The sequence below is a fragment of the Sciurus vulgaris genome, assembly GCF_902686455.1.
Source record: "Sciurus vulgaris genome assembly, chromosome: 1".
In the NCBI taxonomy this organism is placed as follows: domain Eukaryota; kingdom Metazoa; phylum Chordata; class Mammalia; order Rodentia; family Sciuridae; genus Sciurus; species Sciurus vulgaris.
In genome coordinates, this window is record NC_136461.1 from 17388798 (window position 1) to 17512245 (window position 123448).

The window sequence follows — 123448 nt, forward strand, 5'->3', positions numbered from 1 at the left end:
GGCTGGACCCTCGCCCACGCTCTTGCTGGCATCTGCAGGCACATCGCCAGCGTGGCCTCGGTCCTTGAATCGACCTTCCCAGCAACAACCAGCGCATCTCAGCCAGCCGACTCTGTGTCTCCCCCTCCTCTCCCCAGCCACCACTCCCAAAGCCCAAATCTAGTCCAAGCTGTTCAGTCGCCACATGAAAATTGTCACTGGCCCTGCCCAGCGACCAGGACCACAGGGCCCAGGCCGTCATCTTTGCTCTCCCAGCATCGGTTCCTGTTCCATCTAAACTCCAAATCGCTCTACTCCTGGGAAACCACCTCGGCCGCCCTTCCTTTGGTGCCTGTGATTTGGTTGGGGCTTAGGCAGAGGGATAGCCATGTGACACAGACCTGGCCAATCAGAGCACTCCATTCCACTCCCGCCTCCTCCTCACAGCGATTGGGTGGCCTAAACCAGCCCCAGTGGGGTTGCATTCTAGAACCCGTGGAGAAAGGAATCCCCCCCAGGCACTGAGCCTGGAGCTGCCTGCCCCTGGAAAGGGCCTGCTCAGGGTAGCGCCAACTCAGGGAGGAGTTCAGAGATGGCAAGACCAAGTCCTGATGGCATCGTTTGCTCCCCTGGATCCACCCATACCTGAAGCAGATGTACTGAAATTTTCTGTTTCCTGAGTTGACAAATTTCCATTCCATCTAAGCCTCTTGGAATTGGGTTTTCTGTCTCTTGTAACTCAGGGACTCTGACTAATACCAAGGCCCTCTCTGTGCTGGCCTTGAACCACATGTGGAACTCCCCATTGTCCTGAAGACCCAATGCCCTCTGACCCCTTCCTTGCCTTGCTCCTCCTGGTCGGGCAGCAGTCTGGGGTGCGTGCACTTTTCCCCTTTTGTACTTCCTCAGTTCTCCCCTCCCTCCTCCTTGTTATGGGGCCAAGGATGGAGCCCCCGGCCTCCCGCGTGCCAGGCAAGTGCTCAGCTACTGAGCCACATCCCTGGTCGGTTCAGCTCTTAAAGGTCCAGTTCAAATGCCAGTTCTTCCGTGGTGCCACCTCCTAGCCAGGGAGGACTGGCCTTTGGCTCCTGGGGACACCCCCGCAGTGGTTGGTTTGCACACCTGTCTCCCAGGGGCTGGTCGAGCGTCTTGTTGGATTTCTGCTGGGATTCCTCTTTCTTTTCTCAGTGCCTAGCCTGGAGCTCAGCAGCTGCTCAGGAAACTGCCTGTCCAACGCCATGCAACCCACGTTACCGTGCAGCTGGGTGGGCCCTGGCTGGCGCTGTGGGGATGAGGCGCTCACTATGGAACTGTGACGGGCACTGTGCCCCCCGGTCCCATCCCAGGCCCTGCTGTTTCCTCAAGCTGCAACGTCAGTGTCTCTTCAATCGGACAATCCGCTCATCCATCCAGAACGCGGGGTCCTGGGCACGTGTGGAGAGGCGGCTGTGCAGCTGGCAGGCTTGAGTTCAAGTCCACTCCTCCCGTGGTACTAGTGCCACGTGGGGCAAGTCACATAGCTTCCTTGAACTTGAACTTCCTTGAGTGTCCCTACATGGCAAACACTCGGTGCTCATTATGTGCGGCACTGCCAGGTCTTTCATCCACCCTAGGAGGTGTGGGGACCACTGTTGTCCTCGAGCTAGCGACAGGGAAACAGGGCGGGGACCTGAAGCGCGACCCCAGGTCACGCCAGGAGGACAGCCTGGCTCCCGTCCATGCCCTCCCACTCTCCTGTCCTGCCTCGCAGATATTCTAGAACCTTCTTCCAAGGGTGCTCCTCAAGGTCGCCCTTCAGCTCCTGCCGTGGTCCGGGTTCAGACGACACCCCGTCCTCACTGCTCAGGCTTCCCAGGCCTGGCTGGGGGAGGGGCCGAGCTCCTGGCACGGTGTCCACCTGGCTCTGGCGGCTTGGCACAGGGACTCTGCTCACCACGCTCGTCTGTCCAGTCAGCCGTTCCACGACTTCTCCATTCTGCACACGCACACCCCAGAAGGGACGGGTGCGCTTGGGTCAGACCGGCTGGGGTTAGAGGTGTGACTTCAGGCCAGTTACTTCACCTCTCTGTGCACGTGGAGACTGTGAGAAAAGAGTAATAAGAGAGCCCATGCCTGGCACGGGGACGGTGGTCCCCAAGTTCAGCATGCGGCATGATTCTCAAGGGCGAGACCCAGGCGAATCCGCCCCCCAGGTCTTGCGTTTGTTCAGTGAGGAGACTGTAAGTGCCACTTGCTAACAGACTCCCAGGCTCCGCCCGTCCTACTGAGTAGGTTCCCCGCATGCCCTTCCTCCAGGACAGCTGCTGTCCCTCCTCTTCCCGCCTGTCCACAGCACCTGGTCTGGGCCTGGCAAACCACGGCCCGGTACACACTCAGGGCGCTCGACAGGCGCTCACCGGGTGCTCGTTAGGCCGGCTGCTCTTCCAACGCTCTTTGGATACGAGGCCTGTGCTGCTGGGGCCCTTGCTGGGCACGCTCCTGATGCCCACCTTCCTTACAGACCGGCATTTGAGGCACAGCATTACAGGCGTGCGCCTGGGATCCCACGCCAGGCTCCAGGGCTCCCGCTGACCTCCTCTGACCCTGGCTTCTCGGTCCAGGACTTGGACGGCCCGTCCTCCGACACCCTCCGCGTCTCCCCAGATGGGCTTCCCCCATCCTCCTGGCAGAGGCAGGGCTGGCAGTGGGTCGTGGGGAGCCGAGCAACGGGCCCGGCCTCCCAGGGATAGCTTGCCAACACCTGCCACTCCAAGTCCCCAAGTGGCCTGGGTGCAGCTCACATCCTGTGTTCTTCCGGAGCTGGAGCCTGAGAAGGGAACAGGAAGAGGTCAGGAGGCCCGGCTCAAGGCTGACTCACCAAGGGGGCGAGGGCTGCAGGAAGGGCGAGAGGTGCTGGGAATGCCCCCTCCCTTCCTCGGACACTCGCTGGCTTCTGCCTGGGCCCTCCTGGCCCCGCGCCCCAGGATGCTCACAGACATGGCTTGAAACCCCGGGTGGAGCTGGCCTCCAGGATGGAGAGGGGCTTTGTGCAGCCAGATACAAGGACGGCTTCAGTGGCTGGGGAAGACCCTCCCTCCCCTCCTCCCTCCCTCCCCTCCTCTACCCTCTTCCCTTCCCCCCTTCTCCTGGCTGGAGGGCCGGGTGTCGGGAGGGAGGACTCCAAGTCAGGAAGCAATGCCCAGTGAGAGGCTTGAGGCCCAAGTCCAAGTACCCCCAGGAAGCTGGCCCCAGAGAAATTTCTGGACCAGAGGTGTTTGCTGGATGTTCAACAAGGACATTTAATGTTTGCATTTTACTTGTTTAGCAGTGACTCCCTCCAGGGTCACCACAACCTTCCAGACCCTCTGCCAGACCTCACCGTGACAGTGGTCAATTGAGGGGGTCTGGAGGATGGGACCGTGTCCTAGGAGAATACCCACCTGGACTGGCTTAAGCATTAAGGGAACTAATTATTTTACCACCAGCAAGTCTTAGGCATCCCTCCTTTGGGAATTATGGATTCAGTGGTTCAGTGAGGCACAAGGACTCAGGAACTTCCTGTCACCTACTCCACCTCCCTCCACGTTGGCTTCTACCCAAGGATATACTCTTGGTGACAAAATGGCCGTCAGCACCTGGGGGACTGGAAAAGGGATCAGCCCTAAGTCGGACACTCAGGACCCTTTTTCCAGACTGATTGGGTGAGCTGTGTCGCGGTCATCCCTGGACAACGACGTGGATTGGCTTAGACTCCTCTGGATACAGCCTGACGCTGAGAGGGGCTGACCTCTCCCAGAAGCGGAGGTGGCGGGGGGGGGGGGGGGGGGGTTCCGTTGGGAAGCCCTAGGGGGACTGTGGATGCAACTTGAAAGAACTACTACCCCTGTCTGCTGGGATTTGAGCTGGCAGGATCCCGAGTCACACAAGTAAGTTCCACACAAGGAGCCACCCAGTGTCCAGCGGTGCCGGATCCAGAGGAGGAAGCGGTGTATTTGGACTGAGGGCGGAGGTGTGTTTGTGGGAGATCCCTGGAGATTTTGTCTCTGAATCTTGAAATATGAGAACAATTTCTTCAGCCAAAGAAGCCTGGGAAGAGGGTCAGAGGGTGCAGGCCTGAGCAGAGATCTGTGGGCTTCATGGGGCAAGGCAGCTGGGTGGGAGCAGCATGGGACCAGAGCCTACCCTACCCCACACTTCCACAGGCGGGCTGGAGGACAGATGTCACTGAGCCCTTACAAGTGTGAAGCTTCAGGACGACTCTATCTCCCAGGAAAGTACTGTAACTAACCCACTTTACTGATGAGACACAGAGAGGTAAAGTCACTTGCCCCAGGTCACACAGCTGACAAGGGCAGAACAGGACCAGGAGTCCAGGCTGCTGACTATGAAGGCCAGGCTCTCAACCTGCCCTCTACGGCCCTCGCCAAGCCCCTGCCATGAGTCACTGCAGCTGGTGATGGCCGCAGCAGGGGGACCCACATCTGGCAGACAAAGAGGGGAAACTGGGTTTGTCCCTGGTGAGTAGGGACACCGTGCTTGCAGCCTGGTCCCTTCTTGGGCCTGGGAACTGGAGAAGTGGACAAGCCGTGGGCACCGAGGACCTCAGAGCCGGGAGAACTTTGAGGTCATAATAGTTCTCATTATTTCAAATATCACGCCACGGGGAGGGGACACAGGGATCGAAGTGCGGAACACAGAGCTGCTTTCCACCATGTCATTCAAAGATCACTGGATTCTCTTATCAAAGCAGAAGTCACGGGTCGAGAGTGCACGGTGGCTGCCTTCTCAGTTTAATTTTTGTCCTGCTTCCTCTGCGACACAGTCTCCCGGACGCATTTTACTTTTTAATGGACTCCACCCTCAAAGAAGGAACAATACCGGTCATTATTAAAACCCCTCCGAACGCATCTGCATAAAGCCATGCATAGATGCATAGAGTGGTTTTGGAAGGTGACCCAGGAAAATGGCTGAAGCGTGGTGGCCCCGGGGGGAGGGGGTGAAGGTCAGGGAAGTGGACAGGACCGCCCTGTGCTACAGGCTCTGCGGATTGCCTGAAGTATTTATTTGTTTATCTCACTATATGCTTGCATAACCTCTTTCAAATAATCTTTTTTTTCTAGATGTTGATAGACCTTTATTTTATTCATTTACTTATATGTGGTGCTGAGAATCTAACCTAGTGCCTCACACATGCTAGGCAAGTGTTATACCACTGAGCCACAACCCCAGCCCCAGGATCTTTTTTAAGTCAAGAAAATAACCAGACTGGAGCCTGAAGCTCCCGCCGGACCCCCCACCTCGTCATCCTTGGGATCTGTCTCTGGGGTCCTTTCTCTTTAAGTGACACCCCTTTTGGAGAGAGTCGGCTCCGCCTGGAAAGGCTGAGCCAAGGCCGGCGCACCCTGGGCCGAAGCCGCTGTTCCCATAGAAGTGGGCGCCAGGCAGCCCAGGGAGCTAAACCGGGCAGGTGGCCCTCTGGTTCCACGTGGCAGCCCCTGGCCTGCAGAGTGGCCAAGTCTCCGCCCCCTCGTCACTTTCCACTGGCTCCGCACTGCACCTCTGCCACAAGGAGGGCGTTCACACTTCTTTTGTTTTCTTTTTAAAATAATTTTTTAGTCTTAAGAGCGGCGGGGAATGGGTCCTAGCTCCTGGTGAAGCGCTTGCCTAGCTGGCTCGGGACCTGGTCTGATCCCCAGCACGGGGGTGGGGGTGGGGGTGGGGGTGGGGAGTTAAGAGAGGGGACGTTGCTTAGGGCAGCCCAGGCTCTCCTGGCTCCCTGGCCTCGGGTCCATGACCTTGGAGCCGCAGGGCCGCCCTTGCCCTCGGGGTCCACCTCCCTGCCCTCGGGTCTTTGCACAAGCTCTTCCCAGACTCCTCTTGTCCTCCATCTGCCCAGCTCCCATCTGCTCATCAGGCAAACCTCCTCACAGAGAGGCCCCAGGAGGCGTCCTGCTCAGTCCTGCTGGGGTCCCTACCGAAAGGACCGTGCAAGTCCAGCTTCCTTACCGCAGAAGTCTGTCACTTTCTTTTCTTTCTTTTTTTTTTTTTTGGCAGTACTGGGGATTGAGTCCAAGGTGCTTTTCCACTGAGCTACATCCCTAACCCTTTTTATTTTGAGACAGGGTCTTGCTAGTTGCTGAGGTTGGCCTCAAACTTGGGATCCTCCTGCCTCCTGAACCGCTGGGTTTACAGGTGGGCACCACCATGCCCAGCCAGCTCTGCCCCTTTTATGCTTACTGCAGAACTCTGGGCTACCTAACTTCTCTGTGCCTCAGTTTCCTCACCGCACTTGGCTCACTGAGTCGTAATGGTTACATGGCGACATAGAGAAGACGCCCAAGTCGCGGCTGGTACATAGCAAGGCCAGGGACGCTCTGGGTTCTTATCACACAGCGGGTGGTGGCAGGCTCAGGGCCTGGTACATATTAGGCTCTCAGCAAATTATTATCATCGCTTTCCGCTGTCCTGTGGATGGAACCCAGGCCTCATGCCTACAGGCAAGCGCCCTACAGCCCCCGCCCTGAGAGTCTCGCTAAGTGAATGAAACCGTAAATTTAAATTGAGAGGGCAGGGCCCGGGTTAGTAGTAATAATAACCAGCATTTTTGAGTAGGTACTGTGCATGGGGCAACCTTTTTGTGTGTGTTGAGGGGGGAGTACTGGTGATTGAACCCAGGGGAACTCAACCCCTGAGCCACATCCCCAGTCCTATTTTCTATTTATTTAGAGACAGGGTCTCACTGAGTTGCGTAGAGCCTCCCTTTTGCTGAGGCTGGCTTTGAACTCAATATCCTCCTGCCTCAGCCTCCCAAACTGCTGGAATTACAGACCTGCGCCACCGCACCCGGCACGTGCCGGCTCTTTACGTGGGGCATCCCATTCTGTAGCTTTGCTGAGCCTGTGGGGCAGTGTGTTACCCGCAGAGGAGGAAACTGAGGCTGTGGAGGTGAAGGGGCTGCTGGGGTCTCTGGCACTTGACCTTGCTAGCAACACCTGTCTAGGCAGCCTGCATTAGAGCTGAGTCACACATTGCCCCTTCAAAAGCCTCAGTCGTTTATACCACAGATGTTACAGAACGCTTGATGCCTGGCCAGTCTCAGACGCCCCTGGCTGTGCGCCAGTTGATGGGAGCTGGGCCTGGACCCAGGGCTCTGAAGAGGGAGAAATTCTGTAGGCATTTTGGAAAGGATGTTGTCACAGCAGAGCCCAGGGGCTCGGGATCCCTTGGAAAGGCGCAGGGTGTGGGCCTGTGCCTCCTGGTGTCTCCTCCCTCCCTTCCTTCCTTTTTCTTTTCTTTATTATTATTATTATTATTATTATTATTATTATTATTATTATTATTATTTTGTACTGGGGATTGAACTCAGGGCCACTTAACCCTGAGCCACATCCCCAGCCCTCTTTTGCATTTTATTTAGACACAGGGTCTCACTGAGTTGCTCAGGGCCTTGCTAAGTTGCTGAGGCTGGCTTTGAACTCAACAGGTGTGTGCCACCAGGTCTGGCTGTGCTTCTTGTTTCTGAGCTGGCCTGCCTGAGAGACCCTGATCCCTGATGGCCAGGAAGAGCCATGTCCCCGGGGAGGATGATGGAAGGGGCAGGAGTCCCCTCCTGGCTCTCAGCAGGAGGGAGAGGAGAGGAAGGAAGTCAGATCCCAAGCTCTGCCCCTCACTCCAAGGAAGGGCCGGGCAATGCCCCGGCTGAGTCGGGAATCAGCTTCCCCTTCTTTGGCACTTCTCCGATGTTTATTTAACTTGAAATAATGTCAAACTAACAGGAAAGTTGCAAGAATAATACAAAGAACTCGTAAATAGCCTTTACCTAGTTCACCATTTTATTTTGCGTTCTGCTATGTTTCTTTTCCCTCTAAATGTGGAAGATTTGGGCAAAGCGATGCCGAGGATATAGATGGAGCGACGTACACATATAATTGTTTTTTCCAAGACATCGAGAATGGACTGCAGGCATCGTGCTTTGTGTTCCTCTGTGCTGGGGTTGAACCCCAGACTTCACACATGAGCTGCACCCCAAACCCCTCCTGTGCTTTACCCCTTAACGCTTCAACATATATTTTCAAGCAACCAGGATGCCCTCTTACATGATCAGAATACCGATGTTGGATTCAAAAAACTTAACATTGATCTGATGCTTTAATCTACTCCTCATAAATTCTGCCAATCAGCAATTTTCCTTTTGCTGTTTTTTTTTTTTTTTTGTGGTAGCAGGGATTGAATCCAGGGGCACTCTACCACTGAGCTTCATCCCCAGCTCTTTCTATTTTATTTTGATACAGGGTCTTGCTAAGTCACTGGCCTTGAACTTGCGATCTTCCCGCCTCAGGCCTCCCAAGTAGCTGGGCTTTCAGGTGTGGTCACTGTCCCTGGTTTAGCAATGTATTATTATGGGATTCTTTCTCCCCGGTACAGGATCCAGTCTGCTAGTTGCACTGCATCTAATTATTATGCCTTTTTACTCCAGTCTGGAACAGGAACTCTGTCTTGTGTGACACTGAACTTTAGAATACAGACCAGTTCTTTTATACTCTCTTACTTGATTAGGGTGTGCCTGGCGTCTCCTCATGATCAGATGCAGCTAGGCACCCTCAGCTGGAATATCACAAAAGTGGCATTGTGTTCCTCCCAGGGCATTGCTGCCAGGGCCGCCTGTGTCTGTCTGCCGGGCAGGGTGATGTCAGTTTTGATCACCTGGTTAGAGTGGTCTGTTTTTCCCACTAAGTTACCATTTCCCTGCCAGCCAAGTACAGAGCAGTCTGCAGGGACTCCTTCAGGTCCTGTAGATATCCTGTTCCTGCTGATCCTTGCAGTGTTTATTTCCGAGCAGCAGGAATTGGTGCTCTGTCCCCTGGTCACTTTCTTTGTCCTTGTCATCCTTCCCCACTGTGGGGACTGAAATGGGCCTCTCTTAGCGGGATCCATCAGCCTCATGCTATTGAGAGGCCACTGATGTTAGCCAAAGATAGGGGTTGGACCTACTCTGCTCCTCAGGGGCCTTAGGGGGTGAGCCCAGGGTCTCTGGTCCCTGCACTGGTAGAGTGGACCCAGCAGCTGACCAGTATGGGCAGGTTCAGAGGAACAAAGAACTCCTTCTAGAACCTCACCTAAAAACTAAGAGGCCAACCAGGGGGTGCAGCTCGGTGGCAGACACTGGCCTACCCCCGGCTCTGGATTCCACCCCCAGCACTGCGAAAAATAAAACAAACAAGTTAAGAAAACAAAAACAAAACCCGCAAACCAAACTACAAACAAAAAGCTAAGAGGCTAACCAGACCCAGAAAGGCGGTAAGTGAGGGGTTCCACCCTCAAGTCCCAGCCACGACTGTGATCAGCTCCAACAAGACTGTTGTCCTCCTGTCCCTGGCTGTTCCCACCTGGGGCGCCGTCAGACACAGCGGCACACAGCGTTCTGCACCGAGACCGAGACCGGCGCCCTGGTCCCAACGCAGGCGATGTCATGGGAAGCGTGGCTCCGGAGGAGATCAGCGGCAGTCTCAGGCGGGAAGCAGACCAACAAGCACCTCGAGCTAGAGCCCCACCCCCACCCCGTGTCACACCAGCCACCAGCAGGAGAGGGGTGGACCGCCCCGGGTGTGGGATGCAGCTGGAGAAACATCAGATGCGCTGCAATTCCCGGGCCCGAGTTGCAGGGTCCCTCCTGGCGGCTGAGGCTCTGCAGCTCCGAGCTGGGAGCGCGGTTTATTCTTCTGAAGCGTGAAGGGCACTTGTCAGCTTTGAAAAATACATTGCCTGTTGAATTTCAAATAGCTTCACACGCTACCTAGCTGTGATCTAAAGGGTTCAGAACTCCAAGTGCCAAATAAGTGAACTGGGAGCGTCCAAGGATGGAGCTGTTCTCATTCAAACCAAATCTTATGGCTGGAGAGGACGGTCAGATTTTGCTCTGACTTTGTAGGGCAGCAGCCGGGTGCTGGCGTCCCCTGGCATTCTCCTGGGGCTGTGGCTGGCTGCTCCTACACCCTCAGGCAGTAGGACATGGGCACTGCATCCAAACCAGGGCCACCGACTCTGTGGTGAGAACTGTCTCTCTAGGTTAGGGTCATATTCGTGTTCTGAGCTGAGAGGACAAGCAGCCAGGCAGGAATCTGGGGAAAGAATGCTGGACACAGGACACTGCTCACATGGTGGCTAAGGGCGATGGGTGGGGGGCAGGACTACAAAGTGCACCATCTGGACACAGAGCAGACTTGGGTTCAAGTCCCACCCCTGCTTCTTACTTACCAGCTATTTCACTTGGCAAGCAATTTAGCCTCAATCTCTGCCTCTGCAGCGTGGGGGCTATAGTGACCTTGGGGATGATATGGAATGAGACGGCACACCCAATGCCTACGACAGGCACTTGTTTGTTTTTTTGTACTGAGGATTGAGCCCAGGGGTGCTCTACCACGGAGCCACATCCTCAGCCCTTTTTATTTATTTTTTTTGAAACAGGATCTTGTTAAGTTGCTCAGGCTGGCCTCCAACTTGAGATCCTCCTGCTTTGGCCTCCTGAGTTGCTGGAGCAACAGGCACATGTTAAGTGTTCCGAACACCTCTAGTAATAGCATATGTGCTAATAACAACAACAGTCTGGATGATGATTCTGATCCTTCAGGTTGCTGTCAGGCTTAACTAGGAAGTTGGAGCTGGGGCAGGGGTCCTATGGAGCAGGGGGCAGCTCTGTGCTGAGGTCCCTGGACACAGAGTGTTTGTCGAGCACCTGACTCTATCAGTGCCTATCCCTGTCAGTAGCTCCATCCTCCGCAGATTTCAACATTCTTACTATTATTTTTTGAGGTGCTAGGGACTGGACCCACGCTAGGCAAGCGCTCTACCACTGAGCTACATTCTCAGCCCTTTCTATTTTGAGACAGGGTCTTACCAAATATCCCAGGCTAATCCCAAATTTGCTATCCTCCTCCCTCAGCCTCCCAAGTAGCTGGGGTTACAGGCGTGCACCACCGTGCCCAGCTCAGCATCATCTTTTTTTTTTTTTTTTCTCTGTATTGGGGATTGAACCAACCCGGGGCACTTCACCACTGAGCCACATCTCCAGAACTTGTTATTTTTAAATTTTGAGTCCGGGTTTCTCTAAGTTGCTGAGGGCCTCCCTAAGTTGCTGAGGTTTTGGCCTCAAACTTGTGATCCTCCTGCCTCAGCCTCCTGAGTTGCTGGGATTACAGGTGTGCACCACTGTGCCCAGGAGGGATTATAATTTTTAACAACTATAGAATATTCCAATGAAAGGGTGGACCATACGTTGCTAGGGACACAAAATGGTGTATTAGAATAAGAATAGGCTTTGAAGATAGACACAGTCAATCATTTAGTCAGGTTATTTATTTATTTATTTTTGCTACTGGGGATTAACCCCAGGGCCTGGTGCATGCTACACCAACACTGAGCTGCATCCCCGGCTTCGGCCACATTTTCTGATCACCAACTTTGGGCCAGGTGGGCAGCTATGTGCTGGCCACACAGGTGAAGAAGATAAAAGTGGGCCTGGCTTTCTAGAGTCATGCCTGGAAGGCAGGTAATCAAGAACTAGACCCGAGTTTAAGTCCCTGGTTGTGTGATTTAAAACATCACCTATCTTTCTTGGGCCATACTTTCTTCACATATGGAAGGTCAATGCCAAGTGTTGTAAGCACAGTGTATAGCCAACAAACATCAGTTTTCTCTTCCAAGCTTTGCTAGTTTACTTAGTCAATTTTCTGTTGCTCTAATTAAATGCCCGAGTAGTCAAGTTATAAAGAATGAAGGTTTATTTAGCTCATGGATCTGGAGACTGGAAGGTCTGAGGTTGAGTTGCATCTGGTGATGGCCTTCTTGCTGGTGGGGACTCTGCAGAGTCCCAAGGTGGCAAAGGGCCTCATGTGGCAAGAGGGGTTTGCAAGAGACAGAACCGAACTGGCTTTGATGACAGACCCAGCTCAAGATGACTTATTAATCCATTAATTCATGAATGGATCAAATCATTCCCAAGGGCAGAGTTCTTATGACTAATCACCTCTTAAAGGTTCCACCTCATCCTACCTCCTAATTCCTGACAATGGGGATTAAATTTCACCGGGTTTGGGTGGGGACCTTCAAACCACAGCCACAGTTTTAAATAATTTTTTCATATTCTTTTGCCTTTATGGTCATTATAGCCCTGAATATCTCCCTAAATGTCATCGTTTTCTTCTTTTAGGGCACAGAGTGATTGATTCCTCATGGGGTGAGGTATTTGCTTCAGTTAAATAAGTTTCTCAAACCTGCTGCTCCTCAGTGATCACTGGTAACGGTGGTGGAAACAGCCACTGAACTGTTGGCCGGAGGTCTCAACAAACAAGCCACAAAACTCTGCAGGCCTCGGTCCCTCTTGAGCGTCTGTGCTGTTGGGCTGACTCACCCGGGGAACACCTGCCTGGGTGTCTTCGCCCTCGCTGTTCCTGGGTCCAGAGCACTATCTATTTATCTGGATATCATCCCCAGCTCCTTCAGGGCTTGACTGGAACATCATCGTCACTGTATCAGAGATGCCCTTCCTACTTGTCCCAAGGTCCCCTCCAGCTCCTGCTCCATTCTCCTTCACGGCTGCTCTGTTATGGGGTGCAACTTAAGAACAGACTGATCACCACTGAGAAGTCCAAACTGTAGAGTCTTTTTTAAGCCAGTCGCTGACTGTCTCACACAATGCCCCAAAAAATGGCTATTGGGAGAACAGCCCCGACCACAGGGTTGTAAGGGTTCTTATACCAAAAATCACATCAATCATAAGTGTCTGTTGCTATGATTCGAAATTACACATTAACATCATGAGATCATCAACAGAGGGGGAAGTGGGTCACCTAGGTACAAACTAAAGAATGATTACTAATAACCATACAATCACATTCACATGGTACATTGGTTAGGAGCAATAGAGATCAAAAGAGAGCCATTTTTCATTACATACAAATTATCATTTTATATTGTTAAACATGTCACACCAAATAACTGATGATGGGGACAGAGGCGGGGTGTTCCCATGGGAGAAGCTTATTTCCTGCATAACATGGAGTCTAAGAGCAAAATGGAGTCTCTCTGGCCTATAACATTCTTATGGAGCCAGATCTGTCAGCCCATCACATAACCTCCTGGCTCAGACATATTTGTTATTATACTTTTTCTCAAATATAACTCAATCTTTGTGAGAGCCAAGATGCTGTCTATGTTGGGCCTGGGACATTGCCTGGCACATAGTAGGCTCTCAATAAAATTTTGCAGCATCAGTGACTAGAGAATGGATAAGACCACTCAGAATACTTACCATATTTGCTGGTCTCTAGAGAAGGCAAAAAGCTCTTCTAATTAAGGGAGAGTAATAACATTTGGAAACTTTATACAGTGCCTTATTTGGGTGGTAGACCATCCAGGATCTTGGCTGGGGTGCCTGCGGGTGGGGACCGGGCTGGGGGAGGAAGTATTTCCTCTCTGCCAAGTTGCAGCAAGAGGCTAATGGCCTCCCTGGGAATCCAATCCAATTAAGAGCCTGGCTTCAAGTCAACTCGGGTTCCCTTCCTGGCTGGAGCAGCTTCCCAGTGACAAAATGAAACCTGTAACTTCCCTAAGATGAGACAGTCTCCCAGGGAGCAGGGCCAACGGGGGCCCAGGGTAGGGTTTCTGCTTCCAGGGGTATGGATCGGCCTGGCTCCCAGAAGCTTTTAATGCTGGGAGAGAAGGGGGAGGGGCGGGCACTTGGTACAGAAGTTGGATCGTGGCGCTGCCCAAGAGAAGAGTGGGCAGGAAGCGGTGGAAAGGAGTCCCAGGCAGAGTGAGGAGACTGTCCTGGTCTTCTTTCTGCTTCTGTCCTGCAGGCAAGGAAACCAGATGGGGTGGGAAGGACGAGCCAGCCTGACTCACACGGCTCCCTAGGGCTGAACTGAACACAGGTTGGGTTAACTGCCCTGGAAAGCCTTTCAGCTCTTTCCCCTTTTCCCTCCCCTTTCCTCTCTCTCTCTCTTTTGTGCTAGCAAAAAAAACAAAAAACAAAAAAAACAAACAAAAAAAACCACCCAGGGCCCTGTGCATGCTAGGCACGCTCCATCCCTCTATCACCTCTAAATAAAATATTAAAAGGGTTGGGGATGCGACTCAGTGGTTAAGCACCCCAGGGTTAAGCGCCCTGCACCTCTTTTCTTTTTCAAACCCATTTTTGGACAGGTGTAACACACACATGTGACTACAGTTACAGAGCCTAATAGTATATAGGTAAAGAGATGCACACCTCTGCCCAGGGACCTAGCTCCCCTCTCTGGGTAAGTACTGTTACCCATTTCATTTCCTCTCCAGAGAGAAATGGGTGTTTAACATAGTTATTCCAAGATGATCTATACATATGTAAGTGTGATCATTATCACATCAAATTTTAGATAAGCAAAAAAAAAAAAAAAAGACCAAATATAATGATTTTGAATTTCCCTGTCCAAGAATAGAATATGCCTTTACCTATTAAGATACCTTCAAAGATTTTGTGCGTGTGTGCTCACGCCTGTAATCCCAGCAGCTTGGGAGGCTGAGGCAGGAGATCGCCAGTTCAAAACCAACTTTAGCAACTTAGCGAGGCATTGAGTAACTCAGTGAGACCCTGTCTCTAAATAAAATATAAAAAGAGCTGGGGATATGGCTCAGTGGTTAAGTGTCCCTGGGTTCAATCCCCAGTATCAAAACCCAAAAATCTCCAAATTGTTATAAAGTTTTTTTTCCCCCCCAAATGGAACATACACGTATTAAGATATTTTCATATTTCTTAGATATTTCTATATTCTTGATTATTTTTAGTTAATGAGACCTTTTCTCCCGTTATAATCCTAACTGATGAGACCTTTGTTTTGACTGGTGGGGTTTCGCAGTACTGGAGAATCTGAGCTACATGTACCCCCAGAACTTTAGGTTTTTATTTTGCGGTAGGACCATGGTGGGTTACTAAGGCTGGCCCCCAACTTGAGTTCCTCCTACCTTGGCTTCCTGAGTCCCCAGGATCATAGTTGTGTGCCACCATGCTGGCTTCATAGGGTTTTGTCCGTGGAAAAGAACTGGTTTTAGAAAACAGTAACTTTGTATCTAGTCACTTCCACGTATCTTCTTATCGTTGGTACTAGATTTCCATTTTTTTTCCTCCTGCAGGGGTGGGGTCGGGGAGCTAAAGTGAAGCCGAGGGGCGACCTGTGCCTGTGGAGGGCCCCTCCGGACCGTGTGCCCTCCCCTCCCCTCCCTGCCTCAACAGGAACTTCTGGTGGACACATTAGTACCCCTCTTGATGGAAGAAGAAAACAAGGTGAAAGGATTTGCCTAAGCTAGTCAACGGCAGAGTTGGAATTTGAACTGGGGCATTTTATGCAAAAATCTTCTGACCTCAACATCCTGAGGCAAGAGAGCTGGAGTTGGGGAGGGGCCGTGCAGAAAGTGACGCTTTCTGAGTGACTGCACTAGTCCCCAAACTTTGTGTACTTCCTTTTTCTTTTGGTGCCAGGAATTAAACCCAAGGCCTCGCACGTGGGAGGCAACTACTCTATTCCTGAGTTCCATCCTGAATCTTTAAAAAATTTTATTTTGAGACAGGGTCCCACTAAGTTGCTCAAGCTGACCTGGAACTTAAGATCCTTTTCTGTCTCCCAAGTAGCTGGAATTATAGGTGTGTAGCATCGTGCTTGGTTTATGTACCGTCTTTTTTTTTTTTCTTTTTTTTTTTTTGGTATAAGGGATTGAACCCTGGGGTGCTTAACCACTGAGTCGCATCCCCAGCCCTTTTAATATTTTATTTAGAGTCAGGGTCTTGCTGAGTTGCTTAGGGCCTCCCTAAATTGCTGAGAGTGGCCTTGGACTTGAGATCCTCCTGATTCAGCCTCCTGAGCCATTGGGATTATGGGCGTGCTCCACCACGCCTGCCTGAACCATCTTTTTTAAAGCTTGTAAGAACTCTGAGGCCAGTATTACGAGCAAATAGCTGGCCAAGAGACGGGTGATGAGGACATAGAGATTTGGGTTTAATTATAGGTTCTGCCACTTACCAGCTGTGTGACCCTAGGCAAAACACTTAACTCCTCTGAACCTCGGTTTCCTCTACTCTACCCTTGTTATAAATGGCACCCAGATGGTCTTTCCCTCAATGAAATCTAAGCTGCAGGGGCTGCTGGCCAGGAAGAACATGTCCATCCTTAGAACCACTGGCATTGTACATCTGGAGCTGAGGAAAGCAGAACTGAAATGTGTCTCCAGTGCTTGTGTTTGTTCAGTGACTCTCATCTTCCAGGGGAGCCCAGATCTACAGGGAAGCTGGACAGGTTGATGCTTCTGCAAATATCACATTCAGGTTAAGCTTTAGCCAAACTTACGGGTAAGTCACAAATGACAGAATTTTATAGGACCTAATTCTGTCCTAAGGACACTGTTGGAATTGGAAGCCAAGCTGATGCCATCACTAAAGATCAACTGAGCCCCTATTATGTGATCAGGGTAGCAAGGGAAGCAACAATCTGAACCCTGGGAGATGGGAGGCTCAAAGGCAGGGCTTGAAATTTATTTATTTACGCCATCAATCAGTCTGATTAGATTGAGTTGCCATGATGTGCCAGGCACTGGGTTAAGCTTAGGAGAGCAGAAATAATAACTGATGTTTACTGAACACTTACTATACACCAGGCACTGTGTGTGTATGTACCTTACATTTTAAATTTGTTTAGTCTCTAATAGTCTTATGAGGTGGGTGTCATAGTTATCATCTTAGATGAGGAAATGGAGGTATAGAGAGGGTCACTAGCTCAAAATTTCACAAATGGGAAATGAAAAAGAATTGTAAACTCTTTTGTGTGTGCATGGTATTGGGAATCAACCATAGGGCCTGTGCATATTCACCAAGGGCTCTACCACTGAGCTACATCCCTGCCCTGGAAGTGAAATCTTTTGTCTAAGTAAATATATATATATATATATATATATATATATATATCACAAGGTTCTTGCCCTCCAAGGATATCACAGTACATCAAAAGAAGACATTGAAATGAACAGTAATAACAGCTAACATTTATTAAATACTTATTACTAAGTGCTTTATATGGGTTATCTCAGTTGATCCTCTCAATGACTCTAAAAGTTAGGTTGTGATATAGTCCCTGTTGTGATGAGGAACATGTGGGTCAAGTGCCTTGTCCCAGCTGGGAGTGGACTGTCTGCTAGGGAATTGCAACATCAGCGGTACCTCCCTGACCAGGTGACCCAGAATCCAGCCGGGTGCTACCGGGTGCAGAGGAAGGAGATCATTGCTCTCTGCGTGGTGCAAGAAGCTTCTCAGAGCAGCGGGTATTTGAGTTGGACCGTGAAGGACGTGGAGGGGCCTCACTTTCTCCACACCCACGTGGTACACAGTATAGTGAGGAGGGGTGTAGGCTCCATACGGTGTGGGTTAGAATCCCAGCTCCGCCTGTTCCCAGCTGAACCACTGTGGTAAGTTGTTCTCTGACCCTAAGTTTCCTTATTTGTAAAATGGGAACAATGGACACTCTGCTTGTGAAACACCATGATGAATAAACATAAGAGGATGAGAGAGCATCCAGCTAGGTGTCCGCCAGGCCTCGGGGGAGCTCAGGGACTGGGGCACAGATGGGTGTAGTACCAGCAACTGGTACCCATATGCAGTTCCTTGGGCCAGGCCTCATGGCAAGCTCTGGACACGGGTGGGTTGATCAATGATCCTATTAAATAGGTACTAATTTCAAACCAACTTTACAGATGAGAAACTGAAGCTCCAAAGATTAAATAAGTTGTCCCAAGGACTGGAACCCAGGCAGTCTGACCCAAGAGTCCATGGGCAGAGTACCTCACTTTTCTGCTGCAATTGCAGAAAGTAGGATTGGTACAGTCAGTGGGCAGGGCCATAGTCAGAGGAGAGAACAGGGAGGGGTGTCAGAACAGGAGGCTGATTGGAGGGGCCCTCTTGTCCTTTGGAAAACCTGGTCCCTTGTGAAGTGCTAATCATGGAGAAACACAACCTGTAATCCAGCTACCTGGGAGGCTGAGGCAGGAGGATTCCAAGTTCGAGGCCAGTCTGGGTAACTGAGTGAGACCCTGGCTCAAAAATAAATAAAAAAGGGCTGGGGATGTAGCTTAGCAGTAGACACTTGCCTGGCTCGTGAGAGGTCCTGGGCTCAATTGTCGTGACCACAAATAAGAACAAAACACCAACCACCCTGGCTTCCCAGGCCAAGGGAGCAGGACTGTCCAGGGGGACATGAAACCATAGCCTCAACTTGACACAGTCGTTCATTTCCTAGATTTGTATTGATGAGCTGTTCCGCGAGCCAGGAACATAGAACATAATCCAACAAAAGTCTCTGACCTAAAGGAGTTTACATTTGTGTGTGTGTGTGTGTGTGTGTGTGTGTGAGAGAGAGAGAGAAAGAGAGAGAGAGAGATGGATAAGAACAGACATGTAAGCAAAATATATATTAGACGATGTAAGTGTTAAGGAAAGAAGGAAAAGGGGAGGGAGGAGTAAGATAGAGCAGTTTGCAATGTCAGGTGGTATCTGGGAAGATCACTCCGAAAAAGGTGGTATTTGAGTGAAGGCCTGAAGGAGCCCAGGGAGAGCAAGTGCAAAGGCCCCAGGCAGCAGCATGCTTGGAGTGTTCAAGGAACAGCAAAACGGCAGGTGTGGCTGGCGTGGAGGGCAAAGGGGAGAGCAGTAGAGATGAGGTCAGAGGGACGTGTGGGGAGGAGAAAGCCTCTCCACCCATCTTCGAAATTTTTGTGTGTTATAAAAACAAACAGAGGCATAGGATGCAAACTAGGCTTGCATTTCAAATGCTAGAGGGAGATGTGAATGCCATGTTCTGGGAGCCTCCATGCATAAACATCCTTTCCACTCCTCCCCAGACCAGCTTCCCCGTTCATCTGAGACACATGGGGGTGGAAATTGGAAGCCAAGTTGTGAGCGTGATCAGTTTTCTAATAGGCTCTGAGTCTGAGTCTCTGCTCCTCCAGGTAGGCCTGGGTCATCTCCCCATCCCCAGGCTGAGAGGCCAGTGTGGGGCCTGCAGACAGGCAGGTGGCTAATCACTGACCCAAGTGGCATGTGACAAACCCTAAGGCACAGCTCAAGTTTTCCTTTGCCTCTGGACCAGCTGGGCCCTTCTTTGAGGTTCCAGTGGAATCCTTCCTTTTAGGTTTGGGTGGACTTTGAACGGATTCCTCCTTTGGTTCCTTTACAGGCAGAGCTGAAGGGAAAGGCTGGAAGGAACCTTTTTTTTTTTTGGCGGTACCGGGGATCGAACTCAGGGTCCTGTGCTTGCAAGGCAAGCACTCTACCAGCTGAGCTAACTCCCCAGCCCTGCAGGGAACCTTAATTCAGCTCAGGATTCCATGAAAAATTAACACTAAGTTCAGTTCAGAGTCCAGCAGTCACTTCGGTTTGTTTTTCAAGTCCAGATTTAAGGGGTGGCCCCCTGGCATTTATTACTTTTTGACAAACAAGTTGATCACAGAGAGAGTTGAATATGATGCCACCCTAGCCCACAGGGAAGAACAGGGACAGCACAAGGACCAGTGCAGGTAACAGCCAGCTCTGACAGCACAGGACACATGGGAAGATGAGTCCCAGTGAGTAACTCACCCTACCATCTACTGGATGATGAAAACAAACATAGGGATTTTAATGACATTTCTGTATCAAGATGTGAATGTAAATAGTTGAATTCTAGAGGTATTTTTCCAATTACCTGGATATATTATCCCTTTAACAAAGTCCTTTAAGAATATCTGAACGACTCTCTTTGGACTGGCAGAGGGGAAAGTTGAAGGTTTCACTGTATTTTCATGCATATATTCAATTTGCTCAAACACTCTAATATGTGCGGTGCCCTCAGAATGTGGAGAGCCCCCACCCCGTGTTTGGCCCTTCTGGAACTCACTGATCAACCTCACCTGGGATGTCGGGTAGAAGAGTTGTGAGTCAAGCTTTACGGAAAGTCAGAAGAGGCCACAAGTTTCCAGAGGAGATGACATTTGCCCCAGGGGTTAATAGCAGCAAACCAAGGCCAAGTGCCTATCACGTGCCTGTTTCAAAGAATTCTGGCCCTTGCCCTCAAGGCCTTAAGAACCAGTGCAGTTTTTCCAGTTTGAAGACCCCCCTCTTCAGAATTGTTGTAGTACTTATAAAAATGTGACTTTCTCTCTTCTCCAGAGAATCTGAGAATCAGATAAAGCAGGGCTGAGTGTAGTACCCAGGTGATTCTGATGTACACTCAAGTTTGCCAGGTGAATGTGGGAAAGACATCGGGCTGGCTGCGGGTGAAGGGGAGTCCTGGCAGCCTTCAGGACTGAGGCCGCAGTTCGACTGTAAGCTCTAGGAGGAGAGGGGTCCTGTTCCATTGTCTGTCGCCCCCTCAGAGCCTGGAACACACTAGGGCTTCATGACACCTGTGACTACGCTGATTTCCAATACGGCGATCGGAGAGTCAAAAAGGAAAAAAGAAGTCAGAAGAAGAAAAAGGTATTTCTAAGGAGAGAAAAACTCGGAAAAGTTTTCGTGGAAAAGGCAGCTCCACCTAACACTGGGAGTTGGGGAGGTGGCCGCTCCGGGAAAGGGCGATGAGTAGTGGAGTGCAGCGGGGGAGAGGCCGGCAGGCGCCTCCTCGCTTCCCCAGGCTGGCCGAGGCATGAGGTCACCTGGAACCGCACCAGCAGCAGCTGCCCAGGACGCGCTGGCGCTGCGGAGGGAGGTGGTGTCAGGCTCCGGGCTCGGGGGGAATTTCCCTCCCGCCCCTCAGGAGGCGCGGCTTGAAGGCCCGCCCACCACCCGCCCCAGCCGCGCTTAGTACCGCCTCACCAAGGCCACACCCCGGGCCTAGGCCACGCCCCTTAGCAACCTCCGGGCGCCCGAGTGGTCGCTTCGTCTCAGCTCGGATGAGGCCACGCCCCGCGAGCTCCGGCCACCCCATTTCCCCTGGAGAGTCCCGCGGCGCCGGGCCTTGGCTCCGCCCCAGCCCGAGGCCCCGCCCCCGGCGCCCCGCCCCGCTGTTTGAAGCTGCTAGGGCAGCGGCCGCCTCAGAGTCGCGCGCGGGGCGTGGGGCGGTGCTGAGGAGCTGAGGCCACGGCCAGCTCGACGCCGGGACTGTCCTGCGAGCGCAGCGCGGCGGAGCCGGCAGCTAGAGTACCCGGAGCAGGAGCAGCAGCCGCGCCGCCGTTCGCGGAGCCCAACCGAGCCGGCCATGGCGTTGTCGATGCCGCTGAACGGGCTGAAGGAGGAGGACAAAGAGCCCCTCATCGAGCTCTTCGTGAAGGTGAGCGCTCCCCGCCGTCCCGCCCCCGGCCGAGGCCGCGCCGCGCGCCCCGCGCCCTCGCCCATTGTCTCGGCCGCCGCGCCTTCCCGCCTCCGAGGGCCGTCGGGGCGCCGGCGCCGGGGCCGAGCGGAGCGGAGCGGCCCCGCGGCCGCGCGGGCCTCGGGGCGGGCGTGCGCCCGGCCGCCGCCCACCCGGCCTCGCCCCGCGCGCCCCGCGCCGCGCGCCCGCCTGCAGCCCCCTGGGCGGTGGAACTTCCCGGCGCTAGTCTGGGAAGAGCCCTTGCGCGCAGCTGGTAGGAAACTGAAACTTCAGCCTGCGGTGCGATCTTAAAAAAACCGTGCGGGACCCGAGAAGACCGAGGGTCCCAGCGTGGCTTTCCTGCCCGGCTGTTTTACACCAGCTGTTTTTCTCGTTTCTGCGGCGCCGAGGGTTCCGTATGATGCAACGTGTTGGCTGCGCCCCTCGGGGTGGCCGCCTGGGAGAGTGTTGTGCCCTTTTGTGTTGGAAGAAAAATTGAGGAAAGAGCCCACAACTTCCCTGGGGGGCTTCAAAGGCTTGATCCCCCCAGCTCCGTCTTGCCTCTCCAGCTTTTATACCCTGGAAATACCATTTTTACTGACAAATACTATCCGTGCCTCTTTTCTTCCTTTGTTAGTGTTTTTCAGTTTAGCCAAGGGGAGAGTAGAAGTTACACACATCTGTATCCAGCTGCTTTTTCGAAAAGTCCTTTAAAATCTTTGAGATCCCTCAGCCACTTAAGAAGCCAGCCTCGCTTAGAGCTAGGCAACTTGCTAGAAAGTTAGCAGGAATCTGGAACTATTCCGTTCCTTTTTTTCCTGAGTTGTTTTAAAGAAAGGAAGACAGTGAAGTGTGGCTTAAGAGATGGAGAGAAGAAATGTTCTAATAGTGTGCAAAGCAACGTTTGCTTTAGGATTTTCTTTCAATTATTGGTCTTAGAAATGTTTTGGGCCCTGGAACTGAAAGAGCATCTGGGCATAGAACTCCCAGAATATCAGTCTCTGTTGCTTTGAGTGGCAGACAGTACTTTGAGGTGCAGAGAATGTAGGAAGAAGGCCGAAGTAAAGGAAGAGAAGGGAGTGGAAAGCAGCCCTGAGAAGGGAAAAGGGAAGGTCAGAGGTCGATTCAATTTTTTTTTTTCAACACTGGAATATTTTTCAATTTTTTTTTTAGCAGAGCTAGGAATAGGAAGGAATTTTGATAAACTCAAAGAGTGTATCTGTTTATAATGGTGAAAACCACGATACTTGGTGAAACTTTAGAAGCATTGTTAAATTTAGAATTGTATAAGGATACTATCAGTTGTAGCTTGTGTTCAGTATTGTACTAGTGATCCTAGCCAATACAATAAGCCAAGAAAAATTAAGTATAGGAGTTAGGGGATGGAGGTGTAACTCAGTGGTAGAACACTCGCGTAGCATGCTAGAGCAATGCGGAAAGCAAAACAACCAAAAAATTAGGAAGAGACCAATGGTTAATACTCTGCTTACTGCTGATTTAATCCTTCAGTTAGAAGGAGATGGGTGTGGTATACTGTTTCCCAAACTTAGATCACTTGCATGCCCCCTCCCGGTTTTCCATATTTATTTTGTGAACCACCTGAAGTCATCCTGCTAATTTATCATAAGTCTGTCTCACTGGGTTTGGAGGCAGAGAACCAGGATTCAAGATGTAGTTCTGTGCTCCTTGGCTAGATTACCTTGGGCAATTTGTTTTCCCTCACCAAACTTATTTCTGTTTGTAAAATGAGAAGTGAAATGTTTTTTGCTGGCCTGTGATAGGCCAACTTTGCACTGATACAGACCTGGTTAGTTGTTTGGAAGGAAGAAAGGAAAAAAAAAAGATAAGTAACATGGTTAAGTTACTCTCAATTTCTTTCTTTTTTTTTTTTTTTTTTTTTTTTTTTTTTTTTTGCGGTGCTGGGGATTGAACCCAGGGACTTGTGCTTGCAACTCTACTGACTGAGCTATCCCCCCAGCCTTACTCTCAATTTCTTAAGACCTATGAGTGGGAAATGCAAATGAGGGAAAATACCCTAATAAATATAGTTGTTTTTGAAAGCAACAAGACAGAGCCTGTGATTGTCCAGAGTGGTGTATTAAATAAACAGTGTTGGTTATTCTGCCAAGAAGAATCCAGTTAGTAATAGAAAAAAAGCACACAAAATTACATGCCTGAGGCACGAGACTATTTGACTCTGTATTTCTGCCTAAAGCATGTAGTATGTGAAATAATTAGAAATCTGATGGTGAGTGGTGTTATGGAGAATTGAGTCTACCTGTCTAGAGCTCAGCTTTATGTGTAAGAAAAATAGCCTAGGTCCTTAAATGGTGTGAGTGGACTCAGCTACCTTTCCTTCTTCATGAATATTATTTTTGGAGTTGTTTGCCCGTGAGCCCAGTAACTTTCTATCATAGAATAGCATTCTATATATATATATATATATATATATATATATATATATATATATATCTTAACACCTAAAGGGTAGGAACCCTCCCAATAGTTTAACTTAAAGAAAAATTGCTTTTTACCTATTTATTTTTGAAGCAGAGATCTCTTTGAGGCCCAAGCTGACCTTCACTCCGGGGCTTACACAATCCTTAGCCTTCTGAGCTTCTGGGACTACAGGCATGCAGCTCAACCCTCCCCATAGCAAGAGGGGCTTACCCATGGCAGTCATCCTCAATAGTGCAGATGTGCTCTCTGCCATTTCAATTGGGAACCACTGTCCAATAAGGTAAAGTTCAGACCCTTTAGAAGGGCATAAAGCTCTTTATAATCTGACTACTCTGGGTTTCTAATCCAGTTTGTCCACTTACTAATCTTGTGTCCCAAGACACATTACTTCAGTGTCTCTGTGCCATATCCCAACAGTTGGGATATTAATAGACCAACCTCAGGGAACAAATTAATACATGTAGTATGCAGTAATCTTAGAACAGTGTCTAGTGCACAGTAAGCAAGTACCAGCTTACCATTTTGTATGTTAATATTGCAGCAGATCTCCCCTACATGAATCTTCTTGAGTGTAGGGTCTGTGTATTGTTGAGAGTGGCTAGGACTGAAGAGAGTACCAAATGTTTGAAAGATTGCTCTCTCCTTTCAGAGTATTTCATTGTCAATGTATATGTTTATCAGTCTTTGGAACTGGAAACCATTTACTTAGATCCTGGTGTTCTGAGTCACAAACCGTGGAATTTATACTTCATGTACCATTATAAATTGAGACAGTCACTGTCTACAGTAGTCAGTAAGCTCCTGGGTTTGGGGTGGTGGTTGTAAGCGTCAATCTGGTATAGGGTGGCATAACATGTGAGAATAACTTCTTTTAAGGTATTTGGAAGGGATTTCTAATGTGCCTGGACCCAAGAGCCAAGACCGCTTTGCTTGAACCTGACTTCTTGTAATATGTCTGACAAGTTTCTTAAGCTCTCAGTGCTTAAAATTCCTTACTATTTTTTGGGGGGGCGGGGGGCGGAGTTGGGGACAGTGCAGGGATTGAACCCCGGGTGCTTAACCTTTGAGCCACAGCCCCAGCTGTTTTTAAAATTTGTTTATTTTTTATTTTGAGACGGAGTCTCACTAGGTTGCTGAGGCTGGCTTTAAATTTGCAATCCTCCTGCTTTAGCCTCCTGTCTCTGGATTACAGGCATGTGCCATCATGCCCGTCTACCTTAATTTTAATATTAGGATAATAGTAATCATATCAATTTTATAGGGTTGCTGAAGGATTAAATGGTAGTCTGTGTGGATTAATTAAAGTATTCTAAACTGATGTAATAAGTAATACTTTTTCTTTTCCCCAAACAATGGTTGAAATCAAGTGGTAGTTTCTTTTATTCTCAAGTAGCAGTCTGGGAGGGTATTCTAGATGTTGGAGTGGCTTTATTACTCTGAATCACTTAGGAACCAAGTCCTTGTCCCCCCCAGATTGTCCTCTTCTGACTTGTCAAAACTGGTGACTAAAGCCCTAGTTACTGCCAGTGGGAGGTGGAGAATATGGAGGAGGCACATCTTAAGTGACCCAGCCAGAAGTTCTGTTATTTCCTGTCACATACTGGAGGGAACTTAAATCACATGGCTTCCTCTAATTGCAAAGGAGGCTGGGAAGTGTGATGTGGCTGTGTACCACCTTAGGTAAAGCTTTAAGAAGAGTGCTGGACACATAGTAAACACCTGTTTTTGTCATTAGTAATGGTATATTATTAAATGTAGATTTCATTAATAGATTCAGGGGATGCTGTGTTTGAAATTACATAAAAAATGTGATGGGATTCCTAACCCAAGGCTTAAAAATCACCATTCTAAAAGAAGTACAGAAGTACAGTTAATGGTGGAGTTCTGAGTATTAGAAACAGTTCTCATAAGCAAGGTATGAAACTAGATGTTGTGCAGGTCACTTCCAGTTCTGATTAGCTGTGATTTAACAAATTGATTAGCATGAGCCGATTGCCTATACTTTGGGAGATTTAAGAAATTATATTTAGGTTTATAAATTTTATTGGAAGGAAAGTAATACAAAAGGTCACATACTTAAGGAGTGGTTCACATTAACTTGGACTAAGAGAAATGGGGAAATATGGAAGTAGGTTTGAACTTGGCCTTGAAAAAGTAGGTAAGTAATTGGATTGGATATAGCCAAGAATGAGAATGTTAATTTTGACATCATTTACATCCTTATACAGGAAATGGTTGATAGGTTGATACCTTGAAAGAAGGAACCAGGAATGATTTAAATCTATATTGCCAAGGAGATGAGTTACTTAAAAGTTGGATGAGAACTTTAAAACTAACCTAGGGGGCTGCTGGGGAGATAGCTCAGCTGGTAGAGTGCTCGCCTCGCAAGCGCTGAGTTCGATCCCCAGTACCGCAAAAATAAATAAATAAATAAATAAAAATAAAAATAAAAATAAAAGTAACCTAGGTTTTTGTTAAGACATACTGTTTTCCCTGTACTTCCCCATTTTCTGGATTGCTGTCTATTCAACTTGCTGTTGGCATTTGGGAAGGTGTAAATGGGTCCTGTAGATGGCAACTCTCCGCTGCTCCCAGTGTGAACTGGAAGCTCTTTGTATTTTCTTTCAGGGCAGACTTCAGCCCCTCTCCTGCCCTTTTTTTCAAACGGAACAAAAGGAATAAATTTTCTATAGGATACGATGCTGAGGATTTGTTCTAATAATTGAACAAAAACTAACTCAACATCAAGAGACTGTTACCTTGTGTCTCATTGGTTCGCCATTCTTCTGTGGTTTCTAGAGGGGAAAATTCGGTAAGTAGAAATGAATGTAAAATGTGAAGTTAATGGAAACTCTGTTCTTGTTACTTTTTGCTTCAGCAATTCCTGAAGACCTAATAATGCCACTTTCGACAAAGACCAAGGCAGTGGTTTTGGTTCAATATAAAATTCTGAGAGAAAGGGCTCTGTTGGGGAAGTGACAAGAGGCTTTTGAACCAAGGGGACTGAAACCCAAGGCTATAAGAATAGTGACCTGCTATCACTAAAAGTCAATTTGGTTTGGAAAGATGTTTACTGATGTGCCTAGAAGAAGCCAGTTAAAGGATGGGGAGAAGACTTTCCCAACCCCTGTTTCACTAGAAGAGTGGAGCCTCAGTTCTCTGAATAGGGAATTATTATATAAAAAGGAAATGTGCTAGGCTGGATGAGAAGGGTGATTAAAGCTTTAGTTAAGTTTTGATGGAGTAGGAGCTTAAGTGAGGATACATTTGCTCATTTTGAAGGGTTTTATAGAGAATGGAAAGGGAGTTTCTGAAGGAAAATAACATTTTGGACATGATTACAAGCCAACCAAATATGAGTTAACAGATATCTAAATTTAATTTAGGGCATTAGTTTGTGAATTTCCTTAGAACTTTTAATCCTGTTATCTTTTTTGAGACTTGGCTTTTATTCCTTAGTCATCAGTACTAAGTACTGGAAGCCAGGCAAGGTTTAGCATGCCTGTAATCCCAGTGATTATGGAGGCTGAGGCAGGAGGATTGCAGTTTGAGGCCAGCCTCAGCAATTTAGCAAGACCCTAAGTAACTTAGTGTCTCACCATGTCTCTAAATAAAAAATAGAAAGGCTGGGGATGTGACTCAGAGGTTAAGTGCCCCTGGGTTTAATCCACCGTACCCGCCCCCCCACTCCATACTAAGTATTGGTTTAAGGAATATCAATTAGTCTTATTTGGTTTCTGTTTTTTCCTTATTTAAAATATAAAATCAGGAGACTATTAATCTAATTATAAACTCGCAAAAGTGACAGCTTAAATGTGGATAAATAAGATCGCATTAGAAAATGATGTCAAAGATAGAGTAGGAGTATCTTAAATTTGAACGTTGATGTTTGAAGAAGTAGCAGTAATAGAACAAGGGCTAGGTACTGATCTCAGAGTTCATTGTGCATGTAGTTTGTACTTCTAAGCTTCCTTTCATAGGATTTTTATACTTTTCTTGAAGCTGAAATACAGTGTATAACTGTAAGCTGGGAGTATAAAGGTTTTCTTCTTGTTTCTGGCAATAAAATTATGACTTCCAGCTTCGCATGTGAAATAATTCATTCTTATGAAAAGGATTTCATTCTCATAATAGAGTTGTGAAAATGTCAGTTTCCTTTTATAATGCCAGTATTGGATTTTACCACTGTGCAGGCAGCATAGCTATTTACTTGTACATGTGGGAGAAGAATAAAAGAAAATTTGAACAAACTTTGACGAATGTGAAGCCAAACAATTAGAAGTTGTAATAATTAAGAACTTCTAAGCATTTGTGAGTTCTCTGAATTTTTTTTTTTTTTCCTTTGCTAACAACTGGTTACTTGACTTTGGAGATGGAGACCAGGTGGTAGATTACTAGAGTGAACATTCATTAAAAACTAAAGAGGAATCAAATTAGGTTATTGTTCACTTAGGAAAGCTGGCTGAGTGGTAGCTGTGAGACCAGACTACACAGACTAATTGGGGAAAACAAAGAAGGTAGTTAAACTTGAGAAACTAAACTCTGGTCTTGAATACAACACATATTCAAGACAGAATTGAGGTCTTTGTAAAGATGTGAGCTTATAAGGAGTGTATAGTTTTATATTACTTGATGGTTGAGATTACAGAATATTTTAGTTTACACAGGAAACCAAAATTCTAGGTTGAAAATGCTTAGGACTTGTTGATTCTTCATTTAGTTGTGTAAAAATGGTTGCTAGCCATCAGCAGCACAGATGTTATTTACACTTCGTAATCATCCATAGGAACTTCGTTGCAAATATGTCCTAGTCTTTTTCATAAATTTGCATGAATCATTGATGAAAATTTATGTGTAGTATTTTTATGTTCTTCATAAGAGCAGAGTGAAAAATGAGGTCCAAATGTAACATATATTGAGTTAACTAAGTTGGCTTAAAGAAAATGTATGCTTTATAAAAGAAACTGAGATTGTGCCTGTATTTATCTGCCTAACAGCAATAAAAGGACATTTGTCCTGTTTGTTCTTTGCTGGAGGAAAGCAAGGTTTGATGTTGTAAAATCTGCCAACATCTAGAATTGCTCAAAGAATAGATATCGATTAAATGGTTTGAAGGTAGGCTCTTCCTGTGTGCTCTTTAATAGAAATCTGTTTTAAAAATGCAAGTTATTTTTCAGAATTAATTTTTCCCTTCCATATCTATGTAATAGGTAAGATCTGCCTATTTTATAGTTGGAGATATAAAATACAATTTTTTACCTAGGAATAGTTGAGCAGAGTATAGGGATCCTAATAGTAGCAAATATAAATTGAATATTTCCCATGCACTACCTGCTGGAGAGATTAAGAAATAAGAACAGATCCCTCGTCTTCAAGAAGCTCTCAGTGTAGCTGAAGGGGCAGTCAGATGATGAGTAAATCACCTATATAAGACAGTGACTTTGGTTTACTCACTTATTAAAAATCCAGTTGAATTAGAGTTTAAGGAATTATTTGTGAGTGAAATAATTGACTTAGAATGAGTGAAATATTTGTTGTATTCTGACAGATGAAGGGTAGTATTAGTCAATTAAGTGGTTTATTTGTTGTTTAAACTTTTTTTCCCCCCTCAAATTGTATGTTCTGCTTTGTAATTTTGATCTATCTAAAATGAGACTGTTATTTATTTATTTATTTATTTATTTGCAGTGCTGGGTATTGAACCCAGGGCCTTATGCTTGCGAGGCAAGCACTCTACCAACTGAACTATATCCCCAGCCCAACTGATAACTTCTTGCTTTGAATCTTTTTAAAAATTTGTGCATTCTAATTATACCCAATACTGGAATTCATTATGCTGCATTCATACATGCATGTAACATAATTTGATCAATGTCATACCCAAACACCTTCCTTTCACTTCTCTCCTTCCTCCCCCTTCCCTCAAATCTTGAACAGATCTTACTTTTGCCAGTTGTTTATTAAATTAGATATAAACTACTTGATCAGGCATTCATGATCCAACCTATATTTCCACTCAGCTTTTATTGTAGCTGCATGTATATTTTATATTCTAATTATATTGGTCTTGAACATGTCTTGTATTTCTTGCCTTCAGGGAAAGAAGGAAAAAAATTTTTTTTCCAGTAATAGGAATTGAGCTACCACTGAGCTATATCCCCAGCCCTTTTATAAGAAATATTTTTTAAAATTTTGAGACAGGATCTCACTAAGTTGCCAAGACTGGCCTCAAACTTGTGATCCTCCTGCCTCAGCCTCCAGAGTCAGATTACAGGCATGTGCCATCATGCCCAGCACCTTGGAAAATTTTTGTTGATATTCACATTGCTTGAAATACCTTTGGCTTCTCCAGCCTTTCCCCTACCCCAAATTTCTGCCTGCTCGAATAATATCTGCTCTTCTTTCATTTCTTTAATAAACATCAAGGCACATTCTGGGTGCTTGGATACATCAGTGGGTACATCATTTCAGTTGGGGGAGGAGAATAAACCCAAGTCTCCTAATGATGAAGCACTGGAAAGAAGATGAGGTGGGGTGGGAAGTAGGGTGAACGATGAGGGTGCTGCTGTTTGACTGAGGGGACTCGCGGGCAGCACTGAAGGAGAGCTAATAGGGAGGCAAAGCAGAGACTGCTGAGAGGAAAGCCCTTTGCAGTGATCTGGGCATGAGATGGTTGTGGCTTGGACACGGGGGAAGCAACCTGATTCTGGATGAATTTCTAACATGGAGGTAGCAGGAGTTTGGGATGGGCCGAATGTGGGATGTGAGAGAAAGAGGGTCAAGGATGATCCTGGGATTTTGTTCTGAACAGCTCAATGATGAACTTGCCATTAACTGGTGTGAGGAAGGCGGTGGAAAGGTCTAGCTCTGATGAGGAGATTGTCAAAAGGTTTTTTTTTTTCGTACTGGAGATTGAACCCAGGGGTCTTTACTGCTGAACTACATTCCCAGCCCTTTTTATTTTTGATTTTGAGACAGGGTATTGCTGAGTTGCTTAGGGTCTTGTTAAGTTGCTGAGGTTGCCCTTGAACTTCGTATTTCTCTGCCTCAGTCTCCCAAGTCACTGGGGTTACAGGCTTGTGCACCATGCCTGGCTTGAGTTTGTTTGTTTGAGATGGGATCTTACTACAGTTTCCAGTCTGGCCTTGAATTCTTGATCCTCCAGCCTCAGCCTCCTGAACAGCTGGAATTACAGACATGTGCCACAATGCCTGGTAGGAGTTTAGTTTCTGACATGTTGAATTCGAATATGTCAACACCTATGGAATCTCTTGTCTAGTGGGAGCGGCTTTTATGTTAAAGAAATATATAAAGAAGGGACAGAAAGTCAGACTGGGGGCGTGGCTCAGCGGTGGAGCGCTTGCCTCACACCACGTGAGTGAGGCACTGAGTTCCATCCTCAGCACCACATAAAAATAAATAAAATAAAGGGATTGTGTCCATCTACAGCTACAAATAAAAAAAGGACAGCATGTAATACTTGATTTTTTTTTTTCCCCCCCCGTGCTGGGGGTTGAACCCAGGGCCTTGTGCTTGCAAGGCAGGCACTACCAACTGAGCTGTATCCCCAGCCCAACAGTATGTGATTAAGGAAGAGAACAGCACCTTAAGAAAGGATGAGGGGAAACTCGATGTAGATGGAGGTTCAATGAAGGCTTGAGACCTGACTTTAGAATGAGTAGTAATTAAAGGAATAAGATGGAGAGAGCATTCCAGGCTGAGGAATCACATGTCAAGCCTGGAGATAGTCAGTAAATTGAGAATGTGATTCGAACACAGAGTGTAACTGAGGAGTGGAGGGAGGAAGAGAAAGGGGCCTGTCGTAGAGAACCTTGCATGCCCTGTGGTTTATCCCTCGCAAAAAGGGGGTTAGGTGAGGGGATGTCAGGGTCAGGGTTCTATTTTAAGATGGGTAACCTGGCTACTCTCTGGGAAGTGCACTGAAAGGAGGCAGGGGCAGAGAAGAGGGAGACTCCTTGGTCATTGCAGTCAAGAGTGATCATGGTGCCTGGATCAGACGGAGGTGATGGAGAGGAGAAAATGGACTTGAGGTAGATTTTTGGAGGTGGAGTAAATAGGAAGATGTTGAATTAGGAGGTGTGTATGTGAAACTGAAAAATGATGGGTCTCTAGGTAGACTCACTGGTTAAGAGGTGTCTTTTATGGAGACGGAAGAGGAGGAGACAGTGTTGAATTTTTGATTCGTTGAATGGAGATGACTGAAATGTCAACTTGAGATGTTTACTAGATACACAGATCTGTTCAGAAAAAAGTCTGGCAGGGTGAAGAAATCTGAATCTTGAGGACATATATGCACATTTGGTTTTGTGGTTTTTAAAATGTATCAGTCATTCTGTGGATGAGTGAAGAGTTGGGGAGATGCCAAGGACCAAGTTCTTTGGAACACTTAACACTTGGATTGGGTTATGGAGAAGCTAGAAAAGGAGAAGAGGGGTTGTGAAACTTCAGAGTGAGGGCAACTAGGAGAGGCTTTTAAGAAGGAAGGAGTGCCACTTGTATCAAGTGGAATGTCTTTTGGATTTGTCAGCTTGGAAGTCCTGGATAACCTTAGCAGTGTCAGCTTTGGAGGAGGAGGAGTTGGGGGGCTGATGTGTGGGTGGAAGAGCGCATAGGAGAGGAAATAAGGGAGGGGGTCACGGAAAGCCAACTCTGCCAGTAAACTTGGTGCAGGAGAAGTAGTTTGATAGTTGGAAGGGGACAGACAGGTGTCAGAGGAAAGCTTTTAAAAGAGTTGGATTGAATGTTGATCTGTTAGAGAGAAAGAGGTGAAAGATTGGAGACATGGTTTAACATATACCTGTCGAGGAAGCTTTCAAGTGCCATCTATTCCCCGAGGGCCCCCACGTGAACCTTCTCTCTTGTTTGAACCTCTGGGCAATTCCTTTCTCCCTCTTTCATGGACTTTTTCTGAAGCGACCTTCATTATCCCATTCCCGTTTGTTTAAAACCTACTTTATACTTTAAGTCTCAATTTTAATGTCTCTTCCCTTGTTGATCCGTTGGGGTTTGTATTTTGTAACTCCTTTATGACTCTTCTGTTGTCTGCTTTGTTGATAGTTTTGCTTGTGTCTTTGCTGTAATAAAGTAAGCCCTGTGCAGGTAGGAGCCCTTCCTAGTATCTTCGCATCCACCCAGTATTTAGTAGATTGCTTGCCCCACAATAGGCGCTCAATAAATCTTTTTTTAAAAATTGAATGAGTAAGTGCACTTAAGTATAATTAATAGACCTTAATTCTGATTATAGTTGGCTAAAAGCTAAAAATATTCTTTAAAATATGCTGTCCTTTGGAAAAGAAGCATCTATTTAACAGCAGTATTTGGTGGATAGTTGACAGAAAATAAAGCATAGCCTGGGTGAAATTTCTGGCAGGTATAGCATTTACCAATTTGGCTATGTCACTAAAGCACCAATGACTTAAAGTAGATTGGGTGGGGAAATTTTACTTGATCACTTATCGACCAGTGTTTCTCAGAAGCCTTCCACTCACTTTTTCTGGTATCCTAGTGCCTAGTTTGAAAAAGATTCCAGTTGATAGGGAAAGAACCTTATTTGACTCTAGCTTTTTAAGTATGATAGAGCACTTCTTCAAATTTTGTTGTTTTTTTTTACTTTGAAGATTCAAAGCCAAAAGCAGGGTATTAAGAATTTTTTCCTAAAGCAGGTTTCCAGTTAGGCTTTGCAAGATAAATGTAGTATGCATCTTTTCTCTAATGCTGTAATTAATAGCATCTTCCCCTTAAATAAAATGGAGTTCAAGCTTGAATAAAATCTGCCCTTCGGGCTGGGGAGATAGCTCAGTCGGTAGATGCAAGCCCAAAGCCCAAGGTTCGATCGCCAGCACTGCAAAAAAAAAAAAAAAAGAAAAGAAAGAAAGAAAGAAAAATCTGCCCTTCAACATTTAATTTGACCTCTACCTCTTAAACACCCCCCCCCATGCTTCTGTATCTTCTGTCATTTTACAGAATTTGTAAATTGCTTCCTTCCTGTATTTCTGGCAGATATTCCTTTAAATGTGGTGTTGAAAGAAGGCTGTGATGCCGATGCTGGGGCATCTGGATTCTTGCCAAAACCTGTTCCTTTGGCTATTTAAGAATAATACCTTAAGCAAATTTAGGACTCACCAATAAGTCCAAAATTCCTTTGTGTTTGTTTTGTATTTGTGCCCTTTCTCAATGCCTTTTCATTTTTTTGTAAATATGGATACAAATTAGTACCCGTTTAAACAATCATCTGTTAAACAAGCCTGTACTTCAGTGCCTACTAAGTACTAGGAACTGCTCTAGGCCCTGGGGAAACAGAGAAAATATGCTCTCAAGCTCCAGTAGCTCCGATAGGAGCTCTAATGTAGGAAGGAACAGTGTACACCGTCACCGCAGCTGGGAAATGTTTCCAGGGAGTCGTCACAACCCTCTGCCTGGGAGGCTTTTTCACTTCTGCGAAGATCTGATGTGTGTATGTACAGATGGGTGCTTATTTCCTCTGACTTATTTTTATGTTGCATTTCCCAAGTGCATGTTGCAAGAAACATAGAACTAACATAAATATTTGTGGCGTACTTTCCATGCCCCAGATGCTGTGGTGACTGCATTATGTGTGTTCTCTCATTCAATTGTCAATAAAATGTTTGCTGAAGGAATGCACAAAAGCTTTTTTCTTTTTTCATTTTCCTTGCACAAGCTTAATTCCAGAAGATGCTACTGGGAAAAGAAGAAATAAAGATCACATGATTGGGGAAAAGCAAATGCCTACAAAATTCACAGAAATAATGATGATATAAGAAACCGAGAAATGGGCTGTGAGGGCGGTGCAAGTCGCTGGACTCGGGTCGTCTGCTGGGTTGGTGTGGTGCTTCAGAGGGACTCTCGTTTCAGATTGAAATGAACAGATTTACTTTTTCTTCCTTGTAAAGTAAAAAAGACTGAGACAAGAGTCTAGGACTGTGTTTTGGCCCTGAGCCTGTGGCCTGACCGCCATTGGACTAGAGTAGTGGTGGCAGTTATTGTCTTGATGACTCAGCAGGGACCCTGACTTAGGTTTATAGTGTTGCCTAGGTGTTACTTGCAAAGTTTTTTCCATCCTTTGTGATATTTGAGATCTGATCCTAAAGTCAAAGCCAGAGGACAATTGTTGACCTGAAGTATTACTTGTATTCTCCATGTAGGCACTGAAATGGTCCATTTTAGAGTTAAAAATCATTAGAATTAATATTTCAAGTTGGCAAATGAGTTGATGTGTAGAACACTGGATCTTGTGTTTTGCTGCTAGAGTGTAGTGGTGACGATGGTGAATTTTGGAGCCAGACAGCTTGTTTCATCCTGGTTCTACCCTTCATTTAGTGCTTCAGTGTCTCCACTGGGGTAATAGGATCTTATCTCTTGGGTTTTTGTGAAGATTAAAAGAGCTAATAAAAGGAAAGCACTTAGAGTCTGACACATAGTAAACTTTGTTTGTTCACATTATTCTGCCTTTGGGAATGTGAGTTGAGGCTGTGTTGGCCCTGGTTGGTTTATGTGTTCAGTATATGTAGTTTCAACCTCCAGGGTGTTATGAAGTGAAGATCTGCCAGGCTGCCACTACACATAGGTGGGGGACTTGCTATCCTTTATCAGACGCAGGGTTAGTACAAAAAAGCCCAAGATTAGACTTGAACTTATTATGGAGTTAATTTCAGTGACCATGGTCCTATTTATATTTCCAGGGTGGTTAAAGGACAGTCAAGGTGAACTTGCCATTGTAGTCCGTTTGCTCCAGTGGCTTTTTGTGCACTCGTAACTAAAGCGGAGGCCATTGTTAAGAAGAGCGTTTTTCTTTTTCTTTTTTTTCCATGAAAGCACAAAAGAAGTAAACAGGAGTAATGTATGGCATGGGATTTAGTGGTTCTGTGGAAGTACCTTGGAATTAGGACTTTGGCTTCTTGTGCTGCTGAATTTTATTCTTCCTGGATTTTTATGGTATTCATTTATAAAATTAAACGGGCCACATTTATCTGATGCTTTTTCCTTTCTCTTGGCAGTACTGGGGATTGAATCCAGGGTTGACCTATTGCTAAGCTGCGTCCCCAGCCCTTATGCTTTTTTGTTTTTGTTTTTGTTTTGAGACAGGGTCTAAGTTGCCCATACTGGCCTCCAATTTAGGATCCTCCTGCCTTAGTTTAGCTCAGATTACTGTCATGCCCCACTACTCTGGCCTATCTGATTATTTCTTTAGGGCAAGTGTAACATGTATAGATATTTTTAAATCTTCATTATCTCAGAAGGGGAGGAAGACTTTACTTTGTAACAGAGGCAATTGAAACAGTGTAGATTTACAGCTCTCAGAGCCAACTGAGATAGTGTAGAGTTTCAAGGTTTTATATTTGATGTTTTTTAAGAGGTAAAGGTACAGCAAAATAATTCATGTATTTCTTGATCCCAAATTCATTGTTTTGTGTGGTGTTGGAATTTGAACCTAAGGCCTTGCACATGTTGGGCGAAGGCTCTATTGCTGAGCTACATCCCAACCCCTTTTTATTTTTCATTTTTGGACAAGGTCTTACAGAATTTGCCCAAGTTGACTTCAAACTTGTGTTCCTTCTCCCTTACCTCCAGAGCTGGGATCATAGGTGTGTGCCACGGCATGTGGCTTAATGTTCATTTTTATTTTTTTACTTCATACCATGGTGGGATGGTGATAAAGCTTTAAAATGTTAGCATGGCTGTGGTTGATAGATGAGGTGGGGGGTCAAAGAGTGACTTTAAAATCTTTCTTTCATTTTATTATAATGTTATAAACTTCTTTTTTTAAAAATATATTTTAGTTGTCAATGGATCTTTTATTTTTTAAGTTTCTTTATTTATGTGTGGTGCTGAGGATCTAACCCAGCGCCTCATACATGGCAGGCAAGTGCTCTACTACTGGGCCACAACTCCAGCCCAATAATGTAATAAACTTCCTGAAACTACCTCATTTTTTTCCTAAATAGGAAACAGTGAACTGAGACCTAAAAAAATGAACAGTAGACTTTCATTTCCGTGTTAAAACCAGAATATAGTCAAACAATAATAGCTAGCATTATTATGGGCCAGGCCCAATATGCCAGCTATTGACACGTTAGCTAATTTAACCCTCATGTAAACTGAAGTAGGTGTTGTCTGTACTACTTTATACATGAGGTGCAGAGGGGCGTTGCTCGTGCATGGTCACGGGGCCAGTGAGTAGCAGATGGTGGTTCCAGAGCCTGAATCTTTTATTTTTTGTGGTGCTGGGAATTGAACCTAGGCCAGTGAGTGTGCCAGGCAAGCACTCTGTCACAGAGCTGCACCCATAGCTCTGCTTGGTAAAATTTAAAAGGAGACTAAAATTTTCATCATCTCACCCCTTTGCATTTTGGAGGTGTAGTTAATTAATATTTTGTAAAGTATTTTAAAGCATTTCTTTATACACTTGTTGGAGAAACCTGACTTTGAACGCTACATATTTTGATTTTCAAATTGTTTTCCAATTTAGAAATGTCAAAGTGATCCAAGTTCAGCACAATCACATACTAATTTGTTACTATTTTCCCCTGAATTTTCCTTCTTTTTTTTTTTTAAACCCTCCCCCTTCAGAGGAGCTTCACTTTCCTTTGTTAATAGTGGGGGGGAAAGCAAGGAAGTTTCTTTTTGTAGAGAGGAAATGGCTGTTAGTTCAGGACTTCATCCATATTAGGTATAAACTAAATATAGAGTTGTAATCCAAGGGTGAAGTCACATCTATAAAGTTTTTTAGTCAGAGCTAATGAGATCAGCCAGTACTTTTGAACCAGTCTTTTATTCCCCCCTACTTTCGACTTACTTAAAAAGTTGCCCAACTGATCAATTCTGTGGGTCAATCCTGCCTTTGCCCCTTAAAGAGAAAGAAGAAGAAAAAGCCAAACCGTTTACAAGGAATCCTTACAGGAAAAACAATTAAAACTTCTTTTAACTTCATGACCTTGTTCTTTTGCCCTCACTAAATTTTATAAAGTTCGGTTTATCCTTCAGCTTTGTCATAGGTATTTTTGCCATGAGGCTAGAAACACACTTTACTTCATGCTTTGTTGAGTTATTCAGCTTTTGACCATTTAAGTTGGATCTCATTGTGGCTAAGTGGTAAATAGGATTTCTTCTGATTGGCTGGTTTTAGAGATTGTAGTAGAACAGAATGATGGAATAAATCTCCCGTTTCTGACCAGAGCACATGTTGTTCTCAAATAAGGACTTTTGAAAGCTCCCCAAAGCATTCTTACTCACAATGACGGTTTTCAGCTCTTGTGGTCCTTCTTAGAGCCCTTTGCAAGCATGCCAAGATGCTCAGCTACTTATGAATGTGCTTCTGAAGGGAAGAATTATGTATATTTATGGCAGATTTTATTAAAAGTAGTTCGAAATACAACTAACTGTACAAAATTTAGCTTACCAGATTTAAAGAGTTTTTTAGGGAGTCAGTTCATGAACCCACGGCTTCCAAGGCTCAGTTTAAGTATCTTCTGAGCCCTTCTCTGATCTTGTTGCCCCCTTAGCAGAGCTAGATCTTCCTACTGTCTTTCTGAAGCAGTTGTGCATTTTCATTTCCTGCTACTCATCTGGATCCTTTTTCATCACATCTTTGTTTCTAGCTAGAATATGAATTCCAGGAGTTTAGGAATAGTATTGTTTTCTTCATCTTTTATCTCCCACCTACCACAAACCTTGATAATTCATTAATTCAGTAAACATCTGTTAGCATTTTGGGGCATGTTGGTATGTGTAGTACTGGGATAGAAGCATGTTAATAAAATAGTATGTCTGTTTCTAGTGTGGTGTTCTATATTACCTCATGGTAAAATACCAGAGATAGAGGTAGTATTCAGTTTTTGAACTCAAGACATGTAATTTGGGTTTGGATAGCTGCTCATTTTATAGACATTGGTCTAAACTTAATAACAGATTGGTGGAGAGGATTAGAATCTTCAAATTATATAACTTGAAGGCCAGGTTGAACTCTCACTTGTACCCGGACTGATGTGTTGCTGTTCTCATCAGTAAAGTGGGTGTTTCTTAGTGGTGATGTCTTGTCTAGCCCACGTTTATTTTATATGCCAAGGTTACTACTAGCCTTAGGCTTGAGTGTGAGGCCCAGACAGAAAGCTGAGACCTGAAAATTTAAAGTCAGAGCCAGAAAATTAAATTCTCATAGTTAGACATATATGGAGATGGAGCCATTAAAATATTTAGTGATAATAGAGGTGTGTTGCCAGGGAAATGAAAATTATTTCAAGAGTGAATTCTTTGACTAAAAAAGAACATATTTTTCAAATAAACTACCTGAAAGATAAAGGAATAATTTTGTTTGTCTTGTCTAAAATAAAATGCACACACAACTATACTGTTTGAATTTGCCTTTATCAAATTTAGAACACTTGTGCATTGAAATGGTAAGTAAAAAAAAATTTCAGTAACAAACATACTGTCTGTACTCTTCAGATATTCAAAGTTTTAGGCCATGGGCTGGGGTTGTGACTCAGTGGTAGAGCACTTGCCTAGCATGTGTGAGGCACTGGCTCCAATCCCCTGCACCACATAAAAAAAATAGATAAAATGAAGGTGTTGTGTCCATCTACAACTAAAAAAAAAATAATATTTAAAAGTTTTAGGCCAAGCAAGAGATAGACAATTATTCTGAATAATAATTTTTCACAGCTGAAATACATAAGAGTATATAATTTTGAAAGAAACTTATTTTGTAATATTTTTAATGCAAAATTAAAATATAATACAAAAATACAATACCTGAGAGATGTTCATTGGTCATATGCTTATCAAGTGCTAATATTTTATGTTAAAATATTCTATAGTATTTGCATAAGTGTACTTTTTAAAAATTTTTAGTTGTAGGTATACACAATATTTTTATTTTATTTATGTGGTGCTGAGAATTGAATCCAGTGCCTCACACATGCTAGGCAAGCGCACTACCATGAGCCACAACCCCAGCCCATGACTTTACTTTTCCATTGTTCTTTGTCATCATTAATCTAGTTCTTAGTCACTCAGAGGTCCAAAATTTAGCTATTTAACTATTGTGATGTATATAATTATAGTCAATTTTCTGTGCATATCCATGTCATGTAGTTCTGTTTTCTAAAGTTTATCCTTGCAGTCTCATTTATATTCTTAACCATTTTTTTTGCCTTTGTTTACCTTTATCTCTTTAAAAGAATTTAGATTGTTCTACAAAGGGAGAAACTGGGATTTTGACTCCACTGCTGTACGCTTCTTGGTGGGATGTCTAGTTAAAACTGCCTGGTTTGTGGCTTGGTGAGCAGAAATAACTGTTTCTCACTATATTTGGGTAGCTGCTGTAAGCACAGATGGGGGAAGAGGGGTCTTGTACAATTCATTGTTTGCTTTCACTCTTAGGATTTTTTCTGAATCTAGTTGATACTACAGCATGTGTATTTTAAAACTGCCCTCAGGGAAAATGGGCTGCTGGATTTTGACTTGACAGAAGAATTTCATTTATCCTTTTTTTTTTTTCTTTTTTCTTTTCCCTTTTTCTTTTCTTTTCTTTCTTTTTTTTTTTTTTTTTTTTTTTTTTTTTTTGTGGTGCTGGGGATTAAACCTAGGGCCTTGTACATGCAAGGTAAGCACTCTACCAGCTGAGCTGTATCCCCAACCCTCTTCTATCCTTCTAATGTATTTGTTTTTAGTTGATAAACAAAGGAAGACAGTGGCGGTTAGTGAATTTATCTTAGGCTAGAAGATATTTTTAAAATGAGGGTTAGAAGCTGGGCGTGGTGGTGAATGCCTGTAATCCCAGCAACTCAGGAGGCTGAGATAGGAGTATCACAAGTTCAAAGGCACCTGTCTCAAAATAAAAAAATAAAAAGAGCTAGGATGTGGGTTGGTGGTAAAACACCCCTGGGATAAAATCCCCAGAACAAAACAAAACAAAACAAAAAAAAGAGGTTTAGACCATAAAAATTGTTTTTTGAATACTCCAAAGAAACCAAAGTGAGAATAACTAATTATTAATGGAGTATGTTTCTTTAAAAAAAAAAATGACTTAATACACAAATTAATGTTCTATATTCCTGAAAGTTACTTATACATTGTGAATAGTTATCTGAAAATATCTTGACTTCATTCTGTTCTTTAAAGATACTTATATTGGATGTGGGGTTTTGATTTTTTTAGAAAACGTTTTTTTTTTTTTTTTTTTTTTTTTTTAATGTTTTTCGTGTTTTCTAGCCTCTATGATTTCCAAGGAGAATTCAGCTATCATTCAAACCATGATCCTCTTGTGGGTAGTGGTTTGCATTTTTTGTTTTCCCTAGCTGTTTTAAAGATTTCTTTTTCCTTTGTTTTTTTTTTTTTTTTTTGTCCCCTGTGGTACCTGGGATTGAACTCATGGGGCTCTAGACTGAGCTCCACTCCTGGTGGTTTTTTTTTTTTTTTTTTGGCACAGTTCTCACTAAATTGCTGAGGCTGACCTGGAACTTGAGATTCTCCTGACTCAGCCTTCTAAACTGATGGGATTAAAGGTGTATGCTACTACATCTGGCTGCTTTTAGCATTTTAATTACGTTATACCTGGAGTGATTATTTTAATCTTGTTTAATGTTCAGGAGACTTCTTGAATCTGTAACTTTTTATTTGGAAAACTTGACTGGTTGGCCTTGCCTGCCTGTCTTTCTTTCTTCCTCCTCATTTTCCTTCCTTCCTTTTTTTTTTTTTTTTTTCCTAATTTTTATTTTTGCAGAACCTGGGGTATTGAATCCAAGGGTGCATTGTCACAGAGCTCCATCCCCAGCCTTTTATTTTTTATTTTGAGATAGAATCTTACTAAATTATGAGGCTGGTGTTGAATCTCCTGCATCACTGGGATTCTACAGTTTTCTATCTTTATTATAAGTATATTTTTCTTTTTGTTTTTGAGCATAGTTGTGATAACTGCTTTACATTCCTTGTTTGTATTCTGCAGATTCTTGGTCATCTTAGGGTATGTCTCTTTGATCTTTTTGTTTGTTTGAGAATGGGTCATGTTTTCCTGTATCTATGGGGACTAATTTTTATTGTTTCTGGATATTACAAGTAACAAGTTAGATTTTGTTTAGATTTTGTTATGGTCCTCTGAAGAGTTCTGAAGATTTTCTTTTTTTAAAAGTAGACAGTTAACTGAATTTAAAATGCAAAATGTTACACCTTAGGTAAATGGTAACTTAGATTTCATTTTGTTTCTTTTAGCTGAGCTACATGGAGTCTGCTGTGTGTGTGTGTGTGTGTGTGTGTGTGTGTGTGTGTGTGTGTGTGTGTGTGTTTCCAGGGACCAACCAGAGATTTGGACAGTTTTATGCAGATTTTAGGGCTCCCCTCCTTTGGCTTTCTTTTTTTTTTTTATGATGTTCTTATTTTTCGGTGCCATTGGCTGCTCTGGACTGTTCTTTGGTTCTTCGTTGCCAGCAGGACTGTGAGTTTTGCATTAGCTGCCCTGTGTGGCTTAAGGATAAAGGGTGAAAATAGGAAACCTGACCAGTACAGCGCCCTTCTTCCAAGTGTCAGCTCCTCCCACAACTGCCAGGACCTTCATGCAGTCATTTTTATACAGAAATTACAGCTGTTTTGAGAGTTAGAGGGTCAGTCCCATAGTAACTTGTTGGCCATACCAGAAGCCTCAAAATAATTTTAAAATAATTTTTAAAATTTTAGATTCATAAAAAATATTGCAAATAGTATGGTTCTCAAATTGATTTTAAATGAAAATATTTCTAAAATATGTCAGTGCTTTCTTGACTTTTTAAAATGCTGTTTAACTGTTAATTAATGTCAGTTTTCTGAATATAAATTCAGTAATGCGCCAATAGTCTTAGTATGTGAGACTGTTTTGCCTTCCTCCCTAAAGGCCTCAGCTGTAACGCTTTCAACCTCTCTCTATGAGAGCATTTGTATGCATGTTTTTCTTTGCTAAATTGGCTCTATTGAGGCAGTCTGTTTCTTTTAACTTTATATTGCAACATGTTGTGTTTAATAAAACAAATAAATAAACTTGTTAAAATTTGTTTGAAGGAAGAATGAGTATTTTGGAGAGCTTGAGTGTTGATTTAGTGAGTCAGGCACCTGATCTCTTGTCGGTGGTTGTGGTGAGATGGTGTGAGTCGCCCAGAGGCTGTTTCTCTAGATGTGTGCCGTTCACTACATTGAGCACTACCCAGCTGTGGCTACTGAGTGCTTCAAAGTGTCTAGTCTGAATTGTATAGTTACAAAATATACACCTGATTTTGTAGACTTAGTACAAAGTAAAGAATGTAATAATTTTTATGTTGATCATGTTGAAATGATATTTTAAATGTATTGTTAAAATACTTCAGTAACACTATTCTTTCTATTCTTCCTTTCTTTTCTTTCTTTTCTTTTCTTTTTTTTTTTTTTGTGGTACTGGGGATCAAACCCAGGGCCTCATGCTTGCAAGGCAAGCACTCTACCGACTACCGACTGAGCTACCTCCCCAGCCCTCTTTTCTTTTTTTATTATACTGGGAATTGAATTCAGGGGCACTCTACCACTGAGCCACATCCCTGATCCTTTTTATTTTCAATTTTGAGAACGGCTCTTACTAAGTTGCCCAGGCGGCTTCAAACTTGCAATCCTCTGGCCTCAGCCTCCTCTGTAGCTGGGATTACAGGCTGAAACTACCATGCCTGGACTTTTTTTTTTTTTTTTTTTAAACCTGGACTGTTCAAGACTGTCATTTTTGCCCAGGGGCCATGCTAATCCTCTCGGTACATTCCAATTTTAGTGTACATGCTGTTGAGAGAGCACTCTTTTTGTTTTCAGTGTGACTACTGGAAAAATGAAAATGACATTTGTGACCCACATTATGTTGAATATAGCTTAGGAAATTTATCTTACTTGATAATGTTGAGTTGTACATACACAACTTACTTGATAGTGATTGTGAGCCCAGCCAGGTGGAGATTCTTTTTTTTTTGTTTTTTTTGTTTTTTTGGGTGCTGAGGATCGAACCCAGGGCCTTGTGCTTATAAGGCAAGCACTCCGCCGACTGAGTTATCTCCCCAGCCCCCAGGTGGAGATTCTTGCTTCTCCTGAACCTCAGGATATGAAACTGCATCTTGGCCGCTAATACAATGGACCTTGGCGTTCATACACTCAGTTCTGCCTTCCTCAGTTGTGTGACCTATGGCAAATTACTTGGTCTCTCTGAACTACAGTTTCTTCATCTGAAACACGAGGAAAACGATACCTAAGTTCATGTGGCTATTGAGGGTGAAATATATGTGGGCACTGAATATGGGGCATATCAAGGGAGAAATACACTGTTAAATCATTGGTAGCTGTTTTATTTCCAGACAGTTTTGGCAACATTTTGATTTATCCTGATTGATACTGTACAGGGAGTACAATCAGTATTGATCCAGACAGGAAAAATGACTATATTCTTGTTTACCCTCCACCCCTTTTTCTTTATAACAGAGATTTAGTTTGTCCCTCCACTGCTCCCCCCCACTTTGGTGGTACCAGGAATTGAATCTAGGGCCTTGTACATTGCTAGGCAAATGCTCTACCACTGAGCTACATCCCCAGCCCAATAGTATCTTTAAAAAAATTTTTTAAATTTTTATTTGTAAATGGACACATGCCTTTATTTTTTATCTTTATGCGGTGCTGAGGATGGAACCCAATGCCTCACACATGTGAGAGCTACAACCCCAGCCCCCCAATAGTATCTTTACTGGAAGAAAGAAAAAGGTGGACACTGTGAAAAGAGATGTTACCTTTAAACATCAATTGTTTTATTATATGTTTTATAATTTGTTCTGAAGAAATAGACTTTGCTTCTCCTGTCTCAGGCTCTTGATGCATGCCAACAAGTACAACTTACAGTTTTCTTTTGTGCTTAGATGGAAAGTCTGGTCATTGTACATCTACATGTACAATGTTTTTAAAGATAATTCCAGCTGAGACATTTCAGATTCGATTTTAGTACAGATTAAAGCCTTCATTTTCATCATCAGCATTTGCTTGAAAGAAGAAATAAAAATACTCAGAATCTTTCTCAACTGACATTAATTCCTTACATTATTTCATCAAGTAGTTTTTGATCAGTTACGTTCTTTTTTTTATTCAAGAAATTATATTTTATTTAAGCATTTTAATATTTTGGCAGCCATTAGGGACAGTATTGAGATTAAACATTTGGAATATTTGCTTAAATCTTAAGGGAAAGCAAAATGTATTCGTTATAAAAAGGAAAATAAACAAAGAACCCATATATAAAAATATATAAATAATTAATAAAATATCTTAAGAGGAAAAAGAACAAATCCACAAGAGAAGGAATTTCCCTTCCCATCCTTCGGCATATTACAGGCACCCTTGCTCCCATTTTGAGGCTTTCCTGAACCCAAGTCACTCAAGACAGACGTTTAGGAGTCATTGATATTTCTCCCCCACCGCTTGGTTCTGGGGATTGAACCCAGGGGCTCGTGCAGACTAGCAGGCCCTCTATCACTGAGCCACACCCCCGGCCCTTTTTAACTTTTATTTTGAGGCAAGGTCTTACTAAGTTGCCCAGGATGACCTTGATCTTGGGATCTTCCTGCCCCAGCTTCCTAAGTAGCTGGAATTGGAGGTGTGTGGCACCTTGCCCAACTTGATTTCTTTTTCTCCATTTTCTCATCCAAATGATCTACCGTCTCCATTTTAACCCATGTTTCTGTCTCTCTTGACTCTTCTAATCCACCCACATTTCAGCACGACTGCTGGCAACAGGTATTCCAGCTTCTGTTCTTAAACAGCTCCGTGTTCCTCACCTTTTTTCCAAATGGCAGAATGTTCCTTGTTGTCTCCCCATTCTTCAGTGGTGAGCTGTTGGCTGTTGGCTGACATTCTTCACCCATTCTTCCTCTCCACTGGAAGACCCGCGAAATTAGAAGTGTGTGTTCCGTATGGCACCTTTTACTGAGCATTTGTCACATCCTGGCAATATTTTAAGAACTGTTGTATACTCATTTGATATTCATAATAATTCTAGGAAGTAGGTGTTCTTATCCCATTTTATATATAAGGGAACGGGCCCAGAGAGGTTAAATAACTTGCTCCATACCACACAGATGGTTAAGTAGAACTGATATGTCAAACAAGGCACTCTGCTTTCAATCCTTGCTGTTAAACATGTTAAGTGCTTATTTAAAAGTAAGCTTTGGTAAACATTTTTGAAATAAATGAATAAGTTGTTCCCTCTGTGAGTGTAAACTTTGTTCTTTAATTTGATCTAGAAAGTCTGTCATGATCTGACCCCTGCCATTACCACTTTCTGTTGTACTCACTAGATTTTGCATGGTCAAAGAGATTGTCTATGACCATCCTTTTTTGGCAGGGAATTGGGAACTCAGCCCAAGGGTGCTTTACCACTGAGCTATATCCCCAGCCCTTTTTATATTTTATTTTGAGATAGGGTCTTGCTCAGTTGCTTAGGGCCTCGCTAAATTGCTGAGGCTGGATTTGAATTTGTGATCCTCTTGCCTCAGCCTCCTAGTCACTGGGATTATACACGTGCACCAACACACCTGGCTGTGACTATCTTATCTGAAGAAGATGCTCCTTGTCCTTTCTCTGAGTACTTTGTTTCCTTTAGACACTTAACCACAGTTTACAGTTTTTAACTTGATATGCTTACTGTTTTTTTTTTCCCCACAAAAATCTAAGTTTCATGAGTCCAGATGGTATCTTTCTCATTTCCAGTTGTTTCTTGTGTGCCAACTACAGTGCTTGGGAGATAGTGGATCTTTAGTAAATATATGTTGGATGTGGAGTATATATATCTGGGTCCTAGATAAGGTTTCTGTAAGATGCTATGTGAGTGAGAAAAGAAAGCTCATACTTTGAACTTCAGTAGCAAATGCTGTCTAAAATTGAAATCTTAGACTACTCTATGGAAAACAGAATTAGTTGTAAACAAATCAGAGTCCTGGAACACTGTTATTTCTCCTTTACTCATAGTTTTCTTTTTTAGCCAAGCATGGTAGAGCGCACCTGTAATTTCAGCAACTCAAGAGGCTGAGGCAGAAGAATTGCAAGTTTTATGACTTAGTGAGGTCCTTAGCAATTTAGTGAGGCAGACCCTGTCTCCAAAAAAGGGGTGGTGGTGTTGGGGTTGTGACTCAGTGGTAAAGCATTCCTGGGTTCAATCTCCAGTACCCACTCCTCCTTAAAAAAAAAAAAAAAGGAGAAAGAAATTTTCTTTTTCATTCTTTGCCACACTTAAATATTTTCATTCTTACTGCTTTTTTTTTTTTTTTTTTCTTCCTTTTTTTCTTAAAGTGGTATTAGGGATGGAATGTTAGTTAGGTCTGGTGCATGCTAAGCAAGCACTCTACCACTGAGCTACTAGTGCCCAGCCCTTCCAGCTCATCTTCTTTTTTTTTTAAACAAATTACGAACTTCCTTCGATTATTCTGTAGTTACTTTTGTGTGTGTGTACACACACACACATATATGTATTAGTTGTAGATGGACACAATACCTTTATTTATTTATTTTTATGTGGTGCTGAGGATGGAACCCAGTGCCTCACACACGATAGGCAGGCACTGTACCACTGAGCTACAATCCCAAACAGCTAATCTTAATTAGAGATAAATGAAAACATTGGTTTGGATACTTAGGATTGTGACTAATAGAAAACCCCATTTCAGATCAGCTCTAATAATGAAAGCAGTCTAGTAAGAGCGCCATGTGTATGGATGTCAGGGTCCAGCTTGCTTGTGATTCTCGTGGCTCTACTTCTGGTGTTTTCATTCTCAAGCCACTATCAAGTCTGCACAGGTTTCACAAAGGAATTCCTCTTCTAGAAAGAAAGAATCTTTTTAAGAGTCAGAAAATTTTCCTGGGAGACTCTGTGTCTTAATAAGTAGAAGTGGGTCACATGATTATGTCTAAATCAGTCAAAGGCAAGGCAAATGAAACTATTAAACTGACTTAGAATCGATCAGGAATTGCCCCTAGTGTTGGTTTGGGATCATTATCTCCTGCAGTCCTGGGAAGAGGGGGGAATGGATGCCTGATCAAAATGAGGTGTCCTGTCATCAGAAAATGACATGGATGAATGGATGTTGGGCAGACAACCATCAGTTTGCTGCAGTGCCTTCTGTGGTCTGTTAGCTCCGTTCTGAGATGATTCGGAGATTTAAGTTTTTGAGAAAGGTGGTGGCTTAATTATTTTTGAGAAAAATTATAAATCAGGAAAATCAGGAGATAATATTTAAGTGGTACAATTTAAGTGAGCTATAATATAGTTAGAAACTATTAGGGCTGATGTAGAAACTAGGTTAATTTTTTAAAAACTATTTTGAAATAATTTCAAGTTTACAGACAAGTTGCAAGAATAACAGTTCAAAGAACACCCTTTACCTTTGTTTACCTATTGTTAACATTTTACCACATTTGCCTTTATTATTCTTTCTCTGTAAGTTGCATACATCATGACTTTTTACTCGTAAGTACTCCAGTAAGTAGGGATACGTCCTGTATATATAATGTTGTTACATTACAGTTATCAACTTTGATAAATCAGTCTCTCTCCCTCCCTACCTTCCCCTCCTGGAATAGGAAACGAAGATGCAAAGAGATTAAGTGACTTATCCATGGTTAGGTAGCAGAAGTTCAGCCTATTTTGCAATAAGTCAGGTAATGGTCCTAACCCTTTTACAACAGAATCCTTTTTCTTCCCAACAAGCCACAACATTTAGTAGTACATGTTAGAGTATAAAATTTGCAATTGTTCTTTTAAACTGGGTATAACTATCCCACAGCACTTGATCTATAAAGAACTCTGGGTCACCAGAATTGTCCTTGACATTATATTTAGTTTTAAGCTAAATTCTTAGAAATGTTAATGTTTTATTGGTTTGCATTAAAAAGTTCTCACATCTGCTTTTTAGTTTGTGTGAAGTAAAAATGTTTTTGAATTTGAGTGTTTGAATCTTACAGGGCACTAGGCTGGCTTAGTTTAAGTTTGAGTTTCTCTAAGTTTATGCAGGATAGGTTAGCATTCCTTTAGTGGGAGGGAGGGGACTCTTATTTACCAAGCCCAACGATGACAAACAGTGATCAGGTTACTGATCTGAAGAGCAGAGTCCAAAAGGCATCCAGAGGGATACAAAGTTTAACCATGGAGCAAAACTTTCCATGTTTTTTTTTTTGTGTGTGTGTGTGTGTGTGTGTGTGTGTGTGTGTGTGTGTGTGTGTGCCCATTTTCCCTCAGTGTTTATGAAAATATGGTGTCCCACCAAAATGCATCAGAATTAGACTTGCTTGAAGTGCTAAAGATTGCAGATTCCTAGACCCTCCCACAGACTACTGAACAGCAGGCATCTGGAGGGGGATCTGGTAGTCTCCATTTTTTTTGGAGGGGGTGGATACCAGGGCTTGAACTCAGGGGGACTTGATTACTGAGCCACATCCATAGTCCTGTTTTTTATGTAATTTAGAGACAGGGTCTCACTGGTGAGGCTGACTTTGAACTCGAGATCCTTCTGCCTCAGCCTCCCAGCCTGCAAGTAGCCAGTTTAAAACCGCTGCTTAAGGAGTCTTCCTTCTCCTGTATACTTCTGTCACATAGCTGCCCTTTATCTTTGGAGTTTTCCCATAGTCATTCTGTAACTGTGTTTTACTTTAATGTTTCAGGTGGAAAGGTTTTTCTTTACTTGCTTTTTTAAAATGAAAGATGCACGTTCATATTATAAATATTGAAAAGTGCAAAAGGGTGTAGAGTGAACTACACCCTTGACTTTGGAGCCTTGTACTCTTTTGAGCCCATGATGTATATTAATTCTTTGATTCCTGTAACAATCCATTGAGGTTGGCACTGATTTGTAGTTCCTGTTTTAAGAGAAAAACAGCCCAGAGAGGCCAAATTACTTTTTCAGAGTACTTAGCTAGGAAGTGGTGGAGTTGTCTGAGAGTCTGGCTTTAGTTTAGTGCTCTTAACTACCATCCTCTGCTGAGTGAGTGGATATAAGGATTAACTAGATTAACGCATGCAATGAGCTTGTGAGCTTGTCTTGGGAGAGCGGAGAAGAGAGTTCATCAAGGTGAATGTTCTGTGTGGACTCCAGCAGACTCTCCTGGAGCTCCCTCTCTCCCTGGTCGCTGGGGTCCTCAGGTTATTTCCGACTCATCAGTTCCTCTCAGTTGCACAGGCTTTTATTTGGAGAGTAGATTTTATGAGTTGGTGATGCTGAACAAGGAAATGGTAGTGACCCAAGTCTTTCCATTGTCTTGTCCTGAGTTGTGTTTTATTTACGTAGTTGGAGCCTGGGAGGGTAGTAATTCTTCTACTTCCTATTGTTTGACTTCATTGAATTGTGATTCTTTGATATTGTTATGGCTAGGAAATAATGATACAGTCTGCATGACCAGATTTTTGACATCCTAAATAAAGGATATCTCTGCTCACTCCATTCTGTGGACTAAACTTTATGTAGATTATTTCTTCTTCTTCTTTTTTTTTTTTTTTTTTTTTTTGCGGTGCTGGGGACTGAACCCAGGGTCTTGTGCTTGCAAGGTAAGCACTCTACCAACTGAGCTACATCCCCAGCCCTGTAGATTATTTCTTAAAGCACAGGGTCATAATACACTTTGTCAGTTGGGGGAGTTAATGTGGAATATTTAGATTCTTTCCCCTCTCATTGTTTTCTAAAAGCTAAAGTAATCTAGGGATTCTAATGATCAAGTGTTTGAACTAATGAACTTGTTGTTAGGCCCTGGGTTCTGTACCTGAAGCACGTTTAAAGCCAAACAACATTTAAAAATTCTTACCATGTGCCAGGAGCTGTGTGTATCCTAACCCATATGATCCCCACTTAGTGGGTCAAGTTTCGTAGATGTTAAGCAACTTCCTTAAAAATGACATAGCTAAGTCGAGAGGTCAGGATTCAAACCCAGATAAATTTGATTCCAAACCTTGTTACTTCCTGCATACCCCGCCAACCCTATAGGATAACAGCTTATTAAACTGGAAGGCTCCAAACTTTGGCTCCAGCATGTGTTTAACACTAATTCTAAAGAAATTGGTAATAGAGGTGAGGTGAATTTTCCATTTACCCTGTTGGTTTGTGACTTGTAAGTTAATTGAATTTTGATGATTCTTCTCACTTAACAGAATCCACATTCAGCGCAAATGGGGTATTGCAGTTTTTAGGTCATTTTAGCAACACTTTGCGTGTTCCCTAGAAATGTGTGCAGTTAAATAACGCAATGGTTGGGAGCCCGTTCTCACCTGTAGGTCGCAGCTTCTTTCTCTCGTCCCCAGCCATCATCACCCCTCACCCCCAGCCATCATCACCCCTCACCCCCAGTCCCATAGATGCAGAGAAAGAGGAAAAAAGTTAAAACTCTCTTTCTTAGATATTTTAAAGTCTGACTAGTCTGAAGACTGATTAAACAAGGTTTTCTAAGTGAGCAGTTCCTTAACCTTGACTTAGTAAAACATTAAAATATTTATGGCATTTGCCGTTGACCCTGATTCTGCGATGTAGGAGTTAATCTAGCAGTTTCTCATTAAATATCAGAATTATGCAATTCCAAGAATTACAACAGAGGTCTGGAGAAAGGAGGTTGAAGTCTAGTAGCGCGGAATTGTGAGTGTGAGAGGAGCCCCAGACTGAAGTTTAACAGAACACTCCTTTTGTCAGAGCAAACCCCACATCAATGCTAAGATTCATCCTTTTTTTTTTTTTTTTTTTTTTTTAAGTTGTAAATGGACATTGTACCTTTATTTTTTATTTATTTATTTTTTATGTGGTGCTGAGAATCGAACCCAGGGCCTCACACGTCTAGGCAAGCGCTCTATCACTGAGCCACAACCCCAGCCCTAAGATTTATTCTTAATCTGGGAAACTGTGGTTATTTCTATGTCGGTGAGATTACTCATGTTTTCTCTGATTATTTAGATTTTACAGTTTTAAGAAAACATAGACATGTATGTTTTTGTAACATGAAATCACAATTTTAGAATTATTTATATACTTCAAATTAAAATCTTTTTCAGCATGTATTTATACTTATAATATGCCTGTACTTTTATTTGCTTGTTTTTAGTATTGGGGATTGAATCCAGGGATGCTTAACCACTAAGCTAAGTCCACAAACCTTTTTATTTTGACTTTGCTAAGTTGCTTAGGGCTTTGCTAAGTTGCTTAGGGTCTTGCTAGGTTGCTGGGGCTGGCTTCCAACTTGCGATTCTCCTGCCTTAGCCTCCTGAGTCACTGGGATTACAGGTGTGTGCCACTATGTCTGGCTATACATTTTAAAGACAGTTTTATTAGATATAATTTGTATCCCATACAATTCAACCATTTAAAAAAGGTAAAAATCAGTGGTTTTTAATATATGCACAAAGTTAGCATCCATCATCAGTCTAATTTTAAAACATTTCTCTCACACCCTCCCGAAAAGAACCTGTGTACCCAATAGCAGTTATTTCCCCTCCCCCTGCCCCCAAACCCTAGGCAAAAACAAATCTACTTTCTAACTCTATGAATTTGCTTATTTTGGACATGGACATTTCATATAAACGTAATTATATAATATATGGTCTTTTGTGATGGACTTCTTTCGTTTAACGTTTTGTAAAGGTTGTCCAAGTTATGTAGGAGGTATCAATGCTTCATTGCTTTTTCCTGTTGAGTGAAGTTCCACTGTATGGATACACATTTTATAAAGTTTTTGTTTTGCTTCTTTAATTTAATACTTCTAGGAAGATGGGGATGGTATGAGTTTCTTGGTGGAATTTTTTTTTTTTTTTTTTTTTTCTGGCCTTATACGGCTTGGAACTAAAGAAACAGGTAGCTTGGAAACAAAATAGGCACAGAAAAAAAAAAAAAAGAAAAAAGAAAAAAGAAAGAAAGAAAAGCAAGTCCGAAAAGTTCTGGTCCTGCTAGCCAAAGAATCAAGAAAGGGAAAACCCAGGTAAGACTAAAGTCTTAGGCAATAATCGCTGTGTTCCAAACACCACAGTGGGAAGTGCTGGCTCACCCTCACCCATGCCAGAGGCTGAATGAGTAGCCCAACGCCACCCTTGGTGCTGGGGGGTCTGTGGTGGAACAGACCCTTTACTGCTGCTCACTGCTCTCTGAGGCCTCACTGTTAGGAACATGCTTCAGGAACAAGACTGTGTCTTTGGACATCAGTGTAAGTGTTTCTGCTAGATTGAATTTCTAGATGTAAACTCGCTGGCCAGTGGCATACAAGGAAGAATTCACAAATGGGGCTTAGATGGGCGACATTAAAACATGGGGATATATAAGAAGCATTTCATTTTCAGCTGACTTTTTTTTTCTGTTGTTGACACTGGGCAAATTTTATTTTTTTTAACTGGGTTTTGAACTCAAGAATGCTTTACCATTTAGTTACATCCCCAGTCCTTTTTGTTTTTATTTATGTATTTTTTAAACTTTATTTTATTTTTTTGAGGTTTATTTTATTTATTTTTTTATTTTTGTGAGGTTGAGGATCGAACCCAGTGCCTCACACATGCTAGGCAAATGCTCTACCACTGAGCCACCAACCCAGCCCCCAGTCCTTGTTATTTTGAGATACATTTATACTAAGTTGCTGAGGGTCTTGCTAAGTTGCTGAGGCTGGCCGTGAACTTGAAATCCTCATGCCCCAGCCTCCTGATTTGCCGAGATTACTGGTGTGTGCCACTGCACCTGGCTACACTGGGTAATTTTTAAAAATGTATTTATTAGTGCATTTTAATTACATGTGATAGTGGGGTTCATTGTGACATATTTATATATGTGCATAACATAATTTACTCCAGGTCATTCCCTGGTGTTTCTCCTTTCCCTCCCCTCCTCCCTCCTGTTCTCTTTCCTCTTTTCTTCTCGTCTTCCCTCTATTCATGTGCACCTTTTTTCATCGGTGCATTATACTTACACATGAAAGAGGGATTCACCATGGCATAGTCACACGTGTATATATAATTTGATTGATTCTATTCCTCAATTCTTCCCTTTCTCTCCCTCCCCTCCATCTCCTTCCTGTCCTCTGCTAGTTTCCCTTCTGTTTTCATGAGATCCCCCCATTTAGAAATTCCTTTTCTCTCTCTAGCTTCTGTGCCTGAGGGAAAATGTTTGACCCCTGATTTTTCTGAGCCTGACTTATTCTACTTAGCATGATGTTCTCCAGTTCCATCCATTTCCCTGCAGATGATATTATTTCATTCTTTTTTATGCTGAGTACAACACTGGGTAATTTTTATTGCTTTATCTTCTAGTTCCTTGATTCTTTCCTCTATCCCCTCCATTTTGACTTTTGAGCTACAACAAAATACCTGAAATGATTAACTTATAAAAAAGAAAATTTTTATTTTGGATCAGTTTGGAGGTTCTAGTCCAAGATTAGGCAGATCCATCGCTTGGGTATCAGGTGGGTATGCTGGGTGGCAGTTGCTGGAAGTGAATGAACAAACAGCTCAGGGCCAGGAAGCAGCAGAGAAAGAGGAAGAGTCAGGGGTCCCATGGTCCCATTCATTGGCATGCCCACAGTGGTCTGAGACCTCCTGCGGGGGCCATCTCTAAAGGTTCTTAGTCCCTCCCTGGAGACGAAGCCTTTAATCCCTGGGTGGTCAGGATCAAAATCATTGCAGAGCCCGTATGCTAAGCCTTTTATTTCAGGTATTGTGTTTTTTCCATCCAGTTGTTTTTTGTATCTTCTGTTTCTCTGCTGAGGCTTGTGATTTTTTTCATGTTCATGCTGCTGATAGTTGCTCATTGAAACCTTTTTTTTTTTTTAATCACAGCTACTTTAGAGAGATACTTTGTTGGGTAATTCTAACACCTCTGTCATCTTGGCATTGGCATCTATTAATTGCCTTTTCTCGTTAGTTTGATACGGGTTTTGGTATTATAGGTGGTTTTCAATGGAAACCTTGGCATTTTCATATTAGAAGATCCTGGGTCTTGTTTTACCCTTGTGTTTAAACTTTTCTGATGGAGAGAGGGATGGGGCAAGGTGGGTGGGGACAGCATTGCCTTGTTGCAGACAGATGAAGGTGGAAATCCAGGTGCCCCAGTAGGTCTCCACTGATGCTCAAAGTGGAGGCTCCTCATTACGGCTGGGCATGGGTGAGTCCACTTCCCTGGGAGGTCTCACTGATACTACAGAGAGGTGGCCTCATTGCTGCTGGTTGGTGATCAAAGTCTCTCTACTAGGCCTCCTCTGACCCCACCCCAATAGGGAGGGAAGAAGCAGGAGGGGCCCCAATTACTGGTTAGCAGGACTTCTGTTGCAAAAGGTCCTGTTTTCCCTGCTTAGTCTTTTCTGATATGATCCTGGCCGAGGGCATAGAGCCTCCAGAAGGTTGATTACATTAAGTCGGAAACAAAGTACTTAGCTCCTGTTAGAGAATCAGTGGCTTATTGCAGATGTAGCATTTTGATGAAATGCTCTGAACTTTTCAGGGGTACTTAACCACTGAGCCACATCCCCAGGGCGCCCCCCCACCCCCCCAAATGTTTTATTTAGAGACAGGGTTTCACTGAGTTGCTTAGGGTCTCACTAAGTTGCTGAGGTTGGCTTTGAACTCACTAACCTCCTGACTCAGCCTCCTGAGATGCTGGGATTACAGGTGTGTGTCACTGTGCCCGGTTTACCAGCATCTTTGAATGACTTGTTGAAGAGTTATTTTGGGAACTCTTTATAGACTTCAGAGTAAAGGGGCTGTGTTGATCCCTAGCAAATGTCAGAATGTTTTCTTGTCTCCTTTTTAAATTGGAGCATACCTGAAGAAATTAAGGAAGATATGTCCCACTTAGATTTTTAGGAAAGTTCTACCTCATTCTTGAGCTTAGGAAAGTCAGCTGCTCCATTCATTAAATAGTTTTATAAATAGCTTATTATAAAGACATCTTTTGTTATTTTCTTGCTTCCTGACGGAATGTGTAAGACACAACATAGGATTTTTATAATGAAAAAAGAATTTTTTTTGTACTGGGTATTAAACTAAAGGACATTTTTCTTTCTCAGTCCTTTTTATTTTTTATTTTGAGACTGGATGTCTCTGAGTTGCTGAGGCTGGCCTCGACACTGCAGTCCTCCCACCTCAGCCTCCTGAGTTGCTGGGATTCCAGGTGTGTGCCACTGTGCCCTGCTCGCCTGATCATTTCTCGTAAGAGAAGGAGGCGAATGCAAGACCAGAATAATGAAGGCCTGGATTCTGACCTTTCTTCCCCAAATGCAGCTTACCCTGTCTTCTAATACCTTCGACTAGAAGTCACAGAGAGCCCTGTTGTTTTGTGAGTTTTGTGAGTCATCATTTTGACCTTGTCTTTAATGTCTCTTCCTGCTTTCCAGGCTGGCAGTGACGGCGAAAGCATAGGAAACTGCCCCTTTTCCCAGAGGCTCTTCATGATCCTTTGGCTCAAAGGAGTCGTATTTAGTGTCACAACTGTTGACCTGAAAAGGTAAGACGTGGTTGTGGTTTGGGATCAGTTTAAATTGAGAGTACGTACATTACTGTCTTCAGTTTGATCCTTTTCTTCCATCCTTTACTTCGATTGCATTTCAAGGAAATGTATTTTGTTAACCTCTGCTGGTTTGTGGACAGCCTTAACTGGTGTAAGTATTATGGACAACCAAGGTCAGGGAATTGCACGTGGCCTCTCGTCTTTTTCGGAACCTCTTATGTGTTTACCTTAAACTTCATGAGCTACATTTTAGTGTGTTTACAGTGCAATCCTTGAATTTTACTGGGGACATGGAGCAATGGAGAAGTGTCTCAGCAGACATCTTCTTGGTCTAAAATGTGCTAAAAAATATGACCTTATATAACTAAGATCCTGAAAGATAAGGATGGGATTTTTAGAAGACTGAATACTGTTGTGATCTATTTCATTTAATACTTTTCTATTTCATTTCCTACTTTTCAGGGAATAAAAAGAAGTTTTGTATTATAACAGTTTTAATCACATTTTGTAAATGGAATTGTAAAATGAGCAATTATGCGTGACCCTGTGATTGTTCTTACTGAGTTTTTTTTTCTTTTTTGGGGGAGGGAGCACTGGGGATTGAGCCCATGTGAATTCTTCCACTGAGCGACATCCCAGCTCTTTTTATTTATCTTTATTTTCAGCCAGGGTCTTCCTAGGTCACCAAGGCTGGCTTCAAGCTTGCGTTCCTCCTGCCTTAGCCTCCCCAGTAGCTGTGATTACACGTGCACAACACCATGCCCAGCTTGTTCTTGCTAGATGAAGACTTGTTTCTAGCTTTCTCTGCATAGGCCAGAGTGAAGAAGAGCCCTGACAGAGTGCTCTTTTTTTATTCAGGAACTTCTATTCTTCCTGGCAAATTCATACTCCCTCCTCCCCAGGAGACTTAAATCAAGCATTAAGAATGGTTGTACCAATGGTCAATCTAGGATTGGGCAGGAGAGATGTATTCCTCTTGACACAAATGCCACAGCATTGTTTGCTGTTTATTTTTTTAAGCATATCAAAGTCATGAACAGTGTCCAGAGAAAAATGTGGATAAACTGTCACTTGTGGTAGGTGGCAGAATTGATGTGTTATGCCTCTGTGAACATCACATCCTGAGAGTATCTGAAAGCCGACATTCCATTCCCAGGGCGAGGTTAGCATACTTTGGGGTCTCTGTCCATGCCTTAAAATTTATTCTTTACTTGTGCCCAGGGTAGCTTCTTGAAATGGTACAGTCTTAAATTTATTAATTGAAAATCTTTCTTAAAATCTTCTAGGAAACCTTTTAGTTAGGTGTGTGGATGTAGAAATGAGCCATCGAGGATGGTAGAGCTAAAGCTGCAGGTTCTTGAAGACATTACCTAATTCATGTTGGAGAGCTATTTTAAGAACGAAATCAGTCATGTAGTTACCCTTCTATTACTTTCCCCCCGCATGCATTCAAAAAGGAAGTTTCCCAGTATAACTCCTAAAAATAGACCACGCCACTAGGCACACACCCTTACTCTGTCCTTAAATACATGGATTTCTCCTTTTCCATTTTTGGCTTTGAGCAAGTGAGTTGCCTGCCACACTTTGAAAAAGCCTTTGCTCAACACAGAGCTTGATTGTGCCATATTCCAGTCCCGGTGGATCTGGTTCGGAAGACGGGGGAATTCCATGGCTAGTTCATCTGTTTTTTCTCATTACGGATTTTTTACGGCATTATTATCAATATTGAGGACCCGTTTATGACTCAGAGTAATGTAGTCTACTTTAAAAAAAAGTAAAAAGTGACACACAGAGGAAGGCATTCAGCGCCTCACGACCAGGAAAGAGGACGTGTTTTTCCTGGGACTTTGTGCAAAATCAACAACCCAGGGCACTTAAACTTGAAACCTGTGTTTTTCTGTTTTTCTTTTTTTGGGGGGGTGTTTCTTCAGGAATTTGAGGTCTCTGTTATGTCTAAAAAATGCTCCTTAAGGACAACTAAAGGTGTACAAGTGGTACGTGACACTGAGTCCTTCCACCTCAGCCCTGGGAGTGGTCACAGGCTTCCCCTCACAGAAATAATTGGCTTTGAAGTTTAGTCTTTATCCTTCCAGACCTTTTCCATGAGTTTACTTACATAGAATCTTGAACAAAGCCAGACATGGTGGTGCGCGCCTGAAATCCTAGCGACGCAGGAGGCTGAGCCTGGAGGATCACGAGTGCAGAGCCAGCCTCAGCAATTTATCAAGTCCCTGAGCAACTTAACAAGACCCTGTCTCTAAATAAAACGTAAAAAGGGCTGGGGATGTGGGTCAGTGGTTAGGCATCTCTGGGTTCTATCCCTTGTGTGTGTACACACACACACACACACACACACACACACACAAAAGAATCTTGAACAGAATTTTAAAGAGAAAATATTCCAAGAGAGTAAATAAATGAATGTAAAATAAAATAAAGTCACAGAGAAATGAAACACATTACGGTAAAAAGTAGCTTTCACAATAAGTTCTTAATTTTAAAGCATTCAGTGTGACTTTAGAAATCTGTGGGGGAGAAAATACCTATAAGTGCTTATTTTACTGCCTTTCTTGGTAATTGCCCAATTCTTCTGTGAAAAGTACTGATCCCAGAACAAACCAGTGGAGAGCAGTAGAACCCCCCCTGAACGCTATTCAGAAGCCCACTCTCTGCTCTGAAAAAAACGATTGTTGCATGACATTTCATCCATAAGAACAAACCCATTTCTAGTTCTGGCTCTGATCACACATTCTCTTTCAGTCTTAGCTGGTGTTGATGACTGTGCTGGTGTTTTCATGTGTCCTCTGTGAGGCTTTGAACAGTTTCCCATTACTTGCTTTGAGTGCAGCCTTTCTCCTTTAGTAGGAGTTATTTCCGAACCTAATTTTCTGTTCATGTTGCAATTGTATTACAGACATTTTAGCTAAAAAAATATCTGGGCTTCAGAAAGAATTTACATTTACATGAAGTGTCATTTGAACAAAAGCCACAGACAAACATGCAAAAATATTAAACACAGGGGCACAATTACAGGTATTATCACACGTCATTTGGTGGGGACCATCCATGGTACAGGACAAAGTCCCAGGCATTGCTGGCTCTGTAGAGAGTGCCCTGCCACTGACATCCCCGGGATCCCAGGCAAGCGGCCTCATCTCCTTGAGGTCAGCTATTTGTATTTAAGTTCAGGATAAAGGAGGGGAATGTAGACTAATGTGTCTTCAGTCTGGTCTATGTGCTAGGGACTGTTCAGGGTGCTTTTTACTATTTTCAATCCATTTTCCAGCCCTGGTATTCTCTGAGAGAATAAAGACCACTTTTTAGAAGTCTAGGAAAGGTGTGTTTCTGTTTGTCCATTCTCACCCTAAATGATCTCTCAATGTTTGCATTGTCAGTAACGACTTCCTTCTGTTTCAAATGCAAGAGTACCATTTGTAATGGGTTGTGTAAATCTGACTCAGGTACAAGTTATTGTAGCAGCAACGTAAAGTTTTGGAATATTGTGACAGTTTAAACTTTAACAGTTTCATAGTAATTAAAAATGTTACAATGGAGCTATGAAACTGTATCTTAAAGATCTATTATAAACTCAGAACAAAATCTGATTTCCAAATTCCACAAATAGTTTTACTTTCATTATCATGCCTCTGTAGTTCTTCTCTCCTGAAAAATGTCTTCAGAAAGTTGAGAAATCAGTTCAGTAGATCCTCAGTAAAGCAGTGTTAGTGACACATGTAGAGACTAACTGGAACACAACAGGCCAGCCTTTTAGAGAAATCACCCGTTTCCTGCTGCTGACCGTTCAGGAAAGTACTCTTCACTCTTCCTGCTGATGAGCTCCATGAAATCCCTAGAACAGTTCAAGGTAACTGTTTTCTGGATGCATTCTCAATCCCATATATGCCCTGTGTCTGTCTACCTTTGTCTTTCTTTCCTTTTTTTTTTTTTTTTTTTTGCGGTGCTGGGGATCGAACCCAGGGCCTACTCTACCAACTGAGCTATCTCCTCAGCCCTGCCTTTGTCTTTCTGTCTTTCCTACACACACAGGGACAGGGAGATCTTTGCCACCACAAGTTTTTATGTTCTTTTCGAGATGATTTCAACGATGATAGATAAATCCTGTTGAGGATGCTAAGAGCTGAATTAGGAAAATTATTAGTGAAAGTACTTCTGAACCTTACTCAAAAATGGCATTATTAAAATACATTAAAAATTATAGAAGTTGTATTTATAATCTTTTTGTTAGGGGCAGTTGTGGCTCATCGATAGCTCCCAGAAAAACGCTCCGCAGACACGAGATATCACACAAGGGACTTTATTTTATGCCAACGATTCACATCTTCTGGGGGGCTGGGGGGAGAAGGGAAGAAAAGATGGCGTATGGCTTCTCCCAGATATTGGAATTTCGGGGGCTGGGAGGAACCAATCGGGGAGGAGAATTCTTGCAGGCTGACTGATGGACCAATAACATGTTAGGACGGTACCGTGGGAGGCAGCAAGATGGCGGCAGCGTAAGCCGGAAATTCCTGTAATGTAAGAGGCGGGTGGAGCTGCAGATTGACAGGTGGTGGGGAGGCTGGATTCCTTACACTTTTCATGTATGCTATTTTTAAAAATATTGTTCCACAAATAGATATTGAAGTAGATAAAGATTAGCAGTGTGCCACATTTATTGAAATCCATAAAATCCTTTTACTGCTTACACTGAGACACATAGATAGACAATAACCAGGAGTCTTGGTGTCTTTGTGTGTGTTTTGGTGAGTCCATTAAGGTCCTTCAGTGATCTTAATATTAGTCAAGCCAAATGATAGCAGATCTAGTAAGGAATAATTAGTAGGAATAATGTGTTCTGAAACAAAGGATTCTGTGGGATTAATTTTCGTGGGGAGGGGATTATTTGTTTTTATGTAGTGTCCAGTATTCTGTTGATATGTGTGAATTAATTTTGTGCCTCGAAAAATGGCACCTGTAAAAAGTAGTGCTACTTAAAAGATAAGTTCTACATTCTTAGACTTTTTTCTTCATTTAGCCATCGGCTAGTTACAGATAGGTCATCCTCACAAGCCGGCTCCAGTGTTGGATAACTATGCTGAGCTCCTTTTATACCAACCAGCTGGAACTGAGCTACCAGCCCAGTGTCCTCCAGTTGGTCCAAGCGTAGGGAATTAAATTTTAATTGGAGACGCTTAAGTTGATGAAAGTGTTAGATCCTATAGGGCTCCTCCCTTTTGTTCTTCATTACCCTGTTTCCTGTTTTGTTTCTCTTCATTCCTTTCTTCATCTAGAAACAAACTGAGAGAGAACAGAAGAGTTTGTTTTATCCAGAAGAAACAGGTTCGTGGGGAGACTTCCAGACACTGAGGACTAGCCTTGCCTTTTTTCAAGGCCTGGGCCTCGTGCCCTTGCTGTTTCTAGATGTCACTTAAGGGAACATTTGAATGAGTTTGAATGAGTTTTTGAGTATTTATTGAAGACCTTTTATGAAATAAACCAAAGATGTCCTATTTTTAGCTATATTGTTTTTCAGTTCATTTTCATGTTTCTCAAACTGCAATTCCTGCAGTATTAAGTATCTGCGAAGCATCTGTGACATGAACCTTTGTGTGTCAAACAGAATACCTGAGGCCTTGGAGTGCCTGCTGAGAACTAGATGTCACACTCTTAGTCTCCATTTGGTTGATAGTCTCTTGTGAGAGAATCACCCCTCTGCCTGGAACTTGTCCCTTTAGGTGCAGTCTGCTAATGCATTTAGAGGGATCATAGCTTCTTCTCAATCTACTTTTACTCTGAATAACCTGAGATGGTTGTCCTGCATCTCAACAGTTAATTCTGGAAAGTAATTTCATTACCTTTGTAGTTTTTTAAAATATGTGTAGCTTTTCAGAAATGGATTACTGGGAAATTGGTAGTTATGTGCCTGGTTTCACGTTCCTTGGTTGAATATATCCTCTAAATCAGGGTTTATTATTATAAACTGGCTAATAATGCAGGATCTCCAGTTATGAGCCATTAGCTGTATTCAAGTTAAAACTGCTGATCCTGTCCTCTGTGTAGTGCTCAGTTAATGCGATTGGAAAGCAGGCATGACTTCTGTCGGCATACTTTGTTTAGTTCATATCCTCAGGCACTATCTGATTTATTTATACAGGCAAAGCAGATCTACAGATGAGGAAATCCAGGCCCAGAGAGCTTGGGATCTACTTGGTCATGTAGTGAGTAAATGACAGCTATTCAGTTTGGGACTTTAATCCAGTCCACTGTATTCCATCTTTGGTTCTTTCTTCTCCGCCATGCCACCTTAGTCCCTCCTCTAATGTTTTTGCTTGGAGAGTTTAAAAGCTGTCATAATTAATTATAGAAGTAATAGTTGTTATTTGTTTTGGTTCCTCTCACAGGCTATTTAAAAGCCCGGCGTACTTCCCCTTTATCCAACTGTACCCCGTTCATGAAAAAATTATTTGTAAAAGGACAAACTTGTGTTATTATTGTCTTATGTTTAGGCACATAATTTGCTGTGTGTTGTAAAATTGCTGATTGATGTGCTTTATGACTTTAGAATGAGAAAATTGTTTTCCAGGTGATCACAATTTATACATGACAAGAGGAAAGAGCGTTCCACTCATCCTGGCATCACTCCATGGCTGGTGTGTGTGTGTGTGTGTGTGTGTGTGTGTGTTTTCCAGTGCTGGGGACAGAACCCAGGGCCTGCATCTGAAAGGCAGGCACTCTCTCACTACCACTGAGCTACCCCCAGCCCCTCTTTTGTGTACTTTATACAAGTTTTATTAGCCTTCTTGCTTTGGTGAGATATTTTTTCTTACCTTTGTGCTAGTTTTTGTTTTAACTTTCTAAAACATTTTCTCTTCTTTTAGTACTGCGAATAGAACCCAGGGGCACTTTACCACTGAGCTACATCCTCAGTCTCTTTTACTTTACATTTTGAGACAGGGCATTGCTAAGTTGGCCAGGCCGGCCTCAATTGCAATTCTTCTGCCTCAGCCTCCTGAGTCACTGGGATTACAGGCATGTGCCACCAGACCCAGCCTGTTTAACTTTTTTAAATTGAAAAATATTAAGATTTGAAAATAAATATATGAACCCTGAACTTTTGGGGTCTCTAGACTCTTGATTATGTATAAGAACTTCTTGAATTGAAGAGTAAGTATATTGCCAGTGGGAACAAATGAGTCTGTGAGTGAGTGACTTCTGAACTAAAGATGACTGTGGTCTTGAACATACAGGATTCTTTCATCTTTCAATAAAGAACAGATGTCTGGATGATAAAGAAATAAAAGAAACCAATGAGGTGAAGGATAGAAAAGAATTAGTTCTTCTGCCTTTGGGCCAGCCGCACCCCAACATGCAACTGCATGGTGCTGAGCTCCACGGCTCTTGCCTGACAAGCCTTCTGTTTTGCTCTCAGTGAGTCCTGGCTGTGTTCTGTTTCTCCACCTGAGAGTTGGCACTCAGAGAGAGAGAGGCTGATTACCCTAGGGCTTCTGTGAACACTTTAATTTTCTTTTTCATTTATTGCTAGTATCATTGTTTCTGTTAATGTTGTTACAAACATCTGCCAAAATATAAAAAATCACTTGCAAAAAAAAAAAAAAAAAGAATTAGTTCTCTTAGTTAGACCAAAATACCTGACAAGACTAATTTAGAGGAGAAAAGATTTATTTTGGTTCATGGCTTCAGCATACTCAGTTCATGGTTGGCCAACTCCATTTTTGCTCTGGGCCTCAGTGAGGTAGAACGTCATGGTGGAAGGGCATGGCAGAGGAAGATGCTCAACTTGAGACAGTCAAGAAGCAAAGGGAGAGAGAAAGGGCAGAGAGAAGATAAACCCTTCCAGAGCATTCTCCCGGTGACCCATAGGTCCCACCTCTCAGGAGTCCATTCATCCGGCAGCGGATTGATGAGCTCACCCTCAGCACCTAATCACTTCCCAGAAGCCCCACCTCTGAGCACATGAGACTTTGAGGGACAGTCTAGATCCAAACCATAATAGTTATAATTTGGAGTTGAATACTTACAAAAAGTAACTGTAACATTATATGCGTACCCCTATTTTAATGAATATAGGTCTGGAAGACCTCAGGTTTCATGCATCTCATCATTTTGTACTCACCTTTACCTTGTCAGACTAAAGGTGCTCAGGGAAAGAATCAGGGTTGAAAATCAAATCAGACCTTTTAGAAGTCATCTTTTGGAGCTTAGGTTGTCATTGAAGTTGATAGAAAATGTGTCTTTGATTGGAAGAGCGAGCAGCCCTAGAGCTTGGATGGAGGGGGGTTTCTAAGTTAGAACATTGGATTAATCAAATAGTTAAATAAGTGTTTGTGTCTTTGATTGGAATGTGAATCTTCGAAGACAGAAGAGGTACTCTCCAACCTGGATTGAAAGATGGAGCTCGAGAGAGAAATCGAATAAATGAATGAACGAGACCAGGGCTAAGGATGGATTGTAGGGCCCTCTGTTTTGAAAATTCTTTTAACAACCAAGTATTTCATCTTCATGATCCACTTAAAGATAACTTTTATTTCATTCAGATTCTGTGCATTTGTGTTCAGGAAGGAAGGAAGAAGGCAGGCAAGCTAGCTCCTCCTGTGTATGAGCTATAATGAGAGGGGGGAAGTTCTTTGAAGTAATATATATATTTTTTAAGTTTAAAGTTTAATTTTTTAATTAATATTGGAAATTTTCAAACTTATACAAGAATAGAATAAACTTCTCCATAATCCCATTAGTTACCAAGATTTTACTATGTTTGCTGAAATGTTTTAAATCTTACTACATTTTCTTGGCTGAAATGTTTTGAAGAAAATCCTGGGCATTATGTCATTTCACCCGTGCTAACCTCATTGATGTCTCCAAACAACAGGGACATTTTCTTACCTGACCACGATGCCATTGTTATGCCTAGTTCTTATAGTTTATAATCGAATTTTCCTGGTTATTGCCAAAGTATCTTTTTTATCTGTGGCAGGTCTGTTCAAATCAGTGTCTAAACACATATCACTCATTGTATTTGGTTATGTCCCTGAATTTCTTTCTTTCTTTTTAATAATAGTCCCTCCTGAATGTCTGCCTTAATTGAAGAGGAGACTTGTATCTGTGTCAGTGTTAACATGTCACATGCCAGGTAGCCAAGGTAAATTTGGAAAACTGCACTGTGCGTGAGAGTGGTCAGGCAGATAGTGCCCTAGTACAGGAGGGTGGTGTTGACCTCACGGACTACTCTGGGCAAGGGGTTGCCTGGATCACACTTTGAGAAAACCCCCAAGGTTGATTAGATTAGTTTTTTGGGGTAGGAATGCTTCATGGCACTTTATGCCTCATGGGTTTTTTTTTTTTTTTTTTTTTTTTTTTGCGGTGCTGGGGATTGAACCCAGGGCCTTGTGCTTGCAAGGCAAGCACTCTACTAACTGAGCTGTATCTCCAGCCCTGCTTCATGTTTTATCATCAAGAGACACACTGTATCTGGTCATCCCATTTATGTATTCAAATATTCATGGTGGGCCTGGGTGAGGCATTCTGCTTTTTAGCTGTTTAGTAACAGTATTCCTTGCTATTAGTGGTAGTAGTAAGTATGAAGTTTTGCTATCTTTATTAGTATTTTATGGTATTTTCAGTTTTTCCTAATTAATAAGAGGAAAAAAATGGCTTCATTGTTTAGTTTTTAATTCCTTGGACAGTTGTGATATTTGACATATTTCCATGAGTTCACTTATCTATCTCCTATTAATTTCTTTTAACACATTCCAATTTGATCTTTTGATGACTTTCAAAAGTGTGAACAAAAATCCTTTTAATATAGATTTTAAGTCTTTTTCACTATAATATTTTATAGTGCCTTTTCCCATTGATTATGCTATTGAAATAATTTTTTTTTTGTACCAGGATTGGGGCGCTCAACCACTTTTTAAATTCTATTTAGAGACAGGGTCTTGTGGAGTTGCTTAGGGCCTCACTAAGTTGCTGAGGCTGGCTTTGAACTTGAGATCCTCTTGCCTCAGCCTCTTAAGCCTCTAGGATTATAGGCATGTGCCACCATGTCTAGTTATTGTAGTAATTTTGATAATTTGTTATATTATCTGGTGATCTTTTTCCTTCTTAAGTCTGAACTCCTTTGAAAATGAAGAGAAGTAGCACCAAGATTTGGAATCTTATCGTTGAGAAAGACTGCAGGATCAGCTGTTCTCCTGTATTTTATCCTACTCCCTCCCCAAAAAGGCCTAGATAGTTTCCATTTTAGGCACAGTTGGTACCAGAGTCAAAAATCAGAGATTGACTTTCCCAAGCCTTTCCCCACCCCTTGTTCTACCACCATCTCTAATAAGCACCTTAGTTAAATTTGGAATGAGAATGAAGGACTTTGTTTTTTGGTTGAAAGATGAAAGATACTTAATGGTCTTACCATAGAATATGTGCTTTGCGGTGATTGGCTGTCTATTGAAGGACTTTTGCAACTCTTAGACTTAGTGAAAAAAAATTCTGTATCTTATTTATTCTAAAATACTTTTTAAAATTTAGAACCACTCTTGAGAATTTAAAGTATTGTTGGTTTTTTTTTTTTTTTTGTACTGGGGATTGAAACCAGGGGTACTTTCCCACTGAGCTACACCCCCACTCTTTTAAGTTTTTTTATTTTGAGGAAGAGTCTCACTAAATTGCTTGGGGCCTTGCTAACTTACTGAGGCTGCCTCCAACTTGTAATCCTCCTGCCTCAGCTTCCTGAGTTGCTGGGATTATAGGCTAAAGTATTTTTACTTTCCTAGTGTTTTAAACAAACAAACAAACAAAAACTCTCATTTTGACCTCTATTTTGCCTAACAGGAAGCCTGCAGACCTGCAGAACTTGGCTCCCGGGACCCACCCACCATTTATAACTTTCAACAGTGAAGTCAAAACGGATGTAAATAAGATTGAGGAATTTCTTGAAGAAGTCTTATGTCCTCCCAAGTAAGTATGTGCATGGAAACATTTCCATCTTTTTGTAGCTTTGTATTATTTGTGTTTAGAGACCCTTTACCTGATGGTACTTAACTTCTCATAGCATTGATTTAGAATGGCAAGGTGTCTTTTCTAAGTTGCTTGTAAATTAATGCTATATAGATGTCAGAAATGACTTCTTGCTAGGCCAGTAAGTCATACTGGGAAAGGTAGGAATGTGTCTAAGCTCTTGGGAATTGGTGAAAGCAGGTTTGAGACATATGGGAAGGGTCAGGAAAGACTCATTTGTGGGCTGTTGGCCCCCAACCCAGAGAGTCCAGGGAAGAGGAGGGTTGGGAGCAGATAGGTCCCACGGACCCCAGGCAGAATGTCTGAGCAGGCATGTGGTGCGTGCTGTTGGATTTGCTCTCACTCAGTTTTAAAGGTAACTTTCTGAAAAGTCCAGGGCAAGTGACTTTTCACACTGTTGTGGGATTTATATTTACTTATTTCTTGGAGGTATTCCAGATCTCCAAGTTGTACATATAATACAAGGGTAGTTAACTAAATTGCAGACATTCAGTTTTGGATCCTGCTGTAATCTTGGCATAGATTCAAAACATTATTAGTTTCTTTTAGGCTTTTTCAGTTTCATTATCCCAAAAGCTGATGTGTTTCTTTTCGTTTAACCCAAGCCTTTCTTGTTAGTTATCTTGACTTTTACCCTCCATGTTCAGATAAATTTCCCAGGAATGGGATTATTAGGTGAGAGGGTTCTAATATCAATTGCTTATTATCCATCCATTCACTTGTTAATTCCTTCATTCATTCTGCAGTTACTGGGCACAAAACAGTGTAGATACACTAGTGAATACGACATAGTCCCTGCCTTCAGTCAAGTTTGGGAGGGGTGGTGAGTGGAAGGAATAAGGCTTTAGAGAAGAGGCAGCGCTTGAAATAAGCCTGATTTAAAGGGAAAAAAAGTGGCATCTAGCAGATGAAAGAGGAGTGACAGGCATTTTAGGGTACAGGACTCATTTTGAAGAAATAGTGTTTCTTTTGGGGAGCAGGAGGCGTGGCTGCGGGCCATAAGGGCTGGGTGGAGGCAGGAAGGCTGCTGGAGTGGGTTAACCGAGTTCCTCCTACACCAGCCCACTGCCCACTGAGAGCAGAGCGGCCCCTGCTTGGCAGTCCCCGGCCAGCCTTACGACTAGAAAGGGTTCTCTCAGTCCTTTTTTTGTAATTCCAAGAGCCTGTTCTCTGCCGGCCTTCCTTCTTTCTAAGAGCTTTAGACTTCTTTCCTCTCTTTTCCCCACTTTCTATCTACCTTTCAACTCCAATAAAGTATCTCCAGACCAATGTTAATAAAACTATCTTAAAGTAGAGAAACTTTGAATGACTTACTCATTCTTTATGAAGAAAACTATATATTTTTTTTTTTTTGGGGTACTGAGCTATCTCCCCAGCCCCTATATTTTGTTTTAAAGCACTGTATGAAGTACTTACTGTTTAAACTCCTCCAAGGTTTTTCTGTTTTGTTTTTTGGGTACTAAGGATTGAACTCAGGGGCACTCAATCACTGAGCCACATCCTCAGCCCTATTTTGTATTTTATTTAGCGGCAGGGTCTCACTGAGTTGCTGAGGCTGACTTTGAATTCTCTATCCTCCTGCCTCAGCCTCCCATGCTGCTGGGATTATAGGTGTGTGCCACCATGCCTAGCCAAGTTTAAGTTTTAGAAATCAGTGTGTTGATCATATATATACCACTTTAGTCGAATGGACATTTTCCCATATTCCTTTCTAGTCTCCTTCAACAACAGTAAAAAAATCAAGAATTTTTTATTATTCCTTCTTTTTCCTCTCAGGGGTATTGACCTTAAGAGAAATGATAGTGCTAATATCAACATATTCTGATTTCTTGGCATCCATTGTGCAAGACATCACAGCTTTGAACTGGACCATGGAAATAAACATTTTCATTTTGCTTTTTTGTATGGAAATTCCAGCCCCATTTTTTGGGGGGCAGATTTGAAGAGATACTATAACCAGAGATGGTCTTTTCTTTCAGTTTAAATGCTTGGAAATCTTTGTTACAAAATGCTCATGAGGTGACAAATTCTCTCTAGGGTACTTTTCTTGTTTATGTGTAATAGTTTATATTCTGAAGAGAGTTTCTGAATAAAGTTTTAAGGTTTAACTTTATATGGAAGAAACCACTTTTGATGCTGCTAATGCTTCAGCTGTTAATAATATTCGTGCTGATTATATATCATGTACTGTGCTTTGTGTATTATTTTGTGGATTGTCTCTGTTTCTCATGAAGACTCCAAAAAGGAAACTGAATATGAATAATCCAAATAATTTGTCCAGCCTTTCACAGTTAATGGTGTCAGAGGCGGGGCACTTTTTAAGCCAGGTTGATATGACATTAAAAACGTGTGTCTCCTCTGTTCTCCGCTTTCTCCTCCCATTTCATTGGGTTTCGCTTTTATAAAAAGAGGCAAAATGTAACTTTAATCATGATTGTGCTTCATGAGTGAAAATTGAATTCCAATTTGACGTTTAGAGGAAGGGTAGGATAGAAATCAAAGATGGCGTCCTTATCATGCCAGGCAAGTGAGACTGAAGGTGGCTGTTAGCAACGCAGCGAAGGCCTACAAAGGTAGGTGAGGTTTGACTTTGGTTAGTCTCCGTTTAGCTGAGCTGAAGCAGCATGTTTGGATGGTGAATGCCTTTCCTGAGGGGCTCTGTTGGGCACACGTGAAGTCCTGACCGAGCACAGAGCTCTTGTGGAGAGGTGGCAGAGAGAGCTGCTGGACGCACCGCCTGCAAGCCTGTGGCTCTGCACCTGGGGTCTCGGACCACCTGGCTCCCCCGCTTGATTTTTCTCTCTGGGAGCAGAAGTCTTTGGGTCTTTATTGCTGATCCTCTTCGCTTTGCTGTGAGCTGCTGGTTTCTGGAGAGGATGAGAAGAGGCAGAGGAGCTGTGCAGGCTGCTACCCAGACCTGGCGTTTCTAGCAACAGGGTTTTGGCCCTTGGTGCTGCCAAGGACAGTGTTTTAGGTGAACACTTCCTGGTTTAATCACAAAATACAGATACCAGGCAATTTTCTACTCCACAGTTGTTTGAAATTTAGAGACTGATGGAAAGCTTAACTCAAAGAGCTTTTGTTGGTGAATGAAACTGTTGGTTCTAAAGTGATCTTTCTCTCCTCTGGGGAAAGTATTTTTGTATTTTTTTTAGTCCCTCTTGCTTGAACTACTCTGCCAAAAGCCTTTGAAACTTGGATTTTTAATTCAACTATTCTTGACTAAAGTATTTATAAAAAGATAGAAGGATAATAGATAATGGATAAATTTGGAAGAGAACTCTATAAATGTTAAGCCACTTTTTAAAAATGAGCACAGTAAAATAATTTAAAGATAATTCAATAGTGTATAACCAGTTTTCTTTATGTTAATGCAAGAATGAAGAAAATATCAAGATTTTTGTCCCTGAAAGGTTAGAATATTCTTGGCTAGTCCCCCTTGACAGTGTGTGATGTGATGTGGGACGAAGGGCTGGTGTGAAAGTCTGACGCCCTGGGTGCTCTCATCTCTTCTGTTGATGACACATAGTTCACGAATTATTTGCCTCTCTTTTGTAAAAAGTAAAATGAATGCTCACAATAAGTGAGAATCATTGCTTGATCAAGCTCTTTGCTAAAACTAATAATGGATGAATTAAATCTAATGTTTGGGGAAGATGCAAGAAAAATTGACATGATTTTTGATCCACTTCTTTAGAATTTCATTTATCTGTTAGGATCTAATCTGTAATAGTAGCAAATAAAAAATGCCCACTGATCCTGGGGCCAGGAAATTTGAGTTTTTTTCACTAATGGATAATTTTAACTTGTTCAGTGCTTTTTTAGACCAAGTATGTAAACTTTCAGGAACATAATTTTCTTTTGGGTAAAATAAGATATGAGGTGATTGGTCTCTTGTAGCTATACTATTCTGTTCATTAAATTAATAAACATTTAGTAATTGATCACAGCAGGAGGAGGTGACCTTATAGTTAGGGAAGAAATTCATACACGTGCATAAATTCGGGTAAAACTCATTTACTGTTTGTTCATTGAAAAGCTCTATGTCATTGTGTCTATAAGGGAAATATTTAAGATTAAAAATTGAGAACTATTTAGAGACTATGTAGACCTATTAGGAAGGTCAGTTGGAGCATGGAGGTGTTCAGTAGGTACTTCTTATCTTCCTTCCCAGTATATCGTATGGTGCTCACCTTTCAGAGGCATACCTCTTCCTGAGTCCAAAACAGGAACAGAAGAAATGCAATTATAAAACCTGAACCGAAACACGGCTTACAACTGAACTAAATTTCTTAAAGTCTATCTCATTTTCGCCTTTGAGAAGACGGCACCTTCTAGCATGCGATTAAATTGAAATAACTCGTTCAGTATGAGACCCCCTCAGCTCTCCTGCTTTCCTCTGCTGATTGATTTTCCCGGAGTGGGGCGGAGGTCGCACTCCTGCAGCCCTGACTCTGGGGCTGTGCTGGCCCTGGAGGGAGCACGTCTGGTTGAGCCTTTTCGTGTGTTTTCCAAGTTGAGAAGTAGGCACTGAGTTTGTGCGTTCTGTGCATTTGAGACCTAAATATGCAAAACGCACACGTGTGTTTCACAAAGCTGCTGTGTGGCGTCTGTTCTCAGAGTTGAAAAACTTTGTAACAGTGCGTGAGAGCACTTGGTATTGTTTCCGACATCTTATCTTTTTGTTGCTCCCTGCTGCCCTTATAAATATACTATGGAACCTGTACCACGGAGGTTTGGGGTCAGTATGGGTAAGGGTGTGAAGCGGATGGTCTGCCTCCTACCGGGTTGTCTTCCCCTGCTGTGGATGATCGAATGGCTGAGCAGCCCGGGCTCTTTCCTTCTGACAGCATCTCTGGTACTGCTGTGCAGGGCTGGTTCAGTGTGTGGAATGCTAAAGATCTACAAGAAGGCGCCAGTGCTGTGCTGTCTAGTAGCTACTGAGCACTTGAAATGTGACTAGTGTGACTAAGGAAGTGGATTTTTAATTTCATTTTATTGTGATTCATTTAAATTTGTATTCAGATAGCTACCTAGCACTGATGACTACCATACTGGACCTTGAAAATGTAGAACATCTCCATCATCACAGAGAGTTCTCTTGGACAGCACTCCAGAGGTCTCATCCTGATGCCCGTCGGCTTGGCAGGGATCACTGAACAAATCTGCTGTTTCCATAGCATTCTAATCTATCAAATGGAGGTGGAGTGTGGATGGCCTTTGGTTGCCAAGAATATTAATACGTGAACAAAAACACTGCAGAGCTTTGTTTCCTAAGGAAAATCACATTTAAAAAATGTTAGAGCAAACAAATGATGGCATTTCTTATAGTAATAACTGTTACAGGAGAGCTAGCCCAGTTCTTTGTTGATAGACAACTTAGGCTAATGCATCTTTGAAGGGTCTATAACACACTATCACCTTTTCTATTCAGGTACTTAAAGCTCTCACCAAAACACCCAGAATCAAATACTGCTGGAATGGACATCTTTGCCAAATTCTCTGCTTACATCAAGAATTCAAGGCCAGAGGCTAATGAAGGTAAAAAACAAAAATTGAATTATCACTGAAAAAAAAAAAAAAAAATTAAAGCTAGTATTATGACAGTGATTGTAAATGAATACTTGGAATCCTGGTATTTTCGTAAGCATTAAGAGCATCTTTCAGAGTTGACCAGAGATTTGGTGATAGACTGGAATAGTACTTAAGTTGCTGTTTTTCCATAATACCCTAGTGCTCTGCATAGAACAGATATGTGATGAGAAATTTATTGAAAAAATTGTTCTTATATTCTTTTGAGAAGTTTCTGTGAAGAGAATTTATATTCTTTCATTTGAGAAGTTTCTGTGATGGGAACTATCAAAGAATAAAGACAAATAGAAAATAATGGATGATGTGATTGTGGTGGTTTGAAATTGATTGATTTAGCTTTACTTAAACTTGCTAAATCTTTTGTTTATTGTTGGGTACCAGCAGCCTAAAGTCAGCCTGGGTGATTTTTTTTTTTTTTATGTGAATTACCCTTAAACAGTTTTTAAGTTACTTTCAGAGCATATTTAGACTCAACAGCCTTCCAGATTTCTCTGCATCATAAAACTAGAATTTTGTTTCAAGCAATACTTTCATGTTGAATTGTTTAGTAGCACAGAGGCAGTTTTAAAATTTTTATTAAAAGATACTTTTATTATTTCATTTACCAGACTTACATATAGAGAAGGGAAGTCTCTTTGAAAGCAGTCCCTTCTAATGAGCATTGTCTGACATACACCATTTAGTAAGTTCTCATTTTCCTTTCTTGGCGATGTTAAGCGTTGTTCTCCCTGGAGAAAACTGTAGAGAGGGAATGCTAGTGATTATTTAAAAGTTATAGCAATAAACAGAAAAACTACCTTCTAAAAATACTTTACTTCATCGTGGTTTTGGTTTGGTAGCTTAGGTGGGTTCTGGATTTGTATGGAGCGAGTGAACGAGAGCACCAGGTGCGGGACGAGTCCATGCCGGTTAGACACCAGAAAATACCCTTTTAAAGACTGAAACACTTGCTTATTTCCTTATGTTATTTTGTAGACAGATTTCTAAACTTTTCAGGCTATATTTTATAATGAAAATTTAATATTGTAGCCTTTTTATAATTTAGTATTAAATTTTAATTGTTTTCTTCTTTTGGTTTCTGGTAATAATATTCCGTGCGTGAAATGTTTTTCTCCAGTGAAGAGAAAAAAGGGCAAATTTTTAGTGCTAGGCCTGGCTTGTGCCTATTTGTAATGTGTTCCAGTGGCTGCCTTGGTTTGGGACAATTTTCTTTAGTAATTGGCTTATTTTTCTTTTACTGACTAAGCACACGGCTGGGTGGGAACCCCCACTTCCCTTGTCTTTCTGCTCTGCCCTGCCTTCACGCTGTCCAGCTGTTTTTTCCGTCACACTGTCCTTTGATACCCAGTCCTCTTGCTGAACAGTCCTTTGAGCTCCCTTAAAGTTATGATGTTTTATTTCTCTGTGTGGCTTTTGAGGGCTGGAGGGTGGCTGAATTTCTTTTGCCACTTGGGAGGAAAGGGGATTAAAATGAGTCTGCTTTTTCTTTGAGGGAAAAGGTTGGGAGAGAAAAAGTGACTCATTTAAGTATAACTCTGTATTCTATTTTTTCCTATCAATTTGTTACTGCCTTAAGTAGCCGCCTACACTTAACTGCTTTCAGAGTGCTGTAACCAGTAAGAACGGACAACAATGGATCACGCAGTACAGAACTCACACAGCTTTATATTAAATTACCTATTGGTAAATAAGAACTCCAGTTGCCAAGCAACTTCTCCCTACAGGGACTTGTCACTGCCCTGAGACTTCAGAAAACAGTATTCTAAATCACTCTGGAGCTTAATGGCTGTCCCTTATGTATGTTTTTTGCATGTCTCTTTTCTGTTTAGTGCAATTAAATGCCTTTAATAAGGCTAGGAAATTTGTGATCCATTCTTTATTCCCCCACACTCTCACCCAAATACTGATAATCCCCATAGAGCTGGGGTTTGTCATTTTTACATGAAAAATCAGCCAACAAGTTTCGATTAGTTTTACCAGCAAATTAAATATTTTACAAACTCTACTATGTTTGGACAATTTTAAGACCTTCGGGGACCTACTTTTAAGTAAGGGTTTAGATGCCTAAATGTGCTTTACAAAGCTAGATTGGGGCGTACAGAGTAAACAAATAAGATTTAAAGAATAGAATAAAGGGAAACTGATAGAGAGATAGCAGATGATAGATAAATAAATCTTTTGGTGACAGATCCAATTTGATTGGTAGTAAAAGATTGTGTGACCTTTTAAGTGTTAAAAAAGAAACGAATGGTAATTCCTTTTATAAGAATGGGTTAGGTATGACCTGTCTCAAATCTCCTACGTTTTTCAGTCTTGTGATTTCATTAATTTAGGTAATTTACTAAGCTCCCAAATAGAACTAATCTGTTGATATTTATACTATTCTTAAGAGAGAAGTGAACTTATCATTGTTGAAATTTCTCATTATATGCTCTGAGGTATAGTTCGTAATGCCCACATTCCTATTTTTAAATGGTGGCAAGGATTCTGGAGTTTCTTTTTAGTTTTCTTTTTATTCAAGATCCGTGTCCTCCTTTGATTTCTTCTGCCCCCAAGCCCACTCCACCACTCGCTGCCTGCTTTCTCTCTCTCTCTCCCTTCCTCCTTTTTCCTCTTCCTTTCTAGTAAAGTGGGAGTGAGGACGGTTGTTCATCATTGTAGCTATGAATAGCATTGTATACTGAGTCATTGTTGAATACTCACTATTCCTCTCCCATTTCCTGCTGATGCATAACCTAGCCTTTAAAAATTGTGTTAGTGTTCCCCCTGTTAAAACTAGCAGCATGGGTTGGGACTGTGGCTCAGTGGTACTGTGGTTGCCTAGCATGTGTGAGGCACCGGGTTCCATCCTCAGCACCACATAAAAATAAATAAATAAGGCAAATGTACTGAGTAAATCTACAAGTAAAAAATTAAAAAAAAAAAAAAAAAACTAGCAGCAGTTTATTAAAACTACACTGAGATTTCCTCTTGCTCCAGTTAGAATGGCAGCCATCAAGAATACAAACAATAACAAATGCTGGTGAGAATGAAGGAAAGGAGCACTTTTGCACCGATGGTGGGATTGTAAATTAGTACAACCACTATGGAAGTGAGTGTAGAGATTCCGCAAAAAACCTGGAATGGAACCACTGTAAGACCCATCTATACCACTCCCGAATTGAAGTCGTCATACTACAGTGATACGCACATCCGTGTGTATGGCAGCCCGATTTACAATAGCCAAGCCCTGGAACCAGCCTAGGTGTCCATCAGAAGATGAATGGATAAAGAAAATATGGTATATACACACAGCGGACTTTTATTCAGCCATAAAGAAGAATGAAATTGGGCTGGGCCTGTAGCTCAGTGACAGCGCTTGCCTAGCACGTGTGAGGCACTGGGTCTGCTCCTCAGCACCACATAAAATAAACAATACAAAAAAACTTTATAGGAGTTTTAAAAAGAAGAAGAAGAATGAAATTGTGTCGTCTTCAGGAAAGTGGACATTATGTTTGGTGAAATAAGCAAAATTCAGAAGGTCAGAGGTGATATGTTTTCTCCTATGTGGAAGCTAAAGAGGGAAAAGGAAAAGAAAGGAGGTGGTGCTGGGAAATGTGCAGAGTGAGGAGAGGATGGGGAGGGAGGGAAGTGGACGGGAGCACTGCGGAGTACTGGCTGAATCGTATCGCCACGTTGTGCGCATGTACGAATGTGTGACGGTGACCCCACCGTATGTAGCACTCTAATGCACCAGTGAAAATATGGGAAAAATTAGTAGTTTTAAAATTTGGTTTTATCCATGTTAAGCGCTCATAATTATAAAATGATCTTTGTTGCTTTCATTGTGAATTGTTTTTTTCTAAAATTTTTTTAGTTCTAGATGGACACAATACGTTCTTTTATTTATTTTTGTGTGGTGCCGAGGATCGAACCCAGTGCTCCGCGCATGCCAGGCGAGTGCGCTACCACTGAGCCCCAGCCCCAGCCCCAGCCCCAGCCCCAGCCCCAGCCTGAATTGTGTTGTTTTTTAACAGAAGTGCTCATATTACATTTAATGCTTTCTGTCTTGAAGTTTATTTATTCAAATCATACAAGTAGTAGAGACATGCATGCTGTTGGAAATGTTAAAATGGCATAGATATAAAAATGTAACTTCAGAGTCCCTCCTTCTAATCAATCACATTACTCCTCTCCTCCCCAGCAATTCAGTGTGCACCCTTTTTTACCTATGTAATCTTGCAAACATTTTATGTAAATGTGTGTTTATGTATATATTTACAATATGTAGTCTTCTTTTTTCACTTAATATGTAGTAGAAATCCTTCCAGTCTCCATGGTCTACCTCAGTTTATAAAAATGCTACTTATTGTGTAATATGGGTTTTTATTTGACCATTTCCCTATTGGTAGAGTCTGGATTGTCTCAACTGTTTTACTGTGACAAACCATGCTGCCAGTGAATGTTCTTGCACTAGATTTCAGATAGGTCAAAAGTTTAGGCATTTTAATTTTACTCTATTTTGCCAAATTGTTCTTTTTAAGGTCTGCAGCAGTTTCTATTTCCACTAACCTAGGCAGTATCCATTTCCCCACACTTCTGACCCTGGTGTGCCTGTGTTTTAATCTTTTTAATTGTGCTTTATTCCTGAAGGCAAAAGAAGTGTGTTTTAAAAACCTTTCATGACTAAATTTAAACTGTATGGTCCCTGTCATACATAACTAATTTTTCGAGAGCATTTGAAACAGCTATTTAGAGATAAAGCATTCCTGTAGTAAGGGTATTGGAGAATAATAGTGTTTCCAATTAACTTCAAAAGACAAAGGGGCTACTTTCTGATGGCCTACTACTGCCTTCTAGTGGTTAATCTTGACATTTTCTTCAATTGAACTATATACTCCTTCATGATAGCATCTCTAAAACTTCACTGTTCCTCTGATGGTGCTGTTTGGGTATCTATTGGTAGTTGTTTTTGATTGTTTTATTGGCCATACCTTATGTGGATACATATAATTCTATCAAACTAATTCATCTTTCTGTTTCCTTTGGTTCTTGTAAGTCTTGGGATTCTACTCTGTCTCTTTTCTTTCTTCCTTTTAAGAACAACCATGAAAAATTTTCCATCATGTCCTGGACTCCTTACCGAACCTAGCTATTTCTCAGTGCATTCTTCTGTTAGTTTATGAACTTCATATTCCAGCTCACTGTATGCGTTATCATTAGCTGGCATGCAATTTATAATATGTCAGATCTGTTGCTTTGTATTTTAATTTTTTATTTCTAAATGGCTTGATTCCCAGTCACTTCCCCAGTTTCACTGAGCTCTCCTAGTTCTTCAGCTTTATTTTTCTGGGTTCCAGTGCCCTCTGTTACTTTTCTGTTTTCTCTGTGAAATAAGCTAACTTGATCATAGCTATGACTAGGGTGATCTTTTATTAATAAAACGTGTAGACCTGTGATCTTGACACATCACTTGATGTAATACATTCAATTTGGCATTTACTGATAGTAAAAACTATCAGTTTTTCTTTCACATTTTAAAAGGGTGATTTTGTGTTTATAGCAATATGCAGCACCTACTTATTCCTATCTTCCTGCAAATATATAACAATCAAGTACAAATTTCTTCACTTACGCGACTTTATTTATTTAATAGTGGTGCTGGGGATCAAGCCTAGATTGTAGATGTTAGTCAAGTGCTGTACCCCTGAGTTTTGTCCCCAATCCTTATTTATTTAACTTTAAAAGTATCTCTTCTGCATTTTGATGTAGTTCTTCTGAATCTTCTTCATACATTTTTAAAAACTCAACTTATATACTTAATTATTGGTCTTTCTAAGTCTGGGTGCATTTCCAGCTTGTGCTCAAGTAAGTTCCATGAATTTTAAGGAAGACCGTAGAAGTGCAGGGCAGACTTTCCTTTTCATTTTTGCGCACAGCACGGGGATTGACCATAAGGTCTCATGGCTGCTCTAGCAGTCCACCATGGAGTTACCTCCCAGTCCTTTTAAAATTTTATTTTGAGACATGGTCCAGCTAATTGTCTAGACTGGCCTTGAACTTGTGATTCTCCTGCCTCCCACACTCCCACAGACTCTTATAAAGAACATGTATTATTCTTGTTTTCCCGTGTATAATGCATTACTTTAATTTAACAAGAATTAGAAGGAAGATGTTAATGATTTTTTTTTTTTTTTTTTTTAACAAGCACTGAATTTAAAAATAAACAGCTTAAAAAAATCTAGTAGTTGCTGGGTGCGGTGGTGCACACTGTAATCCCAGCAGTTTGGGAGGCTGAGGCAGGAGGATAGAGAGTTCAAAGCCAGTCTCAGCAACTGCAAGGCGCTAAACAACTCAGTGAGACCCTGTCTGTAAATAAAATACAACAGAGGGCTGGGGGTGTGGCTCAGTGGTTGAGTGCCCCTGAGTTCAATCCCTGGTACTCCCCACCCCCCAAATCTATTAGTAATGCAGGTATTGAGTATCCCCATTATCCAAAATGCTTAGTACAAGTACTTTAAGTTTCATATTTTTTCAGATTTTGGAATATTTGCATATACATAATGATATTTGGGAAGTGGGACCCAAGTCTAAACATGAAATTCATTTGTTTCATATACACCTTTTGGGACTGGAAATGTAGCTCAGTGGTAGAGCTGCTTGCTTCCCTAGCATGAACAAAGGCCTGAGTTTGATACTCAGCATAGTTTAAAAAATATATACAACTTACATACATAGACCGAAGGTGAATTTATATAATATTTCTAGTATGCCCTCCATTTTGACTGCAACCTATCACATGAGGTCAGGTGTAAATTTTCCACTGTGATTTTTGTAGATGCTCAAAAAATTTTGAATTTTGGAACATTTTGGATCTTGGATTTTTGGATTAGGGCTGCTCAGCCTGTATAAAGTGCTCATATCAAGGAATAAACATGACTAAGACATTTTAAAAAAAACATAAGCTAGGAGGTATTCAGTTATCAGACATTGACATTAAAATAACTTTAATATGCTTAAAAGTGAAAGTATAAGCTTAGAATTTTTGGCAAAGTAGAAAATTATAAAAGATCCAAGTGGAATTTATAGAATTTTAAGAATATACGTGAAATTATGAATTCTAGAGATGAATGTAACAGATTAGGCAACGGTGAAGAAAGAATTAATGAACTGGAAGATAGCTCAGAAGAATATTTAATGGAAACAGACAAAGGACAAGAAAAAATACAGGAGAGCTTTAGACTTACACAGCACAATGAAAAAGGTCCGACATTCATAATTGAAGTTCTAGGAGTAGAGGAAATGGAGTAGAAACTATACTTCAAGAATAATCGCCAAGAATCTGCCAAAACTGATAAATGTTAACAAGTCATGGGGTTGAGCGAGCATCACAAAACCAACAGCACAGATATAAAGAAAACGACACTGATGTACATCATATTCTAACTGCTAAAAACTAGAGTTGGAACCACTTAAGAATGGCACAGAGAAAGCCCGTTAAGGCAACAGCAACAGACTGAACGGAGTCTCGGGAGTAGCAGTGGGTCCAGAAGCCAGGGTATGTATGAGGTCTTCCAACAGCTAAATGAAGGCAGGTCAAAATTCCGTGGATGGTGAGATCCTGAGTGGAAGCAAGTGCATCCAGATATTTCATCTACCTTCAAAATAGGTTTGAAGACTTGACAGTGTTGCATGCAGATCAGAAAGTCGATTAATGGAGTTAGTATGTTCTAAGGTTCTTGAATTATCCTAGAAGTGGTAACAGTTATGATTAGATTTTGATAAGTCAAAGAAACAGTGGCTGGTAAAGAATGTATAATCATCCAATAGAGGGGAAATGGGCAATAATGTGAAAAATCTTAATCCAAAAAAACGGTAAAAAAGAAACAAAAAACAGAACAGGTGGCATATAGGAAAATTGTAGGCTGGGGATAGAGCTTAGTTGGTAGAACATTTGCCTAGCATGCGCAAAGCCCTGGGTTTAATCACCAGCACATTAAAAAGAAAAGAAAGAAAACAACAAAATGTGGTGACATATTTAAACCAGAGTTTTTAATAATCATTTTAAATATAAATGGTTTAAATATTCCAAATGCAAAAATTTACCAGTTAGTTTAAAATGTGTTGTGCCAGGTGCAGTGGTGCACATCTGTAAACCAGTATCTCAGCAGGCCCAGGCAGGAGGATCTGGAGTTCAAAACTAGCCTCAGCAACTTAGTGTCACCCTAAGCTCCTTAATAAGACCTTGCCTCAAAATAAGACCTAAAAAGAGCTGAGGGTGTGGCTCTGGTTAAGCACCCCTGGGTTCAATCCCTGGTACTGGGGGAGAAAAAAGGGCAAAAAACATTGAAATTAAAAAAAAAAAAAAGTTTTCCCTAACCAAAGAAAATAACAAAAGTATAACTAGAAAGTTTCTGCCTGAAAATTAAATACTACATTTTTAAATAACCCACAGGATGAAGAAGAATGAAATGATGAAAATATGTCTACATTTGTCAGATATTGCTAAAGCTGTGTATAGAGGGAAGTTTGTGGCTCTAAAATGAGTATATTAGAAAAGAAGAGCTAAAAATTGGTAATCTAAAAATATCTACCTCAAGGGTATTGTTGGGGGGGGATTAGCAAATTAAACCCAATAAGGCAGAAGGAAGGAAATGATATATCAAGAGCAGAATGTAATGAAATAAAAAACAAACATTAATACCTGCAAAGGTAAAAGACTTTTCTTTGAAAAGTCTAATAGTAAAAATTGATAAATTCTTCACAAGATAGTGAGAGAAGCAGTAGTAACTAATATTAGAAACGAGGAGATAACTACAGATTATTTAAATGATTTTGAAGGCTATTATAAAAATGTGCTTATAAATTTGAAAATATTAGAAATGTATAGAAAGGACAGTGTAGCAAAATTGTCACAAGAAGGCATTGAAAATATGAATTTTTAATCTATAATTAAAAACTATAAGTTTTCTTTTAATGTAAAAGAAAACTCCAGATTCAGTTGGCTTTACTGATGAATTCTTGCAAACATTTGGGGGGAGTAACATTACTATTTCACATTCTTTTCCAGGAAACAGCAGAGAGAATACTTTTGAACTTGCTTTTTGAGATCAGCCCTAATACCAAAACATCACAAGAATATAAGGAAAGGGCAATTTCAGGCTAATGTCTGTCTTGAACACAGATGCAAAAGTCTAAACAAAATATGCCCAATCCAGCAATATGTAAATCTATTACATGCATAATCAGGTTGTATTTTATTCAGGAATGGAAGATTGTTTACATTTTCAAGAATCTGTAATGTAATGTTGTCACATTAATAAAAGAGAAAATGTAGATAATTAGATTTTTGCTTTTAATAGAAGCAAAAAAAAAAAAAACACTCAATAAAATGTAATACTTTTGGTCAAAATTCCTTATTTAAGGGGCTGGGGTTGTAACTAGGTGGTAGGGTGCTTGCCTAGCACGTGTGAGGCACTGGGTTCCATCCTGGGTTGTAGCTTGGTGGTAAAGTGCTTTGAGAGATGCTGGGTTTGATCCCTAGCACCATATAAAAACAAATAAAGAAGGTATGTGTCCTTTTACAACTAAAAATATATCCTTTTAAAAATTCATTATTTAAAAGAAAAATTTAGTTAACATAGCAGGGGACTTCCTTAATCTGATCAAAAAGAGTTAGAAATAAATTATGGCAAATATCATACTTACGGGGAAAATAGTACAAGATTTTCCCCTTGGGATCGGAAACTAGAAAAGGATGCTCACTGTCACTTCTGTTTTGCATTTCACTGGTAGTCACAGCCAGTGCATTAAAGCAAGAAAAAAAAAAAGGTGTGAGGATTGTAAAGGAAGGAATAAGTTTGCCCTGTTGTGTGTGTGGTACCAGGGATTGACCTCAGGGACACATGACCACTGAGCCACGTCCCAGCCCTTCTTCTTATTTTATTTAGAGACAGGGTCTCACTGAGTTGCATGGGGCCTCGCTAAGTTGCTAAGGCTGGCTTTGAACTTGCGATCCTCCTGTCTCAGCCTCTCGAGCTGCTGGGATTATAGGCGTGCGCACTTGGCTGTTGTTAAATAATAAAATTATGTGCATAGAAAATCCAAAAAACGTACAGATAAACTATAAGAATAAAACATCTGCTAGATATGAGGTCATTCTAAGGGTCAGTTATAGAAGGGCTTCTCTCTCTCTTGATAGCCCACATTCTCCCCTGAGTAGGTATCTACTTCCTAAATAAACCTCAGTGTATGCCTTTGAAAATAAAAAAAACAGAAGTCAGATTTGTTGCTGGGTGTGGTGGTGCACACCTGTAATCCCAGCAGCTTGGGAGGCTGAGGCAGGAGGATCGGGAGTTCATAGCTGGCCTCAGCAACTTATCAGGGCCCTAAGTAACTCAGTGAGACCCTGTATCTAAATAAAACACAAAGAAGGACTGGGGATGTGGCTCAGTGGTTAAGTGCCCCTGGACTCAATCCCCAGTGCCCTGCCCCCCAAAAAAGTCAGTTGTACTTTTAAAGCATCCTAGAGGAATCCCATGATGTGACATGCTGTAGGAGTCTGCCTTGTATGAAGAATTGGTTAGGGTTTGAGGGCTCTTCCAACTGCGAATTTTAAAATCGCAGACTCTACAGTCTTCTCCTACCTCACCACCCGTTAGATGATGTTCTTAGGGCTTCCGTGGGCTCTGCCTCTCCTTCACTTCACAACGTCCTGTTCATGTGTGTCAGGACTCCTACATATGCTGCTCAGCCCCACTCTTCTCAGGCAGCGAGTATCGTTGGGTGTCTCTACACTGAGGTCTTGTGGGTACCTCAGATGGCATTTTAGCTGAACCATCTCCACAGTCCCTAAATCTGCTCCTCCAGGAAGGCAGATGCCTCATAAATGGCCCCAGCACTCACCATGGAGTTGTTAGTTCTCTGTACTAATCCCATCCCCCAAGAATTAAACTAAGAATAAGAACCTTTCAGCTTTTACCCAACAGCAGATTTAACAATGCTTATAAGAAGACTGGGAAAGAGCATGAAAGAAGATGACGCCAAGGACTTGGGCTGGAGCTGGGTGACAGAGCATTGCCCAGCATGCTTGAGGGGCTGGGTTTGACCCCCGGGCAGCGGGTGGGAAGGGGACGCAAGTCTTGGCTTCCTGTGTGTTGTATCTGCACACCCCCAGGAGTTTCTGCGTGGATTGTTGGTGAAGGTGTCCATGTTTCTTAACACATTTCTTTGTGATAAATTCAAATACTCCTGGTGGAGCAGATTTAAAATTGGGAGCTACAGTCTCTGTCTCTGCTAGAATTTCTTATCTGGCTTTCAGCTGATACCCTTCCCCGCTCATTTGTGTAGTTTAAACACCCACCGTGTTGGGCCACAGTGTGCTCGTGCGTGGGGTCTGGTGATTAGCCAGACTTGACAGGCGCCGCCACCTGAAGCTCTGGTGCTCATAGGCGTGTTTATCTGACTGTTGTGTGCACACGCTCCTGGAGAGCGGAGGCTGTCCGTCACTCTGCAGAGGGCAGTCAGGGAGCCCTGCAATCGCTAAGAGCAGTGCTGCCCCTTGAGGGTGTGGGTCGCGTTCTTTCTCAGTGTGCTCATCTTTCTTTCAGCGCTCGAGAGGGGACTCTTGAAAACACTGCAGAAACTGGACGAGTACCTGAATTCCCCGCTTCCTGACGAAATCGATGAGAACAGCATGGAGGACATTAAGTTTTCCACACGTAAATTTCTGGATGGCAATGAAATGACATTAGCCGATTGCAACCTGCTGCCCAAGCTGCACATCGTCAAGGTGGGCCTGTGGGAGGTGGGGTCCCGCCTTAGGCCTGCCGTCCTGTTTACTGAGCTAGCACTAGGAACTCCCAGAGGGGTGTAACTCGATGTGCTTAGGCAGAGTTAATTGCATGGAATACAGGTCTTAAAATTGAGGCATATGAGAAAGAGAAATATTACTTATTTTTTTTCTGTGACTGAGTAAATATTCAGAAATTTAATATGTTAAATCTGAACTGGAGTTTGCCACACTGGCTTACTTTGTCAAATTCTGTTCTGTGATCACCTGTCTTTTTCTATTCCAGGCAAAAACTATCGAGTGTGTCTTATGTGAGACCTTGTGCTAAATAGAATAGTGATAAGCACTGGTCATGTAATGAAGCTCTAAGATAAGACAGGCAAGTTTAGAATAGCATGTGTTCTAAAGGCATTGCCAGCAGCTTAAACTCAGTTGTGTCTCTGGGTGCCCAAGGCACACGTATACAGTTGCTGTCCCATTTCCGAATCCCTGGTGTAGCTTGCAGTCTTGGTTATTATTTAAGAGTCAAATTAGAATGGTGGTGATGGACTTCTTTTCAAAGAGAAGAAGCTCTGCATGATTCATAGACTTAATAATCTGCTCTAAAATCAGACACGTGTCTTCTTTATGAGACGTGGAAAATGTATGTTAACTTGTGATCTCTTTGTGTTTCAGGTGGTGGCCAAAAAATACCGCAACTTTGATATTCCCAAAGGAATGACTGGCATCTGGAGATACCTAACCAATGCCTATAGTAGGGACGAGTTTACCAACACCTGTCCCAGCGATAAGGAGGTTGAAATAGCATACAGTGATGTCGCCAAAAGACTTACCAAATAAAATAGCACTTCTGAGAGATGTCTTCAGATCTTCCCCTAAGAATATGCTTTTCCTAACAGACTGCTCATCTTCCTATAAAGTAGAAATGTATTTTGCATGAACATGCAGTTATTCAAGGTTAGGATCAAGGATAGACAAGATATAGTAGTTATCTTAAAATATACACTCCTAAGCAGTATTATTCTAAGACCCTCTCACCCTGCCTACCTCCCTCCCAGTGTATCCTCCTCCTCTGACTTCAGGACACTCCATCACAGACCCTTCACTTGAGAGGCAGTTTGCCATCTCTCCGGAGTCCTCACCATTATGTGTATAGATGGCAGAACTTTTGAGGTGCAATGTTCAGCTGTTAAAATAGTAGCCATGACATCAGTCAACCCCAAGCTGGTGCATAATACAGGTACAGAAGAATTTATGTATTTTTTTGGAATTTTGTAGTATTTAGTAAGAGTATATGAAAGGATTGCTACTGTATCAGAAATACTTTCAGTTTAGTCTATCCTAGATACGTACTGAAAGATACCATCACCAGAGAAGGGCGCCTTCCACAGAAAGTCACTACAAATCCTGCTGTTCTTTATAGACAGATTTTTAGTTTTGCCTGAAATCATTCATCCTTCATACAGATTGGATCATCTGACGCTATGCGGAAGGTGCAAGTTTAGAGGGAGGACTGGTATTCTCAAGGTCGCCAGCATTTTGTTCTTAGGAGGGAAACCAGTGGACGCCTGATACTCTGTGTTGTTAGTCCTGTGTTTCGCCCAGTGCCATTCATTCGGAACAGAATCAGCTGCAGTTTAAAAAGCTCCTTTAGGTAACCATACACCCTGCTGTTTGTAGATTTTTTTTGAGCAACACTACATACCCTGACACTTAGTTGACTTAGCTCTTGCAGTGCAATGATTAACGATGTAAAAATTAATGAGTCCAGAAATAAGTCTAAAGAATGTGAGTGGGTTTGTCAAAATATCAAGTATATTTTGTTTCTAAAGCATATTTAATGTGGATTAAATCTGGAGAGCGCATTATCTGTTCTGTTTTGAAAACTAAAAAGCATACCTTACCAACTCTCATGCCGCCCGATTACTGTCGGACTTCGCACAGAGGGTGCATCGACAGATCGCAGTGTTAGGGTGAGTGCACGTTCACCCGACTGGCCTGATCTTGGTCTCTGTGCTTCCTTGAGTTAAATTTTTCTGCAGCCGCATTGATTGAGGAATAGCACTCTACTATGTGCTTTTGACTTTTGTTATTTAAATTGAGGTCCTCAATTGAAAGTTATTTGTGCTCTAACAAAGAACAATGAACTTGGTGAACGTGGAACAAATGTTTGCTATGTGTTTTATTTATTCAAAAAACAAAACCAAGATGGACTTCCTTAGTACTGCTCCAAAGACTGTGGTTATAATAACATTTTTATACCTAACTTGTTTAAGAAGTGCTATTTCTCATAGGCGTTTCTTTCCTTTTTATTTGCTTTAAGAATTTTAAGAATATTGCTTTAAGATGGCAATGTTTTCTCCCCTTTGATATGCTAACATTTAGTAAGCACTGGCTTTGTGGACGCAGCCTGACTTTTATAAGCACACTGCATTTTTAACCTCAGTAATTAGCTTAGTATAGGAAGATAAGGAAAAGCTCCGGATGGCATCTGTGTGGTCAGGGAGATTCCTTGGCCTTGCCTTTTGTAGAACTGTTGCTGATCAGATTTTAAGCCCCTGTCTTTTTGTAACTGAGGGTTGGATGGTTTACTTGGTTCCAGAAGGAAGCACCGCCTGGCACCCATCGAGAGCTGAGCTGAGCTGCGGTTGGCTGTGGGGAGCAGTGTCCCGTGCCCCCGGGGCGCAGCAGGTCTCCGCACCCCGCAGTCTTCACATTTTAAACAGGACAGTTTGGCCTCCGGGTGATACTGAACCACACCTACTAGCTTAAAGCTGAGGGAGATTTGAGAGAAGGGGCTGCTGTCCTTTAGAGAATGGAGGGCCAGGTGACAGAGTGGGAGCTCCTGGAGAAAGCGCTGCCCTGCCCAAGAGGAGCCGGTGGTCCGCCCACCGGAAAGAGTGCCCTGCTGGGCTGCGTTCCCTCGTTTTTATTTACCAGTGACTACACTTGGCCATCTCTCTGAATGTCCAAGGAAGGCACGTCTTTATGGTTTTGATGAAGGCAGAATTATTTTTCTCTGTAGAAAGACAGATTTTTTTTCTATCAAGGAATTAGTCAAACATGATTTAGATTGGCAACTGCTTAAAGGCTAGTAAAGAGACAGGTCCTGCACCCAGCTTTTACCCCACTGTGTGTCTGTGGGAGGCCCTGAGCTTACAGGCTTGAGAGAGGGACATAAAAATGCTTGTGGCAATTCAAATAGTATTGGACTTGACATAAGGAAATCATCTGATTTTATTTCCTCAGCTAAAAAATAATTCCCCTTCATTTCATTATACTTCTTTAAAGAGATTGGAGTCTGAGTGGAAAGAAAGTTTCATCATTTTCCAAGGGACGCTGAGAAATTACAGTTGGAAAGTCTGTATTATTCCAGTTGATATCATTTCCTTTTTTAAAAAATTAGATTTCAGTAAAATTCAGATAAGTTTTATTTCTTGGTAACTTTGGCTCTCACAACTCTAACCCTTTAAACAGTCTGTATACAATTAAGAGATTTCTGACATTTATTCTTACTGCTTGGATCAGTTCTAGAATTTAGGCATTTTTACTTCTGTTGAGTTTTGAATCTCTCCCGAGTGGCATGCAGATAGTTTTTTATTTCTGTGCGTTAAAGAAAAACCCACTTAGAAAAGTATCTACAAAGTAAAAAGGAGAGGAAATAGAAATTATTTTTTCATGAACATTTTGATACACATTTCATCAAACTAATTGGTTCACGAATTTCTTACACTGGTTATAATCAATATTTAATTCAAAGAGAGGGAAGCATTCATTATTGATATTTATAGGCTTTTAAAATTCCATCCTTTACAGATTATCAAGGTTGGGGCAACCAAAATTATATTTTTATCTTGGGATAAAACAAAACTCCCCAAGTCATAATGTTAAACAGAATTGGAGTATTTTCTTTAGAGTTTCTTGAATAGGCAAATGAAAGCTTACTATAGAATGCTTGTATTTTCTTTTCTCTCTCTGGAACATCAACACCAGTATATTGCTGGCAGCTATTGTATTAAAAAATAAAATATATTTTCACTATCACAAAGTATTCTTTGTTTTCTCCCTCATGAAAATAAATAACAACTTGGGGTAAAATTATTTTGGGGACTTTTTTCCTATGAATGTGCAATTCGGCACATGTAAGAAGTTAAAGGGAAATAAAATCCATATGAGCAACTCTGGTGCAGAAAATAATTTGTTAAAAACTTTCATGATATTCCTAGCAAAATAGGACCGGTATTTTAACATGATAAAGACCTTAAATGTCATATAAAAGAAGACTTCTCATTAAAGTTAGGAATAAGAGAGTTGCCCTTGTGAATCACAGCTACATCTATGTACATTTAGAGACCTCTTAGCCAGTGCAGTAGAACAGTAAAAGGAATAAGGAATGAGAAAGAAGTGACAAGGTGAGTACTCTTTGTAGGCATTTGTGTGTGTGGAAAATCCAAAATAACCTACAAATTGTTAGGAATGCTGAGAATTCAAATGGATTTTTATATACAATATTGAACAAAAGTCATAGATTACATAGTGTAGTGTAGTCACTGTACTAATATGAACCACAGTACCAGTCAAAGTTGCAAACATTGATCTCTTCTGAAGGAAACCTAGATGATGGACGGAAAACAGATGCGGATGCCCCTTTGAGCTTTTAGGAATTTGTGAGTATATTACCTGTTCTGAAAAACAAAGTGCTTTAAAGGATTGAAAAGATCCTAAAACTGTAAGCTATTTAGGATCCAATCTGACAAAGAATGCACAATTCCTTAATGGAGAAAACCACCAAATGTTGAAAGGCCTAACAGAAATCTGCTCACTGGACAGGCATACCATGTTCATGGTTGGAGGGTCAAAAGCATGGGAGTTTCAGTTCTATCCCATTTGATAAAGTCAGTATGTCTGTGCCAGCTCCCGTCACTAAGAGGAACAGCCTGTGTGGACTAAAGGCTTCTTTTGGCCCCTGGTTTCAGAGCTTTCAGTCTGATGGCTTGGCCCCGTTGCTTTGGACCTGTGACAGCACAGTACCTCACTGTGGGAACGTGGCAGAGAAGGCCTCTCCACCTCATGGAAACTGGCTGGCAGAGGAAGGGGCCAGGGACCCCAGGATCCCCTTCAAGGGCACACCTCCTAAGGTTTCCAGCACCTCCCCGTAGGTGGCTTGCAACCAAGCCTTTAACACATGGTCTTTGGGGTGACATTTGAAACCCGAGCTACGGCAGTTTTCCGACAAAAATCTCAACAGGGTTTTTGAAAACTACATACAGATTTCAAAAACTCATAATGAAGGGTTTTGTCCCCAAAGAGCCAACGTGGGAGTGGGGCGAGAAAGGGAGCTTGACTGACAAGATACCGGGATGTATTAAACATGCACAGTAATTGACGGGCACGACGTCGGAGGTCACAGCGACACGCTGTACCGATGCACGGGGCGGGAGGACGGTTCAGAGGCCAGAATAACAAGCCCCAGAATACCGTGTCAGCAGGAAAGAGCGACTGCGCTGGAATTCAGAAAGGCAAGCGCTTCTGATGGTCTGGCTGTTTTCCTCCCTGTGGGCATTGTTGATTCTGGGCCCGGAACTGAGGGTTGGGTTTGGCTCATGGAGATGGGTTTGTTAGAGAAAAGAGCACATTGGAAACCCAAGACACCCGGATGTACAACTGGTTTTCTTCCAGCCGTACTGTTTTCCGTGCAGTTTCTTTTGCTGAACTCCAGAACTGTACATAACAGGCCAGAAGCCAAGCTGAGGGCTTCTAAAAGGCAGAAGAACGTCCATGATCTCACAATACTCGGATGACAGATTTTCATTAGGGAAAAGACCTGTCCAAAACAAAACATTTTAGTGATCCTGGTGCTGGGGGTGACTGCAAAGAGGACCTTTTTGGGATGATGGAACTGTTTTAAAAATGGATTATTAATAAGGATCTTGCATCCAGAATATATGAAAATTTCATACAAATCAAGATAACCAGTTTAAAAATGGGCAAAAAACCGGAATGGACATTTCCTCAGGGAAGATATACACAAATGACTGATAGAACACATTGCATTTGCCATTTTCCATTGCTGTAACAAAATACTCGAGGCTGGATATTTGGTAAAGAAAAGAGATTTATTTAGCACTCAGTTTTGGAGGCTCTGAGCCATTGGGAGGTTCACTGCCATCAGTTTGGTGCTGGTGAGGACCTTCTGGCAGACGGCATCATGGTGGCAGGAGAGCTTGAAGGAGAGAGATCACAGCAAGACAGGAAGCCGGAAAGAGGGATGGACCTGTTCTGCTCTTTTATAATAACCTTTTTTTTTTTTCTTTTTTTCTTTTTTTGAAGAACTAACCAGGGTCCCAAGAGAACATGAAACTTGATTCAGTTCCTTTCAAGGGCAGTGGCCCCAGTGACCTAATTACCTGTACGAGGCATCACCTCTTTTTTTTTTTTTTAATTTTAATTTATTTTTATTGTAAACAAATGGGATACATGTTGTTTCTGATTGTACATGGAGTAGCAGCATACCATTTATGTAGTCATACATTTACATAGGGTAATGGTGTTTGATTAATTCTGTTATTTTTTCACCCCTCCCACCTCTCTTTTCCCTCTATACAGTCCCTCCTTCCTCCATTCTTGCCCCCCTCCCACCCCCCATTATGTGTCATCATCCAGTTATCAGTGAGATCATTCACCTTTTGGATTTTTGAGATTGGCTTATCTCACTTAGCATGATATTCTCCAATTTCATCCATTTGCCTGCAAATGCCATAATTTTACCATTCTTTATGGCTGAGTAATATTCATATATATATATGTATCCCAGTTTCTTTATCCATTCATCAATTGAAGGACATCTAGGTTGGTTCCATAGTCCGGCTATTGTGAATTGAGCCGCTATGAACATTGATGTGGCTGTATCTCTGTAGTATGCTGATTTTAAGTCCTTTGGGTATAGGCCGAGGAGTGGGATGGCTGGGTCAAATGGTGGGTCCATTCCAAGTTTTCTAAGGAATCTCCACACTGCTTTCCAGAGTGGCTGCACTAATTTGCAGTCCCACCAGCAACGTGTGAGTGTACCTTTTTCCCCACATCCTCTCCAATACCTATTGTTGCTTGTGTTCTTGATAATCGCCATTCTAATTGGGGTGAGATGGAATCTTAGTGTAGTTTTTTTTTTTTTTTGCGGTGCTGGGGATCGAACCCAGGGTGTTGCGCTTGCAAGGCAAGCACTCTACCGACTGAGCTATCTCCCCAGCCCCCTTAGTGTAGTTTTGATTTGCATTTCTCTTATTACTAGAGATGGTGAACATTTTTTCATATGTTTGTTGATTGCTTGTAGATCTTCTGTGAAGCGGCTGTTCATATCCTTAGCCCATTTGTTGATTGGGTTATTTGTATTCTTGGTGTAGAGTTTTTTTTGAGAGGCATCACCTCTTAAAGGTTCCATCACCTACCAATGTCACCAAACTGGGAACCAAGCTTCTAACGCATGGACACACTCAAAGCCTTCGCACAGCACAGCACACATACAAAAGTTGCCATTTTTAATTATTAGGGGCATGAAAATGAAAACCCACGGTGGGATCACTTCACCCCACCAGGGTGGCTGTGACTGGGAGGCTGGCCCAGGGTGTGGGGAATGAACTGGCAGCTGCTGGTGGCCAAGGTGAGATGGAGCCGTTTTGGAGGAGGGTTTGCGAGAGCTACCTAGCACCCAGCAAGTCACTCTGGGCTCATGCCAGAAGGTCGGAGCCCGTCCCCAGGCCGCATGCCTGGATGTTCCTAGCAGCATTACTCAAGGTAGCCCAGCAGTGGAAACAGCCCAGTGTCCACCCCATGCTCGGATACACCACAGGGGAGTAGCCTTAAGGAACACTAGCAGAAAAAGGCGTGGTGTGTGGGCCAGTGTCACGACGCGGTTGAACCTGGAAAATGCCAGGCGAAAGAAGCCAGGCGCAGAGGACGAGCTGTGTGAGCCCGTGTCCTGAAGTGTCCACCATGGGCAAGGCTCTGAGGCGGTGGTCACCGTTGCTGGGAGCTGGAGGGAGACGAGGGGCGTGCCTGCGGGCCGGCGTGGGGTTTCTGTGGGTGACCATAACGTTCTGGAATTAGATAATCGGGGTGGCCGTACAATTTTGTGAATATACTAAAAATGGCTGAATTTAAAAGCACAAACTTTCTGATTCATATATGATAACAAAAATATTGCAGGGGGACAATCTGCCTTGCTGAAATTTTGATCCATCAGTTCATTGACAGGTGGAGTGGCAGCAATGTGGCTTCCTTCCTTGTATTCGAATTAAAGATTCGATTCAGATACATTCTAAAGTCTATCAGAAAGAATGAATGGTGCTGATGGAGGTCCAACTCCATAAAGTTGTTAAAAGTCTTAACTTTCACCTAAGATTTAGAGTGAATTATGAATTCTATAACCTCAATACATTTTTTAAAAAAGCTTAAAAACAATACTTAAAGAATTCATTGGATGGGGCTGGGGCTGTGGCTCAGTGGAAGAGAGCTTGCTTAGCATGTGTGAGGCACCAGGTTTGATTCTCAGCACTGCATAAAATAAAAATGATAAATAAATAAATAAATGTCCATCAACAACTAAAAAATATTTTTAAAAATTTCATAGGATGGGCTTACCAGCAGAAGTCAGCATTAGTGCTTGAAGAAAGGTCAATAGAAATCACTCAAACTAAAGCTAAGAGAATAAAAAGTGCAACATGAGCCAGATACAGTGGCAACACCTGTAATTCCAGAGACTCAGGAGGCTGAGGCAGAAGGACCATAAGTTCGAGGCCAGCCTCAGCAAATTAGTGAGTCCCTCTCTCCAAATAAAAAATTAAAAGGTATGGGAATGTGGTTCAATGGTTAAGTGCCCCTGGGTTCAATTCCCAGTACATAAAAAGAAGAAAAGAAACCAGAAGCAAAGAAGGCGAGAGCAGAACCTGAGACACGTGGGGCGCAGTCTAAACACATGTATGGAAGGCAGAAGGCAGGGGAGTGGCAAGAAGTCATATTTGATGAAATAATGACTGAGAATTTTCCAAAACCGATGAAATTTCCAAAACCAACCCACAAATCTGTGAAATAGCAAACTCCACATGAAATGAAAACAAACAATGCACTTAAGAAAAACCAACTGTTGAGAACCCTCAAGACAGCCAGGAGAAATGAAGTTTGGTGTGACCTTTGAAGGAGCCACGATAAAACCAAGGTCTGACTTTCTGGCAGGAGCTGGAAACCAGAAGATGGGAGAATGAAGCTCTCAAGTGCTGAAACCCCAACCCTGCTCACCAAAATCCCCTACTAAGTGGGGTGACTCACAGCCATGAGGGTAAAATAAAGAATTTTTAGGCAAAAGCTGAAGAGAATTTGACACCAACACACCTGTTACCAAAGTACTTCAGGACAGAAGAAAAATGGCCCCAGATAGAAATGTAGAACCAGAGTCAGGATAAAAAACAACAGGTCGCTGGGCTTGGTGGCCCACACCTGTAATCCCAGTGGCTCTGGAGGCTGAGACAGGAGGATTGAGAGTTCAAAACCAGCCTCAGCAACAACGAGGCACTAAGCAACTCAGTGAGACCCTGTCTCTAAATAACATACAAAATAGGGCTGAGGATGTGACTCAGTGGTTGAGCTCCCCTGAGTTCAATCCCTGGTACCCCCTGCCCTCCGAAAAAAGCAACAGGTAAATATGTAGGCAGATCTGAAAGGATGCTATTTAAAAACATCAATAATAATGTACTGATGACAAACACTCATCTATTTTATGAAATATGTAACAACACTGGTGGAAGGAAGTACAACCTGTAAGATCTCAACATTATTTGGGAAGTAGTAAGAGTACTAATTTAACAAAAGTATAATAAGCCAAGGGCAAATATTGCAGCTACTAAAAATCATGAGAATAATTTAAAAAGTCTAAGGTTCATGGTGGACATGAAAATGCTAAGAAATTCAATTTAAAGAAAGCAGGACTAAAGGAACAAGGAACAGACTGGAAAACAGCAAAAGGCTAGCTGTGAACCAGCATTCTTAGTAATTATGAGGTGCAAATGCGCTGGACAATCCAACTCAGGAGCAGCTCTCGCTGGATCAAGAAGTCAGAGCCCGATCCTGCAAGTGCCCTACACAGGAGACCTGGGCCTTGGAATATTACATTCAACTAGAGAATGCATTCTTTCCAAATGTACATGGACCTTTTAGCAAAATGGAACACATGGTGAGCTATCATGCCAGCTTCAGCAAAGTTTCGAGGAATGAAATCATAAAGTATGTTCTCTTACCATCGTAGAATTAAACTAGAAATCAATCAATGCTTGAGAAGGAGCATGCATTGTCCCCACACGGCAATTAATTTTTTCCCCTACTTTGACAAACGTGCTTAGTATGTAGTGGTAAGTCTTCAGGCTCTTACTGCCTGTCATGGACTCCGTCTCTCTGTCTTGCTAGATGGGACTGTCATTCCATTCTGTGGTTGAGGAAACAGGCACATGTCTGTGAAACTTGCTTAAGGCCACACAGCTAGTAAGTGGCAGTCAAAATTGGGGAACTTAGCAGGGTCCAGGCGGTGCTCAGCCGGCTCCTCTCTAGTCTCTGGGTTCCCCGACCTCCCACAGGACAGCGCGGGGAGGGGGTTGCCGGGTGAGCCGAGGCCCCTCGGGAGCGCTGGTCTCGCGCCTGCGCCCTGGGGCGGAGCTGCTGCAAACAGGCAGGCGGCGACGGCCCGGCCAGACCAGCCCTGCGGCCCCGACGGCCGCTTCTGCGGCAGCCCTGGCTCGAAGGCCACCCTCGCCCTCACGGCCCCCGCGGGGTGCGCCGCAGCCGCCAGCAGGGGGCGCGGGCTCTCGTGCGCCGAGGCGCCGCTTCTGCAGACGCGGCCGGGCAGCTGCAGGAGCTCGGCCGTTTGCGGAGCCGTCAGCTCGGCTCCGCGGCGGCGGCTTCCTTCCTCTTATCAGATCTGCGGGGCTGCGGGGGCCGTGGAGGCCCCTCGGCCGCCTGCCCTCCTTCCTGTGGGGAACGGACGCTCGCCGCGCTGCCGCTCCTCGGCCTCGGCCGTGGCGCCCGGGGGCAGCGCCGCGCCCTGAGGTCGCGCCGCCCTGGGCCCTGGCGGCAGCGGCCCCGGCCCCGCGCGCTCCTGCGCCCCTGCGGCGCCCACGGGAGGACGCGCTCCGCCGGCGGAACGGCCGCGGGGTGGCGGGGCCGGGAGGCCGCTGCGGGTTCCTTCCCGGGGCGCCCCGCGAGCCTCGCCTGCCGCTCCCGGGGGTCCCCGAAGCCGTTCCCACCCGGGTGGACCAGGCACGCAGAGCAGGTGACTCCAGAGGGCGGACAGGTGTCCCCTGGAAAGAAGCGGGGCAGGCCCCGCCGCGGGAAGAGGCCCCTGGCTGAGAGCGCGGCGACCTGGTCCTGCGGACCGGGAAGGGCGCTTCCTGCCCGGGCGAGTGGCATCCCTGGGAGAGAGGTGGCCTTGGGGCATCATTTGGGGAAAAGAAGGGAAAACCACTGACCCAGTGCTGATCTGGTGTCGTGAAACAGGAAGTGGTTAGACCTCAGTTTCTTCAAGGTTCCTCGGCCCAATGCTAAAGAAAATTATTTTCATTAAATGCCACGTGCCAGCCACTGTGCTGAGTTTTATTTTTAAAAAACAGCACAAGTCTTTTAACGTTCTCAACCATCTATTGGAGGAAGACGATCATTATCCCCATTTTTTTTTTTTTTTTTAATTTAGGAAAACCGATGTATAGAGGTTGAATAATTTGTCAAGGCCTCACAGCCAGGAATGGGCTGAGGTCATCTGGCTCTTGAGCTTGAGCTGTGCACTGAGTTCTGTGCTGTCACGTCCCCTGCGTTGGGAGAGGCTCCTGTGGCCACCCAGGAAGCGTTATTTCAAAGGCCCTGGGAGGACAGGCTGGAGGCCCCAGGTGGACTTTCCCAGCGGGAGTTCAGGAGCCTGGTGGGGGTGGGGTGGGGGTGCAAGGAGGACCGCAGTTTTAGTGCCAGAGCCAAGTGCAGAAGAGAGGGGTCCTGTCTGGTTGTGAGGGGACTTTGCCAGACCAGGGACAGCAGAGTCATGTCCCCGACCCCTAAGTTCAGAGGTGGTCTTTCAATTCCCAGTTATCTACAGAGGTCACTGTAACCCAATAAAGTCCATCATGGAAGGGACAGGGGAAGAAAACCCTGGGCCCTTTTCATGTCCTGTTTTTCTTTGAAAACACTTTAAAAAATCAATTTCATCTCATTGTCTTAAATAGTTTAACTGTAAAGAATTGCTCCTAAATTCGATAGATCCTCCAAGAGTTCTTTGGCCCGTGCAAGAACCTGGAGGCTGCCTACTGTGCGTATATATATGTATGTATGTACGTGTTTTTATTTATACATACTGGGGATTGAACCCAGGGGCACTCGACCACTGAGCCACATTCCCAGCCTCCTTTTTGTATGTTATTCAGAGACAGGGTCTCACTGAGTTGCTTAGGGCCTCCCTAAATTGCTGAGGCTGGTTTTGAACTCTCGATCCTCCTGCCTCAGCCTCCTGAGTTGCTGGGATTACAGGCATGCCCCACAGCGCCTGGCTGTGCATTTATTTTTGATCAGGAAGTGTACATCAATGAAAACGAGGTGGAGCCCAAGTCACTGGCCCACAGCATGGATTCCATAGTCAATAGTTTCGTTTTGTTTTTTAATATTTTTGTTGTCCATGGACACATTAACTTCATATTTATTTATTTATTTATTTATTTATTTATTTTTATGCAGTGCTGAGGATCCAACCCAGGGCCTTGCACGTGCTAGGCAAGCCCTCTGCCACTGAGCCACAACCCCAGCCTGATAGTTGTTTTTTTTTTTTTTTTTGAAAAAATTTTTTTTAATTTTTATTGTAAACAAATGGGATACATGTTGTTTCTGTTTGTACATGGAGTAACGGCATACCATTTGCGTGATCATACATTTACATAGGGTAATGGTGTTTGATTCATTGTTATTTTTTCCTTCCCCCCACCCCTCCCACCCCTCTTTTCCCTCTATACAGTCCCTCTTTTCTCCATTCTTGCCCCTCTCCCACCCCCCATTATGTGTCCTGATAGTTTTGTTTTTTAAAAGAAAATTTCCTCGGTGTTCTAGAGTTACCTGGCAATTTGATTTTCGATACCACTTCTCATTATCTGATGCTTCTTAGACATTTCGGTGACAGCAAGCTGGATGTACTGCCACATCCCTGTCTCATGAACCAACTGAGGATGAATGAGCGGCTCAAGGCTCTGCAGTCGGTTAACTGCGGTGGGGCTCCTAGGAGAGACGGCCACCTGGCACAATGTGATGACCATCAGCCGGGGACAGAGTTGCCACTGAGTCACGTCTGTATCTTTAGCCTCTCTTGTTGACTTTCAGGTGGTTCCTGGACTTCAAAAATACTGGTTTAACAAATAATCCTTGTGTTCACACACGGTGCTGGAGATGAGCCCAGGGTGTCACGCGGGGGGGGGGGGGGGGGGTGGCAGCACTCTGCCGCTGAGCTACATCCCCAGCCCATAATAATCCTTGGTACCCAGAATCTTGATCACATTTTAAAATATTTTCGTCTTGTGTTAAAGCCCACACAGTAACTACACGGGGTGCTCAGTTTCCTAAAGATAACGCCGTTGTGAATGCATCTGTGTGCCAGGCACCAGTTGGCTGTGACTCAACAGAAGCATGTGACTTGTGCCTTTCAGGAGCTCCAAGGATCACAAGGGAGGAAAGCCATAAACCAGGCAATAAAAGCAGAGGGTGAGAGAGGACTCTCAGAGGCAGATGCTTTCCGTTCACTCACTCACACATGGGTCCTGCCTTCGCAGATCCATAAAGGAAACTTCTCACTTGGAAAACCAGAGGATATCCAGGAGACTTTTTGAAAACAAGTTTGACTGTTGAAGTGATTATCAAAGTAATTCTGCTCATTGGAGAAATTTTGGAAAGTACAAAAGAGAGTAAAAGAGACCGGGCCAGTTTCTCCCAAATTCACCACTCAGAGGTGACCAATTCATGTGTAGTACATTTTCCAGTCTGTGGACTACGATTTTCTTTTTTCTTTAAGAATTTTACAGAGTATTTTCTTTGGGCGCAGTGGTGCACGACCGTAATCCTTGGGAGGCTGAGGCAGGAGGATTGCAAGTTCAAAACCAGCCTCAGCAACTTAACAAGGCTGTAAGTAATTCAGCAAGACCCTGTCTCTAAATAAAATGTAGAAAAGGGCTGTGGATGGGGGCTCAGTGGGTAAGTGCCCCCAGATTCTATCCCCGGTACCAGAAAAAAAAAAAATTATAACTTGCTTTCTATCATGAATCTACAGATTATAAGCATTTCCCTGAATCATCTGGGGCACTTTTTTTTCCTTTCTTAGACAATTTAAAGTTATATTATCTTGAGTTACAATTATCTGCTTAATGTAATTGCACAATTTAAAGACCAGCACATCCAAGAGATGTTTGGGAAGACATTTCTAGGTCAAGCTGAATTTAAATCATCCTCCAAACACTACATTCTGTCTTTGCGTTGTAATCACTCCATCTGAGGCACACAGAAATTAATCAATTGCTTTTAATTTGTGACTACAGAATGTCAACCCTAGTGCCTCCAATAAAGAAATGTTTTGATAGCATCAAGATAATTAAATTTATTTGCAAAGACAGTTTTACTTGAGACTTTTTTGCACTTATGACTAATCCATTATAAACCAAAGCCAATCTTAAAACACAATTCCAGAAAAAGCACAGTCACACCAAGAACAGATGAGAAAGTACGAACACCTCACAGGCTACGCTGTGCCCAACACCTGCGTAGAACTGATTTTATACCGTCCATCTCTAGAAATAAATAGATGAAATTCTGTCTTCTTCTAGGTATGCTTAGATTTCTTGCACAAATAACGAAAAGCTTTATTTCATTCACTTCAATAGAATGAATTCCTTAGAAAAAGACTGAAAAGAGTTGATAATCAACTCCAAAGTTTTAGTTCTTTCTCCTCCTCTCAATTTCCCCATGTGTTTAAGCCAAACAGGGAAATCTTGTCAGTAAATTGAGCGCAGAGTCTTGGAGAACTCTGGCAGATCATGGAGAGCTCAAGCTGTTTTCTGTTTCCCATGTCTTCTTTGCTTTGAACTCCAGGGCAGGTTTCTTCTTTCCTCAAGTAGCCTAGAAGTTTCAGCTTCCTTTTTAGCTTTGACAAACTTGAGGCCAGCAATCGCTTTGATGACATTTACACCAAACTCTCGAGTGGCAGGCTGGTTACTAAGTTCTTCAACCCTCTCAAGAGCCTACTTTCCCACAGCCTTGTCATATCTTTTCAAGGTCTGACTTGTCAATCTCTCATTTTTTATTATTATTTTTTTGAACTGTGGACTGATCCCAGAGGTACTTTAGCACTGAGCCACATCCCCAGCCCTTCGTTTTTTTTTTTTTTTTTTGTGGTACTTGGGATTTGAACCCAGGGTCTTGTGCTTGTGAGGCAAGCACTCAACCAACTGAACTATATCCCCAGCGTATTTTTTATTTTGAGACAGGATTTTACCAAGTTGCATAAGGCTTCTCTAAGTTGCTGAGGCTGGCCTCAAATGTATGATCCTCCTGCCTCAGCCTCCCGAGTTGCTGGGATCACAGGTGTGCACGCACCCTTTTTCTGTGTAGCAACTCTATCTTCAACTCCCAAGTGCTGAGTGAGCTCCTCGCAATGGGTTTCATTTAAGGACCATCCACTGTAAGATTCTTTTTCATTCTTCAATTTATCTTTTCTGGAACATTTTCTCTTTTTCCCTCTGAATCTTGAGGTTGAGGTTTTCTGTTCAGAATGTTTTTGTAGGCAATTCTTGAAATTTCTTCCATGAATTTAAGGGAATTCCAGAAGGGCACCCTTCACATGCATTCGCATCGGCCTCTGTCTCCGTTTTGGGGCTCTCTGCTGGGAGATTGGATAGTTCTGTTTCTCTCGAGGTCCCCCGCCTATCTTCCTCTAAGTTAGTCCAGACCTCCGGGGTGGCTTCATCTTCGGAATTCACTCCACGTCACTTTCTTTTAGGCCAGGAGGCAGTGGTCCACACCATGTCTTTTCTTTGGCTGGGAAGTGGTCCCTCTCACGCAGGACTCCCGATGTCCCTAAGGCTGTCTGTCCCCTGCTTCCAGTCACAGGGATCCCCTGATTGCCTCACCCTTTCCTGACCACAGGGTGTTGGGGCTGTTGCTGGCTTCCCCTTATTACACATTTAACCCCTGGGGTCATCTTTGTGCATATATCATTGGCTGTATTTCAACATCTGGGCACCAGAAGAGATCATCAGAAATACGAATCGGAAGTGTGAACCTTTGAGAGACATGGACAAATATCACCAGATTAGCTCCCCAAAAGTTTTCTATGAAAAAATTTTTTTAAAGCATACAAAAGGGCTGGGGAGATGCTCAGTTGGTACAGTGCTTGCCTGGCATCCACAGGGCCCTGGGTGCAATCCCCAGCACCAAAAAAAAAAAAAAAAAAAAACCTACAAAAAGTAGGAATTATTTATTTATTTATTTTTTAGGATTTCAATAAATCTGCCCAGTGACTGGCAGATCTATTTCCCAGCGTACACACCCCTGGTGCCTGGGCATGTGCCATCTTTCTGTGCTTTGGCTAGCAAAGAGGGGTATCCTTTCTGACTTAATGTTCTATTATTGCACTTGGTTGACTTTTCAATGCACCTTCTCCATCTTCCAAATATTTATTGGCCATTTGTATGTTTGTTTCTTTGTTTCTAGTGGTGCTTGATTTGAACCCAGGACCTCATAAAGGCTGATAGTGTTTGGTTCTCCCACTGGGCTACATCCCCAGTCCCAGCCATTTACGTTTACTTCTTATCGTTTGTATCCTTTGCCTTCCGATGCATGAATACCTTTGACTTATTATTTTTTTTTATCGATTTATGTGGGTCCTTTCTAAATTAAGGACTCCAGCCATCTGCTTTTGGTATCTGCTGCCCAGTTGCTTGCTTGTGAGTTTCGCGTGTGTGTTTTGATCATACCGGGGTCTTACTTTTCTGTCAGACCGTCCTTTGCGGCGCTTCCACAGCTCTGAAGCCGAGAGCCCTTGCCCGTGAAGATCGGTGGGTGAGGGAGCTCGGGGTAAGGACACCATGGGGGCTTGGCCCCGAGGCCGGAGGTGACACGGTGCTGGGTGCATGGTGGCTTGGACTTGTGCTTGGGGTCCCCTCGGGGACACCGTGTGAGTCTGCGCTGTGGGGTCCTGAGCAGAGGCGAACCGCGGAGGATTCTGAGCAAGGGGCTGGAGCTGGGAAGGCTGCCAAGCAGAGCTGGTGGCTTCACGAGGAAACCAGATCCAGAAGCGACCATGAAACCCCCAGTTGTTCCGTGCAACCTGAGAGTCCTCCCCACAGCTTCCTGAGTGTGCAGCTGATGTGGGAACTGAGGGCGATGTGTCTGCTCAGATTCAGCCCAGGAAGGATCCTCTGGGCTGGCAAATTTCCTTCTTCCTCTCTGCCAGAGATGCTCACTGCTGATGGCTCCCGGTGGCCGCCATCCTCTCTCCCTGCGGGGCGTGGCTTCCCTCAGGCCTGGCTCCTTGGGGCACCTGCCAAGGGACCTCCACTTTTCTGCCCTAATGAAAACGGTAGTTTCAGGAAGGGGCTCTGCTGGAGAAAGCACACATGAGTAAGCTCTCTGGGAAGCGGAGCTTCGGGGGGCCACGAATAAATAGCTTCCTCCTTTGAGGACACCTTGTGGAAACGTATTATGTCCCCTGTCCTTTCTTCATTCTCTGTAACAAGACAGTAGGACACATTCTTCAGTGGTATCCTTACCTACTTTAAAGTTCCCCAGAATCCCTGCCTCCCAACACCAAGGCTCCCTTTCTCCACCCGCCTTCCCTGGGCCCGGGGTTTGCAGGCTGCAAATCATTTGTACCGACTCTCCTGAGCGAAGCCCCTTCCCCCAGCATAGCTGGAACCCCGGGGGTCCAGATTTTCTAGAGCGAGTGTAAAATGATCACTTTAAAACATTTTAAAGTTGGAACAAGCATTTTAATTGAAATACACAATAGTTAAATATTTAAGACCCGATGGTCTGTGGCTCCTGCGTGCACATCAGGGACAGCGTGGATTTTGGCTAACTAAGCACACCCCTGTGGCTGGCCCCCAGACCAGGTGAGAGGACAGCCCCGGGCCCCCATCCTGACAGAACCTTCCCCCTGCCAAAGGAATCACTACCGTGACTTCTGACATCACAGATTCATTTCAAGTGTTTTTGATCTTTGCATCAATAAAATCCTAACATGTCGCTGGTTGTCTGCTGCATCTGCTCCACACCACGTCACTCTGTTGAGCAGCAGCCGGTGGCTCTCACTGCCATTGTGTAGTCCCCAGGACGAGGCGTCTGTTTTATCCGTCGCTGTGGGACAGATCACCCCCAGACTGGTGACTTAACACAACCTCGGTCCTCTCCCAGGCGTCTGTGGGCGAGGATCGCCAAGGCGGCCAGCTGGGCGGCTCTGGCTGAGACCCTCCACCAGTTGCAGTTGAGGAGTCACCCAGGGCTGCGGCCACCTGACTGGGGCTTGAGGATATCCATCCCCAAGACACACAACAGTAGGCAGGAGGCCCGTTCCTCTCCACAGGGCCCCTCCAGAGCTGCTTGACATGGCACCTGTCTTTCCCCAGAGTAGGTGATCAAGAGACCAAGGCAGCAACGACCACATCTTTTATGACCTGCCCTTGGAAGTCACACCTGGTCACTTCCATAATCTTCTCTTGGTCACCAAGCCAGCCCCATTCAGATGAGAAGGGGCTTCACCAGACTAGCAGGAGGCTGGCCACCACTTTCATCCAAGGTCAGCGGATCGCATCTCATCCCTCCTTCAGGCGGCCCAGGCGTGAATCGCTCACTGTGCAGCTGACACGACATGAGCGTCTCACGTGTGGCTTCCTGTTCGTGTGAGGCTCTTAGGAATCCACCTGCCCGTGGCCTCTGAGTCCAAGGATCTCCCCCTGCTGTGGTTCGTGCTTCCCAAAGGACAACGTTCGGAGCTCCTGGAAAGGACGGCGTAGACCAAGGCCCGTCAGCCATTAATGCCACCCGGCCAGACATCACACAGGGAACATAAGAGTGACCCTCTGTCCTGAGCGTAGAATCAATGTACAACAGTCGCCGTCTGGGCTGCCCTGAGGGACACCTGGGGACACTGCCATGGGGGCACTGGAGACCCTTCTCATGAAGAGTCCTTGGGATGTTTTCAAACCAGACTGGCTTTAAAGTCGCATGTCTGGTGATCTCATGGAAAGGTACTGAGATGAGAAGAAGCAGGGATTTGTTTTGTTTTGTTTTTATTAAAATATTTTTTATTTTTACAGACACATTTTGATTCATTGTACACAAATGGGGCACAACTTTTCATTTCTGTGGTTGTGCACAGTGTAGATTCACACCATTCAGGTAACCATACATATACACAGGGTCACACTGTCTGTTTCATTCTACTGTTTTTCCATTCCCACCCCCTCCCACCCCTTTTTCCTCTACACCATCCAAAGTTCCTTCATTCTTCTCTCCCCCTGCCACCTCCCATCGTTATATATCATCATCCACTTATCAGAGAAAACATTCAGCCTTTGGTTTTTTGGGTTTGGCCTATTTCACTTAGCATGATATTTTCCAACTTCATCCATTTACCAGCAAATGCCATAATTTTACTTTTCTTTATGGCTGAGTAATATTCCATTGTATATATATACCACAGTAGTATGCTGATTTTAAGTCCTTTGAGTATAAACTGAGGAGTGGAATAGCTGGGTCAAAAGGTGGGTCCATTCCAAGTTTTCTCAGGAATCTCCATACTGCTTTCCAGAGTGGCTGCACCAATTTGCAACTCCACCAGCAATGTATGAGTGTGCCTTTCTCCCCACATCCTCACCAACACTTATTATTGCTTGTGTTCTTGATAATGGCCATTCTAATTGGAGTTAGATGAAATCTTAGGGTGGTTTTAATTTGCATTTCTCTAATTACTAAGGATGCTGAGCACTTTTTCATATATTTGTTGATCACCTGTATTTAGAAGCAGGGATTTGTGAGAAGCGGGTCTTGGGTTCAGTTTTAGCTCTGCCACGTCCCTGTGGGCACAACGAGGACCAGACGGCTAAACTCCAGGCAGCTGTGAGGATTAAGGAGCTGGCGGAGGCAGCTCTGGAGGGCGCCTGGCCAGGCTGACCCTCCTGCTCTCCCGTCTCCTCTCCTCGGTGGATGAGGCTGGCGCAGTGCTAACTCACTGGGTGGCGCATCCCCAGCGCTGGCCTTGGTTTCTCCTGGATGTGCAGGACATATACTCCTCCAATTCTAACAGTGACGCGTGTTCACCACAGAAAACTTTGGAAACTGTGGGAAAGTACAAAGAAGGAAATAAAAACCACCCAGTTTCACGCCCCAGATCTGCCCTGTGACCGTGTGGCTGTGTCCCTGCCAGGTGTCAGGCCACTACTTATTTTCAGAATTCTAAGGTGTGGCTCCAGGGTGGTGTGACAACTCTGCCCAGGCCCTGTGATGCGGGGGACCTGGTGGGCTCTGGCGTCCACCCCATTCCCAGGCGGGTGTCCCTGGAGGGCCCCGCTTTCTGCTGCGCGTGTGGAAGGAGACAGGATTTCAGGACCAGTGCTCACCGTCTGCAGGGGGCCAGACAAGGGCCAGAGGGGCACAGGACTGTCCTTGGCTGACCCCCTTCCCCTCGAGGTCCTGGCCCCTCCTGTCTCTGGGCCTCAGTTTCCTCTCCTGTCCAGCCCAACACTGTGGGGCACGGCAATGTCCGTGACAGGGAAGGGCTTTGCGGCTTGCGGGGCCTGTGCCTGTGTGTGTCTTTATTTCTTCTAAGAGGAGAAGAGAGCAAACCTCTGCCACCTGCAAGGCCTTGGGACTGAATCGTCTCTCAGCCTCCTTTGCTGCCTCCACTGCCAGGCTGGCCAGCCTCTCCCTACTGTCATGAATGCCTCCGGCACCAACTCATAAAAACAGCAGGGCCATTTTGGTTTGCAAAGGTCTGGAGGTTTCAATCCGATTCACTGACCGTGGTGCTTCTGGACCTGTGGCGAGGCAGCAAATCATGGTGGCAGCCCGTGGTGAAAAAGCCCAACCCAACCAAACCCCGCTCACTTCATAGCTGGGACTCGAAAAAGAAAGAAGAGAACCCGGTCCCCCAGCCCTCTTTGAGGTAAGCCCCCCAGTGGCCTAAGACCTCCCACCAGGTCCCACCTCTTAAAGTTTCCACCTCCGTCCAGTAGTGTCACCAGCTGGGGACCAAGCTGCAGCCAAGGGGCTCTGGGAGACAGCCCAGACCTAAACTAGAGCACTGTTCTTAGAGCACCTGAGCCAGACAAGGAGCCCCAGAGAAGCCGTAGTGAGCCTGAAGTGACAGGAAGCACCGGAGGCCTCTGAGTCAAGGGACAGAGTTGTCAAGGCCTCATCAGGGGAGGACTGACAACCTAAGTCCCAGCTCTTCACTCACTGTCTGTGTGACCCTGAGCAGCTTACTTGAGTGCTCTGCGCCTCATTCGTCTCAAAACTGGGAAGACAATGATGATGTGTGGGTTAACCTGCATTCAGGTTAACGAGTTACTGCGCGTGAAGCCCTTGGAGCTGTGGTTGGGACATAGTAGATGCTACCTAAGGACTATTATCATTACCTGCCTGCAGGGCCTGAGATTTGGCACTCCTAAAACTGGAAACAGATTTCCCCCAGACACAGGCACCATTTCGTCTCTCCTGCCCTACTTGATCTCCCTGCAGGACGCCCTGGTGGAGTCCAGTGGGCCACCTTCGGATCATTCTCTAGAGGCTCACAGTGACCCGTCAACACAGGGTTTCTTTTCGGAGCGTGGGAGCGCCTGGCGCAGCTTGCTTCTCCATCACCGGGTCAGCGATGAACTCCTCGCTGGGCAGCAGAGCCCCGAGGCGGTTTCTCCATCGTCAGGTGAGGCAACCCTTTGGTTCCCTGAGACCCTTCTAGAAGAGATCAGGCTGGGCTTAAAGGCTGGGCAGCAGACCAAAAAGACACTTAAATGCGACTCCTTGGGTTTGTTTGTTTTGGAGGGAGAGGCTTAGGAATTCTTGGCTGCCGCCACCGGTGAAGCTCAGCGGGAGGGAGGCTGCCGTGTGGGGCGGGGACGCCGCTGGCAAGTCTGTTCCTAGCATCGGACTGAGCCACGAGTCTGGGGACGTGCGACCCCTGACTCCGGAGAGGGAGGAAACGGAGGCGCACGGTGGTCCCTGGTGCGCACGGGTCCAGGTTCCAGGCGAAGCTTCCATGCAGGCGCACAGCCTCCCCGGCCAGCTCCAGTCCTCCCTTGGTGACAGAAGGCGCATTTTCCCTGCGCCATGCTCACGGGTGATGGGCTGACCCCAGCCTCGCAGGGTCCGGTTTTCCCTCATCCACATCCAGTTTTCCTTCCCCGCCACCATCCTGGTGACCAGTAGTGACTCTGGGCCCCACACCACAGGCTCGGGCGAACCCTCATCCCCTCCAGGTGAGAGTCCGGCTGGCCTGGGGCTCGGGAGTGTCGCTGGCCCCGCGCTCTCCCTCCGCCACGCTCTGGCTCCCTCCTGCCTCCCTCCCTCCCCAGGGCCCTGCCCTCGGGAACAGAGAGGCGACCGCTCCATTAGCTGAGTCCCCGCCAGGCAGCACGCAGACGGCTTTGCAGGGTCCTGGTGGCGCACGGCGGGGACGTGGCTAGGGGTCTAGCCCTCCCCCAGAGGAAAAGAAACGGAGTGGCGTGCGCGTGTGTGGGTGGCAGCGACCTGTCTGGTCCAGGCCAACCCCGGGGCCCACGGGAAGGAGGTGGCCCGGGAGCTCCCAGCAGGTGCGTCCTGGGGCGCCGAGTTGAGCCCTCGCAGCGGCTGCGTCTGTCCCCCGCTGCCCGAGGCCCCCGATGGCGAAGGCTCCGCGCAAGGGGCCCCTCCTTCGTGGCCTGAGCCCTTTGCCTCGCAGGGTTGGGGTTCCCCCGGTCACCTCTTTTCTGGGAGCCGCTCTCGGCGCGCGTGGGGCCCGCGCGTGCCAGCGGCCGCCGCCGAGCCCGCTTCCCGCGTCGCCGACCACCTTCCCAGACTTTCCGGAGTCGCCCTCGTTAGCGCCCTAAAGCCGCCCATAAAACCCCACTTCGCACTCGGTTTCCTCTCTGCCCTTCTCTCGCGCCCGCCGCCCGCAGCCCGGGCTTCTCGCCTGCGTTCGGCCAGATGTTAAGTAAACACCTCGCGGTGCCGGAGGAAGCGACCCTCGGGCGCGGGGGCCTTTTTAATGGGGGCTGAGCCTCTGGCAGCGCCGCGCTTCCTGTCGCACCATCTCGCTTTGCCCGGGAGCCGGGCGGCTCAGGCGCGGGGGATCTGGGGCTAGGACAGGACGCGGCCCACCCGGTCGCTCCTGGCCGGGCCGAGCCTCCCTCCGTCTGTGCTCCCGGGCCTCGGAGGAGGCCCTCTGAACTGTGAGCAGGGCAGGCATGAAGCTCCTCTCCCGGTCCCGGTCCCGTCCTCAAGGGCTCCCCGGGGACAGCGAGAGAGCAAGCGCCACGCCGGAGGGAGCAGCTGGACCTTCCCAAATGCCCTGTGGGAATGCAAACTGCATGGTGCCCCCCCCCCCCCCCCGAACGGGTCTCCTCCCAGCAGGAGGCCTGCTCTGGGGGCCTGGCAAAGGTGGAATGAATGAACCCCAGGAACAGCGAGGAGGCCCTGCGCAGCATCGGTCCCTGGAAGGTGGTGATCCCAGAAGCAGAAGGTCCAGATGTGGGAGGTGGCCCCTTGTTCCTCCTGTTTCCTCCGGCAGATGCCATTTCCTTTTTGGAACCTCAGTTTTTCCATCTGCAAACTGGGAGCATGGCCTGCTCTGTGTAGCCCAGACCCGTCCAGACCCAGCAGAAGGCTAGAGAGAAGACGCTGTGGGTAAGGTAAAGCTCTGAGCAGGGAAATCAAGCCAGGGAAGAGCCACGCGGGAGGGCACCACCTCCGACCCGCTTCCTCTGACCTGCTTCTCTCCTGCGGCCCAGGTGAGGCAAAAAGGCCTGCGAGTCTCTCACCTACCAGCCCGTGGTTGCCAGGAGCTTCTGAGCTTCATTCACCATCTCCTTACTAGAATGTACGGAGGGTCTATTTTTGTATTGGAAATATTTTAATATGTGCATATAAATAAAATAAGAAAACTAGTCCATTTATTGGACTTTTTGTGTGTGTGGTGGTGCTGGGGATTGAACCCAGGGCCACGGGCATGCTAGGCAAGCACTCTACCAACTGCACTCTACCCCCAGCCCCTGTTCATTGGACTCTTGCTCTGTCACAGGCTGTGGGGATGGTAATTGTGCCATATTATAGACGAGGAAACCAAAGCCCAGAGAGGTGAAGTGACCCCCCCAAGCTCACACAGAAAGGCTGCGACCAACTCTGAACCCAAGGAAGATTAACCCCAGCAGGGAATGATTAGTCCCTAAAGTGGATGCTGATCACAGCCACACTGGGCCTGCAGGATAAAGGGTTCAGAGCTGTGTCCTCAGAAGGGGAGACTCAGCCCCAAGCGTGTTGCTGGGGATGGCACTCATGACGTGATGTGGAAGAATAAGGGGTTTGCGTCCCAGCTCTGCCACGTTCTTGCTGCGTGTCTTTGGGCAGATCCTTACGCCTCTCTAGGCCTGAATCTGCTCAGCTCCAACGGGCACGAGAGCGGCCTCCTTGCAGGCTTTTGTGGATTGAGTGTGTTGCGGCCGTGAAAACACCACGTGAACTGTAAAGTGCCGTGAATTTTATCCCTGAATTAAACACCTGGGGTGCACCCACTTCCACGCCACGCCCCTCTCAGGAAACACCGAAATCGCACAAAGGAGGTCCCGCTGCCTGGGGTTACATCCGGGTGCTTGGAGCCTGACACTCAACCGCAGGCAAGAGGGGCGGGGCGGCCCCAAGGAGAGCAGGTGCAGGATTGGTGACAGCTGCTGGGAGGCTGGGCTGCGGGCCAGGTGGCCAGCACAGGCCTCCCAAGCAGGTGACCTCAGACCTGAGGCCACGTGGGGAGGGGTCAGCGGCAGGGTTGAGGGGCAGCCTTGAGAAAGGGGAGAGCTGGAGAAGTCTGAGGAGCAAGCAGTTTGCAGCAGCCACAGCAGAGTGAGGCTGCACTGGCCAGTGGCAGTTTCCTTGGTCCCAAGAGTGGGAACGCGTTCATGCTGGTGGACGAGCTCTCGTCTTTCAGGCTGTGTGGCATTGGGCAGCTTGTTCAACCTCTCTGAACCTCTGCTTTCTATAGAACAGAGGTGGCTAAAGGCAGGCAGCTGGACCACGTCTGTGACCAAGTGACAATTGTGACTCTCAGTTCTAGCAATATTCACTCATAGACCAGATCCCTGGGGGTGGCATCGGGGACCAGCCAGAGTTCTGGTACCTGGACAGCAGGGGCAGCACAGCAGCTCCTGGGGTGGGTCAGCAATGCGTGTCTCCAGGCGCTGCTGGCAGTCACACTGCATGTGCACAGGGGACCAGCTGAGGGGCCGCAGAGCAGATTCTGAGCAGGGCTGGCACCGGGCGCAGGTGGGGCGAGGTCCATCGCAGCCTCAGCCATGGCAGGGAAACCTGGTGGACGTGCAGCTGGGCTGAGGCACCGCAGCGACACAGAGGACCCAGGCGGAGGGGTAGGCATGAGAACAGGAACTGGCACAAAGCCACCATGTATCCTTAAACCAGCAGCTGGGAGTGCAGGCACAGGGCGGGACGGGAACAGCCCCGTGTAGTCGGTGGGACCCTCCAGAAGCTGACGGTCGCTCCGGGTGCTGTGGAAGGTCCTCGTTCTCAGGAGCAGCGCTGAGCAGTGTGACAGGCTCCACGAGGCTCGGTGAGTGCAGCCTGGTGGGTGGGACAGCCGGGGAACTCAGGCCACAGGGAGGTGGGAGTTCACCGTGGTGTTCCTTTGTCACCTTTTGGGTGGCCCATCTTAGCTATGCCGGAACGCCACAGGCCGGGCGAGCCTCAGAGCATAGAGGTTTGTAAAGCCCACAGTTCTGGAGGGTCCTAGGCGCTCAGGGCGGAAGGACGCCTGTGTCCTGGGGCTGCGTCAGCTCTGCGGCATCCCTGTCAGTCAGCCTCCAGCCTCAGCTGCTCCGCCCTGGTGACGGGCACTTACTCCCCCCTTCAAGGTGACTGGTGCCACCACGGGCAGGTGAACCGGCCCCTTCTCCTGACGGAGCTCAACTTTGCACACTGGTGGGCTCTCCCCGGGGGGTCCAGTCCTTTCTCCTAACCAGCAGGGCCATCGCATCTGGTCCCCTTGCGAGTCGCAGCTGGCAGGGCTTCCTCCCTGCGCCTCCCCACCAGCCTCCTGTGATGCTCTGCCCCCCGCCCACTGCCCTCCTGTTTGTCTAGGTCCTTCTTCCTGGTGAGCTTGAGCCTGGGAGCGGAAGGCCGATGATGTGGAGGGGCCTTGGGTCCCCACCAGGCAGGGTGGGCTTGCTGGGGCCTGGACTCCTCCCTCGCCCTCCTTCTCCAGCATCTGCAGCACGCAAGTGGGCTTCTGTGGCTCCTGGACTGTCCCCTCCCTCCCTCAGCCAGGGGAGGGCTGAGCCAGCCCAGGAGACCAGAGAAGTCTCCCGCAAACCTGGGAACAGGCTCTCTTCTCTCCCCTTCACAACAGTGAAACGAACTCACTGGAACGAATTCAGAAGCACACAAGTAAAAAGCAGAGCTCTTTCCGTCCCCCCCAAATCTCTCCCTCTGCCGGCGTTTGGTGCGGCTCCTTGCGGGCACGTGTCCTCTTCCTCGCCAAGGGAAACTGCGCCCGTCGGTGTCCACATATCAGGGACCCGTCTCCATGCTGGCACGTAGAACTCAACCTCATTTTTAACTCACTTAAAGAATTTGTTTTCTTTCCTTTTTTTTTTTGTTCCAGGGGTGGAACTCAGGGGAGCTTATCCACTGAACCACATCCCAGCTTCTTTTATATTTTATTTAGAGACAGGGTCTCCCTGAGTTGCTTAGGGCCTCACTAAGTTGCTGAGGCTGGCTTTGAACTCATGATCCTCCTGCCTCAGCCTTTTGAACCACTGGGATTACCATGGGCATCCCATGCTCTTCTGCCACTGAAGGGTTTCGTCATCCTGGGCATTCCGATTTCAAATGAGGCTGCCGTGGTCGCCGTGGCACCGAGGTCCTTGGGCCTGCGTGGGAAGCATTCCCGAGTGGTGGCACCCCAGAGCAGGCTTTTTAAGCCCCAGTGGTCCCCGAGCCCCGCCAAAGTGGCACCTGCCAGGCTGCCCTCCAGAAGCTGGTCCTCATGCCCAGTCTGGCCAGTGTGACCCAGAATCTGTTTCCTGTGAGGCCGGGCTGGGGACTGCATAACGCAAGGGACAAAGAGCAGTGGCCAGAGCTGGAGGCCTGGATCCAGCCCAGCTCTGCCGCTCACCTGCTGGGCCTCCTTGGGAAGTCGCTTCCTGCTTCTGTTCCCCACCTGCTGGGGCCGCTGGCCCAGAAGCTACTGGAGGTGTCCCCTGGCGCGCGGGGGGATGCCAGTCTGTAAGGCTGTGGGGTGGGGACAGCTGCTCTCTGGGAGCTCTTCTGCCATTGGGAACTGGAGCACCACAGACAGGCTCCTGGGCTCTGCTGGCTTCAGGGGTGTTCAGGTGTCGCCCCTGGACCTTTTCCGTTTGGGTGGTGCTGGCCTGTCTGCTGCCCCTCAGAGAAGTCGGCACTCAGAGGGGGGTTGGTGGAGGCCTGGGTCACCTAAAGCTGAGCCCAAGTCTCAGCCTTACTTCCCGGGAGTGCCGGCACTCCCGCCTCGAGGGTCCACGAAGGAGCCATCCGTATTCCTCAGTTCCAACCAAGAAAACAGAAGCACTGGGTCTTTCAGACGGAGAGCTCCTGCAGGGCGCTGGTTGCACAGGAGAAGGGAGCGCTCAGAAGAGGCAGGGAGGGTGGGTCCACCGCAGAGCAGCCACCGTGGGAAATGGCCCCACCCCAGCACAGAGGGACCCGGGAGGGGGTGGGGGCCCAAGGGACTCGGCTCTGGCAGGAGGGCAGAGGAGGGCACTCCCACCTCTTTCCTCAGACTGCCCCATCTTCTGTCTCCTTGCCTTGGCAGAACCCTCTGGAAAGCGACTGGCAGGGGGCCTGGGTCATGCAGCCTGCAGGCGCCAGCCCTCACAACACAGGGAGGCGTGATTCGAGGTTGGAGGCCCCTGCTGGCCCTGTGACGATTTATGTTCGATCTTTGGGCACCTTTCACTCCACAGGTGGCAGCTAGGACCCATTTGCAGCCAGCAAAACATAGAAGAGCGTCCGGCCCGCACCTGAAAGCATGGGGTTTGCCTGCAGAGCAGGAGGACTTGTGTGCGGCTTCAGGCTGTCATCTGCCAGGGATGTATGTCCCCAGTCTCTGTCACTGGGCTGTTACCCATCCAAGGAGAGGCAGGAACCTTGCAGCGCCCCACGCCGAGTGACAGTCCCCTAGTGTCCCTCCCTAGCCATGCCTCCTTCCTCAGCACCAGTGATGCTGCGTCAGATGCGCATTTCCTCTTTGTCCCACCTGATCACTGAGCACAGAGCTTGGTGACCTTGACTTTGTCCCCTGCTGCTACCACCAAGCCAGGGAGTTGCCCACAGTGCTCGGGGCTGTGGGATCTCTGCTGCATCATCTCCGGGGTTCTCCTGGCGACCCCGAGTCCTCCGGGGCCCCTTGCCCAGCTGAGAGCCTGAGGTTCAGAGAGGAGAGAGCCCAAGGCCACTGGGCCAGTGAGGGGCAGAGCTAGGATTTGCCCCCCGCCTCTTCTTGCTGAGAAGGTCAAGTTCCTCGGCCACAGCCATGTGGTCTTGCCACTGGCCAGCGGGGCAGCAGGCGGGATCCCATGTGACCTCATGGGAACGTTCCCAGTTCAGCTTCTGGAGCCGAGTCCCCACCCTCTCTGACCAGGGCCCCACCGCAGGCCCTTGCGCACAAGGAGGCCATTCCCACAGCCACTTCTCCATTCTGAAGTGACAGAGGCCAGGCGGGGACAGCAGTTGTGACCGCAGATGGACAGATGTTCCCACATGAGGCTGTTCTGGGGGCCTCTTTCCACTCTTGGTGGGAAGCGTCCCGTCACCGCTGGCTGCCCAGAAGTGTTTCTGTGCCCTCCTCGCACAGTCTTTAGGCCACTGTGACAGCGGCCGAGCATTTCCCAATAGGCAGAGCATTGAGTACCCGCAGCTCAGCCGACCCCTGGGTCCATTCGACAGAGGGAGACTCAGAAGGATGTTATTATTAATATTATGCTACTTTGGAAGTAGGGAAAGTGAGGCTCAGAGAGGTGAATCGACTTGTCCAAGGTCACACAGTGGCAAATCTGGACCTAGAATCTGTCTCTTGGATTGGCCCCTCCTGACTCAGTGTTAGAACCCGCTCTTGAGAACACCTGTAAAGTTCAGAAATACGTATTAGTCTATTTTAAAAAATCGACGACAGCATTGAAATTAGACACACCACTCTCTTTTACACGCTAGGATGTAAAAATGCTGTGCATACAGCTGACACCATACTTTATCATTTGGAATTATTTATTTAATTCTTTTCTTACTTATGAAAAGAGTTCTTTAAAATTTACATGCATGAATGGTATGCCTTTACGCCATGTACAAACAGAGAAACAACATGTATCCCATTTGTTTACAATAAAAAAAAAAAAGTCAGTGACATTTTTCACAAAAAAAAAAAAAATTTACGTGCACGGTGCATGTGTGCGTGCAGACACCTGTAATCTCCCTGTTGTCCACGCATGAGAGGAAACTGCACGTGAAGATGAATTCCCGTGAAGCAAGCTTCTTCACATTCGAAGTCTGACTCAGTAGGCACGGCCTGGACTTGTTCACACCGTATGGTCCTCTGTGCCGGCAGGTGCTGGTGACAAAGGGGTCTCTCCCTTCCTTCTAACCTGGGGTTTTCTGGGGGTGGAGCTTACGGACGGTCGATGGAGGAGTGGCGGGTTTTTGCTCCTGTGCTCCTGCATTCAAAGTTCCTGGCGGGTACAGGGACCCATTGTTAAGTAATTAGGAACTTTGAAAACCCATTTTAAAATATGCTGGTGGCTTAAAATCAGCCATCGTGTGAATGTGCACACCACCGGCAAATCCTTCACCAGCCACGACACTGAGCCTAACTCCCACCCAGGACGGGGAGGGATTGGGGTACCCGAAGGCTCCCGTGGCCCCCCAACCCCTCTCCGACCTGGAAGCAGTGCTTCCTCTGATGGCAGAGCCGCTGGCGCTGCTGTCATTGTTCAGGGGCCCCTGGCGGCTCCTTCCCTGGAGGGACGTGCTGAGCCTCCTCCACCCTGGTCCCACAACCTGACTTCCCAGAGCTGGAGAGGACGCTCCTCCACTGCCTGCGGGGTTTGTTCCAAGCCACAGAATCCCCCAGGGACTGGATGACGTTCAGCTTGGGCAGGCAATGACACACGTCCCAAGAGCCCGCCAACAGCCGCTGTAGGCCACACCCTGGGTCCAGAGAGGCCGAAGTGAAGGCTGGCCCGCTGCCGGTCACCTGAACATAGCATCCACGTCCATGGACCAGTTTACCCAGAGCGGCAGACCTGTTGGTAACTGCGCCTCTTGGATCAGCTGGGCCGAAGTCAGCTGGGTCACCTGGTCACCTGCAGGGTGTTGGTGCCTGCTGCTGCTCAGATGGGTCAGCCAGGTATTACTGCCTCTGGTCCTACCCTGGAAGCAGAGGGCCAGGCTGACGTGGGAGACTCCTCCAACTTCAAGGCTGCTCCTGGACGCTGGTGAAGACTGACCTGTGCCCTCCCAGGACTGGTCGGGGTGGTCTTCAGGGTTGGACCCTGACCCCTGTGATGACCGCTGAGGCTCAGAGACGCCTTCCCAGCCTAAGAGGACACCAACTGGATTTCCATCACACCCTGGGTTCCCAAAGCCCAGCATGCCTGGACCTGGACCAGCGCCCAGCCTGTGCCTGCCTGAGGGAACGGGAGGCCAGGAATGAGCCGGAGCTCTCTGCAGGCTGCCTGCCTGGCTGTCCCTGGGAAAGCCACTTTCTGTAAAAGTGACAGCAGCAAATGAGACACGAGTGCCAAATGGCTTTGCATCTGGGTTCACTGTGTGTGTCTGTATGTGACCCCCTCCTCCTGGAGACCTCAGGACCACATCTTCTGTGACCTGGCTCCGGCTGCCCTCCTTTGATCCCACCTGCTGGGCCAAGGCCTGAGTCCCAGGGCCGGGCAGAGGTGGCAAGGGGGATCTGGCTCCAGAGAGGGTGCAGAAGGGGAGGGCCAGAAGCAGAATTCAGCACAGAAGTAGGTCCAGAGGTAGGTAGAGCAGGCCTTAGACAGAATCCCAGAAAGGCTTCATGTGAGAGGGGCCTGTTGAGGATGAGGCGGGGTGGCACCCCCCGGTCCTTCACTGACGGTGGAGAATTCTGAGGACCACGAACTGGCTCCAGGCTGGCGGAAGAGTCTTCGACCTGGAGCCGGAAGGCCAGGACTAGGCCCCAGCTCCACCACATTGGCCCTTCTATGCTGGAAGCTGCTCCCTGCTCTGGGCCTCGGTCGCCACAATCGGGGGAAACCAAGATCCCACCCCCGGCCTGCACACCAGGGCGGCTGGTTCCTCACCTCTCCCACCTTGTCGGAATCCGCTCATGGGACACTTGACATGAACTCATTCTCAGTCTGATCCCGGGACCAGCAGCAAGTAGCACTTGGGAACTTACCAGAAATGGCATATTCTCAGGCTGCAGCCTGAGAATGGACAGCACCCTGTGCTTTGGGCAGCCCCCCAGGAGAGTCTGCTGTCACCTGAGGTCTGAGAACCATGGCAGGGCTCGCTGCTTTGCTCAGGGACTGTTGGCTCTACTTGGTCTCCCAACTTCTCCAGACTTGAAGGCGCCTCCTTCTAAAGAGAATCGAGTCGGTAGTATTTAGTATATTTACCGAAAGGCCACATGCAACCACTTCCATCTTTCCAGAATATCTTCATTCCTCCCTCAGCAGGCACACCTATTCCCTCCTCCCTTGGCCCTTGGCAACCACTAACTTACGTTCCGCCCTAGATCTGCCTACTCTGGGCGCTTCTCATACTGGAATTATGCAAATGTGTGGTCTTTTCTTTCACTCGTTTCTAAGACTCACCCAGGTTATAATGTTCCCATGAAACATTACTTCATTTCTTTAAGATATATATATATATATATATTTTTTTTTTTTTTTTTCAGTACTGGGGACTAATCCCAGGGGTGATTTACCACTGAGCTACATCCCCAGCCCTTTTTAAAATTTTTTACTTTGAGACAGCGCCTCATGAAGTTGCCCAGGCTGGCCTCGACCTTGAGACCCTCCTGCCTCAGCCTCCAGAGTAGTGTGCCACCACGTGCTTGATCCGGGTCATGCTTCGGGAATTAACTCACGTGAAGTGTCCAGCCCCTGAGCCCCAGCACAAGGGCTCAATATCATGCCACCGCCACTGTAGAGGAGGTGGGAAACTAGCCACCCTAGTAGGCAAGACCAGGGACATGATGGTGGTTTTCCTAGACTGGGGAAACTGAGGCCCCGAGAAAGCAGTAACTACCAGGAGTCCCTGTTAAATATTTCTTTTAATGTAAAAAAATTTCATTCCTTTGGAAAAAAAAAAAAAAAAAAAAAACTAGTACATTCAAGCATTTTTAAAGAGCAGTTTAGGTTCACAGCCGAGGAGAGCACAGGCTTCCCATAGGTTCCCTGCCCCCACGCGGGCACAGTCTCCCCATTGGCACGGTCCCTCCCGGGGTGGTGCTATCGTCACAGCTGGTGACCCCTGAGGATGCACTGCTGTCCTGCCAGGCCCACGTTGACACCAGGGCTCATCCAAGGTGTCGTGTGTCCTGTGGGTTTGGACAAACTCGCATGACATGTATTCACCTCTGTGTGTCATACAAAGCACTTTCCCTGCCCCAAGCCCCTCTGCTCCATCCAGCGTCCCCCCCCCCACCCCCCCCCCACCCCCGTTCCCTGGCAGCCCCTGATCTCCTGGTCTGCACAGTTTGGGCTTCTCCACAGCGTCACAGACTGAGAACCACACGATCCAGCCTTTTCAGGTTGGCTTTGTCACGCAGCGTGGACGTCAGTTTCCCCGCTGATCCTTGACTTGGTAGGTAAGAGTATGCCAGACTTTGTAAGAAACGTTCGCGCTGTCCGGGGAAGGGGCTGCGCCACCCTTGATTCCCACCAGGGGCAACAGGAGTTGCCGTGGCTCCACACCACCTGGGCCTCTGGCCAGTGTCCTGGGCCTGGGCCGTGCTAACGGGTTTGCAGAGGCATCTCATCCTGTTAGCGCGCAGGTCCCCGCTGTCCAGGAGCTGAGAGCTTTCCACCCACAAATCTTCCTTGGAGAGGCGTCGACCTCAGCAGCCCGTTTTTCAATTTGGTTGTTTATTTTTCTTGTCGTTGAGCTCTCAGACTTCATGATAGATTTTGCCCGAAGTCCTTCATCAGGTGGGTCCTTTACTAGTATTTTCTCCCAGTCTGTGGCTTGTCTTCTCATTTCCTGGACACTGTCTTTCACAGGCATCTTTTTATTTTGATAAAGTCCTGCTTATGAACCGTTCTTTTCCAGGGATCACGCCTTGGCATTGTATCTAAAAAGTGTTGCCATCCCTGAGGCTTTCTAGGCTTTCTCCTGCGTTATCTTCTAGAATTTTTTCCCACTTGCATTTTGCATTTAGGTCTGTGATGCATTGTGAGCTAATTTTTACAACCGGGTAAGGTCTGTGTTGAGGTTCATTTCTTTGCATGTGAATGTCTGGTTCCAGCAACATTTGTTGAAATGTCTTGCTTCGTTATTCTGCCTTTGCTCCTTTGTCAAAGATCTCGGTCTACTCTGGGCTCTCTGTTCTGTTTTACTGGTCGATCTGTCTGTTTGGCCAGTGGCACGCTGTCGGGATGACTACCGCTTCACAGTACGTCTTCACGTCAAGCAATGTCTGCCCTCCAACCTCTACTCTTCCCTTTCCATCCTCTGTTGTCTATTCTGGGTCTTTTGTGTCTCCATATAAATGTTAGAATCAGTTTATCAACATCCACAAAATAACATATTGGGATTTTGATTGCGATTGCCTTGAATCTATGGGTCAAGTTGGGAAGAAGAGACATTCTGACAATATAGAGTCTTCTTATTAATGAACAGGGAATATCTGTTCTTTCATCTTTGCTTTCATTCCTCAGGACTTCATAGTTTTCTCATACGGTCTTGTACATTTGTAGATGTATACTTCAGCATTTCATTTGGGTGGGTGCTAATGTAAATGGTATTATGTTTTAAATGGAAAATTCTACTCGTGCACTGCTAGTATATAGGAAAGTGATTGACTTTTGCAAATTAACCTTGTATCTGATACATACCCTGCTATAATCATGTATTCATTTTTTGAGTTTCTGTGTCAATTCATTTGGATTTTCTATATAAATGATACTGTCATCCACAAACAAAAGCAGTTTTATTCCTTCTTATTTCCCTTTCTTATCTTATTGCATTAGCTAGGATTTCTAGTGAGGTGCTGAAAAGGAGGGTGAGAAGGGGCATCCTTAGTGGAAGTTTCTAGTTTCTTATCATTAAGTATGATAGGAGTTTTAGGTTTTTTGTAGATATGCTTCATCAAGTTATGGAATTTCTCCTTTCTTCCTAGTTTACTGAGAGTTTTTTTTTTTTTTTTAAATCATGAATGGGTATATGATTTGGCAAATGCTTTTTCTTTATCTGTTGAGATGATTGGGTGCATTTTCCTTTATAACCTGTTGATGGGCTTCATTGATTCACTTTCAAATGTTGAACCAGCCTTACACATTGAGCATAAGTCCTTCTTAGTCAAAGTATATAATTCTTTTTAAACACTATTGGATTGAATTTACTAATATTTTGTTGAGAACTTTTGCATTTATGTTCAAGACGGACATTGGTCTCGAGTTTTCTTGTGATGTGCGTGTCTGGTTTTGGCCTTCTGGTGATGCTGGCTTTGTAGGATGAGTTAGGAAATGTTTCCTCTGCCCCTAGTCTCTGGAAGAGATTGTAGAGAACTGGTAAAAATATGTTTCTGGGAGTACTTTAAATATTTGATAGAATTCTCTGGGTGAACCTATCTGCACCTTGTGCTTTCTATTTTGGAAAGTTGTTAATTATTGATTCAATTTCTTGAATAGATGTAGGCCTATTCACATGGTCTACTTCTTTTATGAGTTGTAGTGATTGTTTCTTTCAAGAAACTGGGCCATTTTGCCTAGGATATCAAATTTCTGGGCATAGAGTTATTCACATTATTATCCTTTTAGTATTTATGGTGTCTGTAACAACAACTCCTTTCTGATATTGGGCATTGTGTCTTCTCTTTTTTTCTTAGCCTGGTCAGAGTCTTATTATCTTTTCAAAGAAACAGCTTTAATTTCATCAATTTTTCTCTACTGATTTTGTTTTTAATTCCACTGCTTTCTGCTCTAATTCTTATTTTTTCTTTTCCGTCTCTCCCCCTCTTCCGTCCTTCAGTGGACTAAGTCCAAGGTCTCCCACATCGGGCCAGCGCTATACCACCGAGCTGCACCCCCTGCCCCGCCCCATCCTTCTGCAGACTTCGATCTTCTTCCTCTAGTTTCCTGTGGTCGAAGTGGAGAGTGTTGATTTCAGCTCTCTCTTCTTTTCTCACACGTGCACTTGGTGCTATAAGTTTCCCTCTGAGCACACAGCTTTTGCTGCATCCCATAAATTTTGATAAGTTGTGTATCAAGTCTCATTAGGCAAAAATATTTTAAAATTACTCTTGAGAGTTCTTCTTTGACCCATGCATTATTTAGAAGCGTGTCATTTAGTATCCATCTAGCATGCCGCTTCCCAGTTATCTTTCTGTTATTGCTTTCTATTTTGATTCTGTTGTGATCTGAGAGCAGACATCATATCATTTCTGTTCTCTCAAGTTCATGAGAGTGTGTTTTATGGGCCAGAATATGGTTTACTTTATTTTCCATCTTATGGTCAAATAATATTTCACTGTATGGAGACACACGTGTTGTTCATCTGCTCATCAGCTGATGGACATTTAGCTTGTTTCTGTTGCTTGTTAATCCACTGTATACTGAACATGCAATTCAGTGGCATTTAATACATTCATGGTGTTGGGCAATCATTGCTTCTGTCTAGTTTTGAAATATTCTGAAGGAGACCCTGCTGCTGTTAAACAGTCCCTGTCCACCTCCATCACCCTGGGCAAACTTGGATCTGCTTTCTGTCTCCATAAATCTAACTATTTTAGATATTTCATATAAGTAGAATCATTCAACGTATAATCTTTTGTGTCTGGGTTTTTTTTTTTTTTTTTTTGGTACTAGGAATTGAACCCAGGGGTGTTTAACCACTGAGCGACATCCCCGGCCCTTTTTATATTTTATTTTGAGACAGGGTCTTGCTGAGTTGCTTAGAGCCTCGCTAAATTGCTGAGGTTGGCCTTGAACTTGCCAGCCTCCTGCCTCAGCCTCCTGAGCTGCTGGGATTACAGGCGTGGGCCACCACTCGGCTTGCGCCTGATTCTTTTCACTTACAAAGTCTTCGGTGTCCCTCCATGCTGGAGCTTTGTCCGTTATGACTGAACAAAGTTCTGTGGTGTGGATATACCTCACCGTGTTGGGGGACAGTGGCTTTATTTGTACTTTTGGCTGTTGCAAGTTGTGCAGCTGGAAGCCTTTGTGCACAAAACCTTGCTTGAACACACGGTTTCCGTTCCTTTGCATAAACGTCTATAAACAGTTGCTGGGCTACGTGGTGACATCCTGCGGGGCTGCCAACCTGCTTTTCAAAGTGGTTGCACCCCTTGACGTCCCCACAGCAGTGTGCGGAAGCCCTCGTTTTTCCGCATTTCCCCTGACTCTTGCTGTTTTTTTTTCTTTCCTTTAAATGCAGAAGCACGCCTGCAATCCCAGCGACTCAGGAGGCTGAGGCAGGAGGATGGCAAGTTCAAGGCCAGCAGCTTAAGGTCTTAGCAAGACCCCAGCCAGGCTACCCTCCTCGCTCTTCCCGGACACGCATCGGTGGACAAAGGTCTGCAGCAGAGGAGAGGGACTCCTCCCCGTCCCCCTACGCTGTCGCCACTTACCTGGTACCCAGACACTCCCTGCTCTTCCCCCAACTGGACGCTGGTCCAGCTCTAGGCCTGGCGTCCATCCCATTTAGCCAGATGCAGGTCCAGAAACAACCACAGAAGCATTTGCCCATGTTTTCCAGGCCGGACTAACGGTGCGGCTGCCCCAGCCTGGACCTGGGTTCGCTTCCCGCGGGTGGGGTCGCAGCTCCCCGCTGCCTGGAAAGTTGCAGAAGGTGTGTGTTTTGTCTTCTCGTGTGTCTTTTGGAGCAAACGTGTCTTCCCGAGTCTTCCTGGCTGAGTGACGTGGTGCGGGCCCCTCAGCCCCGGATTCTGCCTCTACCCGAGATCCAGATGTTCCCAGGTGTGCTCGTTTCCTAGAGCCGTCCTGACAAAGGGCCACAAACGGGGAGCCTGAGAACAACAGAAAGTTGGCCTCTTGCTATTCTGGAGGCCAGACAGTCCAAAGTGGGCTGGTTCCCACTGGGGACTCTGAGGGAGGGTCCACTCGCGGCCCTTCTCCTGGCTCTGGGGGTGGCCCGCAGTCCCTGGAGGCCCTTCACTCACAGATGCATCACGGGAGTCTCTACCTGTGTCTCCCTGGGCCTTCTGTGTCTCTCTTCTCGTAAGGACTCGGGGGCTGGAGGGGACTCTGGTGGCTTTGGAGTGGGGCCACCATAGCACCATCATCAGTGTGACCTCGTCCCAGCTCATTACACCTGCCTCCAGCTGAGTCACATTCCGAGGTTCCCAGGGGACATCGTTTTGAGGGGGTGCTCTCCAACTCAGCACCCCTGGGATGCCGAGGGCATGCTGGGTGGGCTGGTAGCTGGCACCCCTTTTCTGCGAGCCCCTCCTTGGTCCCCTCCTTGGTCTTCTGACTTGGCATCTGACCGTCTTCATTTGTGACTCTTCGGAGGCCCCCTTGAGACACCAGCGCTCTTCCTTCACACACTTGTGCTTGCCTGTGTGCACACACACGCGCACACACACACACACACACACATGCACACACGCACACACATGCACACACACACATGCACACATGCACACACACGCACGCACGCACACACACACACACATACACACATGCACAGCCACGAGAGCCTGGGTGTTCGGGTGCCCCGGGGCCACCTTAGCAGGGTGGTGACTGACAGGTTTCCGCACAGCATGCATGTGCAGCCTAGTGGCGAACTCCGAGGTGTGACTTAACCTCCAGGGTCCCCGAAGGCAGGTTCAAGCCACCCACTTTGCCCCATGTACAGGGTCACCTGCTCAGGCCCTGCTTGTCCCAGGAGCAGTGCCTCAGGAATCACGTTCACAGCAGACCTCAGAGCTGCATCTGCAGCGGGGCAAGAGCTTGGCATCCCTTGGAATGAGCTGAGGGAACCCCGGCCACTTCAGCATAGACTTGGGGTCACACCTGCCTCGAGGAAAAGCTCAGCGGGGCTGGGCAGGGGCTCCCCTTGCACCCCAAGATCAGGCCACACTGTGCCCAGTGGGACCTGGGTCAGTGGGCCAGCAGTCTCTGACCGGGGAGGCTCACTGGGCCGAGGTAACAGGGGGTCTCAGTCATTTTAGAGAGTCTTGCAGGGAGGAAAGTTTTGCATCTGAAGACCATCGCCCAGCTTCAGTGCACCAGTGAAATGAACTTATTCTGAAAAGGAAGTGGGAGGAGGGAGGGGAGGGGAGGGGGGAGTAGGAAGGAGAGAGGGGGAGGAGG

General features: G+C 44.9%; 1 protein-coding gene and 3 long non-coding RNA genes across 4 annotated transcripts; 1 reads left to right on the forward strand and 3 right to left on the reverse strand.

Annotated features, from left to right (window-relative positions):
* The first annotated feature begins 21014 nt into the window (after positions 1–21014).
* CLIC4 (chloride intracellular channel 4) lies at positions 21015–85485 on the forward strand. The gene is made up of 6 exons (XM_079130680.1): positions 21015–21272; positions 56130–56239; positions 67082–67207; positions 72702–72808; positions 84448–84629; positions 85305–85485. Exons 1-6 carry the CDS (start codon positions 21201–21203, stop codon positions 85467–85469), a joined length of 762 nt encoding a protein of 253 aa, XP_078986806.1. The 5' UTR covers positions 21015–21200; the 3' UTR covers positions 85470–85485.
* Positions 21562–26243, reverse strand: LOC306655958. The gene is made up of 3 exons (XR_013762367.1): positions 26214–26243; positions 23275–26087; positions 21562–23156 (listed from the first exon to the last, which is right to left on the reverse strand). It is a non-coding gene; the product is annotated as an uncharacterized lncRNA (long non-coding RNA).
* LOC306655993 lies at positions 52670–56123 on the reverse strand. The gene is made up of 2 exons (XR_013762383.1): positions 53327–56123; positions 52670–53223 (listed from the first exon to the last, which is right to left on the reverse strand). It is a non-coding gene; the product is annotated as an uncharacterized lncRNA (long non-coding RNA).
* A 2277-nt stretch (positions 85486–87762) lies between the features above and the next one.
* Positions 87763–95427, reverse strand: LOC306655986. Its single transcript, XR_013762381.1, has 2 exons — positions 92052–95427; positions 87763–91052 (listed from the first exon to the last, which is right to left on the reverse strand). It is a non-coding gene; the product is annotated as an uncharacterized lncRNA (long non-coding RNA).
* Between the last annotated feature and the right edge of the window lie 28021 nt (positions 95428–123448).

Coding starts and splice junctions, on each gene's coding strand:
- CLIC4 (XM_079130680.1), top strand. CDS start 21,201: ATGGCGTTGTCGATGCCGCTGAACGGGCTGAAGGAGGAGGACAAAGAG. Junction 67,208..72,701: donor GAAGTCTTATGTCCTCCCAA/GTAAGTATGTGC, acceptor TTTTCTATTCAG/GTACTTAAAGCTCTCACCAA. Junction 84,630..85,304: donor CCAAGCTGCACATCGTCAAG/GTGGGCCTGTGG, acceptor TTTGTGTTTCAG/GTGGTGGCCAAAAAATACCG.